At 41.3% G+C, this 139,268-nt stretch overlaps 9 protein-coding genes across 9 annotated transcripts; 4 read left to right on the top strand and 5 right to left on the bottom strand.

The window, feature by feature from the left end:
* Window positions 1-3,349: 3,349 nt before the first annotated feature.
* Window positions 3,350-14,890, bottom strand: LOC149303510 (vomeronasal type-2 receptor 26-like). The gene is made up of 6 exons (XM_089480749.1): window positions 14,673-14,890; window positions 9,323-9,614; window positions 8,294-9,139; window positions 7,389-7,616; window positions 4,354-4,480; window positions 3,350-4,251 (listed from the first exon to the last, which is right to left on the bottom strand). The coding sequence occupies exons 1-6, from the start codon at window positions 14,888-14,890 to the stop codon at window positions 3,350-3,352; spliced, it is 2,613 nt and encodes an 870-aa protein (XP_089336875.1).
* A 3,787-nt stretch (window positions 14,891-18,677) lies between these two features.
* Window positions 18,678-34,382, bottom strand: LOC149303509 (vomeronasal type-2 receptor 26-like). Its single transcript, XM_089480748.1, has 6 exons — window positions 34,129-34,382; window positions 32,097-32,388; window positions 27,669-28,523; window positions 25,182-25,409; window positions 21,650-21,776; window positions 18,678-19,588 (listed from the first exon to the last, which is right to left on the bottom strand). Exons 1-6 carry the CDS (start codon window positions 34,380-34,382, stop codon window positions 18,678-18,680), a joined length of 2,667 nt encoding a protein of 888 aa, XP_089336874.1.
* Window positions 34,383-36,579: 2,197 nt separating this feature from the next.
* On the bottom strand, window positions 36,580-57,268 carry LOC149303508 (von Willebrand factor A domain-containing protein 5A-like). The gene is made up of 18 exons (XM_089480602.1): window positions 57,196-57,268; window positions 56,060-56,114; window positions 55,149-55,351; window positions 53,367-53,583; window positions 53,004-53,176; window positions 51,954-52,071; window positions 51,621-51,793; window positions 51,050-51,138; window positions 50,317-50,461; window positions 49,177-49,256; window positions 48,740-48,854; window positions 47,660-47,842; window positions 46,012-46,115; window positions 44,520-44,796; window positions 38,615-38,834; window positions 38,047-38,174; window positions 37,762-37,885; window positions 36,580-36,741 (listed from the first exon to the last, which is right to left on the bottom strand). Exons 2-18 carry the CDS (start codon window positions 56,088-56,090, stop codon window positions 36,662-36,664), a joined length of 2,460 nt encoding a protein of 819 aa, XP_089336728.1. The 5' UTR covers window positions 56,091-56,114; window positions 57,196-57,268; the 3' UTR covers window positions 36,580-36,661.
* A 15,006-nt stretch (window positions 57,269-72,274) lies between these two features.
* LOC149303507 (erythroblast NAD(P)(+)--arginine ADP-ribosyltransferase-like) lies at window positions 72,275-76,370 on the bottom strand. The gene is made up of 4 exons (XM_089480747.1): window positions 76,329-76,370; window positions 74,385-75,099; window positions 73,760-73,795; window positions 72,275-72,288 (listed from the first exon to the last, which is right to left on the bottom strand). The coding sequence occupies exons 1-4, from the start codon at window positions 76,368-76,370 to the stop codon at window positions 72,275-72,277; spliced, it is 807 nt and encodes a 268-aa protein (XP_089336873.1).
* A 12,361-nt stretch (window positions 76,371-88,731) lies between these two features.
* LOC149303506 (olfactory receptor 10A7-like) lies at window positions 88,732-89,712 on the top strand. The gene has a single exon (XM_089480179.1). The coding sequence runs from the start codon at window positions 88,732-88,734 to the stop codon at window positions 89,710-89,712; it is 981 nt and encodes a 326-aa protein (XP_089336305.1).
* Window positions 89,713-96,002: 6,290 nt separating this feature from the next.
* Window positions 96,003-96,959, top strand: LOC149303505 (olfactory receptor 10AG1-like). Its single transcript, XM_089480525.1, has one exon. It carries the CDS (start codon window positions 96,024-96,026, stop codon window positions 96,957-96,959), a length of 936 nt encoding a protein of 311 aa, XP_089336651.1. The 5' UTR covers window positions 96,003-96,023.
* Window positions 96,960-104,342: 7,383 nt separating this feature from the next.
* LOC149303504 (olfactory receptor 10A7-like) lies at window positions 104,343-105,323 on the top strand. The gene has a single exon (XM_089480328.1). It carries the CDS (start codon window positions 104,343-104,345, stop codon window positions 105,321-105,323), a length of 981 nt encoding a protein of 326 aa, XP_089336454.1.
* An 8,786-nt stretch (window positions 105,324-114,109) lies between these two features.
* Window positions 114,110-115,045, top strand: LOC149303503 (olfactory receptor 10AG1-like). The gene has a single exon (XM_089480379.1). It carries the CDS (start codon window positions 114,110-114,112, stop codon window positions 115,043-115,045), a length of 936 nt encoding a protein of 311 aa, XP_089336505.1.
* Window positions 115,046-120,536: 5,491 nt separating this feature from the next.
* Window positions 120,537-137,098, bottom strand: LOC149303502 (serine protease 33-like). Its single transcript, XM_089480740.1, has 7 exons — window positions 137,034-137,098; window positions 130,892-130,990; window positions 128,059-128,087; window positions 123,533-123,698; window positions 122,161-122,438; window positions 121,559-121,746; window positions 120,537-120,794 (listed from the first exon to the last, which is right to left on the bottom strand). Exons 1-7 carry the CDS (start codon window positions 137,096-137,098, stop codon window positions 120,537-120,539), a joined length of 1,083 nt encoding a protein of 360 aa, XP_089336866.1.
* Window positions 137,099-139,268: the final 2,170 nt, after the last annotated feature.

The following is a 139,268-nucleotide window of genomic DNA, read 5'->3' as shown; positions in this document are numbered from 1 at the left end:
GCTGTCTGGGTTTTCTGGCCATTGTCAGCTTTCCTTTCCTAGCCAGGAAATTGCCTGACAGTTTCAATGAAGCTAAATTCATGACTTTCAGCATGCTAGTGTTTTTCAGTGTTTGGGTGCTGTTTTTTCCAGCTTACGTCATCACCAAGGGGAAATACATGGCGGCTGTGGAGATTTTTTTCTATCATGTCCTCCAGTGCTGGGTTGCTGGGTTGCATCTTTTCCCCTAAATGCTACGTCATTGTAGTCAGGCCAGAGCTGAACATTACGGAGCAGCTCATGAGAATAAAAACTGGAAGAATATAATATTGTGTCTTTATAATGAGACATATTGAATTTAAAATCCAGTAGTGTGAATGTTCTAAAAATCCAAGGGTGTTAGCTTAGGCCCTGTCCAGACCGGCCTGACAGGCCAGCCTGGAGGCAATGTCGGGGCACAGCGTCTTGATGCTGTGTGCCTGCCTCCACCCTCCAGGGCATCCTGATGCTGAGCACCACTCCAGATGGTTTGTGGTGTCATGGCATACCTCTGGTGTTGTGTCCAGATGATGCAATGCTGAAGGGGTGCCATATAGCCGTGGCACCCTTGAAAGGCCGGATCAGGGTCATGGCATGAGGTTGCCAAGGCTTTGATCCGGCTAGGAAAGGAGTGGTCTGTTGAGCTCCTTACATAGATAAACCACTATACCTCTTAATGGCTCAATGCTATAGAATCTTGGGATTTGTAGCTTTGTGTGACACTCTGAGAGAGAAGGCTAAATAGCTCATAAAACTAAAAATCCCAGGATTCAATAGTATTGAAACATGGCAGTTTAAATGGTGTCTGTATTATTTCTGCAGTGCAGATTGCAGCCCTGAAAGCCCTTGCAGCTGCATAGGACCTACCCTGTTTCCCCGAAAATAAGACAAACCCATAAAATAACCTGTAGCGTGATTTCTAAGCATTTATACAATATAAGCCATACCCCAAAAATAAGACATAGTGATAGGCCCAGCGTGGAATGGAAGGGGGGTGGGAAGGGAGCGGAAAGATTGGGGCCAATGGTTCTAAAGGAAATGGAGTTGCAAGAAATTCAGAATGGAATTCCAGGTTTGGAGAGTTATGACGATGTTCCAGAAAAAGATGACTTAACTATATTTGAATAAATGTAGATTGTTGTACCATACTTAATAAAAATAAGACATCACTTGAAAATAAGCCATAGTGTGTCTTCTTCAGGAAAAATAAATATAAGACAGTGTCTTATTTTGGGGGAAACATGGTAGTAAAAACCCCACATCTCATTGTGTACTTTGCACAAAGTTCCATGGGATCTGACATTAGAAGGCATGGCAGCAGCCACCAAAACTTCTGAGCTTATTGTGCTTCCTGCATGAGCACATGAGGGTGGAGGTATGGGAGTGACAAGTATAAGAAATTTTGGCGCTGTACAGACGGGCCCTATGGGCGCCGTCGTTACGTGCGAGGGGCAGTGCTTCCAGACACAACTCGTCCCTCGCACGTGACGAGGGCATCAAAATGGCGGTGCCCTGTACATATGGGCACTGCCATTTTGACGTGTCAGACTCCTAGCATCCACACATCCCGGTGCCTTTGTGACACCACAAGTCATTGATGCCTTGCGGCGTCACAACCGCGCTGCAGAAAGAACCTGCTTTTTGCAGGTTCTTTTTGCGACGCGAGGGAGCCGCACGGTTTTGAGGGAGCCACGCGGTTAGTCCACTGCGGTTCCCTCACGCAGCAAACCAGGGCGGTCTGTATCCCGCCATACATACCAATGCCCAAAGATACAAACAATTAACCATAATAATGTTTTATGATGTGTTTTGTAATTAGTTTTAAACTCTATGTAAACCGCTTTGATCTTTTGGAAAAGCAGTATATAAATAAAATTTATTATTTTATTTATTATTAATACAATACACAATCAACAGTCTTCCCCTCCCTAACTCTTCTTGAAATCAGTGGTGTGAACCATAAAACTCCTTTGGCAGCTTCTAACAAAGAAGGATGGCTTGTGTTTATCTTTAGAATGGAATTCTCTTTCTCCCTTCCCACTGCAGCTAGTGGAATAATTCAAATTGCTTTGATTGCGATCATTATTGTAAAAATGTGAAATATCAAGTTACCTAGGTGATCTTACTGTGGTATGCTTATATACAATGTCAAATGTGTGCAAAACAAATATGCATACATATACCTTTATTCTTTGAATTAATAGCTGAGGCACTATTACTTTTATTATTTAAGCAATAAAAACATACAAACATTGAATTTCCCATGGAAGTTTCTGCATCATTACAACTTTAATTACATCTGTACTATTCACACCTCGGTTGAGGTACCAAATTCCAGAGTTCATAAATACTTGAACCAAGCATTGAGAAAAGCAAAATCTTGAATGTCTGTATTTGGATACTATAAATATCCGTGTCCTTTTCCAGCAAATCATGATGCCAAGGAGGAGAATGTATTCAGGGTATCAGTAAACTGAACCTATTTGGACAGGTGGCATTTGAATTTTGGGAGTTATGAAAATACAAAACCTGTGAAGTTAAAATTATTCCTGCTACTAAACCATCACCAGGGGAAGGATTTCTCTCTGTCCTGCCACCATCCTTGCCTTATGAGGACATGAGAGAGCGCCTTCTTGGTACTTGCTCTTATTGCTGCTTTTTTTTTTTTTTGGTCTGCCTGTTCAGGCCCCTGACTTAATTTAAAGCCCTGAAGCTGCTTTAATCAGACAATCCGTGCTTGAAGGCAAGGATACAGGATTGGAGAAATTCTGTTTACACCTCCTCCCCATAGCTGGGCACACAATTATGGCATCAGCACTGAGATACATTGGGGTCCTTGAGAGGTCTTCAGCACTTCTATAATCAATGTGTGTTGGGCTTAGATGAGATATTGGTAGATACTTCTCCTGTCCTGCCAGTTCACACTGAAGCCTGTTTGAGGTGGTTTATGGGAATAGGTTGGGAAGAGGCTTTGGGGCTGCATGGTGGGGATAAGAATACCAAACTGTGAAGCATCAGAAAAAGCACATCTATGTATCTAATGAGCACAACATGCAAGGAAATATTCCTATTTAAATTATGACCATCATGTTTCCTTTATTATTATAGATTCCAAATCTACAGAGTTGCATGCTAGCTGGTGAAGCCTTCAACAATGTAATGGGCAATGTGAGGCTCTGTGTTGGCAGATCTAAGACCCATCTGAAGTGAGACTTACCTAGCCATCTCTGCTGAAAAGCGTTTGAGCAAGGATGTCCAACTGTGCAAATTTACCAGCATGCCTATTTTCAGCATTTCCAGTAAAATCTATCTAGGAGACAAACAACTAAACTCAGTATTTCCTTCTCATTAGCTGCTCCTTGTTGTTCAGCTCTGGCCTCAGAGCAATGATGTAGCATTTAGGCAAAAAGATGCAAACCAGTAACCCAGCAGTGGAAGCCAAGATGGAGAATATCTCCACAGCCACCATGTATTTCCCCTTGGTGCTCAGGTAGGTTGGAACAAATGACACCCAAACACTGCAAAAGACCAACATGCTGAAAGTGATAAATTTAGCTTCATTAAAAATGTCAGGTAACTTTCTAGCTGGATAAGCCACAAGGAAGCTGACAGTGGCCAGGAAACCCAGATAACCCAAGACACAGTAAAACAAGGCAGTTGAACCCTCATTGCATTTCAGTATGATTTCCCCATCCAGTGAATGCATGTCCACATCTGGAAAAGGAGGAGAAATAATCAGCCAAGCTATACAAATGCCTGCTTGAACAAAGGAGCCAGAAAGGATAATAGAACTTGCCAGTTGTTTCCCCATCCATTTCCCCATCCTGGATCCTGGTTTGGTAGCCAGGAATGCCGAAACTACTGTGATGGTTTTTCCCAAAATACTGGAAAGTGCCACAGAGAAAATGATGCCAAAAAACATTTGTCGGAAAAGGCAGGTCACCTTTCCTGGCTTCCCAATGAAGAGGAAGGAGCAAAGGAAACAGAGAAGAAGTGAAATGAGAAGGATGTAAGTGACACTCTGGTTGTTGGCTTTGACGATGGGAGTATCTTTGTGCTTCACAAACATTCCAAGGACTATAATTGTGATCAAAGAGAAAAAAACAACCAACATAGATAAAATAATCCCTAAAGAGTCTGTGTACGCAAGATAGCTTAGAATTTTAGGAACACACTGAGTTTGTTCCTTATTTGGATATTGTTCCTTGGGACACTGAACACAGGAATCCATATCTGTGGAGAAAGAATTGCATTTAAATAGTATATAGTGCCCATGCACATGCACATATACTACCCTTGTATTACACTGATATGTCTTTACGTCATGTTTCCTACCTATCTGCTGAGAGATCATCCCTTGTGGACACAAAACACAATCGTAACAGCAAAATTTCTCTCCCTCCTTCTTTTTCTTTCTATAGCCAGGATAGCAGTTGTCATTGCACATAGAACGGGGCAGCACCTGTCCAGAATCATGGATATTGATTAGTATTATTATCTACAAAATCTAATTATTCCAAAATATTGTGTCACTTTCACCAAAGCACATTTCAATATTATCTCCTCTGGTTTATTAAAGAACCACTGCTTTATTAGAGGGAATCCCTTATACGGAATATGTTTGCCCTTGTGGAGAGAGTTCTGAAGAGTGTCTATCTCATGTCCAATTTTTCTGTACCTTTTACTAATTTATTTCATGTTTACTACTAATTAAGTTCCCAGGCAAGTCTGTCAAATGAAACCTGGTGCACATACTAGGAGATTCTGATAAAAAAAGTATAACAGAAGCAGTTCTTCTTTTCCACTGCTAAAATGTGAAAGGCTATGATATCTAAACTTGTGCAACAGGTAGTTCTGCCCACTGGCCATTAAGACCCTGACTGTTTTTATAGATGACATTAATATTTTTATATGTTATATTATGCATGATTGTGGCTCATGTGATAATAATAAAGGTAAATTTAAAGAGAGAAAGAAAGAGAACTCATATAAACATTTAATTTTGTTTTTATTATCATGCTATTTTTAACAATTAATATATTTGTAGGATATATTATATGCTTTAAATTATATGTTTTATAGAGTTATTTTAACATATTTATGTATTTAATCTGTTGCCTGATTGTTTCTGGGCTGTAATAAAAGGTTTTTGTTGTTGATGAGCATGCACACCTTGAAAATGTATTTTCCACTAACAGCAATTTGTTGTGGCTGGGGAGTTTATCACATGGGAGGAATTTCTCTTAATTTCAAATGAAAAGAAAGTGGGGCCAGAATGCATTCACGTGAACTTGCTAGTTCAAACTGACTTCCCATTGCCTGAAAATAGCTTGCCATTGCCCAAAATTGTGTGTGATCACTTCTCATGCAATAACATGAAACCCCATGATTGCGTTCAGACTGACTTCCCATTGCCCACAATTGCATGTGGTAGTATATCACGCAATAATGTTAAACCCCATGACTGCGTTCAGATTGCCATTGGATTATACTTCCAATTTCCCTTGTCTAATAACGTCCTGGGTAAGCCAAGCTCTATCAGACTCTCCTGAATGTCATATATCTTGCACACACAGGAAAAACATCTCTCTTGCTCCCATGTTATGCAATTGTCATTGTAGCCAGAAGAAGTCAGCACATGTCTAGAATTATGGAAGCAGATAAACTATAGGAGGAAATTTCTCAGAGATCTCACACTGGGTAGATCAGGGCTGTGAACACAAAGGAATAAGGGGATACATTTGGGAATTAAACATTGATAGGGTTTCAAAATTTGATTAATGCATCAGTGGCCTAGATTCAATTGTTAGTTACAAATAGGGTACACCCATTAAACGAATGGTACTTGTAGTCGTGTTGACTTGCCAACTTTCCATTGATTCTGTGGCTCTGCTCTAGTTTGGACTAAAATTGAATTCATTTATGCCATTCTGAATAGTAAGATATTGATGCTACTCTAAAAGTGACTGTCAAAATTGCTTTGTTAGTTCATGCAGATATACGAATGACTAACAAGGTGGGAAAGATGCAACCTGAACCTTGATTTTCACCCAGAGATAACTTTAATGAAAATATTGTGTCATATTTTAACATCTTCAAAAGCATTAAACTTCATTTATATGAAGTGACCACTGAGAGCTACACTTCAGGGCACAATACCATGGTCCCATGATCAGAAAGGCCTCCAGGTCCAGGATAATATGATTTCTACAGTTTGATGTATAATAATACACTAAACCCTGGGAAGATAATTACATCCAAAATCTTAAAATATCTCACTGGAGAAGTGCTTACACCAGTGGACATTGGTATCCTGCTCTTCACTGTAGACAAGGTTTGGAGTTGCAGAGTGTGTGAGCCTTTGCTGGACAGACTCCAAAAACCAGTCACCATTGTCAGGAGCAAGCAGTATCAAGCACCAATCCAGAATCAAAACCATAAATCAGAGTCAGGACTAAGGAACTAAGGGTAGCCAAGTCATTAAACAGTCCAGGGGTTATCAATCTGTACACTTAGATAAGCTGAGCTGTCAAGAGGAAGATTGATGTTGTATTCAGCAAGGTACCTGATGGCTGTAACTTTCTTTTATAGCCAGCATGTTCAGCCAATGCCCAGGTTCCAGCAGCATTCAGGGAGAGGGTTCCACAGCTGTGCTCCTCTCAGTGCCTTGACTGCAGCCTTTCACTTCATCTGCATGGTCTGGGCCTGACACCTAAGCCCTCCCCCTTTCTCTGGGCCTGGGGGGGTCTCTCCTCCAGCTTCTCTTCCTGCTGAACAGAAGGAGGATTTGGCTGGCTGTTAGCATCTACAGTGACTCCTTGGTTTCTTTTCCAATTAAGATGAACTCTCAAGAAGGGGCATGACAATTGGTGGTCAGTGGAGCAGAAAATCCATTTCAAGCTTTACCCTTCAAACCTTAAAGGAGTTATCCATAGTGTTGAAATCTGTCTTCTAATTAAGTTCTGCACTTTGGATAGTTCCTTTAAAGTCTAGATTGAATTCCATGTCACCATTCTACTAACAAGAGAATTTGATCAAAAAGAAGAAAGTGGCACAACAGGGGAGACAAGAACTCTCTCTCTCTCTCTCTCTCTCTCTCTCTCTCTCTCTTTTTCTCTCTCCATCCTAAAGATGAAATTATGAAGTCAAAAATGTACTGTGAAGTCTCTTAGAACAATTTGACAATTTAGATGAAGTTAAGATGATTAACCTCACCATTCCTTTTTATTGTTTCTTTTTTAAAAGAATAGAATTGTAATAAAATGCCATCAAGCATAATTCAGCATCCAGAGAAGCAAGCAGAGGAATGAAATTTGCTTATAAATGATCTTGTCATTTGATATACTCAGAGATTTATATCTGTGACTCACCTGATTAAAGATTTTGTGCCACACAATTTGGTCATCATTAATGGTTAATTCTTGGCCTAGGGGAGCTTGAGGATCCAGTCTTCCAACTTTGACTCTAACCACTGAGCCATTGGGCAACATCAGCCAGTTTGTAACATCAAATCCGGTGACTAATTCTCTATTTTTGTTGAAATGCACTGTCTCTCCAACACTGTTATTGAATGAGATGCTACTTAGAAAGTGATGGACCTAGAAAACATTTTAAAAGGGGAAATGGGGTTTAAAATTTTGAAAATAAGCTTCAGAAAGATCTAACTCAGTGGAAGTCCATATATACAATGATGTTGTATTTCTAGTTGTCATTTTCCTACAGTTGACTCCTTCCAAGTAATCAGTTATGAATAAAAATACAGTGGGCTCTTGTTATCTGCTGGAGTTTGGTTCCAGGACTCTCCATAGGTAACAAAGTCCGTGGATGCTCAAGTCCCATTAAAGACAATGGCATAACAAAATGGTGCCCCTTACAGAAAATGGCAAAATCAAGGCTTGCTATTTGGAATTTATACTTTTAAAAAATATTTTCAAGCAGAGGATACTTGAATCTGTGGATAAAAAAATCCATAGATAAGGAGGGCTGACTGTATTAGTTATGAATAATAACTATTTTAAAATCTAAAGATGGTTAGTGTGGACCCATTAGAATCAATGAAGTAACTCATTATGAACTTAAAACACAATGATTTCACTGGATCTACACCTAGCAAGTTTAGATCCCAAATACCAACATGGTCAGAATTATTATTCCAAATCTATTTTCCATACCAAACCAATTTTCTGTAATTGTATTATGCAGAACTGCCATCCATTTTTCCCTCTGCATCACAAGCTAACCTCCCCTTCAAAAAAAAGCATTAAATTTTAATTACCACCCATGGTTGAAAAGCCCATTTCCATCCATGTGCCAACCTTCTGTGCTTCGAAATGGATTTGTATCTAGCATGCAATGCATGTGCCACAGCATAGACAGCATTGTAGACACTGTAACTGTGCCCTGTCATGGACATTTCAAACAAAGGTCCAGGAAGGATCGCAAGATTTTCCTCCCCAGTACAGGGTTTCTCCTCCTCCTTCCCCTTAGAAGGATTTAGAGAACAACTGAATGCTTGTTCCCAAAAGCCCAGGATGAAACCATCTCGCCTGCTCCAAGAAGGTCCAATTGACTGAGCAAATTCTTGGAATCCTTTGGGCTGATTGGAGTGAACAGTGAAAGATATGGAACCATGAAAGGTTTCTATGTCCCAGTCCTTTTGAATAATAGATGATTGAAAATCCCAGTGGGAGGTAACAATCCACATTCTGCCCAGTGGAGGTGATACCAAGAAAGTTGCCGTAAACAGTAGTACTCTCAAAGAACCAAAGGACGGGGTTTCACCATATACAAAAAATACATTGGCTTTTCCTGCAGTAAAGTTGTTATAGATTTTCCCCTGATTAAAATATACATCTGGTATATTGTCATTATAAGACCAGTTTGGTAATCTGTATACGAAGGAACAGCAGATTCCATTCTGGGAAAGCATTGGCACCATTGTTTGTAAAAAACTGTCTCCTTTGTCATCATCCACAGCAAAGAGCCCAATCCATGTCCATCTGAAATGCTGAAGTAACCTTACAACTCCTCTGTACTGTTGGGTTTCATTTGGGACCATCTGATACAAAAAGGGGACATGGAGTTTGGCAGGATATGATGGCAGAAATGATCCATATGTGAGCTGAAATCAAATTTAGGGAGGAAATTCAGATAGATTATAAAACAAGATAGTCTTAATCAGAGGGAAAAGGAGAGGGAAGCTACAGCAATGGCAAACAATTATCTTTGAGCTCAAAAACACAAACACTCCTTTTGTCTCTTCAAAGACAGAAATAAACATAGTGTGCCTCTTCCTACAACTTACCTGTGGAGCCTTGTAATTTGCTGAAAGGATGGCCACATTGGCAGAGATTTCAGAGGTACATCCTCCAATGAGAGCTATCAGATTGTTCTGGTTGTGGCACTTGAAATTGGGGACAAACCTATGCCGTGTTGAAAAGAGGCTCAAGGTAGCCTTATAAATCATTCTTGCTGTGTAGTAGCTGTTGAGAATGTGGAACCCCAGAGAGAGATTGGATAAGATTTTGGGATTTTCATTTATCTCTTTGACAGCAAATGCCAAGGCCAGGATGTGCTGGTAGTTCTTAGGCACTGATCTGCAAAAAGCATTGCACATTCTTTTAACAAGTAATCACCACAAGAACAACTTATTTTTTTCAAATGTGAGGCTTAATTCAAATTACACTGAATCAAATGGTAAGAAGTAAATCATCTGAAAAATATGTTTTTCTCAGGAATAGTTTTTGGATCATTCCTGCATCCTGCACTTATTATGTTCAATTTCTTTGCACACAAACAGTAATAACAAAAAGAACCCAGGAAGGTAGTCCTAAGCACACTGGTCATATGTAACTTAACCTTTTTTTCAAAGAAAATTCTAAGCTTCACATATACCCAGAGAGAGAGAGAGAGACAGACAGACAGACAGACAGACATTTGCCCCAATATGCATCTTCTTACACTTGCTTATTCTGAATCTCTTTTGTCATTTTCCTCTTCTTCCTCCCAGTTTTCAAATATTGTTTTGGAGGTGCTTGCTATAAATTTTTCTTCTAAATAATTTAATATCATTAGCAAACACAGCCACCAGACTATGCCACTGCAACCCCAGGTACAAGTTTAAAAGTGTCAGTCCTGATATAGGCCCTTGAGGGACCGCATGGCACATATCCCTCCATTGCAAGAAATGATCATTTATTCCTACTTTGCTTGCTGCTCTTTAATCACTTTTCAATATGTAGGAGGACTTCTCATGTCCCAGGACTACTATGTTTGCTCAGGAATCAAAAGACTACCTGGGGTATGTAGCAAGCCATTAAGCAGTAAGCTGTTGCTGTTGTTTTTAATAATGGTTTAATAATCAATAGTGGAGGCAGTGAGATTCCATCATGAGAAATTGAAAAGAAAAAAGACAAAGAACAGGGTGGGAAGAGAGTGGCATGGAGAGTCAGCTCAATGTAGTGCCGTTAATTGGGCAGCTGCCTTTCCAAACCTGCCTTCCTGCTTCCCCCTCCATGCTTTCACCACCTCTTTCTCCTCATGGCTGGAATAAAGATGATGGCACTGATTGGCAGTGTAAGGGAGGGAAGGAAGAGCAGGAGGGGGGAAAAGGAGGGCATGAGAGGGCAGCTGTCCATGAGACTTGATGCCAACTCACCCACACCTGCACCTGTCTTGCTCATGGTGGCATCCCATGGTGGCTTTCTGCCATTGCTGAATATTTGTGGGGTTGGGTGCCACTCAGCAGGTGAGGAGTTTGCTTTGCTTTGAGTAGTAGGTGATAGTGGTCTCTCACCACGCTGGTAAACCTCAAAGAGGGAAAAGAAAGAGAGTCCTCTAACTTCTGAATGCAACGAATAAATATTTTAAATAAAATAAATCCGCCTTGGTGCTATTTATATTATTATTATTAATAATAATAATAATAATTTTATTCCTCACCCTATTTTCCACAGAATTCCAGAGACCAATAATGCCAGTTTTAACTGTTTAAGTACAGTCAGTCTTCCACATTTGGAAGTTGGCCATCACCACCCCTTGGTGATTTTTCCTGTTCCTGACCAAAGCTGGATGCTGTAGTATGAGTGTGTGCATAGCAATCTCAGTTTGCACACAGCAGCCTCCTCCTGAAGCTAGAAGGCTTCCATGTCAATGGACATACAAGAGTCTCCTGCTTTTGAAGTGGGGAGTAAGATCCTTCATACTTTCCACTCCCAAAGCTGGAAACTCTTGTATGCCCATTGAATCCAAAACTTCTCATTTCAGGAATGGTGAGCAAGAATGATCCTACTCCTCACTTTCGAAACTGCTGTGAGACCACAAACTAAACATGCATCAACAGTGTGATACGGCAGACAAAAATGCTAACACAAATCTTGGTTACATTAACAGGTCTATAGCATTCAGATCGAGTGAAGAAGTCCCACTCTATTTTGGTTTGGTCAGATCTCACTTGGAAAGCAGCACAATAATTCTGAGCACCCACATTTCTCCCTATAAGACCCACCACACCTTCTCCTGGAAATATTCCCATTTCTTCCCACAGTATTCCCGCACCACCATCTCCAAAGTATTTCCCCATCACTAAAGTATCCGTGCCCAGTTTCTCCTCACAATAAGTCTGCATTTGACGCACTAGGTACTGGAGCCTAATACCAAGTATGGCACAATCCATTGTCAAACAAACTGGTTTTTCCCCCCATATATCTCTGGCCAAAAGTGCAAACATAGTTTTTATTTCTAAACCATTGAAGGGTATCCTAATGAATAAAAGCACACACACACACACACACACACACCACACCAGATTTGAGTAATGAGGGAAAATGTACACAGTGGGTTGCGCTGACATCAGCAGAGAATATGGACAGCATTCTGACAATTCAGTATATTTAATTTTCTTTTGCCATTTACAAATATGGAGCTGGTGAAGAGGGCTCTCTCCTCTTATACTGGGATCCACTGGGAGAGGCGGGGAAACACAAATACATATTATTATTATTATTATTATTATTATTATTATTATATCTTTTTAAAAAATAAATATCAGCATTAACTGAATGCAGTTCCAGATCAGTTAAACCTGATTTCAAAAAACAATGTGCCACCAAAGAAGCACTAAACTTTTTTGTGTATAAAATATGTGCTGCATGTGTTTTTATACACTGTCCATTCATTTTATCATTCCATCGCTTTTTAATACCACTATTGGGCTATTTATTTACAGTTACAACATATACACTTGAAATAACAGAAACTACATTAATTGCACAGGTTTTGCTAGCATGAAGGCTACAATTTATAGAAACAGGCTGCCAAGGAGTATGGAAGTGGAAAAAAAAACTTGGGAACTACTGATATTCTCTCCATATATATACAGGTACTTTAAAATAACTCCAAAATCTAGTGAGAAGGGACATAGCAGAAGGCATTTTGATACTTATTCAGCAAGGCCTGTCTTATTATATGGTTAACAAACCTATTTTAAAAAAAAATACTTTTCAACAATTTAGTTGAAACAGACATTAAACTTACTGTTGCGTTCTTAAACACTGGCACAGAGCATGATTTCATAGACATGTTATAAAATCAGCAATTTCATATATGAGTTCTCTTCGTTACCATCCGGTTGCAATTTGTTTGCTTCCGTTTTGTTTTTACTTCAACTCTTTCTGGGTTTGTCAAAAACATGTCCTGCCAAACTAACCTCATATCTTTTGTTTATGATAGGGTCACTAGTTTAGTAGATTGTGATAATGCATTAAGTATCCTTTATATGGATTTCAGCAAAACATTTGAGAGGTTCCCCATGATGTGTTGATTAAACATGGAGGAGATGGAAACACTATCAGATGGATCCATAATAGGTTGGAAACCCATCCTGAAAGATTTGACACCAGCGGCTGTGGTTCAAACTGGAAGGAGGTCTCCTTTGCGCTGACTACTATAATCCAAAATTGCATACCTAATTGTTTGCTTGCATTTTCTTTGTGCACATTTTATATTTTTCAAGTTTGACTCACTTGGGCAAGACCTCCAGTTTTTGGAGGATTTTTTTTTCTTCCTTTACACTTATCCTTGCTTATACTCATCATCATCTGGATTTCAAACTTCCCTTCTTGAGCTGTGATATGTATTCTAGTGCATCTTCTGTTAATATGGTTTTGAATAGAACCCAAATGTCAAAGGCAGATTTAACCCTTTTTATTACTTCCCCATAACATCCTTTTACCAGTTTCCTCATTTTTCTAAAAAAAAAAAAAAAAGGCTATTTCAGAAATCTTATCTTTTTGTCATTCCTAACATGCATTTATCTGGTCAAATATAATTAAAGTCACTTGTTACAGGTTGGCTCTCCCTTACCTGAAATGCTTGGAACCAGAAGGGGTTTTTTTTTGGGGGGGGGGGGATTTTGACCTTTTTTTAATACCAGCATTTATATATACATACATAATGAGGCATCTTGGAGATGGAACTCAAGTCTACACACAAAATTCATTTATGTTTCCTAGACACCTTATACACATAGCCTGAATGTAATTCTATACAATATTTTTCAATACTTTGGTGCATGAAACAAATTTTGTATACACAGAACCATCATAAAGCAAAGGCGTCACTATTTCAGCCCCCCATGAAAAACGTTTCAACTTTTGGAATATTTCAGAGTTTGGACTTTTGGATAAGGGAGACTCAACTTGTATTATTCCTTCTTTTTTATTTATTTATTTCTCTTTTTTCCTCTCCTTTTATTTTATTTTATTTTATTTTTATTTTTATTCAACCTTCCTAACTTCATTCCCCATCTCAAGACCTGAAAATTTTGATGATGAAGGCAAGGAGAAATCCCTTTCTAAATCATTTTGAGGATTGGTATTGACACTCACAGCAGTTCTGTGGTGAAGTGAATAAATAAATGATACCAGATGTAAGGAGTGATTAAGCAAATTATATCAAGTCATTCATATTACCTGAAGTCAGAGACATATTAGTGCAATTGAAGGGAATCTTCATTAGCAGTTGACATGAGAAAAGGTATTACAAAGGCAAAATGCAAATGGTAACCTTGCATAAACCCACAGACATTTCAATGCAATATTGCAGATGCTTCATATTTGTAGCTGGGTGCCAATATGCAAGTTGTTGTTGTTGTTTTTAAATCTATCTATCTAACTAACCATTCATCTATGAGGATGAACATCTGTTGGCAAATATAGGCAAATATGCACATACACGCTTTGGAAAATTGAATTTATTTTGGTTCCCTCCCAAATCTGTTTTACATTTCAGCAATAAACCCAAAATTCACCCTATGTCAGAAATAGCACTGGCACACCATTACCAACAACAGAAAAGAATGAAACATGGTTTTATTTCTAAATAGTAATATGAAATGAGACATTTAAAATTCAAAAGACATGGAAGTACATGAGCAAGGTCAGGGAGTGGATCATCATGGAAATTTTCAATGAGAATATAATCTAGCATGTGAATGTTTCATGAGGATGCATTCATTCCAGTGGGATTATAAATGGTAATTTATTAGAGAGTTTTACCCAACAGGAGCAATGTTAGGTAAATTACATACACACACACACCACAGCAAAACAATTATCATGAACGCACAAATATTTCAGAAATACAAAGTGTCTTACATAGTTAGTTCAGTCAATGTCCGTGAAGGCTCTCTCATGAAAGACACTTCATCATTGAAAAAGGCCACTTGTGAAACAATAGCACCAATAATGAGATCACCTGGCTGGTAAAATTCATGAGGAATATGCAGAGGATCATCAGGTATGGAGCAGTTCATCAAAAGTGGTTTGCATATGATACGACACAGCAGAACAAGCAGGCATATTGCCACTAGCATGAGCCTTTTGAGAAAGCTTCTCCTCCACACACAGAATCCCATGTTTCCCTCTACAGCATGATCTCTGCCTCTCAACGCTATTGTTGCTGCTTCTGTGAAATAATGGAGGATCCCATATTACCCAGATTTATAGCTTCTGTACCACACCTGAACAGATCTACCCTAAACTGATATTGACAGTTCCTGACTCCTTCCTTTAGCTTCTAATGGTGGTATATTATCTTTGTCTGTTACACACACACACACACACATTCAGCTAGATGTAATTCTAATTTTTGCATGGTGCTGAAAAAGAAAGCAATCAAATTTTATACATTTTTTGTTGTTATAAATTATAGTTTTTTAAGGGCTTTGATGAAAAACAATTAGGCTGACTATTAATCTTGCTAATGCACCCTGGAAATCCTCTGTGTAAAAGAATGGACACTGTAATTTTGACAATGATAGGGGAGATGATGGCTTCCTCGGGGTCATTGTTAGCATCGGGGTCTTGTTAATCTTTGTTTTCAGCCTTTGTTTTTAAGTGCTGCTAGTTTTTGAAGTTGCGTCAGGCATGAGAAAACTCACAAAGATATTTTCCTCAATGCTGTGAAAAGTAGTTTTCTTTTGTGAGGGGCAAGAAATGAATGGCACACCGCTGGTCAGTGCAGGTCTCTTCTGTTCAGAGGTAGCGTAAGGCTCCATCTACAGTGAAGAATTAATGCAGTTTGACACCACTTTAACTGCCATGGCTCCATCCTGGTGGCGCCCTGGTGGCGCAGTGGTTAAATGCCTGTACTGCAGCCATTCACTTGAAACCACAAGGTTGCGAGTTCAAGACCAGAAAAAGGGCCCAAGCTTGACTCAGGCTTGCATCCTTCCGAGGAGGGAGCTAAAATGAGTACCCAGACTGTTGGGGGCAAATTAGCTTACTTGTTAATTAGCTTACTTGCTGTTCACTGCTATGATCTTTGGAATAGCGGTATATAAATAAAAATAAAAAAACAAATCCTATGGAATTCTGGGATGTGTAGTTTTGTGAGATATTTAGCTAGGGACCTTGAAACTGTGGTACACGCTCTGGTAACCTCTCATCTAGATTTCTGTAATGCGCTCTACATGGGGCTACCATTGTACCAAGCCCGGAAGCTTCAGCTAGTACAAAACATGGCAGCCAGATTGGTCACCGGTGCATCCAGGTTTGACCATATAACACCTATTCTGAAAGATCTCCACTGGCTGCCTATTCGCTTCCGAGCACAATACAAGGTGTTGGTTATTACCTATAAAGCCCTATATGGCTTGGGCCCGAGTTACTTGAGGGACCACATCTCCCCATATAATCTGCCCCGCACACTCAGGATGTCCGGGAAGAACTTGTTGGAAATTCCATCTTACAAACATGTTTCTACCTCCCAAATGGCCTATTCAGTGGCAGCCCCACAAATTTGGAATGGTCTTCCTGAGGAGCTCCGTCTTGTGACCTCTCTGGTAACATTTTAAAAGAGGCTCAAAACCTTCCTCTTCTGTCAAGCCTTCCCCCCTGTAAAATGAAGCTGTGTATTCCCGTTCCCATCGATTCTCTGCCTTACCCTGTTGAATGATTGTGTTCAGATTTTGTATAATTTGTATTAGTGGATGTTATTTATTTTTATCTATTTTATGAGATGTTTTTAATGGTTTTTATATGGTCTGTAAACCACTTCGATCTATGGAAAAGCGGTATACAAATAAAAATAATTATTATTATTATTATTATTATTATTATTATTATTATTATTATTTCTGGTTCCATGACAAACTACAAATCCCAGGATTCTATAGGACAGAGCTATGAAAGTTAAAGCAGAATCAGACTGCAGACAGACAAATATTTTAACTGAGTTTAGAAAATACTTGAGGAGTATCCACACATTACATCTGCTATGATTTTGTTAGACAAGGACCAAGATCCTGCACTAAAAGACAAAACATAAAATTCCACCTCTTTTCCCCTCCACCTTAACCCCCCTTTTTCATGTCTGCCACCTCATGACATGGTCATATACTGACCAGCGAAGATAGGTTGGAAAAGTGTCAAGATATCTGCCTATAGGTGGACATGCAATAATGCTTTCATCCCCTGGGATTACCAAAGGGCCCTTAGGATGCCTTCATCATTGTTTATCCAGCTATAGTTAAATGTTTCACTTCAACCTCACACTGGTCTCCACAATCCAGTAAATGGCCCGGGGAGAAGTGCAAAGATGAAAAAGATTTTGAATGAAAGATTTTTGTCATTTCACATGGGAGGTAGTGATTTCATGGGTGTTAGGCTGGATTTGTGATCCCATATGTCAGTAACCAGATCTCATGGTTTGTTGCTTAAGCACTGAGTTACAAAATCCTCACTTGCCTTGGTCCTCACTTGTTTCTTTCCCTTTCTCCCAGTATACAAGAAACCTTTATGGCACTGATAACTAGTATAGCTCACTCTTCACCAGTATGTTTGGCATTAATCTGTTTCACAGAAAGAGACTTGACTCTTACCACTAATTATGTCTTCAGAAAATCAATTATTTTTTCCCTTCGCAAGTGACAGTACTGAATCTTCTTAAGATTCCAGGGGGTTCTTGTACCTTCCAGGTGAGTGGAATAGTAAATCTTTTAAAATTTCAGCCTGACTTTGGAAGAATCTATTCAAGCTGCAGAAACCAAGTAGTTCAACTCCTTGGACAGCTTCTTTCAAATTCAAAGTAAACCTCAGAGTGGATTTGCTGTCTCACAGGTACCTTTGTAGGTTGTTGACTAAAGCAGAGTATAGGAAACCTATAACACCCTACTAAATCAGCTCCATCGGCTGCCATCCCATTTCTGGGAAGAATTCAATGTGCTGGTTATGGCCTTTAAAGCCCTGCATGGCTTGGGCTCAGACTATCAGGAAGACAGTATCTCCCTAATATAGTGGAGAAAAAAATAGCATTTTTTGCAAAAGACAAAGCATTAACAGCACACAAATGTTATTTTCTTATCAGTCTACTGATGTTGTTCTACATGCACATTTTTTTGTGCAGGGTTTGCATAAACATGGGGGCTCTACAGACCACCCCGATAGAGCAGCACCCTGAGTCCCTTTCAGTGCCAGATTGGGGGCACAGCAACTGCACATTGCAGCCCCAATCTGGTGCTTTGCCGACTGTAAAAGAAACAGCAAAGTGCTGCTCTTTTTAGAGCTGGCAAAAAAACACCCTTACCACTGCTGTGGCACTTTTCGGTGCTCCTTTCAGCATGCAGTGTGCAAACACCATGCCAAAGGAGTGCCGTGATGCCACCCACTGTTCAGGTGGGCAGTTGGGCAGTGTGACACTAGCACGGGGGCAGCATCGGTGCATGTGGCACCACATCCCCATGCTGCCCCCTTGCTGGTGCTTCAACTCGGTTTGTACAGCCCCTAAGTCCCAAACTATGAAGACTCTCATCAGATTCTTTCCAGCTGATAATGTCACTACTTTTCCCACAGTTGTAAAAGCCTAAACTAACATCAGAATGCATAGACACCACTGTTTGTGAAAACCTGGTTCAATAAATACACATGCAAAGGAGGTTCAGTAAGTGAGCCAAACTTATCACAAAAGGTTTATTTCCCACGGTACATAAGTAAATATTAAATCATAGAATCAGAAATCTGTATGTTCCTCTGTCAGATGGCATCAGGGAGTGTAGAATGTGAGTAGGTTTAAGATGCATGAGAGATTAAAGGCGAGTTGTATCCACCAACCTTAGCATTAAACATTTGTGGTAAAGATGCAATTCAAAATGGAGGAGAAAACTATGTTCTTTCATGTCTGATTCTCCTGAGCTGATCTCTGCTGTTCAGCTCAGGCTTCAAAATAATAATATAGCATTTGGGGAAAAAGATGAAAGCTAGTAAACCTGCACTAGAGGACAATATGGAGAAGATCTCCACAGCCACCATGTACTTTCCTTTGGTGCTCAGGTAGGCTGGAACAAAGGACACCCACACACTGCAAAACACCAGCATACTAAAAGTGATAAATTTGGCTTCATTGAAACTGTCTGGTAATTTCCTGGCTAGGAAAGCCACGAAGAAGCTAACAATGGCCAAAAAGGCTAAATAGCCTAAGACACAATAAAACATGGAGGCTGAGCCCTCATTACATTCGAGAATGATTTTTCCATCCAGTGAGTGCATGTCCACATGTGGGAATGGAGGCGATGTACTTAGCCAAGCTACACAAATCCCTGCCTGAATAAAGGAGCAGGGAAGAACAATCAAGACTGCCATTCTTTTCCCCACCCAGGTCCTCATCCTGGATCCTGGTTTGGTAGCCATAAATGCCAGAACCACCATGATTGTCTTTGCCAAAATGCTAGAAATGGCTACAGAGAAGACAAGGCCAAAAACTGTTTGGCGGAGAAGGCAGGTCACCTTCCCAGGCTGTCCAATGAACAGCAAAGCACATGCAAAGCAAAGGAGGAGGGAGATGAGGAGAACATAGGTGATGCTCCGATTGTTTGCTCTGACAATGGGAGTGTCTTTGTGCTTCAGAAACATCCGAAGCAACAAGATTGTAATGAAAACAAGAGAAATAGCAAGGGTAGCTAAGATGGTTCCTAAGGCTTCTTTGTAAGAAAGATAGCTTACAACCCTTGGAATGCACTGAGTTTTGTCTTTGTTAGGATATTGATCTTCTGGACATGTTACACAGGCATTCATATCTGAAAGAAAGGAAGAATTAATTAAATATTTCAAAATGTTGAGTAATATGTACTTGAGAGTATTTCACAATGTATATGGAGAATGTATTCTAGATCAAGAGAAGTAATAGTGCCACTGTATTCTGCTTTGGTCAGGCCCCACCTAGAATATTGTGTCCAGTTCTGGGTGCCACAATTCAGAAAGGACATTGAGAAACTGGAGCGTGTCCAAAGGAGGACGACAAAAATGGTGAAGGGTCTGGAAACCATGTCCTATGAGGAACGACTAAGGGAGCTGGGGATGTTTAGCCTGGAGAAAAGAAGGTTAAGAGGTGATATGATAGCCCTGTTTAAATATTTGAAAGGATGTCATATTGAGGAGGGAGCAAGCTTGTTTTCTGCTGCTCCAGAGAACAGGACCCAGAACAATGGATGCAAGCTACAGGAAAAGAGATTCCACCTCAACATTAGGAGGAACTTCCTGACAGTAAGGGCTGTTCGACAGTGGAATGCACTTCCTCGGAAGGTGATAGAGTCTCCTTCCTTGGAGGTCTTTAAACAGAGGCTGGATGGCCATCTGTCAGGGATGCTTTGATTTGGATTTCCTGCATGGCAGGGGGTTGGACTGGATGGCCCTAGTGGTCTCTTCCAACTCTACGATTCTATGATTCTATGATTCTATGATATCCTTTACTTCTGAAAGTTTACTTCTGAAAGAACAGTCCTAAGCAAGTGACCAACTCTTCTGTACTTAGTATTTAAACCTTTATCCCGTCTTGGCAAAACATCAACCATTTACTTTGGAATCTATTTTTACCCAAAACAGTAACTTAGGACAAAGTCTAGACCTATATTTCAATTAGCTGCAAAATATGTGTGCAGTGCTTTGCATTTGGCAAATGTTGTTGCTGTTTTTGCTGCTTTTATAGCTGCAGCTGGCTTTAATAATGAAATGTTTTTATTTGGCATTGGAGACTTTTGTCCCCAAGCATGCTCTGACAGCACATGACAGGACAATCTTTCTGAAGCTCCAGGGTCTGAGTGTAGTCAGAATCTGGATAGTAGAGCATTTTGATGCTCTGATCACTATGAACTCTTCCTAAATTATAATCTAGCATCTTCGTCCATTGTGCTTTACAATGAACAGCAAGGCAATTTGGATCACAAAGAAACCAAACGTAGGATGACATCTAATAACTTCAAATCAAGACTGTGTTCACATTTTGTTTCAGGTATCTCTCCCTGATGACACTCTGGACTTCTGTATTTCTTTCTCTAGAAAGTACATTTGTCAATCAATTTTGAACAAACAGGATATTTAGAATTAGATTGGTGTTCCTGCAGCTATTCATTTTTGTACAAGTTCAGGACAGGTTTTCAAACAGATGAATGATTGCTTGACAGACAGACAGACAGACAGACAGACAGACAGAGATAAGTGTTGATAGCTTTGAACAATTTTACATGTAACTTGATATGAAGCAAATTTTATCAACTGTGGATCCTACCAGTCAAACATTTGTTTCATAAATGAAGTCATTAACATCAATCCAAAAGATTATTAATGAGAAGTATGAAAAAATGTCTCATGTATCTTAGGCTGTATATATCTCTTTGATATTTCTGAACTGACCATCTTCATAGAAAAAAGTAAGTACAGACATCACTTTTCTCCATTTGTTACATGTCTCACTGATTCCAGATCTTAAGAAATATCATCCTGAGTTAATAGTATTGGCATCTTAAACTTCCATAGCTTAGTGAATGCCAATCTAGCCATACCGAAAGTGGCTCTTCTTTTTTCTCTGCCATTCGCTCTCTGTTTTTAGAAAACATCATAACATTCCTTATCCTGGAACTGGGACTCTATGGTATTTGGAAGCTTCAACACTGTCTTCAGTGAAGCCAGTTACAAGATGGAAAAGATGGGGTCCACTACCTATGGCTTCTTGAGTAAGAGAAAGAGAAGGGCAGATGTGTGGGATGAAGTCAAGCTTGAGAATATTAGTGCACAGCAGAAATGGGGGCGGTATATTTTTGTGCAGATTTTTTAAATATATCTTTCTGCAGTAAACATCCTACCTTTCTGATTAGATATTGTCCCTTCTTGACATGGAGCACAATCATAGCAACAAAATGCTTGTCCCTCCTTCTTTTTCCTCATGTAGCCAGGATAACAGTTGTCATTACACACAGAAAGGGGTAGAACCTGTACATAAACATGGGGAACAACTGTAAAAATGAAATAGTGTCTAAGTAGCAGTTGGTCTCATGAGTGACAATATGAAAGATGCAAATTTTTGCCCAGCCAGAGTTAAGGGGGAAAATACTTCAGACACTCTTTCAAATGTGAGGTAAGATTGAAACTTACTCCCTTCCATACCAACTGTAAGGATGCATTAGTATGTCCTGAATGGGGTCACGCTCCCCCTGAAGGACTCAGTTCGCAGCTTGGGAGTGCTTCTGGACTCGTCGCTCCAACTGACATCTCAGGTGGATGCAACGGTCAGAAGCACTTGTTATCAGCTTCGGCTGATATGCCAGCTGCTACCCTGCCTGGACTGGGGGGACCTTGAAACTGTAGTGCACGCTCTGGTAACCTCTCGATTGGATTTCTGTAATGCGCTCTACATGGGGCAACCCTTGTACCAAACCCGGAAGCTTCAATTAGTGCAGAACATGGCTGCGAGATTGGTCGCTGGATGTTCCAGGGCAGACCATATAACACCTATCCTAAAAGATCTCCATTGGCTGCCTATTCGCTTCCGGGCCCAATACAAGGTGTTGGTAATTACCTATAAAGCCCTAAATGGTTTGGACCCAGGGTACTTGGAGGACCGCCTCCCCCCATATAATTCGCCCCGCACACTTAGGTCAGCCAAGAAGAATCTGCTGAAGGTCCCAACTGCGCAATATGCGGTGACCTCGCAAAGGGCCTTTTCCATCTCGGCCCCAAAAATGTGGAACAACCTTCCCGACGAGCTCCGTTCCACCACCTCCCTCGATCTTTTCAGAAAGAACCTTAAGACCTTTTTCTTTCACCAAACTTTCCCCCCATGAGATGTGATATTATGCCCTCTCCCTCTATTGTGTAACGATTTTCGCAATGTTTTTGGATCAATTCATCCAAGCTGGCTGTGTAACAGTTTTTAATATGATATATTTACATTGTTTTTATTGATATGTATGTATTTTTATGTTGAATTTTAATCTGTAAGCCGCTTTGATCATCACGGAAAAGCAGATAAAAATAAAATCTATTATTATTATTATTAATTAATAATAATTAATATGAGATGACAAAATGAAGGACACATGGAACTAAAAGACATATGAAGATGAACCCTAAACTCTAAAAAGTGAGGTGGAAACTGCAATAAGAGAAATAGTGAAAAACAAATCACCAGGAACAGATGATATTCCAATTGAACTGCTGCAATCCACATTGACAGAGTAAACTCTAGTGCTAACCCACATATGTCAACAGATATGGAAAACAAAATGATGGTCAACAGATTGGAAGTGATCAGTATAAATCCCCATCCACAAAAAGGGAGACACAAGAGACTGAAGCAACTATAGGACCATAGCACTGATCTCCCATGCAAGCAAAATCATGCTCAAAATTCTGCAATATAGACTCCAACCATACATGGAGAGAGAATTCCCAGAGGTTCAAGTGGGATTCAGGAAAGGAAGAGGCACTAGAGACCATTGCAAATATACGATGGCTAATGGAGCGCATGAGGAAATTCCAAAAGAAAATCAGCATGTGCTTTATTGATTATAGCAAAGCCTTTGACTGCATAGATCATGAAAGGCTGTGGAATGCCTTTAAAGACACGGGAGTGCGAACACATCTGATAGTCCTGATGAGGAATCTGTACTTAGTTCAAGAGGCTACTGTAAGAACAGAACACAGAGAAACAGAAGGGTTCCCAATTGGCAAAGGGGTCAGACAAGGCTGTAGCCTTGCACCCTATCTGTTCAACTTGTATGCAGAACATTTTATAAGAAAAGCAGGCTTTGACACAGAAGAAGGAGGAATGAAAATAGGAGGGATGAGTGTCAACAATCTAAGATATGCAGATGACACCATAGTACTAGCAGAAAACCTCACAGCCCGGGAACACCTACAAAGGAAGATAAAAAAGAAGGTACAAAGGCAGGCTTAATGTTGAACATAAAGAAAACAAAAATAATGACCATTGGGAATACTCAAGCTCCATTCATTTGAATGGGGCTCGTGCATGGTGGTGCGGTGGCGCAGGAGCATGTGGGGCGCCACGGGTGCGCGCCCCATTCATTTGAATGGGACGCACCGCCCCGCATGCCCCACGCGCTCCCCGTGGCTTGAGTGCGTACACTCAAGTCCACGTAAAGCGTGCCCGCGTATAATGCGGGCACACTGTACCATGTATGGATGTAAAAGCTGGACAGTTAAGAAAGAAGATAAGAAGAAAGTCTATTGATTTGAGATGTGGTGCTGGAGAAGAGTGCTGAGGATCCCATGGACAGCCAAAAGGACAAACAAATGGATCCTATAGCAGATCAAGCCAGAAACCTCCCTGGAATCCAAGATGATCAAACTGAGACTGTTGTACTTCGAACACACCATGAAAAGGAAGGAACCATTAGAAAAGACAATAATGCTGGAAAAAATGAAGGGAAGTAGGAAGAGAGGAAGGCCACATGCTAGATGGATGGACTCTATTAAGGAGGTCATGGGTATGGGTTTGCAGGAATTTAGCAGAGCAGTGGAGGACAAAGGGTCTTGGAGATATCTCATCCATATGGTCGCCATGAGTCAAGATCGACTCAAGGGCAGTTAACAACAATAACAAATAAGCGACAGATCTAGTCCATTCAGTTACATTATAACATCATTCAGTGTTCCTTAACAGAATATAAGCATTCAAAACAGATGTTGAAAGTTGTACCCCAGCGTCTAAAGGGCCACTGATTGTTCATCCCAAATATAAAGGTATTTCCACCCTCCATAACATCATGAAGTCCATGGATTTTCATCATACGTTTATTGACTATACTTTTTCCCCTCATTGTTTGCATGGTAGAAGGGAGAAGAGTTGGATTGCCTCCTATGTAGACAGGCCACATTAGAGGTCACTTTGGCTTTCCCTATCAAGACTTGGAGAGCTGAGGGATGGAGCTGAGGTTATAGACAGTTCTACCTCCCCTCACCAAAACCCTAAATCAGCCAGAACCTTCAAGCTGCATACACTGCAGAAATAATCCAGTTTGATGTCATGGTTTCATCCTATGGAATCCTGGGATTTGTAATGTGTTGTGGAACCAGAAATATGACAGAGAAAGCTAAATATCTCACAAAACTACAAATCCCAGCAGTTCAAGCAGTTCAAGCAGTTCAAGCTTCATTAGTTGGGCAGTACAGATGCAGTCAAAATGGTCTCGACCTATTCATTTCTGTTTACTGATTATTTTTTTAACAAAGAAACAAAGAAGCCATGATTTCATTGTTGTTTTTTAAAGATGATATCCAAGCTATTTCAGAAAATGAAGAAAAGAGAGAGATTGAAGTGACCAAAACAAAACATTCCTCTTACTCAGTCATGGATCTCTATATTTGATTCACCTGATTGAAGATGTTATGCCAGACAATTTGGTCCTCATTAATGGTTAATTCTTGGCCTGAGGGAGCCTGAAGATCCAGTTTTCCAACTTTGACTCTAACCACTGAGCCATTGGGCAACATCAGCCAGTTTGTAATGTCAAAACCTGCAACTATTTCTCTGTTTTCATTGAAGTGCACAGTGTCTCCAGCACTGTTGTTGAATGAGATGCGACTTAGAAAGTGATGGAGCTAAATGGTAAAAGAATATTAAGAAAGGGAAAATTAGCTTTTGGACACCTCTATTTTTCCTCCTTGTTGGAACAGTTTGAAATTGTGCCTTCAGTATCTCCCTTTTGAAAAACTCCCATCAATCCTGAACTCCTTTTTCTTTTACTATTCCTGACCACGGGATTACCCCCAGTATTTCCCTGAGTTTGTTGAAATCAGCTTTCCTAAAGCCTAAAATGTATGTCTGACTATATGCCTGGTGTCTCCTTTCCACTGTATAACAAATTCCAGGAGAACATGATCACTCCCACCACTAAGGATCCCACCACTTGCACCTCATTAACCAGGTCATCCCTTTTGGTTAGGATCAGATCTAAAATGGCTGATCCCCTTGTTGCCTCTTCCACCTTTCAGACAATGAAATTGTCTTCCAGGCAAGTGAGGAATTTGCTAGACTTTAATGTTTTGACTGAGTTTGATTTCCAACAAATTTCAGGATAGTTGAAATCTCCCATCACTCTTCTATCTGAGAGAGTGGTCATCTGTTCTAGAAAAGTATTGCCCTATTCCTCCATCTGACTTGCTGGTCAGTAGTAGACTCCCACAATAACATACTTATTTCCCTCCCCTTTAATTTTTATCCAGATACTCTCCACCTGGCTTCCAAGATTTATGTCCTGGATCTCCTCACAGGTGTAGACATCCCTGGCATATAATTCTCCAGTTAGTCTGACATCTATACCAGGAAAGATTCTAGAGCAGATCATTAAACAAAGAGTCTGTGAACATCTAGAAGGCAATTCCATAATCACAAAAAGTCAACATGGGTTTCAGAGAAATAAGTCATGCTAGACAAATCTTATCTCTTTTTTGATAAAATTACCATCTTGTTAGATGAAGGGAATGTTGTGGATATAGTATATCTTGATTTCAGTAAGGCCTTTGACAAGGTTCCCCATAACATTCTTGCAAACAAGCTTGTAAAATGTGGGCTAGACAAGGTAACTGTACATGAATTTGTAATTGGTTGACCGACTGAACCCAAAGAGTGTTCAACAATGGCTCCTTTTCATCCCAGAGAGAAGTGACCAGTGGTTCTTTTCTGGCCCCAGTGCTATTCAACATCTTTATCAATGACTTGGATGACAGAATTGGGATGCATACTTATCAACTTTACAGATGACATCAAATTAGGAGGAGTAACTAATACCCCAGAGGACAGGATCCAGATTCAAAATGACCTGAATAGACTAGAAAGCTGGGCCAAAGCTAACAAAATGAAATTCAACACAGAGAAATGTAAGGTATTGCACTTAGGGTGGAAAAATGAAATGCACAAATATAGGATGAGGGACACCTGGCTGAATGAAACTACATGTGAAAGGGATCTGGGAGTACAAGTAGGCCACAAGTTAACTTGAGTTAACAGTGTGATGCCGCAGTTAAAAAGGGCAATGTGATTTTGGATTGCATCAATAGAAGTATACTGGAAGGGAAGTAATAGTGTCATTGTATTCTGCTTTGGTCAAGCCCCAACTGGAATGCTGTGTTCAATTCTGGGCACCACAATTAAAAAGGACAATGACAAACTGGAGCGTGACCAGAGGAGGGCCACCAAAATGGTGAAGAATCTGGAAACCATGTCCTATGAGGAGAGACTTAGGCAGCTGGATATGTATAGCTGGGACAAGAAACAGTTAAGAGGTGATATGACAACCTTGTATCTTGAAGAGAAACGACAACCCAGAAAGAACCGCAACCCAGAAACATCACCCAAGGAGACTTTCCACTGTGCTTTCTGCAACCAGACCTGTTTATCCCGGATTGGCCTTTTTAGTCACCAACACGCTTGTACAAAGCGCGGGATGAGTCCTTCCTGAATCTTCGTTCACGAAGCAAAGCCAGATAGAGATAAGTATTTGAAGGGCTGCAACATTGAGGCTGGAGCAAGCTTGTTTTCTGCTGCTCCAGAGAATAGGACCTGGAACAATGGATCCAAGTTACAGGAAAAGAGATTCCACCTCAACATTAGGAGGAACTTCCTGACAGTAACAGCTGTTCGACAGTGGAACACACTTCCTCAGAGAGTGGTGGAGCCTCTTTCTTTGGAGGTTTTTAAATAGAGACTGGATGGCCATCTGTTTGGGGTACTTTAATATTGAGTTCCGGCATGGCAGGGGGCTGGACTGGATGGCCCTTGTGGTCTCTTCCAGCTCTATGATTCTATGATTCCTTTTTCTACATTAACAAGGTCTTGAAAAAACTTTGAATTCAGATTACCTGCCATGGCTGCACATTTTGAAATGCCCATTTCCATCCATGCGCCAATCTTCTTTGTTTCAAGATGGACTTGTTGCTAGTATGCAATGCATGTGCGATAGCATAGACAGCATTGTAGACACTGTAGCTGTGACCAGTCATGGTCATTTCAAACAAAGTTCCAGGAAGAGTCTCCAGGTTTTCATCCCCAGTGCAGGGCTTTTCTTCCCCCTCCCTCTTTGAGGAATCTAGAGAACAACTGAATGATCCTTCCCAAAAGCCCCGGATGAAACCATCTCTTCTTGTCCAAGAAGGTTTAATTGATTGAGCAAATCCTTTGAACCCTTTAGGCTGATTAGAGTGGACAGTGAAAGATATGGAACCATGGAAAGTTTCTATATCCCAGTCTTTTTGCATAGACGGTGATTCAAAATCCCAGTGGGAAGTAACAATCCACATTTTGCCCAGTGGAGGTGATGCCAAGAAAGTTGTTGTAAACAGTAATATTCTTAAAGAATAAAAGGATGGGTTTTCACCATATACAAAAAATACATTGGCTTTTCCCTCAGTAATGTTGTTATAGCTTTGCCCATGCTGAAAAACTAAATCGGCCATCTCCTCTGTATAAGCCCAGTATGGTAATCTGTATATGAAGGCACAACAAATGCCATTCTGGGAAAGCATTGGCACCATAGTTCGTACAAAAAGGTCTCCTTTGTCATCATCCACAGCAAAAAGTCCAATCCATGTCCATCTGAAATGCTGCAGTAATGTCACAACTCCTTTGTACTGGTGGGTTTCATTTGGGACCATCTGATACAAAAAAGGGACATGAAGTTTGGCAGGATGTGGGGGCAGAAATGATCCATATGTGAGCTGAAATCAAATGTATATTTTATTTTTAAAAAAATCAGATAGATCATATGCAAGTCTTAAATCACAACATTATAGGAGCCAGTGTAGGCCACCTGTCGCATGTGGGAAATTCAAGTTTACTGGTAAACTATAAATTGCACAGCTTCTTTTTGGCATAGTTGCAGTGAAAGAAAGGCTTCTTATCCTAGTGAAAAGTTTCTGTTATTGTTTACTAATAAGTTACTATCCATGCCCTCTCCATTTATGTTTTTCAAAACTGATGTATTGGCCCACTACCCAAGACTGTTTTTAATCTATTTAACAAGATCCAGTTCCTTCCTCTTTTCTGCAGAGAGTTTGTTTCCCATGCTGATCCAAGGATTTAACATGAGATTCCTAGTTTTACTACATTCTGTAGTAAAATCTGCAATCGTTGGCAGAGAGACAGACGGATGGATGGATGAACAGACAGACATATATGGTCCCAGCAGGAACGTAGCCAAGGGGGGGGGGGGTTCTTGGGGTCCGGACCCCCCCTTCCATTAGAAAAATGAATGGTGCGTGCTGCTGCGCCGCCGCACCCAAGCCCCATTATGATGGTGGCACTTAGTCTGGACCCCCCCTTCCTAAAATCCTGGCTACGTCCCTGGTCCCAAGAAGTGGATGTGGTATACTATATATGTTCAGTGCCAAATTAAGAGGCCCTCTAACTTCTTATGTCCCTCCACATTTGTGGCTTTGACCTTTGCAGATCTGATTATTCACGGATTTTATTAATATATTCTCTCTAGGAATATCTAGGTCCTCCAGTGCATCTCTATGGTCAACTTTAATGAAAAGTCACACTGAAGAACCTAGAGATTCCTAGAAAGAACACTTCACTCGGCATTTGTAGCTCCTCCAGCACAATTCTATGGTCAGTGTCTGGCAGGTGTTCTCTCAGGTAAAAACATAGTGTTTTTGTTATTGGTGTTTTTTTCACATTCACAGGGGTCCAGTGCCACTAACCCCAGCAAACGTGGAGGGACAAGTGTATTCAGAATAGAACATTTAAAGCAATGGAATGTACTCTAACAAAAACATAAATGATTTCAATTCATCTTCTCTGGCATGTCTAAATCTAGACCCAATCTCATAATTCAGTCACTACAGCCTAATATATCACTTTCATTCATTTTCTTTTTAAAATGGCATTGCATTGCAGACCAATGCAATGATCCAGAAATCCCTTTCCCATGCACTAATGCTAAATCAAGTTTTCTTCACTGTAATGCTTTTCATTTGGTATATGCTAAATCGAAATTTTGAAACTGCCTCTCTTGAACTGAATTTTGTTCCATTCAGCTTATTACACCATACTGTTAAGGACATTTTGAATTTCTTTTGTGGTATTCTGGCCCTTGTCACCTATAGGTTAGCTACGTGTTCCACCCATGTCCACCAACTGATGGCTAATGAAATGAAGAGAATCTGGACCAGTCACGAGCCCTTGGTCCAGCAGCGTCACTAGGGGCGTGGGGGAGTGTGGACCTCACTGGGTGACACCCAGCCGCTGCCCCCCCTCCAGCTGCTGGCCGTGTGTTCTTGCTATCAGGCAGCTTCTTCCCGGGGTGCTGGCCAGGTGCAAAAAGAAAGCAAGGTAACAGAGCTCTCCCCTTTTTGCTCCTATGTTCCTTTCCCACTGCCTGTTGCAGCCCATGATGGGGTAGGGGAAGAGAGGCTGCTGGGGGACCACCTCCTTTTTCTTGTGGCATTTCTTCAGCACATGCATGCACGCAAGCATCCTTCCTCTCAGCAGGTCTGAGGGGGAAGCTAGTTGTGTCTTTCCCCTCTGACCCATGCTGAGGTAGGTGTGTGTGTGTGAAGAATCCCAGCAAGGAGAAGCCTGCAGGAGGGCAGCTTGCTCTTCCTTGCTGAGTTTCTTCAGTGGGTGCACATGCACAGAGACACACACACACACTCCAGGCAGGTCTGTCAGTGAAAGCCAGTTGTGTGTGTCTGTATGTGCTTGTGTCTGTTCAAGAATCACAGCAAGGAGAAGCATGCATGAGGATACCTTGCTTTTTCTTAAAGAGATTCTTCTGCACACACAGGGACACATGCCTACCCGCTTCCTGGCTTTTCCCTCAGACCTGCATGGAGAGTACCCATATGTCTGCATGTATTGAGGAAACTCAGCAAGGAGAAGCCAACCACTGACCTCAGGAAGGCTAGCATTGTGGACTTCCAGAAGTCATTGAACTGCAGCTCCAGTAGACCCAGCCTGCAATGCCAGCAGTAAGGAATAATGGAAATTGCAGCAGAATTCCCATCTGTGTTCTCCTAGTATCATTTGGCCTTTGTGTGACTGTTTCTCTCATAGCATGGTTACATTTTATGACTACTGTTTCCTGGGAGCTTAATCAGTTTTGGGCTGTGTCACACTGGTTCCCAGTGGTATGGTGTTTAATTCCCATTCTGTGCTTTTAGCTGTGCACCATTGGTATCTGGTGGGACAGGGATATAGCTAGGATTTTAGGAAGGGGGGGTCCAGACTAAGTGCCACCATTGTAATGGGGCTTGGGTGCGGCGGCACAGTAGCACACACCATCCATTTTTCTAATGGAAGGGGGAGTCTGGAACCCAAGAAACCCCCCCCCTTGGCTACATCCCTGGATGGGATGTGGTTACAGGATCTCACCCCCCCCCCAGTGGATACCAAAATCCATGGATGTTCAAGTCCCATTAATAGCAATATAATATACTGGAATAGCATAATAGTGTTTCTTATTAAAAATGACAAAATATAGGTTTTCATTTGGAATGTATGTATTCTTTTAATATTTTCAAGCCATGGATGCTTGAATCTGTGGATAAAGAATCCATAGATAGGGAGGACTCACTATCTTTCTTGAGTGTATCTTACACCCTTGGAGGGGGGGGGGAGGTTTTTTTTACTGGGATTGTGTATTGTTGCTATGTGCCTTCAAGTCATCTGTGACTCATGGCTGCCCCAATGTGAACCTATTATTTGAATTTCTTGGCAAGATTTGATCAAAGGAGGTTTACCATTGCATTCCTCTGAGGCTGAGAGAGTGTGACTTGCCCCAGGTACCAAAAGAAGTTTTCATAGCTGAGTGGGGATTCAGACTCTGATCTCTACAGTTTTAATGCAACACTCAAACCACTATACCACACTGGCTCTAAACCTGGAGTTAACTTGACAAAAAGCCTTCTTTAGAAATTTAAATTTAATTTAAAGGTGTAACTTTAATTTGGGGAGTTGTTTATGTCACTATTACTGCCTTTACATTCAGTGATATATAAGAATTCTGATTTACGAGTAAAATTAGTACAAGGAAAATAACAAAGGTTTCTCTATGGTGTGGTATGGGAGGAGGTCAATGGGAGGTTGACTCACCGCATTGCCTGACACCAACCCTAGTGACGCCAATGCCTTGGTCACCCCTACTCAACATTTGCACCCAAATTCGTGAGGAGCCATTGATGAATTTTCAATTTGCTTGCCAAAATATCTGAAAGAACTTTAACAAATGCTTTCCTGAAATAAAAAGTGTGTGCCAAAGTTGAAAAATCCTCTTGAATACAACTTACCTGTGGAGTCTTGTACCTTGCTGAAAGGGTGGCCACATTGGCAGTTATCTCAGAGATACATCCTCCAACAAGAGCAATCAGAATATTCTGGCTGTGACATCTGAAATTGGGGACAAACCTTTGTGGTGTTGAAAATAGGCTCAAAGTTGCTTTATAAGTCATCCTTGCAGCATAGTAGCTGTTGAGAATGTGGAACCCCAGACTCAGATTGGATAAAAATTTGGGATTCTCATTGATCTCTTTGACAGCAAATGCCAAGGCCAGAAGGTGCTGGTAATTCTTAGGCACTGATCTGTAAGAGGTATTGAAGGCTGTTTTACCAACAACAATTTTTCAAAGCTGAGCTTTGCCTCATATTATGCTGAATAAAAGTGTAGTTGAAGACTGTAAAAAAAGTAAACCATCTGAAATAGATGTTTTTCAAGGTAATCTTTGGGTCATTCTAGAATTTAATCAACTTCATCTGTGTTTATTTCAGTCAGGTGCTTTGAACACAAATAACAATAGCAAAGTGGCCCTATGTAATGTATAGTATTTTGGCCAATGTACTGTATTTAAAGAAGATGCTAAAACAGAACATGTTATATGAGAGTGTTTGATTGTTCGGGGTTTTTTGTTGTTGTAGTTTCAATCTCTGCTAAGCAAAGGCAGCATCTATGTATTTGTATTTTAGGAACAAGAAATATAGAATGACATAAAAATGTATGTTTAAAGGAAGATCTATGCTGGGTAAGACCAAAAGCTTACCTAGTACAATCTTGTGTTCATACAGTGTATAATCAGTTATTTAGAAGGAGCTCAACAGCAAGATATTAGTTCCACAGTCCCCTCCATCCAAATAACTATTTTTCTGATGCTGGAAACAATACAGACAGAGAGACAGACAGACAGGCATCACCTTACACTTGCTTATTTTGAATTCAATTTTTTTATTTTCCTGCTCATTCTCCCACTTTGCCGGGATTTTTTGGGAGTCCTTTGCTATCCATTTCTGTTCTTACAACCCTAAATATTTGGGTTATAGCATGGTGTAGTGGTTTGAGCATTGGACTAGGACTTTGGACACCAGGGTTTGAATCCCATCTCAGCCATGTAAACCCACTGGATGACCTTGGCAAGTGACACACTCTCAGCCTCAGAGGATGGCAATGGCAACCCCCCCCCCCTTTGAAGAAACATGCCAAGACAGCACCATAATAGGTCCCTATTAGGATCATCAAAAGTCAGAAGCAAACTGAAGGCACACAGCAACAACAAACTCTGAATTATTTAGTGCCATTAGCAAACACAGCCACCATATTACTCCACTGTAACCCTGTAACTGCTTTTTGTTTTCACTAGCTTATGCATTTATCATCAATGTATTTAAAGTCTCCTATTATTACAATATTGTTTCTTTTGGCAGTCTTTCTGATGTCATTCTACATCTTAATACCTGAGCATTTCTGTCTATCTATCTATCTATCTATCTATCTATCTATCTATCATCTAGCTAGATAGCCATCCATCCATCCATCCATTTAGATAATAGGTATTATGCACATATTTCCAGTGATTTTGGTTACCTCCCTAGTATGTTTGCATTTCAGCAATAAAACCAGGTTGCTATTTATCACTATGCATGATAACAAGACACTTGGGAAACTGTTTAAAATATAACAAAAACAATGAAACATGGTTTATTTTGAAATAGTAATATGAAATGAAACATTTGACATTCAGAAAACATGGTCACAGCACTGAGGAAAATTACAAAAAGATCATAAGCTGTTATCTGGTTGTTTCATAGAAGCAGTAGAAAAATGGTTAGGATGCATTCATTACAGCAAAGTTAGTCAAATACAATTTACAAGTGGTTTATATCTATCATTATAATATAGAAGCAAGGCAAAGCAAATTGTACAAAAACAAATCAAAACATGATTTGTGAAGCTGATATGCTCCAGGAATATATATTTTAATGATAGAAATATATAAATGTCATCTCACGTAAATGACACATGAAAGCAATGGAGAAAGAGAGAAAAACTACCTGTACATAGTTAGTTCGGACAATTCCTCTGTAGGCTGACTTGTGAAAGACACTTCATCATAGAAGAAGCCCACCTGCGAAACAACTGCACCAATAATGAAGTCACCTGGCTGGTAAAATTCATGAGGAATAGGCAGGGGATCATCAGGTATGGAGCAATTCATTAAAAGTGGTTTGTACAGCAGAAGAAGGCGGCATACTGCCACAAGAATGATACCATTGAGAAACCTTCTCCTTCCAACACTGAATCCCATGTTTCCATCTACAGCATTATTGTTGCAGTCTCTCTGAGATTATGCAGGTTCCATCATTACACAGTTATAGCTTCTGTACCGGGTACGGTATAGAAGTACCCTTCACTGGTTTTGGTTGTTCATTCTCCTCACTTTATCTTCTAATAGTGATATATTATCCTTCTGTTTTTTAAAAAAATCTTTTTACCTAGTTGTATAACTATAATTTTGCTGAAAAAGAAAGCAATCAAGTTTTATACAGGGGTTTTGTTGTTGTTGTTGTTGTTGTTGTTGCAAATAATAGTTTTTAACAGAAGCAGTTATGTAGTTTGACTTTTGATTTTGCTAATGCAGCCTGGAAATCCTCTGTGTAAAAGAATGAAAACTGTAATTTTGACAATGACAGAGGAGAAGAGGGTTTCCCCAAGGTCATGATTACCATTTGGTTCTTGTTGGCCTTTGTTTTTAGGAGTTGTGCCTAAGTGTTGTTGCATCATGCATGACAAAAGTTAAGAAGTATTTTGCTCAATCCTATGAAAACTTGTTTTCTTTGAGGAAGAAAATGCAAGTGTCATGTGGTTGTTTAGCATAGGTTTCTTCTGTTCTTCTGTTCATAGGTAGAATAACACAGGTCCTGTGGCTCTTACTCTGTACAATACAATAAGGAATCCATCTAGTCTTGTTTACTTCTTTAAAAAGCAAGAAATGAGTGGCTAGTGGCCCTGTGAGTCCAGACTATTGTCATCCAGAGCAATATGAGGTCACAGCCTAGGAGTAGGAACTGTGCAGCTTGTGTAGTATTTGCATAATGGCTGGTATTTGTATCATGCTGATTTGCAACCCCTTTCAGGAGATCAATTTCATTTCAATTAAAATTGGTCTGGTTTATGGTTACCAATAATTTGCTGTAACATATTTAAAGGTGTCAGTTGTTTCATTGTGTACTCATTAACAAAAAGACCAAAGAAAGATCATTCGCCACAAGGAACTCACCATTTAAAAGCTAGCTATTGGCATAGGGGGGATAAGAACAGGAGAGCAGGACAATGAAGAGAATTCATTTTCTGGGCAACATCAGTTCCATGATGTGAATTATGTTGCTGGCTAGAAATGAAAGGTGCAGAATCTGAGTAGATTGGCACAAAAAGGCCACAAGCTGGCTACCATAATGGCTCCTCAGAGAAAAGACTACAGATAGACAGAAACATCTTCATGATAGGCAGTCCTATTGTTTGACATAATTTCACACAGGTATCTTGCTCTTATCAAGAAGTTTATTTATTTTAAAAAGACACTCCTACACCCTCATAGATTTTGGGTACATTATGAAACTGAGTCCATGTATAATAACAATTCACATTGATTCATATTGATTCCTTATAGATTTTGGGTACATTATGAAGTGAGTTCACGTATAATAACAATTCACACTGATTCATATTGATTTTATTAAACAGATAGCCTCAAGAAAACTGCGTGAAGCAAATGCACTGTAAAAACAGAAAGATGTCCTCAGAAAATCTGATAGAATGACCCTCCCTACTGTTAACTGGAAATGCCTGTAATGTAAATTGTAGCATCATGTTTGGGGAGTGTATTGGAGAGATCTGATTCAATGCTTCCCCCAGATACTATATCCATCATACTGTAGCTATTCCAATACATTGTGCAAGTGAAAACTGTCACATCTGAAAAGGAAGGTTTTGTTTTGTAAAGAGTGGGGGAAAACCAGAGGCATATTGTAGGAATGCTAGAAGAATTCTCTCTCAGTGTATCTGGAAAAAAACTAAGTTGCATCACACAAGAAAGTGTGAAGATGGAGATTATCTGGACACTCTGTTGTTTAACTCTCTGGTAAGAAACTGAGATGCAGTCTTGTAGAATCCCATTGCTAAAACAAAGTACAGAAAATTAGAAATGCATAGTTTCAGGAGATCACAGGCTTTTAGAATCAGATTTCATTCACCACTTGTGGGTAATTTATAGAGGTCATCAGGACTTGACTTGTAACTCCAATTCATAATCTGTTCTCCAGAGTAGCGCACAATATCCTTTTTGATAGACTATTTAGATGTCTACATTCCCCTTTAGCTCTGCCAGGGAAGCAGTAGTGGACAGCACATCCACATAGAGGTAAAGCAACTGGGGGCTGAAAACACAGCAGACATATTGAAGAAGATAGAAACCAAAGTTTCTAGAAAGTACTGTAGCTGTCTGAGAAAAACTGAGAAAACATGGTTGAAGAGCAGCAACAGTCCGTGCAGAAATTTCAGTCATGAGCACAGAGATGAAGGGGCAGCTCAGAGTCCAAAATCCTTAAGGCTAATATCCCATCCCAGAAAGGTATTGCCAGCCCACATGCACTCAGCTAGCTGAGGCCCTGCAGTGAAGAAAGAGAGGGTTAGGCAATGTACAATACATTATTTCTGGACACAGTCATATCCACCTTACTGCTTTGATGTAAAGAACTATCCATCTATTCACTTCAGATGGTCCTGGAGATGCACTGAATTCATGGGCTTCAAGCACTATTTAAAAAAACTCTAAAATTAGAAACAAGGGAGCTCTGGGAACTGATGTCTCCATGAACAATCTAGAACAGTGTGTTGTAAGTTTCACACAATTAAAGCCATGTTTATCATGTTGCCAGAAGGTTAGTTGCTACTTTTCTACAGCTGTGCCCCAACAAAAGAATAAGGGATAGCAAAAACCATCGTTATATAATTCTTCAGAATAAACTTCCACATGGATTTTGTACTACACTGTTATAGTTCTATTATTCCATTTTTACTGCTATAGTTGCCTCTTGTGGATTCCTGGAATTTGCAGTTTAGGGAAGGGCATCTAGAATTTTCAATCAGAGAGCTCTTAGGCCTCAATAAAATGCAAACCCCAGATTGCCACAAGAGGCAGCCATAGCAGTAAAAGTGGAATAGTAGCACTATAACAGTGCTGTAGGGTATTGTCCATTCTCACATATGAACTGCATTTTAAACAATGGCCCAGAAGAACTGGATTCAAAGCAGAGGAGCTAGCAGGTTTTGCATTGCTCTGGTGGCGCAGTGGTTAAATGCCGGTCTTGCAGCCATACCATTGTGTCTTCATTCCTAGAGGAGAGCACCAAGGTCCACTCAGCCTTCCATCCTTTTGTATGTTGGTAAAATGACTACCCAGGTCATTGGGGGCAATTGGCTTACAGATTGTAAACTGCTTAGGGAGTGCTAGTTTACTGATAAGTTGTATAGAAATGTACTTGCTATTGCTATTGTACATTTCTGAGGGGGAGAGGTATTGTTCCACACTGATCACCTTACTCTCCCCCCATCCCATGTATCCATCACTTTCATTAGCACCACCATAGTATGCAATGGGCTTTTGCTTGTGCCTCACATTCACTCACCTGCATTCTCATGAAGCCAAACGAGGGCTTTTGCTTGTAGGAGCTGCCAGGTGTCACTCTCTTCTGCAACATGGACATGAAGCCAAAGGATGACAAGAACTGTTGCCCATGCCATTGGTGACACCTAGAGTTGTGCAGAAGGGAAAGCACAAATCATGCAAAGTGATGCTCATTAATCTACCAGCCCCATACAAGCACCTTGTTCCTGGAGGACACTGGCACCTTTCCCGTGAAGACCTAGAATGCTAATCCTGCAAGGATAACTGAGTTTTCTAGATGTCCTACCTGGGTAGGCATTCTTCCAAAAGTCTCTGCTTCATTCAGGCCTAGAATATTGAGCAGGCAGGTATCTAGGGCCCAAGATCCATCAGCATTCTGCAAGCAGATCAGCCTCATGACAAGGGACTCACTTGCTGTTAGGGTATATAAAGGCAGTCAAAACATAACTTGATAAATTCATTTTAAGTAATTACAATTAAGCTTAATAATATCCCAAAATGTTGCAGGAGAGCCATTCTGCAGAGAAAAACATGGGATTTTTTTTTTTGGGGGGGGGGGGCTGTTCTCTGCTGAGAAAACAGATTTCTGGTACAGAAAGCATTGTATTTTCTACTCAGGAAATATGTTTCCAGCACAGAAAATAGAGGTTTTTATTTTTAAAAAAGTGTTTCTCTCAGCAGAATAATTTGTCCACAAAACTTTAAGATATTTAAATATCAAGCGAAAACTACAATTTTTTCACTTGTCTATTATACATCCCAATGAGTTTCCCTGACTGTTAAGAAACCAATTTTTCAACCTGGAAATGAATAACTGCAAATATTCTTTCCATTCCTAGCACACATATCCTTACTTGGGAGATCAGGTCGATCGAAGATCGCACTGTGAGCATGAAGGAAATTTCCAGTGGTAGAATAACTTGTCCAGCTTATGTCACTGCTGGAAAGGACAGTGGCTGCTGAATAATACATCTTCCTCAAAAATTCAGCAGTTCTCTCAATTGCTTTGAATATGAAAGTATTCCTGCATAGGGAAGTACGGTGATGGCGTTGACAAGAACGACTATAGCAGACCTTGCCATTATCCTTTTCTAGAAAGAGAGCACAGATGTGACTGGATGTAACCTTTCCCTTTGGCCCCAAACAGTAGGTTACATGTTTCCTGAACAAGCATGAATGGAAAAAAAATGCTACAATCCACAGACTATAATCTTGAAAGAAAACCTTGCAGCCAGCCCCATGGTTCTGGCACCAGATAATCTGGTACAATGTTGTTCACTCCTACACCAGTTCCATAATTCTCTTTGGAAGTATGTTAACTTCTTTCTAAACCCTTCTACAAGAGCGTTTGAGGGGATTCAGCTTAACTGCTTTTGAGTTCCACCTTAGAGTTATGTAGCAGAGAAGAGCTAACACATTTGCAAAATCAAATAAATAATTTCTCTGGACTGTGTCATGTCCACACTTTCTTATTCATATAAATACAAATAAACATCACACCAAAACATCCATGGAAAGAGGCAGGGAAATTGGAAAGACAAACAACCACAGTAAAGGAGAAGGCCTCAGTAAGAACACATATCTACAGAACCCTGTGAACATATTTTGACATTTCCTAGCAGCAGCCTTGGCAGGCAGACTAAAATATACACTGCAGAAAAAAGATCTCACTGAATTATTTTTAAAATTATTTACCGTGATTATTTTGTTTCTCTAATAGAATGCTTGCACATAAATGCTGCAGCATAATTAAGAACCAATGTGTTCCTTCCTCTCATCTATGAAAAACCAGAATATAGATCCCAAAGGAGAAATACTGCTACTGACAATATTTACTGGTCAGAGCAAAATAATTTAAGATTTGATTAGAATTTTCCTTGCTTAAAATTTACAGCGCTATATAAATAAAGGATAATAATAATAATAATAATAATAATAATAATAATATGTTTTATTTATAGACCGCTATTCCGCGATGATCATAGCGGTGTACAGTAAAATCGTTAATACAATAAAAATACAGTTAAAGGAGGGAGAAGTCTCATCCTTCAGGCAGTCCAAGATGTTGCTGGCTCTGCCTGATGGCTCCCTCTGAGGCCGAGATGACAGTTGAGGAGGGAGGGGCCTCTTCCTTCAGGCAGTCCCTGATGTTGCTGGGTCTGCCTGATGGCTCCCTCTGAGGCCGAGATGACAGTTGAGGAGGGAGGGGCCTCTTCCTTCAGGCAGTCCAAGATGTTGCTGGCTCTGCCTGATGGCTCCCTCTGAGGCCGAGATGACAGTTGAGGAGGGAGGGGCCTCTTCCTTCAGGCAGTCCCTGATGTTGCTGGTCTGCCTGATGGCTCCCTCTGAGGCTGAGATGACAGTTGAGGAGGGAGGGGCCTCTTCCTTCAGGCAGTCCAAGATGTTGCTGGTCTGCCTGATGGCTCCCTCTGAGGCCGAGATGACAGTTGAGGAGGGAGGGGCCTCTTCCTTCAGGCAGTCCCTGATGTTGCTGGGTCTGCCTGATGGCTCCCTCTGAGGCCGAGATGACAGTTGAGGAGGGAGGGGCCTCTTCCTTCAGGCAGTCCCTGATGTTGCTGGGTCTGCCTGATGGCTCCCTCTGAGGCCGAGATGACAGTTGAGGAGGGAGGGGCCTCTTCCTTCAGGCAGTCTTTGATGTTGCTGGGTCTGCCTGATGGCTCCCTCTGAGGCCGAGATGACAGTTGAGGAGGGAGGGGCCTCTTCCTTCAGGCAGTCCAAGATGTTGCTGGTCTGCCTGATGGCTCCCTCTGAGGCCGAGATGACAGTTGAGGAGGGAGGGGCCTCTTCCTTCAGGCAGTCCCTGATGTTGCTGGGTCTGCCTGATGGCTCCCTCTGAGGCCGAGATGACAGTTGAGGAGGGAGGGGCCTCTTCCTTCAGGCAGTCCAAGATGTTGCTGGCTCTGCCTGATGGCTCCCTCTGAGGCCGAGATGACAGTTGAGGAGGGAGGGGCCTCTTCCTTCAGGCAGTCCCTGATGTTGCTGGTCTGCCTGATGGCTCCCTCTGAGGCTGAGATGACAGTTGAGGAGGGAGGGGCCTCTTCCTTCAGGCAGTCCAAGATGTTGCTGGTCTGCCTGATGGCTCCCTCTGAGGCCGAGATGACAGTTGAGGAGGGAGGGGCCTCTTCCTTCAGGCAGTCCCTGATGTTGCTGGGTCTGCCTGATGGCTCCCTCTGAGGCCGAGATGACAGTTGAGGAGGGAGGGGCCTCTTCCTTCAGGCAGTCCCTGATGTTGCTGGGTCTGCCTGATGGCTCCCTCTGAGGCCGAGATGACAGTTGAGGAGGGAGGGGCCTCTTCCTTCAGGCAGTCTTTGATGTTGCTGGGTCTGCCTGATGGCTCCCTCTGAGGCCGAGATGACAGTTGAGGAGGGAGGGGCCTCTTCCTTCAGGCAGTCCAAGATGTTGCTGGTCTGCCTGATGGCTCCCTCTGAGGCCGAGATGACAGTTGAGGAGGGAGGGGCCTCTTCCTTCAGGCAGTCCCTGATGTTGCTGGGTCTGCCTGATGGCTCCCTCTGAGGCCGAGATGACAGTTGAGGAGGGAGGGGCCTCTTCCTTCAGGCAGTCCAAGATGTTGCTGGTCTGCCTGATGGCTCCCTCTGAGGCCGAGATGACAGTTGAGGAGGGAGGGGCCTCTTCCTTCAGGCAGTCCCTGATGTTGCTGGGTCTGCCTGATGGCTCCCTCTGAGGCCGAGATGACAGTTGAGGAGGGAGGGGCCTCTTCCTTCAGACAGTCCCTGATGTTGCTGGGTCTGCCTGATGACTCCCTCTGAGGCCGAGATGACAGTTGAGGAGGGAGGGGCCTCTTCCTTCAGGCAGTCCCTGATGTTGCTGGGTCTGCCTGATGGCTCCCTCTGAGGCCGAGATGACAGTTGAGGAGGGAGGGGCCTCTTCCTTCAGACAGTCCCTGATGTTGCTGGGTCTGCCTGATGGCTCCCTCTGAGGCCGAGATGACAGTTGAGGAGGGAGGGGCCTCTTCCTTCAGGCAGTCCAAGATGTTGCTGGTCTGCCTGATGGCTCCCTCTGAGGCCGAGATGACAGTTGAGGAGGGAGGGGCCTCTTCCTTCAGGCAGTCCCTGATGTTGCTGGGTCTGCCTGATGGCTCCCTCTGAGGCCGAGATGACAGTTGAGGAGGGAGGGGCCTCTTCCTTCAGGCAGTCTTTGATGTTGCTGGGTCTGCGTGATGGCTCCCTCTGAGGCCGAGATGACAGTTGAGGAGGGAGGGGCCTCTTCCTTCAGGCAGTCCAAGATGTTGCTGGTCTGCCTGATGGCTCCCTCTGAGGCCGAGATGACAGTTGAGGAGGGAGGGGCCTCTTCCTTCAGGCAGTCCCTGATGTTGCTGGGTCTGCCTGATGGCTCCCTCTGAGGCCGAGATGACAGTTGAGGAGGGAGGGGCCTCTTCCTTCAGGCAGTCCAAGATGTTGCTGGTCTGCCTGATGGCTCCCTCTGAGGCCGAGATGACAGTTGAGGAGGGAGGGGCCTCTTCCTTCAGGCAGTCCCTGATGTTGCTGGGTCTGCCTGATGGCTCCCTCTGAGGCCAAGATGACAGTTGAGGAGGGAGGGGCCTCTTCCTTCAGGCAGTCCAAGATGTTGCTGGTCTGCCTGATGGCTCCCTCTGAGGCCGAGATGACAGTTGAGGAGGGAGGGGCCTCTTCCTTCAGGCAGTCCCTGATGTTGCTGGGTCTGCCTGATGACTCCCTCTGAGGCCGAGATGACAGTTGAGGAGGGAGGGGCCTCTTCCTTCAGGCAGTCCAAGATGTTGCTGGTCTGCCTGATGGCTCCCTCTGAGGCCGAGATGACAGTTGAGGAGGGAGGGGCCTCTTCCTTCAGGCAGTCCCTGATGTTGCTGGGTCTGCCTGATGGCTCCCTCTGAGGCCAAGATGACAGTTGAGGAGGGAGGGGCCTCTTCCTTCAGGCAGTCCCTGATGTTGCTGGGTCTGCCTGATGGCTCCCTCTGAGGCCGAGATGACAGTTGAGGAGGGAGGGGCCTCTTCCTTCAGGCAGTCCAAGATGTTGCTGGTCTGCCTGATGGCTCCCTCTGAGGCCGAGATGACAGTTGAGGAGGGAGGGGCCTCTTCCTTCAGGCAGTCCCTGATGTTGCTGGTCTGCCTGATGACTCCCTCTGAGGCCGAGATGACAGTTGAGGAGGGAGGGGCCTCTTCCTTCAGGCAGTCCAAGATGTTGCTGGTCTGCCTGATGGCTCCCTCTGAGGCCGAGATGACAGTTGAGGAGGGAGGGGCCTCTTCCTTCAGGCAGTCCCTGATGTTGCTGGGTCTGCCTGATGGCTCCCTCTGAGGCCGAGATGACAGTTGAGGAGGGAGGGGCCTCTTCCTTCAGGCAGTCCCTGATGTTGCTGGGTCTGCCTGATGGCTCCCTCTGAGGCCGAGATGACAGTTGAGGAGGGAGGGGCCTCTTCCTTCAGGCAGTCCAAGATGTTGCTGGTCTGCCTGATGGCTCCCTCTGAGGCCGAGATAACAGTTGAGGAGGGAGGGGCCTCTTCCTTCAGGCAGTCCCTGATGTTGCTGGGTCTGCCTGATGACTCCCTCTGAGGCCGAGATGACAGTTGAGGAGGGAGGGGCCTCTTCCTTCAGGCAGTCCAAGATGTTGCTGGTCTGCCTGATGGCTCCCTCTGATAATAATAATAATAATAATAATAATAATAATAATAATAATAATAATAATAAGGCACTGGCCTCAAAATGGCACTGGCATAGGGCACGGAAGCTACATTATTTGACAACCCTCACAGGACAGACACATTCCACTCTATTCAGATGGCATCCCAACAGATTGCAGTTCAACCAACAAAGGCAGCAGTATTTGATGAAAGAATCGCATGCTTTATAGAACACAAAACCATACTTTGGGTGGTGGGAAAAACCATGCAGCCATAGTATTCAGCCAATGAGAAATGCAAATGCAGAAAAGCACCAAAGTTAGCCTATTGCAGAGGATGCATGAGATTAAAGGCATAACATACAGCAGCAAGAGCTTTTCACAGGCTAGAAAAATTATTAGTGTGTTGGTTGATCAAAAAAAAGTGTTAATGTCCCACTACTCTCCCTCCTTCGTAGAGGAACAAATATTTCACACATTCTATCTCTCATTGATAGAAAGCCAAAGAGGAAAAATCTGTCACACTCTCTCTCACATACACACCATGTCTCACATCCCCTTTTCCAAAGTAATCCAAAAATTTCTGATCTTCCTGAACTCAAAAGAAAGTGCCTCACTTCAGCATGAACAGAAGAAAACTCTTGCTGGAATAACACGATCACCTAACATATCTTCCTCTTTAATATTTCATAGATGAAAACTGGGACACATATGGCCAAGCAACATCAATGTGTGGTCAAGATGGCAAAAGCTGTTAAAGAAGAAGAACACACAAGCTAGCAGATGCTGCAGCAGTTTGTTTTTACCTGCATTGACTGAAAAGAGCAAGATTCTGTCCCTTTTTGTCTCCAGCCCACCCTGGAGTTAACTGAGTGCAAACTACTTTTTCAGTTTGAACACATTTCGTAGCAATTTAAGCAAACTAAAGACAAATGGGGAAAGTGAGAGTAGGAGAAAGAAACTGGAACATTTTTAAAGCATCTTTTAAAATTGGATGACAGAGGATTAATCAAGACTCACGCCTGCCAAATCAGAACATTTGGAAGGTATGATGTATTAGTGTGACACGGGGAAAACAAAATATATGCGTACCAACTACACTCTTCCACCCCATCAAACATAACTAACTGTTACCAGTTCAATGCTCTTACTGGTTTCTATTATCTCTATCAGGTCGTCATATATCGTGAAACTGCCAAACCCAAAAAAACCAAAATGATTTTGGAAATAAATAGGGGCTTGAAACAGCTTTTCTGGCTCTGTGTTCACCACGATGTAAGCTGTCTGAGAGCACACCACTCCAGAGCTCAGGCTTGTCTGCAGTGCCAGCTGCTGTTCTTCCACAGAACATGTTCCTTTCAGTTCTTGCAAAAGGACCTGAGCTGCCAGACAGTGAAGAGGAAACCTGTAGAGATACACAGCAGGAAAAGAGAGGGACAGGTGGGTCTGAAATAGGAAGGTACATGGTGAGATTGCAAGGTCTTTTGTGCTATCCAACTGTCAGTATACCTAAATCAGATACAAGCAAGATTGCCTATATTTTTCATGGTGGCACCTACCATATACTTTAGTTACCAACCCCCTACTTTCCTGCTTTTACTCCTCTCACTCCATGTTGCTCTGATGTTTCCATGCTCAGTGTGTCCCCTTTCCATAATCTTCCTCCCCCGCCACACTCCACTCCCTCTCCATTCCAGAAACTGAAGGATGCCTTCTCCTTTATGAATGGATTGGCCTCTGGATATGTTCAAGGGCTTTTTGCTTCTCTGCACTATGTGCCAATAGGTATTCTTCTAGTGGGTAAGTAACGGAGCAATTCTATGCAAGTCTCCTTAGAAACAGAGCCCAATGGGCATCCAAATGAGCACAACCTATAACTGTGGTGATGAATCTGTGGCATGCATGCCCTCTCTGGCATGTGAAACCATCTCTCAGGGCACATGGAGACAGTTAAAGACATGGGAGGGTGGGGGAAGAGGAGGAACAGACATGTGCCTGTTCCTCCTCTTCCCCCATGTTCTCATTCCTTTAACTGTTTCCAGGGAAGTCCTGCCCCCAATACCAGGTGGTACCCGGTGTAAGAACACCACTGACTCGGTCTCTAAAAGATTAATCATTACTGACCTATAATGTTTGACACTGTGGCACTGATTCTCACTATGTGGTATTTGGCTATTTATTCTAAATTTCCCTGCCCTATATTTAATGAGACTACAACTATAAGTTTTATAGGATTGCAATTTATACCCAATCCAAGAGCCTCATTGTTTTCAGTGGTCTCTCTACCCCACAGAAGAACATTGAGGTATCTTTATTGTGCCTCTTTTTCTCACAGTGACTTTGCACAATGGGAAAACATTAAAACGTTCCTGTTACTCTATCCTCTGCAAAGTAGTTAATAAGATAAGACTACTAGTTATGAAAACTATTATCATAGCATGCCCTTCAAATACCAGTTGCTGAAGGGTTGTGACCTGGCTGTGGGTTTCCCATAGGCATATTTTGGCCACTTGGCCATGGTAAGGAAGAGCATGCTGGTCAAGATGGGCCTTTATTTATATTCTAGAAGTGTATTCTAGAGTACAAAATAAATAATTTTTTTAAAGGAAAAAATTCCAACCTTTCATTTTCCTGCATCTGGAGTGAGAATGTTATTCTCTCTGTGAAAGTCCAGCCCTGCATGCTGTACTGGAGCACAACAGACCCCTCTGAGAAGCCCAAGTCCTGCAGAAAATAAAGCACATGTCAGATTAAGGGGGGAAATTGAGGAAATCTGTCAAAGAACTTTTGAAGGGCATCTAATCACAGAGACGAATGCCCTGTTTTCAGGCAGTATTCAAAATGTTTTCCTGGAACTGGGAATAAGGGACCACCTAACCCTTTGTCATCCTTTCCTTACATAGGAAGCCACACATCTGAAGATGAGATGTACTTGTTTGTTTGGAGGCTCTATGAGCAAGAACCCTGGAAATTTTGCTTTTATGAAACCTCTCCTGCACAGATAAGAACCTCTTTTCTCCAGACACATAGCTTTCTACATTAGTAAGCAAAGACAGCGGAGGCAGAGCTAGGTATCTCCTATTCACAAGTGCAGGATGGCATAGTGGAAGTTTTTGGGCTTAAAGGACATAAAAGCTGCTACTTTTCCGAATTTTTTTGGGGGGGGAGGATTTAGTATAGTTGTCATGTTGCTTACTGGATGAATTATATACAGACCATGATCATTTGTAATATTATCTGGTCTAGATTTCCAGTTTTTATTTAGAACAAACACAAGTAACTAGTCCTTGTATCACCAGTGACACACATCAAACTATCTAGTCACTTTTCTGGCCCATTGTTTTGTGAGAAATGAGCCTTCTCAGCCTTTACTGACCCATTGTTTTGAGAGAAATGAGCCTCACATTTTAGCCTATGACTGAGATCACATCTCTGGGGTGTCAGAAAGAGATCAGGGCCAGCTGGAAAGGAAAAATAAGAGGTTCATTTTGAACCTACTGACAAGGGCAGACAACTATGAAAATCAAAATTTTAGTGTAGCTATCACTGGCCAGCAACTATCCACTACAAAATAAAAAGAGCAATGTTAGGACTTTGTGCTTTCATCTTTCTCTGTCCAGCATGACTCATGGAACAGGATTCCATTGTGCAATGCAGCAGACATGTGTAGAATTATCTATGTAAGCTAAGAGATATATCATTGACCCTCTAAAGTTGTTGCACTTTTGCAGCTGCTTTCAAAATGGCCCAAAATGTCTCAGTTTCTCTCCTCCTCCTCCTCCTCCTCCTCCTCCTCCTCCTCCTCTTCCTCCCATTCCCTTTCCCCCCTTTGTTCTTACCTTACTTGAGTTGCTGCAAAATGAGTTCATAGAGCAAAAGTGGTCTTCAATCAGTTAACTCAGAAGTGGGGAGAGGAGGTGGCAGAATCTTGCTCTTCCCAGTTGGCACAGAGAAAAGCAAATTGCTGCAGCCTCTGCTAACATGTGCTCTTCCTCTTTAATAACTTTTGACCACACTCTGATGTTGCTTGGCCACATGTGTCCCAGTTTTTAACTGTGAACTTTTGCAGCTTATGATATCATACTCATCATAAGAATATATATTGGGAATTGTAACTTAATTTTATGCTTAAAACATAATACACACAACACTCTGAAAGAACAGTCCTCGTTATCACTAAGCAAGCTCAGTATTTCCCTCCCTTTTTCTATCTCTTTCCCTCATACTGTACTCCACACATGCCACCTTTACATTGGGATGTTGCTTGCCTGCTGCTGGCCACAGACTTGAACACAGATAAGAGAGCATTCCCCTGTGTAAATGATCTGAGGGATTGGCTGGACAAGCTTGGCCTCAAGCCCAGGAGGCAAATCCCAGCAAAGAGAAATGTCCATCATTACTGGATCCATGGATTTCTTCATAGACTGTAATGCCTGTAGAATAAGAAAGATCTCATAGTAAATTGGGCAGGGGATTCCCACAAGCCCCTACTGCAGGAGTAAGAGACCAACATGTGCTGCCTTCTCCTTCAACTCCTCCCCCCTCCTTTCTTTTGCTTCATTGTTTGATGATAAAGCAATCTTCTCTACTTTACAGTTACCATTGCTGCTTCTGGGAAGGTTCTCATATCTTTCATAGGCTAAATGTGAACATTATAGTTTCTCCTGCCTTAAATCTATATAAGTGTTCTTATAGATACCATACATTAATCTGTACCTTGGGAACAAACTGCACACACATTCTAAAACACAAGTGTTAAAAGTAATAGAAGTGTTAGGAGGGCAGATACATTTCACTTCTATCCTTCACTTATGGTTTGTATGCCGAATTCTCAGCAAAAGAAACATAAAAACATGGTAGTGACTCCTTCAGGATTGAAGCAAAAAAAAAAAAAAAAAATTCCCCCAAGCTGGTTTCAACTGCTTTTCCAAGTGAACAGAATGAACCTTGGAAGTACTTCTGTCTGAAACCACTCAAAACTGTGGCTTCCCTCCACTTTCCTCTTCATCATATGTTTCGTGTTCCTGTTGAAATGGCACAGCTGGAAGCCTGAAGTCTAGAAAATGGAGATGACATTAGTACTGCAAGGTCAACAGCTAAGGAGAAATGTGAGGAAGTTGCCGTCAGATCATAGATCCATGTAGCTCAGAAGAGAATATACAATGACTGGCAGTGTATCTCCAGGATTTCAAACAGCAGTCTTTCCTCAACCCTCCCTGGAATGTTTGAAGTAGAACCTGGACCCTTCTGCTTCCAAAGTATGTGTTTTGACATTAGTCTTTAGTTCTTGTCCATGCTTTGAATGGTGTATCACAAAGAGAAAGGCAAAACGGTTGGGTGCTGCTTACCTTAACCTGCATTTTCTCTGTCTCCTGGATGAACTCAGCAGAGCCATGACCTGCTTCAGCCATTGCATTTAGTGTGTGGAAGGCAGGCCATTCACCAATTCCAAAGGTGAAGCATCTGTAGAAGAGGTGGGAAAAAGGCCAGATCAAGAGCCTGCTTTAAACTACAATGAGGTACTGCAAGAGATACCAACTATCAAAACTTGCTATCCAGCTAGTATTTTATTCCTTTTATCAATGAAACCAAGTGTTTATCAAAGAAGTAAGTGTTGGATTCTAAGGCCATATTCAAAGTTTGCCAGAAACTACTTCACTGTCCTGCTTCCTCAAGGCCACACCCATGGGCTACTGGTATCTGTCCATGTCCTTGCTCCATCCTTTTCAAAGGATCACTAAACCTGAAAATAGGTAGCATGCAGAATCTAATAATCAGATGTTACCTGTGGGAGCAGCTGTGAGTTTGAACTTCAGCAATGACCTCATCCATGTCAGATGTTTCCCTATGTGTGAATACAAAGAGCTAAAGGGAAAGAGAGAGTTACAAGTGAAGAAAGAATCTTACCTTTCTCTGTATGTTAGCTTAGTGATTAACTAGCCCCAGACACTAAACCAGTAGGAGGCTTGTTGGTAGCAACTAGAATCAGTTTTCCAGTGTGTAAGAACAGCTCAATCCTCCTGAGATAATAGTATCTCAGGAGGTATTGTTATATGCAAAAATATAAAATCTGTTTAAGTGGATAGTGAAGTACAGAGGGAAGGGGTTGAAATGCAAAATCTCATTGGAACACAATTCATTTGACTTGCTAACTGTCATCCATGCCTTAGTTTTATCACATCTTGACTACTGCAGTGTCCATTATATGAAGCTACCTTAGAACAGTGCCCATGAATCAGATGGTGCACAGGGTTGTAGTGAATCTGCTAGCTGGTGCATAGTATGAAGATCAGACTACTTAAACACAGAAAACAATTATCCCACTGTCAGTTATTTTTCCAGCCCCAATTGTTTGTTTTAATCTTTAAATTCTTAAATGGTTTTGGATCTGATTGTCTTGGCAACCAACTCTTCAATACCTGCCCAGATACTGAGGAGAGGCCTTCTTGAGAATACCATTACTGGTAGAGGCCTGTTTGATGGGTACATGGGAGAGGCTTTCTCCTGTGTTTCTCCCAGATTCTGGAATGCACTCCCCCCCCAAAAAAAAAAAATTAGGGCTCATCTAGGCTAACCAAAAGTTTCGAGATTCATCAGGAGTTGTGCCTCATACTTCTCAAGATGTTTTAATCATCCATACAACATACCTCCTGTCATGGTCTATTTCCTGTGAATTTCTAGCCATTATATTTTAAACCATGGGGAGTGATGGTTTTATTCTGTTTCAGGGATTACCAATACAGGCAAGGGTAAATTCCCATGTCTGTATCCATTGTTGTGTTTTGCCTTGTATTTCTGAGTGGTCCCACTGATGATATACTGAATGGGACTCTGACCTTTGTACAGGTAACAGGCAATGTGCATCCTTAAAGACCAGTTTGTCATTACACATCCAGGGAATTTCAACAAATGGTGATCTCAGTACCTGGCGAGCATATCCCTCATAGCATGGTTGGCTGTAAATTGCCTTTAGTGGTTGCAGAATGTCTGCTTCTCCTAAATTGGCCTTTAGTGACATCACACGCCGCAGGGAGTCCAACATGGTCCACTGTGTGTACTTTACACTCTTCCTGCACAGGGCAACATAGAATATATGGTGCAAGAAGCTGAGTTCCCTCCCCTTATTACTAGCCACCCAAGTTTCTGCACTGCAGAAATAATCCAGTTTTGACACCACTTTAACTGCCATGGTTCAGTGCTATGGAATCCTGTGAGATTGTGAGACATTTAACCTTCTCTAACAGAGAGCTCTGGGGCCACAACAAACTACAATTCCATAGCCTTGAGCTATGGCAGTTGAAGCAATGTCAGACTGGATTATTTCTGCAGGCCAAATGCAGCCTTTGTCCTTTGACTCCAGAATTTCCCTAGACAGGCTCATACTCATCACAAGCATTCACATGGGTCCTCAAAAAGCCCACCAACCCTCAGCCCCAAATACTTTAAGCCAAATCCATGAAACTGTCCCGGCATAATTTTAAGGATGAGGTGAGGACCAGATTTTTAAATCTATTTGTCCAGCTTCTTTTAACTGAATTGGTCAAAGCTAGGAAAGGAATCCTTTAATTTTCATAAACTGGAGGTTGGTCTGAAAAAGAAAAGAAATTAAGAAGAGAATCTAAAATAATTGTTAGTAATATGATCCTTTTGATGCTTACGGGTAAAATGAATAGTAGTTGCATCCAAATGCATATATGTTGAAGTAACTTCCCAATGGGAGACTCTTCAACAGCAAAATCAGCATTTCCTAAGATAAAAGTTAATAGTCATCCTGCCAGGTAGCCTTAGTACACCAAAGTAAATCAGTGATACTATTTCAGTAAGTTACACAGTCCTAACTGATCCATAGACTGCCATTCTGTGAATAATTCCCTGTCTGTTTCCATTCTACAAATCTTTCTTTGTATGTCCCAATATTATTTCATTCAAGTGTGCATGTTGTATGTATTAAATTAAATTGGATGCCACTCTAATTCCCAGTGCAGAAAATATATAGACAATTCACCACAAAAATGCAGGAAAAAGCTCTTCTATTCTTTATAAGATGACATAAATATGGCTAAAGGTTACTTTTAATTTGAATCTTGTCATTCTAATCTTTTGCTGTCTATTATTTTAGCTGCCTCCCATCCATGTTTTGCAACTGGTATTCAATTCTAACCCACTGGTCATCCTTTCTTGTCCAAAACTGTTTCCAGTGTGGTCCCTTTGGGTCCAGTCTGGTAGCACCTTAGCACTCTGAATACGAGATTGAGAATCTGGATTCCTCCCAGTGCTGTAAGACATGTTGTTGGAGCATTCCACCAGGAACAAGAATTCACCAGTAGCATTCAGACCTGGTTTTGGTGCAGAGACCTTGGGATACAAACTAAGCAGAAGCACTGGATCTCTCATCAGTGAACCTATGTTGTAAAAGAAGAAGGGAAGGAGATGCTATATGAACAGGGATTCAAGAGACATTTCCACATGCAATCACAAACACTTGGAGCAGGCATTCATAACCCCTGCCCACATGCCAAACCTCCAGTGCTTTCCTTTCTACCATTCATAATCCTTGCTCACCTGGATCAACCCCAGGTTTCCCAGGTTCTACCAGTGCGACAGGCTTATGAAAATCCTCTTCATAATATATCAGCAACTCCACATCTTGGTCAAAGTGATGCCCTTCTGCCAGGGAAATCTTGAGTACCATAAATAAAAACAAGAGTTCAGGGCTTGATATCATGTCATAATAGCTCCAAAAGAACTCTGTTCTCAGGTTTACCATTGTAGAAAGCCAAAGACATGTGGAATACAGTGTGCAGTTATGGCCACCACATCTAAAAAAAATGTTGCAGAGTTGAAAAGGGTGGAGAAAGGGGCAAACAGAATTATGAAGGAACTGGACTTACTCTCCTATGAAAGCTTTAAAAAAATGTAGTCTTTTAATGGTGTCTCCTAGCATTACCACCAACATGTATCGGCTATATACTGTCTTTCCCTTTTTTGAAGGTTTTGGTTTGTTGTTTTTTTTTGGGGGGGGGGGGTAAGACAGGGATTTAAGAAATGGTGTTGAAATACAGGAGGAGTAAAAATCTAACGTGACATTTAATTTTATCGCATTGCCCCCAGGGACGGTCTCAGCGCAGAACGAAAGGGAGTGGGATGCGACTGGAAGGTGGCCAGGGACGCATTTTATTGCACACTGGAATGCCACCACCGGACATTCCCATTCACAATCCATCCCAGAGGAGACGATTTTCAGGAACGCTTCTGAACAGTTACCGAAAATCACCTTCTCTGGGACGGATGGGGAATGGAATGGGAACGTCCAGAGGCAGTGTTCCGGTGTGCGATAAAATGCGTCCCTGGGCGCCTTCCAGTCCCAGCCCGCTCCCTTTTGTTCCACACCAAGACCGTCCCTGGGGACAATGCAATAAACTTAAGAGTCTGCAATAGTGCTTCCTATCCAGAGGACAGACATTTAAGGTGTGCCACCCCTCAAGTAACAACATTGATAGACTGAAGCTTAGATATAGCTATCAGCAATATTGTCTCTCCAAATACATGCAGTTAAAAATGCTCTTTCTGACAACACTTAACCCCAGCTCTTCAGCATATCAGTGTTCTCACCTGGGCAGTCGTGTGGTCTTCTGTTGTGTACTGCAGGCCTGCAAGGGTATAATTTGACTCCACATGAGAGATACCATAGTGAGAATCCAATGTGGCACTCAGGCTGAACAGGCAGGAAAGTTGCTTCTCAAGAACTTCTGGTGTGCTCTGCATGGCATTGTCATCTTCAGAGGCTACATAGAGGCATACAAGTAAAAGCTTGTTAGTTGATATTGTTGTAGAGGAAAGACATAGACTATAAAAGATATCTGAAGAGACATCAAAGACTTGGTAGTGAGGGCTGGGACACAGTAAAGAACCTCAGTGGAGAACTTTTGTTGGGGTAAGCAGGAGGAGTTGGCAGGTGGTAAAGAAGTTTCTTACCCTGAGGTACATAATGAGGATTTGGTACAACTGGCAAGACAAAATGGGTGGCCCCACCAGGTGCCGGAGCCAAAGCCTGGACATAATGTAGTTTTAGTGTGGCTTCTCCATCTGGAGGAAGGCTACCCAACATGCATCCAAAAATGTCTCTGTCATTTGGATCCCATTTAAAGAGGGCAGCATCTTTTCCCCAGATTTCTTCTACCTTTTGCTTTACCTGGAGAGGATGAGAGAAAGAGGAGGGGAGGTACAGAGATCTTGGACAATCAAAAACATGGATATAAAAGGACTGGAATGAAATTGTCCATTCTTCTGTTCCCCAATCCTGCTGTTCCCATGGTTTAATTATTGATAGATAATTCTTTTTTTTTTCTTCCTTCCTTTCTCTTCCCCACCTCCCACACCAACACAGCCACAAGGGTTCTTTTTAAAAGGAAGAGCCATTTTAGAATTTGTCCACAAAGGAAATAGAAGGAAGAGAAGGAACTTTGCATATGTGTATGTAAATATGTGTGTCCACATTATTTACATTTAAATTAATATGTGTATGAGAACGTGTCCCATCCATTTGTGTGGAGATCCACACAGCTGAGCAACTGCTGAAGAGCTGTGTGGTGACCACTGCATGTGGTCCACTATAGTGTAGATTCCTCCCCTTGAGAACCTTGTCTGGGTGGACACAGATAAAGCTTTAAGAATCTGGAAATGATGCCCCCCTTCCCAACAATCACCCTCACCCAGAAAAACAATCACTCATGAAAAATATAAATTAGTGAAAATCAGGTTTTAGCCTATTTCTGATATTTCCCCTTCTTGACTAATGAAAATCAGCAGTCACTGTTAACAATCCACTTCTTTCCTTTTGCTACTTTCATTAAGAAATAAAATCCAAATGTAGTTGTTCATAAATTGTATAAGTATACCCTCTCCCAAGGTGAATCTCCTTGGGTTATTACACATTCCTATGAGGTTGCAATTGGCCCAGATTTACCCAGTGAGCTTTATTTCTGAGAAAGGGGCCTCATTCCCACTTACTGATAAATTGGTTTCCGAGCCAAATCCATAATTCAGTTTAGCAGCAGAGCGTGGTTCGCATTACGTTTGCACTGGAGGAGACCGGCCGGGGGGGATGAAGGAGGCAGGCCGGGAGGATGGAGCAGGCTGGGCCGGGAGGACAGAGCAGGCAGGCCATGGAGGACAGAGCAACATAGTGGAAGAAGGCAGGGGATAGAGAGGCAAGGAACGGAGAGGCCAGTTATGGGGGAAGGCAGGGGCCATTGCAGCTTCCCCCCGTCACAGGGAGTGGATTCGAATCCACATGGTTCCCACTTGGGCTGAATCAATTTATTTCAAATTAAATAGATTCAGCCCAAAAGAGCAGGGGCAAAACAGCATCTTTTTCATGCAGGTTAAATGGGTCAAAAGCATGGCCTCCCTTTCGGAATCACTTTAGCGATTCAAATTAAGTAGGAACCATGCTCTTTTAAACCGGTTCATACCAAATCACGGTAGTGGAGATGAGGCCAGCGTTTCAATCCAGGTCATCCTGATACAGGTGTAGTACTTCACCTACTCTGCTACACAGATTTGCAGTAATGCCTTCAAAATAACCTGCAGAGGCCTTTATAATCTATGCAGAGCTGACTTCCATGACTGATTCCAAGCACACAAATTAGCTTTCTGTGTTTTGTTTTTCAAAACATCTCAACATACTGAAGTATTTCTGATCCAGCTTGAAGATCATATTAGACCCTAATATCCCCTACACTTTGGCCTACATACCTGCTCCTTTTCCATGATCTGGGCCTCAGCTCTTTTTCCATCCATGATGCCTTCAAAGGCATAGACAGCAACATCCTTGTCCAGACGCACATCAACAACAACCTCCAGGGAAACAGTGCCTTTATTCTTGTACTGAAGCTCAGTCACAACGTTTGCTATGAAATCTTGGATCACCACATCTACTGAGATGCTTTGGATAGGTACTAGGACCCAGATGCAGAGAAGAGGACAGAAAGGTGGGAGAATCTTAGATAACTAGCTTCTCATTTATTAGCAAAGTTAAGGCTTTCAAAGTAGGCAAAAGGTGTTCCTAATCTTTTCAGAAATAGACCTCTCCCATATCCTTCCACTTACTTTTGCCTCCACTGGTGGGACACAGAGGAGGACCCCTCCTGCAGACCTGTTTTCTGACAGGTACATATAGGGAGAGGTCTTTCAAGATATAATTCTGCTACTGATAACTTCCAGGAAAAGAAATTCTCTCTCTCTCTCTTTCTCTCTCTCACACACACACACACACACACACACACACACACAATCTGAAAAAAGGGCTGGTCTATAGCAGTTGGTGGGCTGCACCATCTCTGAACATTAAGAATTTCAGCAATTTCCCATTTCCTTCAAGGCTTGTGTTTTTCTACTGAACGTTGGGCCCTTGGTATCTGCTGGAGTTTGGGTCCAGGATATCAAACTCCATGGATATTCAAGTCCCATTAAATACAGTGGCCCAGTAAAATGGTGTCCCTCCTATAAAATGGCAAAATCAAAGTTTCCAACTCAGCCATCCAAATGGGTGATGGTCTTTAGCTGGAACTTAATATAAGAAAAACCTCTAGATAATTAACTAGACCTTGGAAGTTGGCACAGGGTTTTAAACACACACACACTGCTCCCCTCCTTCCCCAACCTACCTTTCCTCTCCGGTAGCATTCTTGAATCCATTTTTGTTCATGGAAGCAGCTTTGGCTGGGAAGAATCAAATGAAGTGAAGTATGCATTATAAGATCAATTACTGTACTTTAATGAAAGACTTAAACAGGGACATGTCTTCATGCAGACATAACCAATTTACCCCACGTCACCCCACCCTGGTCAAGGTGAACAGTAGCCGAAATCAGTAAAGTTCCTTTGGCATCACAAGCAAAAATATTGTAGATATTTCCCCCTTCATGGAAGCAAAAGTAAAATAACAATATAAAATAACAAGCAGTTGGATTTTTTTTTCTTAAAAGCTGCCCAAGATAGCTATTTCATTCTGACCAATAGCAAACATAGCCCTGCCAGTGTGATGAATTCGGATACAAATTAGTCTTTGACTCATGAGTGAAAGATAGGACTAACCGAAGACATTGTTGTCTGTGGCAAAGAATAACACACACACAAAAAAAATTCTACACATAGATGCTAACCAGTCTAGCAGCTAGATCTTCAACTCTGGCTCCCTTTACTGCACCTGAGGGCAACAGGTTAATTTATAGGCCACAGAGTGGTATTCTGCCACTATGTACTGCTAGCCAATCTGCCTAATGATAGAGCTGGACTTAGAGGAAAAGGATAACCTCCATGGGATGGTGGGACTATATTGACAAAAGACACAACAATCTATTCATAACAATCAGCCTGATCCTGATTATTTCATTTGTGATCTGGAAGAAACTATTACATGTTTAACTGGTAGAAATGAGCAGCCTTGAAATTTTTCTCATACCAGTTCCAAATCCAAATGGACCCAGTCCAGCAATTTATGAAAAAAATAATCTGGGCCTAAATTAGCACACACCCCAAAAAATGAGATTTTCAGCCTAAATCCATGTAACACAGTTGGTCAAAACCATGCTAACAGGTTAGGCCCCAAACCTTACTGCTGCCTTTGTGTTTGTTTCACACCAAGTTGAATGACTCTGTGACCTATTATTGATTTGTACAGCAAAACAGACAGACACTTTAAATGACGATTCCAAATGCATAGATTCAAGTGAAGACCAGTTTTTGACTAGTACAGCTTGGTGTGCTGAATGTTAGAATAAGAGAAAAGGAAGCTACTCACTGTGATGGACTGAGGGCTTGTAATTACCTCCGATTCTAAAGCTCTCCTGTTAGCTGGACTCCAGGAAAATCATACACTTTGTGATGTTCCCCTCCTTCTGTTTCCTTGGCAGCATCAGCATTGCAATGAGTCCTCTTATCCCCACCCCTGGCTGGGAATGCCTGCCAATATGTGCAGATACCATCACACTGTCTGCTTTGCAGAGCAGAGACTGCAGCAATACCCACAGTAAGAAAGGAGGCCAAAGACTGGGCACTAATGCAATTTGGAAAATGTCTTCCTCTCTCTGCAGAGTGATAGATCACCACAGCTTCTCAAGGATGTGAATCATTTTCCCCCTTCCCCAGACAGTCTGACTCTCAAAAGAGAGAACTCATTCCAGAGCTGACCCGGGGGCATCCACTTCTGCTTTTATCCCAATCCATATACACAAACTGACTGGACCACTAGCTGAGTGTTGCTTGGATGATAGTGGTGGAGCAGCATCTTCCTTCAGCTCTCCTGAAGCAGCAGGCCCATTTGGAAGATCAGAAATGATCTGTGTGGCATACAAAGCTCTACTCACTGGACAGAATTTGGAAAGTTGTGGGGTTTGTTGTTGTTTTTTAAAGGAATTTGTCATATAAGCATTGAAAGCACCCCCACCACCCTCCAAGAACATGTTAACTGTAAGATTGAGAGATGGAAGAATACGTACACGTTTTTATAGCTGCTTTTTTGTTACTTTTTGTTACTTTGTTTCCTTGGTAACAAAGTAATTCCTTAAATTACTTTTTAAAACTGTCCAGTAAATAGAGTTAGTTATGCCACATAGATCATTTCTACTCTTCTTAATGGGCCTGCTTCCTCAGATGGAGATGAAGGAAAATGCTGCTCCTTCACTAGCATTCAGTGGGGATGGGAGGATAAAAGGTTATTTAAAAAGCCATAGGGCTGAACAAAAATGCTTCAAGAGGCCCCAAGGAAGTAATCTCAACCCAGAAAAAGAAGTAAAAGATAAAGATTACTCTCTATATAGGAGAAATTAATGAGGTTATGTATTGTTATTCTTTTGGGAAAGAAAACTGTCATTATGTCATCATTATCCCAAAAAGTAACACATTACTGCAGATGCAGTGGGATCTTGTAGCACCATTGAAACATAGACCCGGTACAGATGAGAAGAAAGGGATGGCCAGAAGCCTTCCCTTTCTTCTTCGGATCATTGCTGTGGCAACCGCAAGGCCCTGGCAATGATCTGCAGTAAAAAGGAGCTCCAAAATGGAACTCCTTCCTGCGACACCGCCAAAGCGCCATTTCCGTCTTGCGTCATCACAGTTACTTCATGCACGTGCCACGCTGTTTGGATGTGGCATGCCTGTGATGTAATCTATACGCGCACTGTGTGGATGGCATCGTATAACGATGGTGCCATCCACACAAACTAGGGCTCAGGAGCATGTGGTTGCTGCGTGCTCCTGACCCTTAGTATCGCCGCTGCCACACCACTTCCTGCCGATATGTACCGGCCCTAACTTTACAAAAGTTTTAGCTTTTATGGACTTGATCTGCGTCCTCAGATACAGATATAGTTCCCAGTAGTATGTCCGATTGCTAAAGTGATTAGGAAATAACATTTATTGTGTGAGTACATGCCTTCACATTGCCTGTCAACTTATGGCTGTCACACGGTTTCCTTAGGCAAGAAAAACTCAGAGATGGTATAGTAAAGTTCCTTCTTCTGAAATATAGCCCACAGCACCTGGTATTCATTGGTGATCTCCTATCCAAATACTAACCAGGACTGACCCTGTTTAGATTCAAAGATCAGACAGGATCTGGTACATTTAGGCTATTTATGTCCAAGCAGTAAAAGTAACTGTGGTGTAGTGATAGATAAATGGGTGCAATGTCCTGACCCATTTCTCTGGTCTGAACAGGAGCTAAAACCAATAAACCTCAATGGCCCAGCATATATTGCAGGGTCAGGGTGACTGGGGACCATTTAGCAGAACTGAAGTCTACAGCATCCGAAAAGGAAGTCAAAATATAGCTCTATGGAACTCTTAAGGACTGTTTAAGACAGGATGGGAATTGTGATATACTCTAGGTGTTGCAAGAGTGCAACTCTCAATATATTTTACCATTGACCATGCTGGCAAGGACTGCTGGGAACTTCAATTGAACAACATCTGCAAGCCTGCACTTTGCCCTCTCCTGATTTAAGTGTTCAAATGAGCCGAGGAAATGAATACCTAGGAAGAAAGGAGGTGAAAGAATAGAAGAGAAGGAAGAAAATAAAATACTTAGGTCTGAATTTAAATTGTATTAATATAGTTGAATTTTTATAGTTCATCTTTATCTGTATTTATTTAACTTCCATCCTCTGCTATTACAGGTATATGAGTGATTAGTGATATTCATGGCTTCCAATTTTCTTAGTGACTTAGTAATTTTATTCGGTGATGACTTTACACTGAGACCAGTCCATATAGCAACAGTGCAATATCCATATCACCAAAAATATTCAAAACCATATTTTTTATACACCAGCTTCTGTACAATAATCTTCTCCTTTCTCCAAATTCTGTGCTTACAGTTATCACTCATCAGAAACCGCCACTCATCCTGCAGCCTGCACAGAAATGATGGGAATACATTTTAGTGCTTTTCTGCAATGGTTTGTAATGGTTTGCATGTTAAATGCTACATGTTAAATGCTACTCGCTGTTAGGTGATCCTATATACACTGTACAGAACAAGAGCTCTGAAGGGTTTCCTTCTGAAGCACAGGTTTTGACAGGGTGCATTTCTTGCAACTGAGAAAAGGAAGCTTTGTACTGTAGAGAAAAAATTAGCCAACAGCACCCCAGTGTGGTCTTCTGTGTCATAACACCAAACACTGTGGTTTATCACAAAAACAAGGTAAAATATTGAATATTTTGTAAAAGCAGCAGTACCAGAACAATCTGTGGCTCGCATCTTCAGAGAATCATAGAATCATAGAATCATAGAGTTGGAAGAGATCACAAGGGCCATCCAGTCCAACCCCCTGCCATGCAGGAAATCCAAATCAAAGCATACCCGACAGATGGCCATCCAGCCTCTGCTTAAAGACCTCCAAGGAAGGAGACTCCACTACACTCCGGGGGAGTTTGTTCCACTGTCGAACAGCCCTTACTGTCAGGAAGTTCCTCCTAATGTTGAGGTGGAATCTCTTTTCCTGTAGCTTGCATCCATTGCTCTAGGTCCTAGTCTCTGGAGCAGCAGGAAACAAGCTTGCTCCCTCCTCAATATGACATCCCTTCAAATATTTAAACAGGGCTATCATATCACCTCTTAATCTTCTCTTCTCCAGGCTAAACATCCCCAGCTCCCTAAGTCATTCCTCATAGGGCATGGTTTCCAGACCTTTCACCATTTTTGTCGCCCTCCTTTGGACACATGGCTCCAGTTTCTCAATGTCCTTTTTGAATTGTGGCGCCCAGAACTGGACACAAAATTCCAGGTGGGGCCTGACCAGAGCAGAATATAGTGGCACTATTACTTCCCTTGATCTAGACACTATACTTCTATTGATGCAGCCTAAAATCTCATTGGCCTTATTAGCTGCTGCATCGCACTGTTGACTCATGTTCAGCTTGTGGTCTACTTGGACTCCTAGATCCCTTTCACATGTAGTTTCATTCAGCCAGGTGTCCTCCATCCTATATCTGTGCTTTTCGTTTTTCCGCCCTAAGTGCAGTACCTTACATTTCTCCGTGTTGGATTTCATTTTGTTAGCTATGGCCCAGTTTTCTAGTCTGTTCAGGTCATTTTGAATCTTGATCCTGTCCTCTGGGGTATTAGCTACTCCCCCTAATTTGGTGTCATCTGCAAATTTGATTAGTATGCCCCCAATTTTTTCCTCCAAGTCATTGATAAAGATGTTGAATAGCACTGGGCCCAGGACAGAGCCCTGTGGGACCCCACTGGTCACTTCTCTCCAGGATGAAAAGGAGCCATTGCTGAGCACCCTTTGGGTTCGGCCAGTCAACCAATTACAAATCCATGTAACAGTTGCCTTGTCTAACCCACATTTTACAAGCTTGTTTGCAAAAATATCATGGGGAACTTTATCAAAGGCCTTACTGAAATCAAGATATACTATATCCACAGCATTCCCTTCATCTAACAAGTTGGTAATTTTATCAAAAATTGCATTGTCTGAATGCATTCTCTGAAGATGCCAACCACAGATGCTGGTGAAATGTCAGGAATAAACTCTTCTAGAAAATGGCCACATAGCCCAAAAACCCCACAAAAAACTAAGTCTTCTCTGCCAAAGAGTGCTGGTGCCTCACAAAATTACAACTCCCATGATTCCATAGAATGGAGCCATGGTAGTTAAATTGGTGTCAAACTACGTTATTTCTATAGCACCCCTGGCTATTCATTACATACAGGGCAACATTTTACAGAGGAGAACTGGAACACATATGACCAAGCAATATTAGGATATGGCTGTGATGATGGGCATTATTAGTAAGAAAGCAGGGGCTGCCGCAGTGTCCTTTTGCCTGAGCCAACTGGTAAGGGAAAGACTGCACCCCCATCACTCCCCCTACTCAGTCATGTGAATGCAAACTACTTTTGCACTTTGAACTCAGTTTTCAGCAATTGAAGTCAATGAAGGACAAAGGAAAAAAGTGGGAGGAGGAGAGAAAAACTGTGACATTTTAAAAGCAGCTGAAAAAGAGGGACAAATGAGAATTTCTAGGGATTGTCCCTGTCAAATCAGGACAGTTGGGGGTTGAAGGAGCTTTGAAGGTGAAAGCATGCAGAAAATCTCAGTTTAGTCATTTTGACTTCTAGGGAAAAGTTCAGGCTTGTTTTGCTCATGGAGCCACTTATTTGTATGTTTGATAGTTCATGGTCTCCACAGAACCTTCCTCCAGTATCACATTTCAGATGAGTTGATTCACCTCTTTCAACTTTCTTCAATCTGCAGCTTTCACAACCATAGGTAAAAATTAAAAATAATGTAGCCTGGCAGGGACCAGGTGAGTGCAACCTGGTTGCAGCCCAAGTCCCAGCTGTGCTTATCCGGCATCTTTTCAAAACCAGGAGTCTGCCATTTTTGAAAAGATGCCATATAAGAGTGACTGGCACCCCAGTGTATGCAATAAGATCCAGCTTCAAAATTAAATGTGAATGGAGTAAGTCGCTTTAAACGGTGTGTGATAAACCTGGGGGGGGGGGGGGCTATTGTGAAGTTAATAAAGAAAGACTTAATCTGAGAACTAGAAAGGGATGGCTCAAGATATTGTTGCTGCTTGAAACAAAATGATTCTATCCAGTGATAGAAGCTTCCCCCACAGGATTCATTTCCACATGCATCTGAGGAAGTAGGTTCAAGTCTATGAAAGCTCATGCTACCAGTTTCTTTATTTCAGTTAGTCTCAAAGGTGCAACAAGATCCCTTTGCATAAGGATTTAGCTCAGGATCACTTGAGGCAAGTGCTTCCTTTTGCCTAAAAGAGAGGCCAGGTCTGCAATGGAAACTAACACAAACTTTGACAGAGATGCAATCAAGTATGCCAGAACATGTTCTAAGAAAAGGGAGATAAGATTAAAGTTGATTAAACAGAAAACAAGCAGAAGAACAAGATGAACGTCTAGATACAGAAAACAGGCAGAAGGGCAAGGGGAAGGTCTAGATGCAATTTTATTAAAGCAAACGAGAAAAAGATCGGAAGGGGGTGGAAAGCCAAGATATAAATCCAATAAATAATAAATTAATAAATAGCCACCCTGTTTCTTTGCCCCAAAGCAGAGAGGTGAAATGGGAAACATGATTAGGTCCAGCCAATTATATTGATCAAGCAAAACATGGCATTTGTAGAGGGAAGTGGGAACCCACAGTGATAGACAGTGTTACTGTGAAGTCTAGGGGATTTTATATTTAGCTCAAATTATGACTGAGTTACAAGCAGCCTCTGGATATGTCCCAATGTTTACAGAGGTGGGGAGGCAGAGTTCCTATATCAAGCTATATTTTATTAAACGAATAAACACACATACAATTGTTCATACTCTCACACAGGCACAGAAGAAGCTAAGAAATAAAGGAGTTAGATGGGAATAGAAATAGGCTCCACTGATGGTCATAATTAGCAGTTCTGTAGATGCGGGTTTTGGTAACTTGCGATATGGGACTTGGCTGTTGCTGAGTGCTCAGATGGCAACGATGAGCTGGGTCTAGCAGAGTTCTGAGTAACAGAGTCTGCCTGTGAACCAACTAGTCCATGGAGCATATGAAATTTGGGGGGTTTATGGGGGAACCCCACCTGGGGCAATGAACCAGGGGTCCCATGGCCAATAGTCCAAATTCTATGAGGTGGAGGCTTCTGAGGTGAGAATCAAATGTAAATGAACATATTCCTGCTTTAGGTATTATTATTATTATTATTATTATTATTATTATTATTATTATTTATAACCCGCCTCTCCCTGTGTTGGATCAAGGCAGGCAACAGCATATAAAAAGAGAAAACAATAAAATCAAAGGCACAGAGATGGTAGATAAAAGTACACTAGACTCCAGATTCCCACTCCCTCCCCCCCCCCAAAATTAACATTAAAAGCAATTCCCAAACAATGGGCAATAAAATCAGTCAAGAACGAATCAGTCCAAAGAGAACAATTTAAGCAAGTGGAGAGTGAGATTAGGGGATCAATTTGGGAAGGCCCTCCGGAAGAGATCCGTTTTTATTGCCTTCTTAAAGGCCTCTAAAGATGTTAGTTGCCGGATCTCGTTCGGCAGATCATTCCAGATTTTTGGAGTGGCAGCAGAAAACATCCTCTGGGAAGTAGTTACTAGTCTAGTTCTCTCTGACTGCAGTAGATTCTTCCCTGAGGATCTGAGAGTGCAGGAAGGATTATATGGGAGGAGACATTCCCTCAGGTAAACTGGACCCAGGCCATGTAGGGCTTTATAGGTAATGACCAACACCTTATACTGTGCCCGGAAGTTAATAGGTAGCCAGTGAAGGGATTTTAGAATGGGCATGATAGAATCAAACTTGGAACTCCCAGTCACCAATCTGGCTGCCATGTTTTGGACCAGTTGCAGCTGCCAAACATGGCATAAGGGTTGCCCCATGTAGAGCACATTGCAGAAATTGAGACGAGAGGTTACCAGGGAGTGTACAACTGTTTCAAGGTTTTCCCGTTCCAGGAAGGGTCGTAGCTGGCAAATCAGCCAGAGCTGATAGTGGGCACTCCTGGCTGTCGTGTCCACCTGGGACGACAGGTGAAGCGACAAGTCCAGGAGCACCCCCAAGCTACGAACACAGTCCTTTAGGGGAAGTGTGACCCCACCCAGAACTGGGGAGCTTATCACCATACCCGGATTGGGATTGCCTATGACAAGTACCTCCGTGTTTTTTTATTATTATTATTCAATTTAAGTCTATTTTCCCTCATCCAATCCATTACTGACTTCAGACAGTCATTCAGAGGAGAGATGCCATCCTTGGTCACTGAAGCAGTCCTGTGGTGATCCACAGGAGTGAGAGACAGGAACAAACAGTGCACCTGGAAATTGGTATATGGTTTCTTTTTAGAATTCCCTCACCTTCTTGGGGTGTGTGTGAGTGAATCAGCCCTTTTGCAACTCCTAAACTACCGATGTGATTCTTTGCTTGAGAGCTTATGGGGCCTACATTCAGGGTCATGGAGGGGTGAACCTCACAATATTTATGGTATTAAAATAGAAGGCTATGGGTTATCATAACAACAGATTACCAGTGTTTTCAATCAGATATGGATGCTTCCTGTTTCGTCTTCTGTTTTCGTACATGAACTTTTGCATGAAGAGATTAAAGGTTATGAAATACATGAAAGATTAGGGGTGGGCAACATTTGACCTCTGCCCAGATGTTGTTGAACTGTGCAACTGCCATCATCCCTCACCACTGGCTATGCTGACTAGGGATGATGAGGGCTGCAGTCTGACAACATATGGAGGTCCATTTAGCTGTGTGTAGTGACAGCTGGCAAATTACATGTCAATGGAGAACAAATCCACTACAGGTTTTCATCTAGATTTTAAAGGAGCTATGCAAGGTGCTGATCCCTATCCCCAAAATAGGATCAGAACCTTGGACAGTTCTTTTAAAGTTTAGACTCCAAAGTGGATTACTGTCTCACTGACATGGGAGCCACCAGTTGCCACACGTTCTGTGTAATTTTCCTTTACTGATTCAAATAACAGAAATGAACATGCTTAGCATACAATGCAGGTATAGGAAGCACAAGTCAATGTGTCCTCATTGCATGACATGGTTAGCAAAATCAAAAGGGAGAATGACCCCCAAATTGAAAGGAACTTTCTAATCTTCCTGGAGCCAACAGCACAAAAACTCCTGTATTAACTTTCCCTGTAACTTGTGTTTACCTGAATACTTCTCTTTCTCTTTAGTGCGAACTCCCAATGGGACATCTCTCCAAAGCGCAAACGAGGGTGCAAAGCCTGTAATTAGGTATAATTGTCACAGACAGATTCAGCAAAGAGTTTAATTAGAGGCCGTATCAGACATGCAAACTAAGTTTGGAATGAACTTTACCAAGTAGCTAATTATTAGGTGTTACAAAGTAAAGAGCAGCTCTTCCCCTCCCCTGGACACAGCTGCTGCCTTGCACACATTTTAGTTTAATAATATCAACAAGAAGCTGTCACAGCTGATGACAGAAGTGACATGAAGAAGCATCTAACAGCCTAGTCAGGAAAAAAAAGTTTTGAAACTTTCCCTTGACTGTGGCTGATTTCTCATGCAACAGTTTTTAACTCAGTGCTGGAGACAAAATAAAAAAAATAAAGTGTCTTAAAACATAAACCTTCAAATGCCTCTGAGTTTCTTTTGTGCTAGGTATATAATTACGGTAAGAGGATGAAGTGTAAGACATGCTTCTATAGTCTGGAAAATCCAGGCCTAAATGGCATACTGAAGCAGGACTTCCTTTAAGCAGACTTGCTGTTGGGTAATTTTAGACTACGCAATCATTTCCAGTGTACTTAGAATGTTCATTGGATGGTATTATACTTTCCTTGTTCAAGCAACTTATATTGAACTCTGCTACTGGATCTTTGAATATAGGGAGAAGTATAAATATGTTAATAACAAATAAATAACTTCACTTTAAAATGCACCAAGACTGTTTTGCAATGTTTGGGTGCTCTCTTTACTATACCGCAAGGGTGGGTAAAGTGCAGCTGTAGTTCCACACAAAGTCCCAAAGGAATAACTTCATTACAATAGAAATTGTTACAGTACAGAAGCACCTGTGCTTAGTTACTTCTGTCGTTACAAAGTGGGTGACCTCACCATTTATGTGTGTTTTATAATATAACACAGTGTGTGCTCATAAAGATACTGAAAAGTAATTATTATAAGTATTTTAAATAACTTTTAAGACATTCTAACTGCTTGTATAACCTTGCGTACTGCATTGCTAACTAGTATTTTTTTAAATTAATTCCACATAACTCTGAAGTTAAAAGTGAACACATTTCAATGCAAATCCAATTATGTTGTGTGACCCATATATTGTACATGTTTTCTTCCCTTGTGCAAAATTCCCTTGGACATCAGTGGGTTGACAGGGTAATACTGAAGTAAGTCACTAATACTGACTTACTGTATGCAGTTTATTTACAGCTTCAGAAAGTTATTCTTTTGGACTGCAATTCCCAGAATTCCACAGTCAGCAACGCCATTAGCATTGCTGACTGAATGATTCAGGAGTTTTTTTGTTTTTTTAAAAGGTGTTTGCAAAAAAAAAGTAATTTTTCCAGATCCTGTTTTCCTTATATATTTGGCATGGCCTTTTCCTGTGGAACTATATTATTTTACATGCTCATTTGTTTGCATGAAAAGAGTGTTAAACTTAGGGCTAGAAAAGACATGGCTATCTGTAGTCCAAAAACATAAGTTGTCAAACTGCTGGCTGTGGGACTCTAACAATTGTGGTTAAAAAAAAAAGTATGGTCCCATACAGATAATAATAATAATTAATAATAATTTGTTTTATTTATATACCGCTATTCCAAAGATCATAGCGGTGAACAGCAAGTAAGCTAATTAGCAAGTAAGCTAATTTGCCCCCAACAGTCTGGGTACTCATTTTAGCGACCTCGGAAGGATGCAAGCCTGAGTCGAGCTTGGGCCCTTTTGCTGGTCTTGAACTCGCAACCTTTTGGTTTTGAGTGAATGGCTGCAGTACAGGCATTTAACCACTGCGCCACCAGGGCTCCTAAGTCTGGAAGCCACGCCAAAGCCACGATCCAGTCCTAAGGACTAGAGCACAGCATTGGCACAGCTTCCAGACTCTTACTACACATGCATCACTGAAACAGCATACCTCCAAAGTGACCCGAAGCAGCTTTATTTTGGCCTGTCTGTATGGAGCCTATGTCAGCCAAGCCTGAGTAAATTCAAATGTGACCAATTATAACTGAAAAGTTTCCTCCATATGCTCCAACTGTTGTGATTTGGCAGGGACAGTCACTGTTAATCCTTTGTTGTCCCACATTTTCGGCTGCTTTTAAAATGTCCCAGCTTGTCTTCTCTCACTTTTTCCCCTTGCCCTCAGATTACTTCAGTGCTACAAACTGAATTCAAAGTGCAAAAGTAATTTGCACTTCATTAAACTCATTAGAAGAGAGAGGATAGGAGGAAATGGAATCTTATCCTTCCCAGTAGGCTCAAGCAAAAACAAACTGCTGTAACATCTTCTAGCTTGTCTGTTCTTCCTCATTGTTAATTTTTCCAGTCTATAACACACTTTGACATTGTTTGGCCATATGCATCTCAGTTTTCTTCTGTGAAACACAGGAGGGTATGCCTCCTCTGGCAAGACATTTCCTTGTGCTCTCTGCATCAATATCACTTGTATCTTTCCACCCCTGACCTTTCTCCAAGGCTTGAACAGCAAGTTTTGTCTTGCCTCACAGCTATCTCACAGTGGATGCGCCATCGGCGTTTGAAGCTCAACATGTCTAAGACGGAGCTTCTTGTCTTTCCTCCTAAGTCCACTCTTCAACACTCCTTTTCTGTCTCTGTGGACAACATTTCTATTCAACCAGTCCAGCAAGCCCGCAGTCTTGGTTTTATCTTTGACTCTTCTCTGTCGTGTATCCCTCAGATCCAGACCACAGCCAAGGCTTGTAGATTCTTTTTGTTCAATATTGCTAAAATCCGACCATATCTCTCCGCCTCTACTGCCAAGATCCTGGTCCATGCCCTAGTGGTCTCACAACTCGATTACTGTAACATCCTTCGGCAGGGCTTCCTCTTTCTCACCTCCATCCTTTAATTTCTGTCCAGCATTCAGTTGCACGCATTATCACTTTCGCCCACCGCTCTGACCACATCTCTCCTGTGTTGGCATCCCTTCACTGGCTCCCACTCCCTTTCCGCATTCAGTACAAGCTCCTGCTGTCGACATTTAAAGCCCTCCATGGACTGGCCCCTCCTTACTTATCAGACCTTCTTTCTCCTCACCTTCCCACTAGGGCCCTCCATTCTGGTAGTCAAGGTCTGCTGTCTCAGCCCAGGATTTCCTCTGCCCCATCTCAGATTCGCCCCTTTTCACTTGCTGCCCCTCACTCCTGGAACCTTCTTCCCCCACGAACAAGAGCCATCACTTCTTTAACCAGCTTCAAAACAGAGTTGAAGACCATCCTATTCAGAGAAGCGTTCCCAGGCATTGCATAATTGTCACTTGCTATTTGATGTTCTTTTGTTGCCTGTTTTATTGAATCATTTCCTATATTGCTATGTATTTTATATGTATTATCCTACTAGAGAGGCCCCTTCCCCACCACCACTCCCTTTGTGTCGTGTCTTTTTAGATTGTAAGCCTGAGGGCAGGGAACTGTCCAATTAAAAAGATTGTATGTACAGCGCTGTGTAAATTTACAGCGCTTTATAAATAAAGGTTAATAATAATAATAATAACTTGGGATTGTTCACATGCACACCCCTTGACAACTGAAGTGTGGCTGTCATGCATTTCAGTGGGCCAGGGATGTATCTAAAGGGGAGCATTGCCCCTCTAACTAACCCCCCCATAAAATGTTCCTTTAAGTCCCAATTTTCTAGCATTGTGGAGTGAGATGTTGAAAATTACTCACAGAGAAAACTCTTATATTCGCTGTTTTCACGTTTCCTTACTAACTTTCCCTGCCTGTTTTCTTTTAATGCCTAAACTGTACAGTATTTCCGAATGCTCAATGGACGTTTTAAGTTACAGCAATGGTAGAAATCTGGAGACTGAAAGAATCTCTTCTCTTTAGCTACAACCCTGCTGAGCCAACAATTGTTATTAAGAAATACAGTACTAACAAAGGTTTTCCCTTTTCTCCTTTCTCTTTCCTTTCTATAGTATACCATCAACAGGAATTGTAGAGGTGCGAAGATAAAAAACAACAACAACACAGGTTTGCATTGCAGAATATTATTATTATTATTATTATTATTATTATTATTTGCTATCAAAAGCCAAGGTAACTGAGAAAAGGTTTTCTGTTTTACACACAGAAAGCAGTAAAAGAAGTCTTAAGTCAGTCCATTCCCATCTTATTTTGTTCTTTCAATGTTAAATTAGAGCAGGCTCCTTTGCTTGAAGAATTTTTTTATAATTGGGGCTTGGGGACTTAAGAAACTGTTGGGGAGCTTTAGCGACCTCCAAAGGAGGTCCATAGGCCATATTGTGGCCCATAGGACACAATTTGCCCATCCCTACTCTGATCTCTTTTCTGACCTCCTTCTGCTTTACCCTGAATATCTGGTACTTTTCCATAGTCCTAATAGAATTTTTTTCCTGGAAGCTTCTCCGGATCTTCATTGGCTACATTTTCTCCCTTAGGTAAGCTGATTGGAATGAAAAATGAAGGCTACTGGCAGCTGTTCAGTCATCTTCTATTTGGTCCTGCTTGAAATGGTGTCTTTTAATTCTAATTGAGAACTGGCATGTGCTAGCTCCAAAGCAGAAATATAACAGAAGGGTTATTTTAAATTAACAATAAATAATCAACATCCCCCAAATTCCTTATGATTACAAAAGTAATCATCCAGCATATTTCAACATGCAGTGTAAGTTCAGAATTGGAGAGGCATGGCAAAAAATTTCCATATAATATTCCATACAGGTTACCATATTTTGAAAAGCGAAAAAGGGGAGATACATGGAACCAGCAACTGGGGCTTGGTGAATTAGAAAACAAAATTCCTCAGACCAGTCAAGATGATCAGCAAAAACTTGACATCTGGGTCGTCTGGAAGCCAGCAAGTCACTCAGTAACCCCCACTGGGTCTCAGGTTGACTGCTTTGGGGCCTATAACATGGCATGTCTCTCTTCTTCCTCCTCAATTACAGTATCTGATCACTCACTTTCTCTAATCCGGACTTTGTAAGAAAACCTGGACATTTTAAAAATCCACCCACAGAGATAAATCTTAGCTCTGAAAAAGAGGACATGCCTGGGAAAAGGAGCACATATGATAAACCTACTGGTGAGCACTTGCACTGGGATGTTCTGCATGCTGTGCCAAGGCTAGGTGCTGTGGCAAGCCATGATGCTACACTGGGTTTGCAGGCCATTCATCTGACATGACACACTGACATTCTGGTGTACATGTCTGGGAATATGAACTTTGCATTTTGCATTAATTTACTTAATTACTAATCTTTGTTATACCTAACATTCAAGCATGCCTTAAGTCAGGGGTGGGAAACCCACAAACCTCCAGATGTTGTTGGACTACAGCTCCCATCATCTACAACTATTAGGCATATTGGCTAGAGTGGAGGGACCATTTCTGGAGGGAGAAATGGTTGATTTTACCAATTACAAAACAAAAGGAAAGAAAATAATTGAATCTGGGCATGGACAAGACATGGAAGTAAGAAAAGAAGTTAGTCCATGGATATTGACAATATAGTTGCATGTATAGTCCAGCCAGCTTGGTCGAGTGGTGTGGACTAGGACTCTGAAAATCAGGGTTTGAATTCCCACTCAGCTGCAGAAACCCAGTGGGTGACCTTGGCAAGTCATACTCAAAAGAAGGCAAATGCAAGCATGAACCCCTTTTGAATAAATCTTGCCAAGAAAACCCCATGATACTTTCACCTTAGAGTCGCTATATGACTTGAAGGCATACAACAATAAGTCACATTCCTGTCAGTAAAAAAAAAAAAAAAAGATAGGGAAGCTTTTTGAAATTGCAAAGCAGTAGAAAATAGGAAAAGACAATCCAAAAATCTGACTTTGGAAATCCTATTTATGTATCTTATTACATCGAGTCTGATTGAAGATTATTGGGTCAAAATGGCAAGTGAAGCAGAGAGAGAAGAGTAGCCCTGAAAAATATAAACCCAATTTATCTTTCTCAGCCACTGCCACCTCCTTTGAGGTAGTGCTTGTCCCACCATCAGCAGCAATATTTCTCAGTGTAGCTGGCAGTTGCCATTTTTATTTCTCCCTCAGACTATAACAGGGAGAGGGGGGTGAGGATAATCCTTTTTCATATATTGTCATCCTCAGTGGAGCTCAGAAAAGGAAAGGGCAACTGCCATCTTCACAGAGGATTATTGCTCCAACTGCTGGAGTCTAAGCTGAACACCTTCAAAAACAACTAAACTCCTCTCCCTGCCACTTGCTATTTTGTCACCTACAAAAGGGCAACTAAATTGATGGGGACATTTTGGGTCATCCTTAGAGTCTAGGGCTGCTGCCACACTGCAGAACTAATGCAGTTTGACACCACTTTAACTGTCATGAATCCAGCGCCCGGAATCCCAGGATTTGTCATTTGTTGTAGCACCGGAGCTCTCTGACAGAGAAGGCTGAATGTCTCACAGAACTACACATCCCAGAATTCCATAGCATTGAGCCATGGCAATTAAAGCATTGTCAAACTGCATGAATTCTGCAGTGTAAATGCAGCCTGATCCATACATACATACAAACAAAAACAATGGGAAATTTGCAGAGGCCCTCGCGAAGCTTAAGTCTTGATAGGCTGGAATCTGTGGTTGCTGGCAAGATGTGGCCTCACAAATACAGCACTGCAGAGGGAAGAGAGAAAGTGCAATCAAGTGTTAAGAAAGAGTGTGTCTGCTCTAAATACACATTGCATTATTAGCGTTATTAGAGAATGCCCTAGCTCCTGATAGAAAATTCAGGGAACCCTGGTGGTGCAGTGGTTAAATGCTGGTACTGTAGCCAGAAGGTTGTGAGTTTGATCCCAGGGCTCCAAGGTTGATTTGGCCTTCCATCATTTCATAAATCAGTAAAATGAGTACCCAGCTTGTTGGGGACCTTTGGGTTACAACTTCTTAGAGAGTGCTGAGTTCACTGGTAAGCAGTACAGAAATGTAAATGCTATTGCTAAGTGGGGGAGGGGGGTCCTTGAAAGCCACTTAATAACAAAAGTCTATCTTTTTAATGCATTAAATTTGATTTTTTTAATATATAAATAATGTGTTTATTAGGAAAAATGTGGACTGTATGCACAACCAATACAAAATAAATATGCATTTACTGTGCATTAAAAAAAACCCTGACAATGGAATAACACCAAAAGGCCTAAATCTAACTGGTAATTCAAATAGGGTTGCCAGTTCAGGATCACCTGAGACCTAGGGATGTTCCTTTGTGATGTACTGAACAGAGTTGTCCACAGCTTGTGATTTAAACATACAGACATATACACACAAAGGAGCTTATCACTCAGCATTTTAAACCAGCTCCAACCTCCTGGGATGCGGGATGGAGACGAGGATTATCGCACACTAAATCACCGCTGAATCACCAGCCACCATCAGCCCGGGTCCAAACCATGCTCTGCCACCACTTTTTAGAAGTCAGAAAGCTTTTGGGCTTCTAAAAAGTGTTGGCAGAGTGCATCTGGGGCCTGGCTAGGACCCAGGTTAATGTCCTGTTTGGAAATCAAAGGACACTTATCTAAAGAGGCTATTCTACTAGCTAAGATAGAGATTTGCACTCAGACCTTTTCTCTTGTCCAGGAGGTTTGAAATCAGGAAAGCATATTTCCAATCTGCTACCTGAAATAATTATTTCATGTTCGTTAATGGTAAAACTGCATCCACCCCATGATATTTTCTTTTTAAAGACATCAGCTGTTAGGTGTGCATTCATTATATGAATGTAATACTCATTTAAACATCATCCATAATTGCAAAATCTGTGTTTTCACATATATAGTAGAATGGACTTTACTGAGAGATATGTGTCAAATCCTCAAAACAAAACAAAAATTCCCCAGGTAAAAGGTAGGCAAGCAGGCAATTCACTGCAAAAAAAAGGCAAGGTATGTTTCATTTGCCATAATCATCCTGCAAGAAAAGTAAAGTCCACCTTTAATGTTTAGCTGATCAATTTCCACACTGTATTGTAACTCTTGGAGAACTAATGGAAAAACCTGGAAATCCTGACCATTTTCCCCCAAAGCCACTATAAAAGTTCTTTTTGTCCCTCCCCACCAGAGCTATGATCATATTTCACTGCTGCACGTACCTTGATGGTTATGACAACTCTTGGTATGGTTTGAACCTGTAAAGGAAAGAAAGAAAATAAACTCATTGCCTGGTTTCTCTAAACAGATATTCAACTTTAGAAAGGAGTGGGAAGTGGAATCCCACATTATATACTATGTTAAAAAGAAATAAGAGTAGAATTGGTGGTGTCCCCTACAGAAGAAAGATGCATCTCCCATGATTTGACTTCACTCAATTAAGATGATATTTTAAGAAGAATAACCTTCAGTATTCAATCTCCAACTGAGATTTACTTGCATTCTCCACCCTCCCATACCAAATCCAAATCTGGGGCGGGGGGGGGGGGGGGGAGGGTTTGCAGGGAAAGAGATGCTGAACTGCAATTTGTTGTTGTGTGCCTTTAGGTCATTTCCAGCTTTAACGCCATACGTCAAAGGGTTTTCTTTGCCAGATTTTTTCAGAGGGAATTTGCCTTTGCCTTCTTCCGAGTCTGAGAGAGTGACTTGACCAGGGCCACCAGTGGGTTTCCATGGCCAAGTGGGAATTCATACCCTGGTCTCTGCAGTCATGGTCCAATGCTCAAATCACTACACCACAGTAGCTCAATGGATTACTAAGTGGCTTAGTGAATTCCATTTAGTTACCTTCTCCCACAAAAATACAGTTGTGGTTGCTGCAACTTCCCATCGAAACAGCAAATACGGTCTTGTTCCTTGAGGTTTTTGTAACTGACTTGACCCTGAACATCTCATAGGGAGGGACTAACACTTCCTCCTCATGATGATAATAGGACTTATCACTTATATCAATTCCCTTACAGGTGATCAATTTGAAGAAGGTTACTGTCTCAAAGTATCTAGCCACTTCAGGATCCTCTGATGTAGAGGTAAACTGCCCGAACCGGAAGTAGCGGCCAATAGAAAATTTCACACTGGTACCCCTGTAGACTCGCTGACACCTGAATTTCTTTCCCCAGAATTTTGTTGCCCAGGTTAATAGGAAATGGAGAGACTTGAAAGGGTAGGCCTCATATTCCTGTGCTCCTTTTGCTGCTGTGCGGGTGGCAGAATTGAACTCTTTATAGAGTGGAGGGAATGCTAAAGTATATGCATAGACAGCCACTTCGGAAAGTTCTTCTAAATTCCTTGGATACATCCATGTCTGATTGTCCTGCCAGTTAAACAGGGCTTTCACCCAAGCTTCACTATACAGTGTAGATTCCTGAAGCTCACTTCGATGAAGTGAGGGCAAGAGGCTCTTCATATTTGCCATGCAGCCATTATACTGATCATCAAGAGAGGCATATGCCATGTTCAATGCAGGTTTGGGTGTATCAGTTGACTTCTTGTTGGAGTTAGTCTGAAATCAATGGATAATGGCATAACGTGAGTCATGTTGCACTCTCAGAAAACAGACAAGCAAATTCACTAATCTTAAAGTAGGCTCCCTGCTGTGTTAAACCATCAAAGAAATCTCTCCAATCCACTCTTGGATGAATGTGTCATTGTCATCACCATATGCCCTTACATGCAGTAATTTAATGTGTTAAATTAAGGGAAACAGGTTTGTAGAGATTCATCAACTGGGAGTAAAGTACATATAACCATGTGTATACATCAGTGGAAAGGCTATACAAAAGTGCATATATTATAGGAAACTTGAATGAAAATGCATTTCAATTTCCGTGGTAACTAAAAAAAACAGTTACAAGGACTATATTAGTAAAGTGATAAACTAAATGATAAACTAAGAAACCCAAAATAAATAGTCGAAATTGACAAATTGCACAAGTCAGACCATTTTATGTGTTAAACAGGTACAGGAGACTGTAGGAGCAAGAATCTAATCATACATGATTCCATTAATGCAACACTAGAAGCTGAAATATTGAGACTCTTCATGAAAAGTCTGATACAGGATCCCTATTCAGGTATTTGGTAAGCATGTTACTCCACACGTAAGTAAAGATGTACACTAGTCCAACCCTTCTGTCACGACTATCTTCACACACAGATGACAACAGGACAATAAAAGAGTCTGTTGTGCCCATGGAAACTCTTTAGATGAGGCAAAATCCTTCCCCCCCCCCCCCAATTCTTTTTGTTTAGATTAATTTTATTAGTTTTTAGTATGAACAGTCTAATTTCTAAATAATGTACAAAAAACAGAAGGAATAAAAAGAGAAGAAGAAAGAAAAAAGAAAAGGCATACAACTTATACACGGTAGGGCTCCAACCCCCCCCCCTTCTGACTGTAATGAAAAGAAAAATAAAAAAGAGGGAAATATATTATTCTACCATTAAAGATCCAGTTGCTAAAATTACTAGTAACTAAAGCCACAGATGACTACACTAGATTTCTTATTGCTCAAAAAATCCATAGAAGTTTTATAATCTTTCAAATAGTCTTTATTTTCTCTCCTAGAACCCATGTTAATTTGACCATTCGGCCTAACTCAGCAACCTTAACAATCCATTCCTCCATCCTTTCTTTCTTTCTTATACACATGGCAGGCCTCCACAGATATGGCAGCATCTCCTCTTCAGATTCTCTTGCACCCTCTTTTATACGTATGTGCACACACTTACCAATTCCTTGAATACGGTGATGGCCTTACTAGCCACAGCCATCTCTTTAGCATTGATAGGATTCCTGTCTCCAGGACTCCCACATGGTTAGCCACAGTAAATCCATTTCTCCTTCCCAAAAGATATTCACCATCCCCCTCCCCACTTTTTTTACTTTTTTTACTTTTACTAGTCACATTTCATCCAAAGGAAAGATAAGACAATGAGACTTACCTTTACAGCCATTTGAGAAGGCCAGATTAATAATGCAACTAAAACAAAGACAAGATTTTGAGGCTTTGCCATCCTAATACCCTGCATGAAACTTAAAAGTATACAAGAGATGTGTCAGGTAGCTTAAGAGGTTTGGAATAGTGAATTCTAGGAGTCAAAGTTGACAATTAAAACTCAAACTGAACTGAGAAGATTCTTTTGACAATTGACCACCTTCCCTCTTCACCCTCTGGCTGCACCCTCTTGATGCCTGTTTCTAAGAGTCTTTAACACAGATAAACATCAGGAATAAACTCTTCTGGCCACATAGCCCAAAAAACCCACACACACAAAAAAAACTACAGATAAAACAGTTGGCCCAACTGACATAAAACCACAGATTTTTTGGCTGCTAAGGAGATAACAAGACAGTTACAAAATGCATCAATAAAACAACTTTGTAATGGGATGTAGATATTGTCCGCTATTTTACCCATCTCAGTCATGTGCCTGTTTAACCTTGAAAGATCTTCTTTGTGCTATAATAGATGAGGTCAGGTCCAAGTTACTACAAGTAGACAAGCGATAAATTGCTTTGTAGCTTTGAAACATTTGACTGAGGCTGCATCCACACTGCAGAAATAATCCAGGCTGACACCGCTTTAAGTGCAATGGCTCAATGTTATGAAATTCTAGAATTTGTTAATTTGTGGCACCAGAGCTTTGTGACAGAAAAGCCTAAATATCTCACAAAGCTACCAATCCCAGAATTCTACAGCACTGAGCCATGGTAGTTAAAGTGTTGTCAACATGGATTGTTTCTACAGTGTGGATGCAACCTAGGTGAGATGTTTTAAAGGTCTGGAAGACTCTGACCATCCATACACATATACACATACATAAATGTAATCCTTATTAAATATTTGAAGATTCTGTTCAGAACTCTAATATGGCATATTCCAAAGAACTTGACAATATCCAGGCAAAAGATATCTGTAGTTCTTGAGAGATGGCATAAAAGTATGCATATACTGCATGATATCTATATATGCTATGTATTCTCATAGGTCCTGTCTATGGGATTGTTACACTGGTCTCAGTCATGTAGGATCTCAACCAATGTCTTTTTTTTCTCTGTGTTTTCTCTTTTTCCCTTTTAATGTTTTTTTCTTTGAGAATTCAAAAAACAACAGTACCAGAAATTCATTTAGGAATGTGCTTTAGATTCACATGGTCACAACTGACTCCTTATGTTTATATCACATTTCCACTTTGGAACATGTACTTTCCATCCAGATACCCAGTGACATTGTTATTGCCAAGCTTTTTTATTATTATAGGCCCCATACAGACAGGCCAAAATAAAGCTGCTTTGGGTCACTTTGGAGGTTTGCTGTTTAAATGATGCATGTGTCCAAAGAGTCCGGAAGCCATGCCAAAGCCACGCTCCAGTCCTTAGGACTGGAGCGTGGCTTTGGCGCAGCTTCCGGACTCTTAGGAGGTATGCATCATTTAAACAGCATGCCTCCAAAGTGACCCAAAGCAGCTTTATTATAGCCTGTCTGTATGGGACCTCAGATATATAAAAGTATTGTCCCAAAAAAAAAAAATGGAATGTCATTTCAATATATTGTCATTGTTAAACAATTGGAAGTCAGAGGATATTTATCAATCAACAGCAAATTATGCTAGAAATCATCTACCAGTAGAACCTGATCTACCTTCTCTGTGGCCCAGCTGCACTACATATCCAGGTCCCAAAAAATGGTAGCTATGTTTTTCTGTCAACTATATCCGTATTAGTATATAGACATGTACAACTATGGTTGTTAAACTGTATTTGATTACTGGAGTGTGTGCTACAGTGACACGTATCTTGATTCCATCCCATTTGCTTTACTGTAATGCACTCCATGTGGAGCTGCCTTTGGAAACTGTTCAGAAACTTCAGTAGATCCAAAATGCTCTGGCCAGAACGCTGATTGAGGCCAGTTATAGGGAGCATATAACTCCACAGCTAAAACAGCTTCACTGACTACCGGTTCATCTTTATGCTGAATTCAAAATACTGGTCATTAATTATTATGCCCTATATGGTTTAGGTCCAGACTATCTGAAAGACTGCTCTCTCCTCATACAAACCTGCCAGAGCTCTAAGATCTACAAAGGAAGGCTTTCTCTTGTTTCCATTACCATCACAGACTCACCTGGTGAGAACATGAGAAAGAGCCTTCTCAGTGGCTGCTCCTACCCTCTGGAATGCTCTAAGCTAGACTGGTTTCTTCTCTTTTTTCCTTTCACTGGCAGGAAAATACATTTTTGTTTAAGCAAGCTTTTAATGGTTAAGCAGGGAAGGTTATTATTTAGATGTATGCTTTACATATTTTTTTTAACTTTTGCATGCCTTTTAAATCATTTTATATTGTTTAATGTAGGGTTTTTAATTGGGTTTTTTAAATTATTGTTAGGTTTTTTTTAAAACTGAATCTCTTTGGAAGCCACCTTGTTAAATAAATAAATAAGGCTCCTGGTGCCTACCCCTAAGTATCAGGGCATGTTGGGAAATATTGTTGGAATACATAACCTTTTCAGCCCTGAGGGCAACATCCAGTGTTGCTGAAGGAAAGATACACATTTGCTCATAGGCACACCACACATGCATTACTAGCACAGAGAAAACAATGGTTTGGGGAGTGGAAACACCCAGCAATTTTGGAAACAAGGGAAGAATATTACACACACGTGTGTGCGCGCACACACACATGCACACACACACAGCTGAATGTCCAAATAGTGGCTATTCTAAACCAAACGTTTAGCAGAAAACTCTTCATGGGATGATCCGTTGAATTTCTGCAATCCCATAGCAGACCAAACAGCTAGAAAATCATGATAGATCGAGGCTGAGAGGGAAACTAGATTATATGGATGAGCTCCATGGAAATATGCCTAATTTGCCTCATTAATTCAATTTACCTTAGCACAGGGTTTGTCTGAACGGAGCACTAATGGCAGCTAGTGGCTCCAATCTCAGTCTGAATGAATGAATGAATGAGATTTTATTTATATACCGCCATTCCTTCGATCACGGCGGTTTACAAGATAATAATGAAATACAATACAGCGCAGAACAAGAAATTTACAGATAAAAATTAAACCACGAAAATCCCCCATATTAAACCATATAATAAAATACATCATTAAAAATCCATCATTCATACCTAATAATTAAAACCAGTTAAAATCAATAAACAATCTAAACAACACGCAATACACAGGAGAAGATGACAGTCAGGGCATGTGGGGGAAGGCTTGGCGGAATAAGTGAGTCTTGAGATTCTTCTTAAATGACTCCAGGGAGGGGGCCGAGCGGAGCTCATCAGGGAGAGAGTTCCAAGACTGTGGGGCCACCGCAGAGAAAGCCCTTTGCGCAGTCCCTACGTATCTCGTCTTAGGAACTCTCAAAAGTTTTTTCCCACCTGACCTGAGAGTGCGGGGCGGATTGTATGGGGAGAGGCGGTCCTCCAAGTACTCTGGGCCCAAGCCATTTAGGGCGTTATAGGTAATAACCAACACCTTGTATTGAGCCCGGAAGCGGATTGGCAGCCAATGCAGATCTTTCAATATAGGTGTTATATGGCTGGCCCTGGAACTACCAGTGACCAGCCTTGTGGCCATATTTTGAACCAACTACAGCTTCCGAGTTTGGTATAAGGGTTGCCCCATGTAGATCGCATTACAGAAATCAAGTCGAGAGGTTACCAATGCGTGTACTACTGTTTCAAGGTTCCCCCGGTCCAGGTAGGGGCGCAGCTGGCGTATCAGCCGAAGCTGATAACAGGTACTTCTAACCATCGCATCCACCTGAGTCTGGTGGTGAATCTGCTCTGTGTTTTTTTAGTAAATTCTAATGGGGTTATCCAAGATGCTGGACCTGTTTGGGGGCTTGGATAGTTTTAAAAATCAGGCTAAATTCTTTAATCTTTTCACCATCCCACTGTCATGGGAGCCACCAACTGCCACTGCAGAGCACAAAGTATCCACTATAGTTTTGGCCTAGCAAGGTCAATGGAGAGAATGGCCAAAGATGGAATGACTTGGCAAAACTTTTCCCATCTCTGTTGAGAAAAAAAGCCAGAAGTTCTGGTCTAATTTAGTGAGTGACATTGTTTCTGGGCTGTGTTTACCTGAATGCTTCTCTTACTAATTAGTGCAAATTCTCAAAGGGCCCTCTCTCCAAAGCATAAGCCAAGGCCAAACCCTGCAATTAGGCGTAATTATCAGTGCCACGTCCAGCACAATCCAAGAGGTCACATATTAGGCATGTAAGCTAACTTTGAAATAAAGTTTCCAAGTAACTGATTATTAGCAATGAGAGAGCTGATGTAGACAGAGAGAGAAATCCATTGTCAATATAACTATTGACTCTCACTCCATCATACTTATTAATATTAATAAATAAATGACATAGCCAAAGGCAAACCGAAACAGCCAGTGTAAAATTGGCTGATAAAGAAAAAGAGATTTCCAATTTTCCCATTCAGTTCACGTGACATGTTGCTGCTTAAGTCAAAGAACAAAATAGCATTCCCTCATCTTCAATACAGGAGGCCATATCTTTGCATCAAATCACAGCACAGGTGAAAGGACAGAATCCACTGTGCTACAGACACAACAGTGCATAGTTAAATCACAGTGGTATTATTCTAACTGCCATGGTTCCATCTTATGCAAGCCTAGGAGTTGGAGCATAAGAAGGGGCATTTACAATTCTCTGTCAAATATCTCTAGTGCCTACCCAACTACACAACCCAAAATTCTATAGGATACGGCCATGGCAGTTAAAGTAGAATTGTTGTGCTATAATTGTTTAGTGTGAAAGGGCCTTGGTCTTAAGACAAGTACCAAGGTATATCAATTTATATTGTGAGCATTTGGTATCTGCCGGGGTTTGGTTCCAGGACACACACACACACACACACACACCCATGAATAACAAAATCCATAGATGGTGAAGTCACATTATAAACAATACAGCTTTCTATTTCCATAAAAAGAGTTTTCTGCACTGGGAAGATGGTGTTGCACTGCCAGTAGAGAATTCTGAATTCTGCAACAACCGAAAAAGTCAGTTTTGTGGGCTTAAATTGGATTTACACCTTCATAAATTACTGATGGGATGCCAACCAACATTAGAAAATATGCCACATGCACAAATATTAGTAAAACAAATCCTCCTCAAATGTACAACCTGAAAATTAAGTGGTTGGGTTAGGGTCTTATTGGGCAGACCAGGTTGGAAATCACACAATTCTCCAGATGTTCTTGGATTACAGTTCCCATAATCCCTGGGCAATATAGCTATATACCTATAACTATATAGCTATAGCACAGTTTTAAAGCAGTTTAAATCAACTGAGAGGTACATTAAACAATTTAAAACATAAAACAATTGAAGACAATTTAAAACTATACACATGCACAGATTTGGATGGTACCAATTAGGTCCCCAAGGCTAGCTTTGTTTGTTTGCTTGGGATTTATCTATTTATTTAAAAAAAAACCTATGGCCAGAATCCTGTATAAGAGTTACTTCTTCATATGTAGTCTTACGTATGCAGGAATTAGAATTGGTCAGTTTCACAATGTCCATATCCAGTAGAGGGCTGCTGTCATAGCCAATATGCTGCCACTAACTTGTTGTCATGCCAGAAGCATTTTCTATATAATTTTCCCTAATGGAGGTGTCTGTGAATGCAATTCTTGAGCCATCCGGATTTTCCATGCAAATTTCTCAAATGCAGTGTCTGTGCACTTCGTTTTTGAGCCAAGAAATGCATTAAAAATTCAGACAAACACACAGGTCAAAGGATAAGTGTTCCAATTAGTTCAAGAAACATCTTGTAAAAGAAATGCAGTTTGGAATGGTTTGCTTAAATGTACTAATGAAACTCTCCTGTGCTGTGTTTCATGGAATGGGGGGAAAAACAATATCAATCAATGATGCTTGTAAGAGAATAAAACAAAGTCATGTCCAGATTCAGTTTGTGTTTTGAATGGTATATGAATGAATATTTATTTAATTATTGATTTATACACTGCCTTTCAGCCAAAAAGCTCCCAGAATGGCTTACATATTATTGATTTTCCAATTCCCTGGTCCTCAGGCTTACAATCTAAAAAGACATGACACACAAGAAAAAGAAGGTGCCAATGGAGAAGGGGGTTAAGGGGCTAAATACACTGCCGCTTTGGAGTGGCCTGATACCACCCTTTTCAGTGCCAGATCGGGCTGCAGCCACTACATACCACAGCCCCAATCTGGCCTTTCCCTGGCACTAAAAGGCACTGCAAAATGCTGCTCCTTTTTGCACCAGGGAAAAGATTTTGTTGCTGTTGCAGTGGCACTTTCCGGCGCTCCTTTTGGAGTGTGGCATCTGGACGCAGCACCAAAGGAGCACCATGACACCTCCTGCTGTGCCAAAGATGTCTACTGTCTCCACTAGATAGTGTGTTTATTTCAGTGAGCCCAAGTCTTCATAGCAAAAAGGTTTTGCACAATATAGCGATATGGGGGACAGAGACATATAAGTCTCAACTTAGATGATGAAGCACGCTTATCATTTCTGTCACTTCTAGTTCACTCAGAAAAAGCAGGGGAATAGGAAGTGATAGTAAGAAAGAGGTGGAGCAAAAGCATGGCCAAGCATGGGTAGATAGGGGGCCTGCTGTAAGACATTGGCCTCAAAGCGTATTCAACACTGCCAGCCTCTGGCACTGGTCCTGTTTACACATGTACACATCTGACATAGACATGGTGATAGAAACAGAAGAGACAAAAGAAAATTTGTTCCATGCAATGCATAATTAATCTAGGGAACCAAAAGCTGTTATTACTGATGGCTATTAGCTAAGATGGCTTTAGAAGAAGAATAAACATAATCCAGAGGACACATGATGGCGCAAGGTTAGTGGCCATTATATTTAAGTACAGTGCATTCGCCTCATATGCGGGCGTGCTTTACACGGCTTTCAGCATATGCTGAAAGCCGTGTAGGGAGGCAGGGGTGGCACGTCCCATAGAGAGTAAAGGGGTGTGCACCCATGGTGCATGCACACCACTGCACCGCTGCACTGCCATGCTGCTGCACTGCCTTATGCATGAGTCCCATTCATCTAAATGGGGCTCGAGCATGTGCAGAATTTGCTTTACTTGGGTGAATCCAGAATGGATCCCCTGCGAAAAGCAAGGGACACTGTACTGTACAACTTTGAGATTCAGCTACCAGATATTACTAAAAACAGTTGTCAGTGGCAACTGATGGCTTCCATGTCATTAGGAAATGGATCTGCTCCAGTGACAGGTCCAAACTTTAAGGAAGCCCCCTCAAATGCTGAACCAGTATGAGCATATGTTTGTTGATAGAGAGGAAACTTGTAATTTTAGAGAATGAAGCATGAATAATTACCATGTACAGGTTGAGTCTCTCTTATGTGGAATTGCAAAATCCAAAATACAGTTCATGATCTTTGTCAAGCCACCAAAGTGGTGAAGGTTGGAGCCAGGATGCTGGAATAGGAGAAAGTTTGGTCTGACCCAGTAGGATTCTTCTAGTGTTCCTAATGTTAAAAAACTAATTATAAAAGTAGTTTATCTGTTGTTTACCCAACTGAAGAACATTACTCCCATCTGAATACACCACTGCTGGAGCTGATGCCAATGAAAAACATTGTCTTAGCTAACAATGCCCTTTGGAGGTTAGGTTAACTAGCAGTTAACTTCATTCCATGTTCTCACACATTGACCATCTTCTGTGCACATCAGGAGGGCACTATTTCACATGACAGAAGGTCAGAACTCCCTGCTGTGATCCAAGCAAGAAAAGTACAACACCCATTCAAGGCTGTGAAAAGGAACAATACAGCTGCAAAGATGGTAACATTCCTTCATTTATAATAAACTAGAATTCTATAAAAATATATTTAGACCTGGAACTAGAAAGAGAATTATAAGATTTTCATTATAAACGCTGAGGCTGTAATCCTATACTCACTTACCTGGAGTAAGTTTCATTAAACCCAAGACAACCTACTTAAGAATAGAGATATATAGGATGGATTGGGCAGGATGGATAGGATTATAATATAGTGGTGGTTCCTTTGGTCCTTCAAAGATAGAGGTCCCTTTGGTCCTACAGGACTTTTGGACTTCAACTAGGAGAAACCACGGCTAGCTTGGCCAACAGCAAGGAATTCTGGGAACTGAAGTCCAAAACATCTGGAGAACCAAAGGTTGAGAACCACTACACTAGGGATATAATTCTACTGTAGTACTGGAATAGCATCTGATTTATGCACAATTGTAGAGAAAGGGTAAAGGATTCTGCTGCCCACTACACATTTAACAAAGTATATTGTTTACGGCTCTGGCTATATTATCTTAGAAATTATTTCAAGAACAATATGATGAAATCAACCTTGTCTATATGGGGTTTTGAGCATTTTGATGCATAACATGATATAAGAGAAAAGAATTCTTAGGGTCCATTACTTTATATTTCTAGGCTTCCAAAAATCTTGGACAAATCTTGGAAGATTAATGAGACATAACAGTATACATCTTAGAAAACTTCAAGGGAAAGCTGTATTGCTTACAATTATCTGTTTGATTATCTTACTGAGGATTACTTTATTTCAGTTATTCTGAGTGATGTGATTTGATGTGATCCGATCTTGTGTGCTGCTGAAAACATAATTTCTCTTGTGCATGTTCCATTGTATTTGAACACAGAGCCCTCGTTCAGCAGAACTTCCCAGTGAATTGTGCCCTTTCTTATTTTGTCATTTTGTCACCAGAGAGGGGTGGGGAAGAAATTCACATTCTAATAAAAACTTACCTATTTCCACTTTCTGTGCCAATACATGAACTGAAAAGCAATTATATTTTTTATCCCTGCAGTTCCAGATTTTGCAATACACTTATCTAGTTAAAGCATGCCTTCATGCAATGTATTTATTAGTTTTAAAATATACAAAATTACATTATATTGGGAGAAATTGCTTGCAAAAATGTGTGTTTGTGGGCTATACACAGTAAACAAATGGGATGAAACAGACTAGAGCAGGGAAAATAAGAGACTGAGCAAAAGCAGAATTAACACATTTGTTGGTGTCTGTATTTTGTCAGTATTTACCAATATGATGTAATGGTTTAAGCATTGAACTATGAGTCTAGAGACCGAGGTTTGAATCCGCTCTTATCCATGGAAACCCTTCTAGGTGACCTTGGACATGTCACTTTCTTTCAGCCTCAGAGGAAGGCAAAGGCAAAAACCTCACAAATCAAAAACAACTGGAAAGCACATGTCAACAATATCAACAACAGCAACCATCTGATTACACGATCAGAGTTGTCTTGCAGAATTGTGTGATTTTTGTTTGTTTTAATTAGTGGTGAATGATGATTTCCATGTGAATAAACTCCAGATTCTAGTCTGAACTGCTGAAACCCATCCACCAAGTACATTGGCGCCTTGCACAGCTCCGCCATCATCTCACCTCTGATTTTCTTTACTGCTGTTTACTTCCCTTTGTTACATTCTTGCTTGTTCTGATATTTGTCTTACTCACTGTTACTGTCTATGGTAAGGGATCTAATCAATAATATCTCCCAAAGTATTAAGATGGATGCCTAGCTTTTGTTGTCTGTGTTTTGTGCCTTTGCCCTAAGAGGAATTTACCATGGAGTTTTCTTAGCAAGATTTGTTGGGGGGTTGCCTTTGCCTCCATTTGAGGACTGTCCCAAGGTCTATGTGTTTCCATGACAGAGGACCAACCCCTGATCCCTAGAGTTGTAGTTTAGTGCTCAAACCACTACACCATGCTGGCTCTATTTCCTCATCCTTTTTGTTGAATATAGAATATAGTTTGATACATTTCTATGTTTTTCCAGATCTTCCTGGAAGAGAATCACCACCAAGCCTCTTTTAAGTTATGATGCAGAAGGTATGTGATGGTGAACTTTTGCTAGTGATAGTGAGGTACCAACTTCAGACAGGTGATGCTAGGTGTCATGAAAGGACAGAAAAATGGCAGTAATTTAATTTACTAACATTGTATTTCTACTGGCATGGGAAGTAATAGTCTCTTTTTAAAAAATATACAACTCTAATTGTAACAACTTATGGATCTTCGGTCTACACCCCTAAATAATTCATTCTTAAAAATGAACTGTCCTAGTTCTAGAACTGCACAGTAGTATACATAAAGCATCATCAGCCGGGGGGGCATATTTCTAGTGTTTACATTCTCTGGCCTCTCTTATGGCTGAAACCTTAAGACTAGGAGGTGATTTGCTGCTCTGGCAATAAAAAGTCTTCAGACAATTCTGAAAATGTATAAAATACAAAATTTAGCTTCCAGAGAAGCATCTTCCACAGTTACAAAACAGGTTGTAAATCTGAAAAAAGTGAGAATAAGCACACAGAGTTTACCAGTATTGGCTACCTCTTTGCAAGATATTTGTTTATTGCTGTGTGCATTCAAGTCACTTGAATGTCAATTCCAACTTACATTAACCCTAAAATGAACCGATCATGGGGTTTTCTTGGCAGAATATGTTTAGAGATGGTTTGCCATTATCTTTTTCTGAGGTTGAGAGAGTGTCAAATGTCCAAGATCATCCAACGGTTTTTCCATGAATGAGTGGGGATTCAAACCCTGGCCTCCAGACTCATGGTCCAATGCCCAAACTGCTACAGCATGTTGGCTGTCACAGTTTATGTATCACTCTTTAAACAAATGGCCATTAGTATATATTTTGGCAGCAAATTCTATACATCAGGTTCCTTGAGCTCTCATCTTCCCTAAGAAACATGGCAAATGGGATTAGTAAACAACTGAAGACTGGCATAGGTTGTGGGGTCCTTGTAGTACACAGAATACCACCAGTCTTCCTTCTCCGCATCCAGCAACCACTCAGTGTTTTGGCTATTTTCACTTTCCATTTCTATTTTGTCAGTAATATTTGTTTACATTTTTATTTTCTTTGTTTACATTTTTAAAAGAAGGGGAAAGATGGGGAGAAAGAGAGAAAGACTGCTTATGAAGGACAAATTCTACACATATCTTCTCTGAATTAAGTCTGATTAAGTTCAGTGGAGCTTACTCTCAGATATGTGAGTACAGGAATATAACTCCCCTCTCTTCCTTAGTGGCTGCAATTCTAGATCCACTTACTTGGGTTCAAAACCTGGGTTCAAAGCAGTGGTAGATGGTGGCTTTCCTGACAATGGAGAATCTAATCCAGATTTTAGGCTAAACAGCAAAGGAAAAGTATGAAGCTTAAAGTGCTATATTATAGAATTAAACATTCCATATTGTATTAAAAACAGCGTCTCTGCCTTTATGGGTTTCTACTTAGGTATATCTTGTGTAGCGTAGTGGTTTGAGAATTGGACCAGGATACTGGGGCGCATTACACGTGCACCGAAAGTACGTGCTGAGCACATATTAGGGTTAGAAAGGGGTGTTATTTCCGGACACCCCTAACCCTAGTAGGCGCTTGGTGTGTACAAAATGGCGGTGCCCATTCTACATGGGCACCGCCACCTTGATGTCACAGATGCCTAGCGTCCGCATGTCACACGGCGCAAATGATGCTGCCAGTGTGCCATTGGTGCTTTGGGGTGTCATTTCAGTGGCGCAAAAATAAGCTGCATTTTGCAGCTTCTTTTTTGTTGCATCCGGGAATCGCGCGGTTTGGCCGCTGCAGTTCCCGGATGCACCAACCAGCAGCGCCGGCAGACCGCCCTTTTTGGGCGGTCTGTAGAGCGCCTGGGAGACCAGGATTCAAATCCCTGCTCAGCCATGGAACCCCACTCTTTGCCTCAAATCTGGTTTTGTGCAGAAAGACACATTTCCAAGCTGAAAACCAATCTTTCTGCACAGAAAATGTCATCAGCTGTACAAAATGTCTGGCCTATGCAGTTCTTTTAAACAGGCAACATCCTGAACTGTGAACAGTCCTTGAAAACTGCAAGAACCTTTCTCATAGCAGAGAGAAAAACAGTAAAATTATTCATAGAATATGAGTATGTACTAGACATATTCATTGATACAAACTGACTGTATTTTAATTGAGTAACAAATCAGTTTATGTAGCACCTCCATTAGTTTCATTTCAAGTGGCCCACAAATGCATTAAACTCACATGCCTTCTTTACCTCTACAGATGAATCCTGACCCAAGCAGACAATGGAAGAACCAAAGCACAGTGACAGAGTTCATCTTGTTGGGATACCAAGAACATCAAGCCCTTCTCTTTATTGCTTTTCTCATCATTTATCTGGCCATTTTACTGGGCAATGGTCTGATTGTAGTGGTGACAACATGGGACCCTGCCCTGAAGACCCCCATGTACTTCTTCCTCCGCAGCCTTTCAGGGCTGGAAATGTGTTACACTTCAGTCACCCTCCCTAAGATGATGGCCAATTTGGTCTCAGGCAACCTTTCCATCTCCTTGCCAGCTTGTGCTACACAAATGTTCTTTATCCTCTTCCTGGGTGCAACAGAGTGCTTCTTGTTGGCAGCAATGGCTTATGACCGCTATCTTGCCATCTGTCTCCCTCTCCACTACATGACAGTCATGAGTCACAAGGTGCGGATAGGGCTGGTAGCTGGTTCATTCACCATCAGTCTCCCAATGCAGCTGATCCAAGTTGGACTTATCTTCTCTTTGCCTTTCTGTGGACCCAATGAGATTGACCACTTCTTCTGTGACATCCCACCAGTACTCAGCCTGGCATGTACTGATTTGTACGTCAATGAGTTGGCTGTGTATACTGAGAACATCCTCTTCGTTGTACTACCCTTTGTGCTCATCTTGGCTTCCTATGCATACATCAGCAGAACCATTTTGCGCATGCCAGCAGGCATTGGCCGTCAGAAGGCCTTTTCCACTTGTTCGTCCCACCTCACTGTGGTCAGTCTCTTCTATGGCTCTGCAATGGTTGTGTACTTGCGCCCAAAGACCAGTGATTCTGTGAGAGCTGACAAAGTGCTCTCCCTGCTCTACACAGTCATCATTCCTCTTTGCAACCCTCTCATTTACACTCTGAGGAACAGGGAGGTGAAGGCCAGCCTCAGTCGACTCTTGAGTCGGAAAGAGTTCTTCAAGGTGAATACAGGATGAGAGAAAACCAATGAGTAACTTAATGATTCACCTTGTGTAATAAGCCCTTCTTCTCAAAATTCTACCTACCTTTGAGACCAAATTGGTCCTTGACAAAGTCTTGAAGAGATTCCTTTTGCAATCATGGGCAGGGCTGACATTGGTTGGAAAGTACACTTTACTTTGAAATTACAACTCCTAGTGGCTATGCTCAGAGTTGTCATCCCAAAGAGTTGGTTTACCTAGCTATGAAAAACTCTTCTTCCACTGCCATTGCATAATTGAAGGTCATGATGTGCTTTGCTGTTGAAAATATTCTCACTTGAATTTTGAATATCCCTGAATAGAATAAGCCCTTGGTATCCACTGGTTCTTTTTTCCAGCACCCCCCATGGATACCAAAATCCATGGTAAAATGGTAAAATCAATGTGTGTGTGTGTGTGTGTGTAACCTGTTTAAAAATGGTAAAATCAAGGTTTGCTTGTTGGGATTTTTAAAAACATATTTTCAAGCTATGGATGGTTGAATCTGTGGATGCAGAATCTATTAATATGGAGGACCGATGGACTTGAATTTTGCCACAAACTGATTGTGCATCTGTCATGATGTCCAAAAATGGTGGAATCCAGCCCCCAACTTCAAAAATTAGCTATAGAAGAAAAGATGTTTCATTAAAGTTTCACAAAAGCATTTTGTTTTCTGATAAACCTAAACTCTTCTACCTTCATCTGCTCTGTTGTCCTGAATAAATGATATTTGTGCCATGTGCTCATAGAGGTTCAAGAGATCCTTTCCTACATCTTTAAAAGCCTCAGCTGCCATTTCAGACGTAGAGACCTAAAGAAGGCACTAAGGAGCTGTTTTTCCAATACAAGGAAGCCCTCACTATGGCCCCATGATAATGGGGTGCTATTTTGGGGCACCATTGAAGATATAAGTGCCTTTTAATGCTTGGCCAGTTCAGTTTTCACTGTTTTGTTTGACCTATCTTATCAGGAATCAAAACAAGTGGGAGCAGAGTAATAATTCTGCTAGAGAAGCCCTTGAACCATGAAACTGGGTTATTGTTATTATATTAAGTCAGCTCCAGTTTATGATGACTCTACCTGAGGGATTTCTTGCTAAGATATGCTCAGAGTGGGCTTGCCATGTCTTCCTCTTAGTCTGAGAGAATGTGACATAGAACTTTATTGCACTCATTTTTCGGAACGTTAAGGATACTGGAAGAGGATGCTAGTGTGTGTGCACGACAGGCCAAAAACAGATTTTACCGCATGTCAAAGTGTCCCCCAAAAGGCCCTGTTCCGTTCCGTTGCGCCTAGCCATCCTCCTTCAGTGCTGACAGGCGCCATTTTGCTTGGTTGGAAGACTTCCGACCAGAACATTTCACGCTCTGAAAAACAAGTGTGATAAAGTTCATACTTTGTCAGTTTCCATGACAAAGCTGGGATTCAAATCCTGTTCTCCCAGACTCTTAATCCAACATTCATGAATTACACGATGTTGTCTCAGGAAACTGGATACTTGGAAAGTCCATCCTTGCATGCTTTCTGCCCCACATCCCAGTACCATCCTATGCAGTTAATCAGCACATTTCTCCAGTATATTCAGGTTCTTTTTTCTGGACCACTTTCCTTCAACACCTCTTTCCTAAGCAGCTACACTGAATATTTCTCCCCAAGTCACAATTTTAATTTATTGTATTTATATGCCACTTTTCTTGGAACCAGAAAAGTTTTGGATTTCAGAGTTTTTTCAAATTTTGAAATATTTGCATATACATAAATAGCTTGGAAATGGGACCCAAGTCGAATCATGAAATTCACTTACGTTTTGTTTACACTTTTTACACATAGCCTGAAGGTAATTTTGTACACAACGTTTGCAATAATTTTGTGCATGAAACAAAGTTGGTGCACATTGAACCACTGGAAAGCAAAGTGTCACTATTTCAGCCACCCATGTGGACAGTTTTAGATTTTGGACCATTTCAGATTTCATAATTCCAGATATACGAGACTCAACTTGTATATATACAATTCCAGCCAACATTTATACAATATTATTCATTGAAGCATGTGAGGCATAAAATGACAACCTCATGGGTGGGTGAGGGCAATTATTTCCTCCTGTCCCCCCCCCCCCCCATGTGCAGTGCTTGTTATATTTTAGAAGTTTATTTCAAATATTTTCTTTCTCAGCATTTAATTGAACAAGGAAGTTTGTTCCTATGGGACTCCACACAGCCTTTTGCCGTCCTATATGTGAATAAGCACTTTATATATAGCCTGGGAAATTGTAAGTTGCTATAAAAAGGTGCCAGTGAGATCAACTTGATTCTGGGAGGAGGAATGAATCCAGAGTTGAACACAGGGGCACTTTGGCTGAGAAGAAGGTAAATGTGCCTCCTTCCTTATGGTGCTTTTCCTAGGTTAGTGAGGGAGCATAGCAGACCCCCAACTTCAGTCCATCTCTACCCCACAAAATGCACTTGTCTATTATATTAGTTGCTGTAGTTTATATATGACTGCTTATCAAACAGTACCAGCTCTGGGTCAGCAAACTGTTCTTTATTTTTGTTGCTGTTGGGCTACAGTGCTTGCCAGTAACAAAAAACATTTTAATTGCAGAACAGATTGATTCTCACATATCTGGAAATCCAAAATCCAAATATATTCCAAAATCCAAAATTGTCTGCACGGGTGGCTGAGATGGAGATACTTTTGCTTTCTGGTGGTGCAAGGCACATCAACTTTGCTTCATGCCCAAATTTATCTTAAAATATTTTATAAAATTGCCTTTAGGCTATGTGTATACAGTGTATATGAAACAAAAATGAAATTTATGTTTAGACCTGGGGCTCAGCTCCAAGAAATCACATTATGTACATATATGCAAATACAGGTATTCCAAAACTAAAATCTTAAATCCAAAACATTCCTGGTCCCAAGCATTTATATTTCAATTGCTAGGAAAAGATTATAATCCTCAGTATGATGGAAGGTGGTAGGAAAAGAAGGATGCCATATTACAGGTGGGTTGATTCAATCAAGGAAACTATGGCTCTAAGTTTGCAAGACCTGAGCAGGGCAGTTAATGGCTGGCATTATTGGAGGTCTCTCATTCCTAACATCACCATACGTCATTGCAGATTTTAGGGCAAATAACAACAGCAAATCTGCCAGGATCAGGAAGAGGTTTTTAGTATTTCTGTCTTAGGTATCAAAATGGTATGGGATGTTGTATGCCTCAGTGCTGGCTGGTGGTTTCCAGTTCTCTGGATTGAAACTTTATAAGAGTGATCCGCAGCATCTTTAAAGTTCAAGCTAAAATCCAGACCAGATTCACTGCCTGTGGCACACCTTGGCAGTGCTGCATCATTTAATGTTCTGCTTCAATTGTCCTGGGCAAACCTACTATCAACTACTATCTTCTCTCTCTCATTTCATCATTTTCAGAGCTTCAGGAAGCAAATTCAAAGCAGGGAAGACAGCAAGGTCCACTCTGATAAGTATAGTTCATAAGAACCTCAGAGGATAGTAGAGAGAAGATAATGAGCTGATAACAGAGAAATTATTTAGATCCATGTATCATATAACTGAATTGGGAGACTTATATGTTGAAATCAGAATATAGGTTTGCAGGAGAGGTTCTATGGCTGAAAGTACATTTGGTAACAACCAAGAGAGCTGCTTTCTATTTATCATTGCCACAACATGGCTTTTTTTGGAATTTGCTCTTCAGGTTCTTAATCCAGCTTCCACCATTAGCAGGTAAGGTTGTCTGGTTTTACCAAAGATTTATTAGCATGTAGTTTGTTTTGAAGTTGGGTATGAAATGGAGAGAATGTATTGCTGTTCTTTAGGAAAGAAAACAGGAATTATGAAATAGATATCAACTCAGCATCCAAACATATATGTTGTTGCTTTCTTCAAAGTTTGATGTGTTAAACAAAAATAAACCAGGGCATGATTGAGAGTGATCTATGCTGTCTTTAAACTAGAAATGCAAAGATCATGGGTGGATAGATGAACTTCTTTACATTTTTTAATATGTATCTGTATTCATTTTCATACACAATGTCATTTTCACACAAAGTATCTTCTACACATTTTCAAGACAGTATTACTTCGTTTAGCTTCATCTTTAGGAAACTTCAAATTTCCACTATTCCTATCACCTTACATAATGTCATAATACTTATACTTCCTTTATAGAATGTTAAAGCATGTTAATCAAATATAATTAAACCTTCACCTTCCATTCTTCTATCCCCTTAACCTAGCCTTATAACACCTCTTGCTAGTATTGTATAGTATTTTTGGATGAAAGTCTATAATCTAAATGTATAAATCTAAATCTAAATTTAAATATATAAATCTATACATCTATTCCGTGCGAATAATGATCTCTGTTCTAGATTCCTTTCTTATTCTAATGTTTCCCTAAGCATCTCTCTTTCATTCTTTCCTTCTACTTAACTCTTATTGTCCCCCCTTGCACTTCCTACTCTTCCTTTCCTCTCAAAAAGCCACTTCTTTTCCTACCTTTCTTTCCTCCAGCCTTCTCACACTCCCTCTTACTGTCATACACTTACTCTTACCTTCTACTACTTACTTCTACCTTCCTATCTAAAGTCCCCTTCTTCTTTATTGCAATTTCAAGCATGGGTAGATATAATTCTTTCTCAGATAAACTTATTTGTGTTGAGGGCCATATTTCTTCATCGGTAATCTTCCAGGGGCCACATGGCATGAAGCTTTTGGCTGGTGCAAGCTAAAATAGGTGAACCTATTCCATGTACTGCCTCACCCACCCTTTCTGCTTATCTACAGTGTTGCTGGGAAAGGAGTGATGCACTGTTCCAAGTTCGAAACTGATCATAAATGTAGAGGGCTTTTGAAATTAAACCATAAGCTGAATGCAATCACTCCAAAAACTGCATGCATCCCTTTGTCTCCTGGTTGCCTACCTCAGAAGGAAACATGGCTTATCCACAGTTTAACATGTTACAAGTGTCTTCCAGCAGTTTGACAAGTATTATTGGGCTTTTTTTCCCCTGGAGTTCAAATGTTTTTTGAGTTTTTCCAACTCTATTGCATCTTTTAGGAAATGGTTTGCTGTATTAGGTTAGGTGGAAAGTGAAGTTCATCCCTTTCCCTCATAATAGCTTTTTTTTAAATTACATTCTTTTTGTGTCTAGCTCATTTTAAATCTATGCAGCTTAAAAGGCCATGCTCAGAACAGTTTTGCCATATGTGGAAGTGGACAGGAGGAAGCAAATAGAAACACAGTGGATATGGCTGATCACCAGGAGACTAAGGTTGCTACCATATTGCAGAATTAATCAAATCCTAGAATTCCATAGCATTGAGCCATGGCAAAGGAGTGTCAAACTGCATTAATTCTGCAATACAGATGCAGCCTCAGAAAAAATGTAATGGAGGAAAGGGTTATTAAGCCACTTTAATGCTTGTAACATTTATTTATACCTTAAATTGCATGTTAGCTTCAGCTGTAGCTTAGATCCCTTGTGACTATTCCAGAGAACAGAAAAATCTAAGGCTTTAGACTACTGTTCTGCTCCTAAGGCCCACCTATCTCCAACGTAATGGTGAAGCTAGAACTAACGACAGCATAAGATGCCATGTAATATCCTATCTATACAGGCATCCGGACTGCAGAAATAACCTGGTTTCACATCACTTTAACTGCCATGGCTCAATGCTATGGAATTACAGGAAATGTAGCTTGTTGTGGCACCAGAGTTCTTTGACAGAAGGTCAAATATATCACAAAACAATGTTGACAAAGTTGGCTAAAATAGAATGTTGTAAATTTCAAGATTACAGCTGCATCTGCATTGCAGAAATAATGTAGTTTGACACCACCTTAACTGCCATGGCTCCATGTTATGGAATTTTAAGAATTGTAATTTTATGAGACATGTAGCCTTCTCTGGCAGAGAGCTCCAGTACCACAACAAACTATAATTCCTAGAATCCCATAGCATCAATCCATGGCAAAGTGGCCTCAACCTGGATTATTTCTTCAGTGCAGATGCCGCCTCTATTTCCTAAATGATGCATTTGTTAAGGGTGCAGCTAGGGTTGTCAAGTGCCATAAGACATGCTGAAATTCCATCTTCTACAAAAGGACAAAAACTCTGTCCCTTGTTTCACCTGGCTACACTAAGCGTGGCCCTTAACATCTGCAAATTCCCAGCATATTTGAGACTGAGTGGGTAAAGCAAACCCTTACCTCAACAAGTTAAATCAGGGAATTATTGCTGGTAATTAAGCATCTGTATGTTTCTCTGTTCGTTCTGCAGATGGATAGCCAACAGGCTGGACACTGGAGAAACCAAAGCACTGTGAATGAGTTTGTCTTGCTGGGATATCATAAGTACCCTGCCCTACTTTTCACAGCATTCCTAGCCATCTACCTGACCATTCTACTAGGAAATGGTCTGATTGTAGTGGTGACCACCATGGACCCCACCTTGAATACTCCCATGTACTTCTTCCTCCGCAGCCTCTCTGGACTGGAGATGTGCTACACCTCAGTAACCATTCCCAAAATTATGGCCAGTCTTGCCACTGGGGACCTCTCCATTTCCCTAACAGCCTGTGCTTCCCAGATGTTCATCATGCTTTTCCTAGGTGGGGCTGAGTGTTTCCTCCTGGCTGCCATGGCCTATGACCGCTATCTTGCCATCTGCTTGCCCTTGCGCTATATGACTATCATGAACCAAAGGATGCAAGTAGGACTGGTGGTTGGCTCATTTATCATCAGTTTCCCAATGCAGCTGGTACAAATTGGGCTCATCTTCTCCCTGCCATTCTGTGGTCCCAACGAGATGGACCACTTCTTCTGTGACATCCCACCCATTCTCAACTTGGCATGTGCAGACCTCTATGCTAATGAGTTGGCACTCTATTTTGAGGACACAACCTTTGTACTGGCTCCGTTTGTGCTCATCTTGGCCTCCTATGTATACATCACCAGAGCTATACTGCGCATGCCATCAGCTACAGGTCGCCAGAAGGCTTTTTCTACTTGTTCCTCTCATGTGACTGTCGTGAGTCTCTTCTATGGCTCTGCATTATTTACATATGTCCTTCCCAAAACTCCTGACTTCATGAAAATTGACAAGTTACTGTCTCTCTTCTACACAATTATAATTCCTCTTTGCAACCCCCTTATCTATACTCTAAGGAACAAGGAGGTGAAAGCTGCCCTGAAGAGGCTTTTCAATAATAAATAGCCCTTGAAATTAGGAAGGTTGAGACCATCCACTGAATCTTACCTATGATTTCATTCTGTCACCAAACCCACAATCTGAGAACATACACTGAAAAGGCTCTCTCATATCCTTACCAAATATGCTTGTGAGGGTGCTGGAACCAAGAGAAGGTCTTCCCATGTGGGTCTCAAAACATGGCAAGTTTATATGAGGAAATATTATCTTTTACATCATCTGGATCCATGCATTCCTAATGCACTTAATCTGTAACAATCAAAATAAGGGTCTTTTTCTTTTGACATATTGTTTTAAAATTAAATAAATAATGGAGTTTTTTAAAAAAAAGAAGAAGAGAGGCTTTTTGATTCTTTATTTCTCACTCTGGATCAATCACAGTTAGTTCAGACTGAAGGAGAGCAGAGTAGTAATTCTGATAACATCATGAAATTTAACATCTTTAATTTTTCTCTCTTCCATACTCTCCATTCCATTACCAAAGTCTGCAGTGTGTAAGGTGGATAATCTTTTATTTTCCCCTAAAGGTCAGTTTCCCTCATTGATGATATTTCATGGTGGTGGAAGGTGCTGGAGATGGCCAGGGAAGAGGGAAGCCAAAAGGGAACAACATCTGAAGCCCCCAGCAAACCTTTGGATGTAGTGTAGGTCATGTGGCATAATTAATATCTTCTCCAATATTTAGCAAGCACCTTGCAACATGCAGTGTGCCTGCGTCATATGCGGGTGCCCCATACACATATTTCAACTTATGTTGAAACCTGTGTGACATAAAGACATGGGGCCACAGGCATGAGCCCCGATATTTTCAATGGGACTTGAGCATACGAGGAACTTGCCTTACATGAGGGGGTCCGGAACAGATCCTCAGTGTAAGGCAAGGGCCCACTGTATGTTACTTGAAAAGACTGCCCCACTCCAACTAATGGTAGGGTTGGTAATGACAGTTAGACTACATTGGATGGTTAGGTTTTGGCAGGTCACAGCCCTATGAATCATAATGAATGGCAGGGCCAGCCAATGATGTTATGCCACCTCAGGCAAAATGGTACTTGCTTCCATTCCATCTATAAGAATTAACTGGATTGGCTGTTGAATCTTAGGTGCGTTACAGAGCGCCCAAGAAGGGCACTCTGCCGCTGCCGCCGGTTGCTACGTCTGGGAACTGCAGCGGCCAAACCGTGCAGCTCCCGGGCGCAGCAAGAAAGAAGCGCCGAAATGGCGCTTCTTTCTGGGCCCCAGAAGTGGTGCCGCGAGGTGCTAGTCATGCACTCGCGGCATCCGTGACATCAAAATGGCGGCCCCCGTGTGGACAGGCGCTGCCATTTTGTACGGACTCTGTTGAGAGGTGTCCAGAAGGGATGCCCCTTCTCAACCCTAACACGCCCCTTTCTAACCCTAGTACGCCCCTTCGGCACATCTGTAACGCGCCTTACTTCAGCACAGGAAATGTAGTAGGACTCTCCTCCACCCTTGACGGCAATGGGACATTTCAGCCCCTTCATCCACAAGATGCTAAAACCCAAAAATAAAATGGTATGCAACAAAAGGAGAATTTCACTTCTGGAAGCTTCTTAGTGCCATAATTGTATTGTAAATGCACTACCACATTTTACAAAAAAAATGTGTTTTGGGATATCCAGGAAAATAACACATTTTTATGGAGAAGGTAGCATAGAGCATGATTCCTGGGAGGGACAGTAAAAATTGGCCTCCAAACCTGCCCAAGTTGTGTGCTATCTACGCTAGCTAATGTGTTGTATTTCAGTGTCCTGAGAGCCCAAGTCTTCATAGCAAAAAGGTTCTGCAGTATGGGGGATGGGAACATATAGGTCTCAACTTAGATGATGAAGCAAACATATCATTTCTGTCACTTCTAGTTCACTCAGTAAAGCAGGGGAACAGGAAGCGACAGCAAGAAAGGTGGCGCAAAAGCATGGCCAAGCATGGGTAGATATCAGGCCTGCTATAAGACATTGGCCTCAAAGCATATCCAACACTGCCAGCCTCTGGCACTGGTCCTGTTTACACATGTACACATGGTGATAGAAACAGAAGAGACAAAAGAAAATTTGTTCCATGCAATGCATAATTAATCTAAGGAACTCACTACCCAAAGCTGTTGTGATTGATTGCTATTAGCTTAGACAGCTTTAGAAGAAGATTAAATGAAATTCAGAGCACAAGGCTAGTGGCCATAATATTACAAATTTGAGATTCAGATAACAGATATTGCTAAATAATAATAATAATAATAATAATAATAATAATAATAATAAGTTTTGTTTATATTTTCCCGCCTCTCCTGATGGATCGAAGCGGGACAATTGTCAGTGGCATATCTTGGTGATATGGAAGCCACCCACTTCCACCAAAACAACAACATTTTTGTTTCAAGGTGCCTGGGTCTCCCTCCTCCAAGGCCATCAGCCTTGAAACAAGATTAAAATATCAAAAACATGAGCATATGTTTGTTGATAGAGAGGAAACTTGTTGTAATTTTAGAGAATGAGGTATGAATAATTAACATGTACAGGTTGAGTCTCCCTTATGTGGAATTGCAAAATCCAAAATACAGTTCATGACCTTTCTCTAGTCACCCAAGTGGTGGAGTCTGGAGTCAAGATTGTGGAATAGGAACAAGTTTAGACTGACCCAGAAGGATTCTTTTAGTGTTCCTAATTTTAAAAGTATTTTATCTGTTGTTTACCCAAGTGGAACACATTACTCCCATTGGAATTCATCATTGCTGGAGCTGATGCCAATGAAAAACATTGCCTTAGTTAACAATGCCCTTTGGAGGTTAGCTTCATTCCATGCCCTCACACATTGACCATCTTCAGTACACATCAGGAGGGCACTATTTCACATGACAAAAGGTCAGAACTCCTTGCTGTGATCCAAGCAAGAAAAGTACAACACCCATTCAAGGCTGTGAACAGGAGCAATACAGCTGCAAAGAAGGTAACATTCCTTCGTTGATAATAAACTAGAATTACTGTATATTAAAAATATATATGTAGAGCTGGAACTAAATATATATTTAGAGCTGGAATTTAAATGGAATTATAGGTTTTCCATTATAAATTCTGAGCCTGCAATCCTATACTCATTTAACTGGAGTAAGTTTCATTAAACCCAACACAACCTAGTTAAGAATAGAGATGGATTGGATGGATTGGGAAAGATGGCTAGGATTGCACTATGGTAGTGGTACCTGTGGTCCTCCAAAGATAGTGGTAAGTGGTCCCTTTGGTCTTGCAAGAGTTTTTGGAATTCAACCAGAATAAACCACAGCTAGTTTGGCCAACAGCCTGGAATTTTAGAACTGAAGTCCAAAAAATCTGGAGAACCAAAGGTTGAGAACCACTGCACTAGGGATATGATTCTACTGTGGTACTGGAATAGCATTTGATTTATACACAATTGTAGAGAAAGGGTAAAAGATTCTGCTGCCCACTACACATTTAACAAAGTATATTGTTTACGGCTCTGGCTATATTATCTTAGAAATTATTTCAAGAACAATATGATGAAATCAACCTTGTCTATATGGGGTTTTGAGCATTTTGATGCATAACATGATATAAGAGAAAAGAATTCTTAGGGTCCATTACTTTATATTTCTAGGCTTCCAAAAATCTTGGACAAATCTTGGAAGATTAATGAGACATAACAGTATACATCTTAGAAAACTTCAAGGGAAAGCTGTATTGCTTACAATTATCTGTTTGATTATCTTACTGAGGATTACTTTATTTCAGTTATTCTGAGTGATGTGATTTGATGTGATCCGATCTTGTGTGCTGCTGAAAACATAATTTCTCTTGTGCATGTTCCATTGTATTTGAACACAGAGCCCTCGTTCAGCAGAACTTCCCAGTGAATTGTGCCCTTTCTTATTTTGACATTTTGTCACCAGAGAGGGGTGGGGAAGAAATTCACATTTTAATGAAAACGTTGGTTTTGCCTCTATCTGAGGGTGAGTGAGTGTCACCCTCCCAATCTCAATGAGTTTCCATGGCAGAGAGGAGATTCAAACCCTGATCACTAGAGTTGTAGTCTAGTGCTCAAACCACTACACCATGCTGACTCTGTTTCCTCATCCTTTTTGTTGAATATAGAACATAGTTTGATACATTTCTATGTCTTTCCAGATCACCACCAAGCCGCTTTTAAGCTATGGTGCTGAAGGTATGTGATGGTGAGGTATCAGTTTCAGCCAGGTGATTCTGGGTGTCATGAAAGGGTAGTAAAATGGCAGTTATTTAATTTACTAACATTGCATTTCTACTGGCATGGGAATTAATAGTCTCTTTTTAAAAAATATACAACTGTAACTGTAACAACGTATGTGTCTTGGGTCTACACCCCTAATTAATTCCTTCTTAAAAATGAACTGTACAATTTCTAGAACTGCACATAAAGCATCATCAGCAAGGGGGCATATTTCTAGTGTTTACATTCTCTGGACTCTCTTATGGCTGAAACCAGGAGTTGATTTGCTAATCTGGCAGAATGTAAACCTGAAAAAAGTGAGAATAACTGCACAGAATTTACCTGTTATTGGCTACCTTTTTGCAAGATATTTGTTTATTGCTGTGTGCGTTCAAGTCACTTGAATGCACTCATAGCATCAGTTAACAAAAAATAAAGTGACTACAGTTTATTTTGTTATTATTCTGTGCCTTCAAGACAATTCCAACTTACATCAACTCTAGGATGATGATGATGATGATGATGATGATGATGATGATGATGATGATGATGATGATGATGCCTCTCCCTACAGGTTACAGTAAAAGGAAATAAAATACAAAGCATTACATAATCAAAATTATGCAATCCCTAACTCTCCACCAACATCAAATTGAAACAATCAATTACAAATTCAAGATTAAAATTACTTATACAATGGTTAAAAAGAAGGACAAGTGGAGTAGAACAGCCAGGGGGGCGGGCAGGATTATCTTTTAATGGGAGGTCAGTCTGGGAAGGTCTGCTGGAAGAGATCCATCTTGAAAGCCTTTTTAAAGTCATCAAGGGTGGTAATATGACGGATCTCCTCCTGCTATCTCCCCCCTATCATGGGGTTTTCTTGGCAGAACATGTTCACAGAGGGTTTGTCATTGCCTTTCTCTGAGCCTGAGAGAATGTCAAATATCCAAGATCATCCAACAGGTTGCCATGACAAATTGGGATTCAAACCCTGGTCTCCAGATTCATAGTCTAATGTCCTAATTACTACAACATGTTGGCTGTGACAGTTATGTATCATCCTTTAAACAAATGACAATTGGTACATATTTTGGCAGCAAATTCTGTACACCAGATTCCTTGAGCTCTCATGTCCCCCAAGCAGCATGGCCAGTAGGATTGGCAAACAGCTGAAGACTGGCATAGGTGATGTGGCAACTGTGGCACACAAACAGAATACCACCCAGTCTTCCTTCTCCCCATCCAGCGTCCACTCAATATTTTGGCTATTTCCTCTTTCCATTTCTGTTTTGTCAGTTCTGTTGCATAAAATTACCCTAATGGTGGTAGTAGTACCAGCTGCCTATTTTCTTTGTTTACATTTTTAAAAGAAGGGGAGAGATGGGGAGTGGAGAAAGAGAGTAAGAGAGCTTACGAAGGACAAATTCTACACATACCTTCTTTGAATTCAGTCCGATTAGGTTCAGTGGAGCTTACGTTCAGATATGTGAGTACAGGAATGTAACTCCTCATTCTTCCTTGGTGGCTGCAATTCTAGATACACTTACTAGGGTTCAAACCTTGGGTTCAAGCAATGGCAGTTGATGGCTTCCATGACAATAGAGAATCTGATCTAGATTTTAGGCTAAACAGCATAGGAGCTTTCCCAAGTGATAAAAATTGCCCCTGACATAAATTCAGGACCTTGGATAGTGCCTTTAAAATTTAATCTGAAACTCAGAATAGATTCCACTGTTATGGGGAACCACCAACTGCTGCTGATTCAGTGGGTCTTAATTCAAAATAGGCATACTTTAGATTGCATTCTCCCATTTTTTCATTTGTCCTCAGAATCTAAACAAAATCGGAGTCAGAGAGAAAGAGTATAAATATGATATCCAATATTTTCTTACTTTGAAGGCATCTCCTTTGATGGCACTGTGAGTGTAAGACTGTAAGGATAGAAAGAAAGATAAAATAGAAGTAAGAAGAAAATGAGAGAGGGAGAGGAAGAATGAAATAGAAGTCAGATATATGTGAGGGTGATATTCTTGTTTTAAGTAAGTCATCCCACTGTTACAGATTGGAGATAAAGATGAATCCTAAGAAGGAAAAGTATAAAGCTTGAAGTGCTTAATTAACTTAAAGAATTCCACATTGTGTTCAAAATAATGTTTCTGGCTTTACAGCTTTCTACTTAGGTATATCTTGAGTGGTGTAGTGGTTTGAGCACTGGACCAGGACACTGGGAGGCCAGTATTCAAATCCCTGCTCAGCCATGGAAATCCACTGGGCGACCTTGGGTAAGACATATTCTCTGAGCTTGAGAAGAAGGCAAGGCAACCCACCCCCCACCCCCTTTGCACAAATCTTGCCAGCAAACCCCTATGATAAGTTTGCCTTCGCATCATCCTCAATTGGAAATGACTTGAAGGTATTTTTAATTAAAAGCAGTGAATAAGTTTTTCATTAAAAAAAACCCCAGTGTATTGGCTGCCAGTTCGAATTAGGAATGGAAAGAATATTCAAATAGTAAATGAACAATGGGTTCCCTGAGATCTGGGAAACCCTGATGAGGAGACTCTTGGACAGATAGATATTTTCACAGTTTAGGTTCTATGCAGAAACTTCACAGTAATTGTTTCAGGGGCAGAAATGGCATTTTCTGCACAGAATATTCGCTTCCCATAAAGAAAACATGTGGTTTTGTGCTGAAAGTCACATTTCCAAGCTGAAAACCAATCTTTCTGCACAGAAAATGTCATCAACTGTACAAAATGTCCTGCATGTGCAGGTCTTTTTACCAGGATACATCCTGAACAGTGAATAGTCCTTGAAAACTGCAAGAGCTTTTCTCAGAGTAGAGGAAAAAACAGTAAAATTATTCATAGAATATGAGCATGTGATAGGCACATTCATTGACACAAACTGACTGTACTTCCAAATTCACATTTACTTGAAATACATGCGTTGCTATAAAATACATGTTCAAGAGTAGCTAACGTGGCTGTAAGAATAGCTATCTCGAGTGTTCCTTAAAGGCTAGTTTTCCAGAAGAAGGAGTTGAGGAAAAGGAAAACAAATGTTTCCCAATTCAAACTTGATTAATTGAGGGACAATTCAAGTTATGTAGCACCTCCTTCAGTTTCATTTCAAGTGGCCCACAAATGCATATTTAAGCATTAAACTCACATGCCTTCTTTACCTCTACAGATGAATCCTGACCCAAGCAGACAATGGAAGAACCAAAGCACAGTGACAGAGTTCATCTTGTTGGGATACCAAGAACATCAAGCCCTTCTCTTTATTGCTTTTCTCATCATTTATCTGGCCATTTTACTGGGCAATGGTCTGATTGTAGTGGTGACAACATGGGACCCTGCCCTGAAGACCCCCATGTACTTCTTCCTCCGCAGCCTTTCAGGGCTGGAAATGTGTTACACTTCAGTCACCCTCCCTAAGATGATGGCCAATTTGGTCTCAGGCAACCTTTCCATCTCCTTGCCAGCTTGTGCTACACAAATGTTCTTTATCCTCTTCCTGGGTGCAACAGAGTGCTTCTTGTTGGCAGCAATGGCTTATGACCGCTATCTTGCCATCTGTCTCCCTCTCCACTACATGACAGTCATGAGTCACAAGATGCGGATAGGGCTGGTAGCTGGTTCATTCGCCATCAGTCTCCCAATGCAACTGATCCAAATTGGACTTATCTTCTCCTTGCCTTTCTGTGGACCCAATGAGATTGACCACTTCTTCTGTGACATCCCACCAGTACTCAGCCTGGCATGTACTGATTTGTACGTCAATGAGTTGGCTGTGTATACTGAGAACATCCTCTTCGTTGTACTACCCTTTGTGCTCATCTTGGCTTCCTATGCATACATCAGCAGAACCATTTTGCACATGCCAGCAGGCATTGGCCGTCAGAAGGCCTTTTCCACTTGTTCGTCCCACCTCACTGTGGTCAGTCTCTTCTACGGCTCTGGGATGATTGTGTACTTGCGCCCAAAGACCAGTGATTCTGTGAGAGCTGACAAAGTGCTCTCCCTGCTCTACACAGTCATCATTCCTCTTTGCAACCCTCTCATTTACACTCTGAGGAACAGGGAGGTGAAGGCCAGCCTCAGTCGACTCTTGAGTCGGAAAGAGTTCTTCAAGGTGAATACAGGATGAGTGAAAACCAATGAGTAACTTAATGATTCACCTGGTGTAATAAACACTTCTTGCCAAAATTCTACATACCGTTGATAGGACTAAGTAGATCCTTGACAAAGTCTTGAAGAGATTCCTTCTGCAAACATGAGCAGTGGTCAGAAAGTATATTTTTAATCTGAAATTACAACTCCTTGTGGCAATGTTCAGGGTTATCATCCCAAAGTGATGGTTTACCTAGCTATGAAAAACTCTTCCTTCACTGCCATTGCATAGTTGAAGATCATGAGGTGCTTTGATGTTGAGAATCTTTTGACTTGAATTTTGAATATACTTGAATAGAGTAAGCCCTTGGTATCCACTGGGTTTGACTGCGGATGGTTGGATCTGTGGATGCAAAATCCATGGATATGGAGGGCCGACTGACTTGAATTTTGCTACAAACTGATTGTGTATTTGTCAGGTAGTCCAAAAATGGTGGAATCAATCCCCCAACATCAAAATCTGGTTTTAGAAGAAAAGATGTTTCAGTAAAGTTTCACAAAAGCATTTTGTTTTCTTACAAACCTAAACTCTTCTATCTTCATTTGCTCTGTCGTCCTGAATAAATGATATTTGTTCTGTGTCCTATTGGGTTTTGCCTACAGAGGTTCAAGAGAGCCTTTCCTACATCTTTAAAAACCTCAGCTATCATGCTGATGCCACTGCCATATCTGTCTTCAGAATATTTGGGGAGGGGACTTAGGGACTTAAAGAAGGCACTAAGGAGCTGTCTTTCCAATACTATGCATGCTATGAATTTTTCCATCTTCCATACTTTCCATTTCAAAACCAAAGTTTGCAGTGTGTGACGTGGTCAGTTTCTAAAGGTCTGTTTCCCTCAGTGGTGACATTTCATGGTGGTAGAAAGTGTTAGAGCCTAAATGAAACAACAGCTGAAGCCCCTAGCAAACCTTAGGGGATGCAGTGTAGGCACAAGTAATTTCTTCTCCAATATTTAGCAGGCATCTTCCAACATACATTACAGTGGACCCTGGCTTTACACAGGGAATCCATTCCACAACACCCCCCACTCTGCATAAAACAAATTCCATGCAAGCTCAAGCCTCATTTGGATGAATGGGACATGCTCCTATGTGTGGCGCAGGGTGCACTCCACAGGCACATGTGCCATTCATCTAAATGTGGCTTCCTGTCTGCATGACCTCAAGTTCCTGTATATGGTGGGCCAACTGCACTTGAAACTACTGCCCCACTCCAACTAATGGTAGGGTTGGTAATGAAAGTTAGACTACATTGGATGGTTAGGTTTGGGCAGGTCACAGCCCTATGAATCATAATGCATGGCAGGGCCAGCCAAAGATGTTGTGTCACCTCAGGAAAAATGGTACTAAGCTACATTCCATCTATAAAAATTGACTGGATTGGCTACTGAATCTCACTTCAGCACGGGAGATGTGATAGGACTCTCCTCCACCCTTGAGGGCAATGGGACATTTTAGGTGTCCAAGCCAGGTTGTGTGACAGCAATATCTCACCTTCCAAGAGCGGAGGAAGCCCATGGGGAGAGGAAGAGCAAGAACACTTGGGGGTTTGTCCCTGCTGCCCCCTAGCAGTTGCTTCACTTCACCTAACCATAGGACCAGTTCTGGTCAGGAATTAGCACATAATATTTTAAACCTTCTACATCCATTTCAAAATATGTGACTTGTTCAATACTTCTTCAGTACTTGAACCCAAAGCTTAGGCAAAACAGAAATGAAGGAAGTAGGCAGGAAAATATCTAATGACTGGCAAACCTGAGGATACAGGCTCACCTGCTCTCCAAATAAGCAGAATCTATTACATAATCAAAGTTTATTACCTTCTCTCCCTCCAGTACTTACTGTATATACTCGACTATAAGTTGACTTCATGTATGTCGAGGGCAGGTTTTGAGGCCAAAGTTATGGATTTTGACATGACCTATGGATAACTTGAGGGTAAAACTTAGAAGCATGTAACAAAGGATCTAAAGGATGGAGCAAAAGAAAACAATGCCAAAAAAACTTACAAAATTCCAGCAGGCATGTTTATGCTCATACTATGGATGAATGAATAGAGTGTGGTCAGTGCTTCCAGGACAGATTACACTCTTGCCTATCACCAGGTGATAATGCCTTTTTAAAATAAGAGTTAAAGTACCATACTTACATTGACTCATGGATAAGTCGGCTCAGGTTTTTTTAGGTCAATTTTTTGACTAAAATTTCTAGACTTATACATGAATATATACAGTAACTGAATGAACAATGCATCCCCGCACATGCAAGCAACTTCAAAAGGGTACTATTCTCCAACTCCAAAAAGGTTACTGTTCTCCAGCTCCAGCACTACAGTGATCCCTCAGTGAGGGCATTGCAAGAATTTATAGCCAGAAGAGGATCCTGGCAGGGTTTTCTCTTTGCCCATCATAATTATTCTCCCTTGACCATGTGCCAATTTTGAGCTATCAAATCTAGTGCACTGGAGAAATTAAGACGGGGGGGCATAAATTTGGGACCCATTCCTTTCAGACTGGGACAGCCTCTACCACACCAGCATGGGTTATAGTGACTATGCCATCTAATTGACAGGAAGGTGGCATTCTCCATATGTTCCGATTTTCAATTTTTAATCATTCTCTCTGTTAACATTTGTGTCTCTTTTAGGTTTGGGAAGGGAGCTGGATAGAAGCAAGGGGATGATCTGTGGTCACAGTGTGGTTTTCTGGGCTCTACACCAGGAGACACACAGCACCCACTTCAGATCCCATTGGGCCTTTAGGAATGAGCCATGGTGGAATGGTTAGGGAAGAGGGGGTTCCATTGGAATGGGTTATTTTTGCTTTTTGAGCAACATCAGGATCTCTAGTCCAGATATTGGTCATTAACTTATGCAGGAATGACCTTGGTCTATCGAAGGGTAAGGCCCTTATTATTCAAGCCAAAGAGGACTTCCAGCTTTTAGAGGTTCAGGTGACTGGAGTGAGAATGCCATAGCAATAGCAACAGCCAGTAGCGTCACTGGGGGGTGGGGGGTGGGGGAAGAATGCGGGCCACACCAAGTGATACCCCAGAAGAGGGGGTGACACTCCAGAATGGGTAGTGACACCTAGTTGTCTCCCTGCCCCCTGTGGGAGCTGCTTCGCCTGTGTGCACGCCCCTCAGGCTGCACCGGTGCTCCACGAGCCCGCACCAGCATTCCTCAGGCTGGACCAGTGTTCCACAGGCCTGCACCAGCACTCAGTAAGCTGCACTGGCACTCCCTGGGCCCATACCAGCACTCCATGGGCATGAACAGGCACTCATTGGACCTGCGCAGGTGCTGCTTGTGGCCTCAGGGATGCGGCTCCAGCCCATTAGGTGTGGTTGCAGCCCTTGTGGATGTCCTTCCAGCCCTGGACTTCCAGGAACCTCACCAGAAATCCAGGGCCAGAAGTCCCACCCACCGCAGAAGTCCCCCCCCCCACCAGGTGTCACCCAATGAGGGCATGCCACAACAATAGCAAATACATTCCTATACTGCTTATCAGTGAACGAGAACTCCCTTGCCAATCTCCAAAGAAGGAGACTCCACCACACTGTTAGAGGCACACTTTTATTACTGTCTCTCTCAAGAAGAGAAGTGTTGTGATAGCATGTGGAAAGGCACAGAGAAAGCTGCTACTGTCTTGCTCCAGTTTGCTTTCTTTTCTCATGTGAGAAGGCTCTTAGTAATTGTAGTTGTATTCTGTTAGCCCAAAAGTAGAAAGAGGATGTGGCACTTTTGCTTCAGGTACAAAATACTTTAGGTACTAATTATCTCATCTAGAGGAGGGGCAGCACCATTTGCCGCTGTATCTCAAGTGAATGTCTTTGGTGGAACCTACTGTCCATGTTCTCTACCCCATCTCATCCCTTTTGGGATTGAGAGGAACAAATGTAAATTAACAAAAAGCAAAGATTTAAATTTAGAACCCAGGATCTATTTTGTTAGGCCAGGAAAAGTGAAATGAATTGGCAGGATGTGGAGAGAAAGGTGGCAAATTAATGAATGAAAGGAAAAGGTTTGGCATAGCAGAAGCTAGTTGCTAGTACCAACTAGAGCAAACCAATGGAATCAATAGGACTTACACACACATTGACTTACCTTGCAGTAATTGATTCAATGGGGACTAGAAATTGGATTAATGCCAGACGTGATTTTTCAAGAAAGATTAAACAGCCAAAGGTACATTGGGGGGAAGTCATTGTTGGTCACTGACACATCAAGGCTTTTGGATTTCATAGAAACATAGAGTTGGAAGAGACGACAAGGGCCATCCAGTTATTCAGCTCTTCAGTTGCATTTGGCTCCTGCAGTGAAGAGGTAAACTGGGATGTTTCCAGTAAAATTTTATCAGTGGAATTTATCAAATACAGCATGTTTGGGGACTGACTATTACAAAGAAATAATGTTTTGCTGTTGTAGCAACCACTGCTGCTGCTGGCAGATTATGCTTTGAAGAAAGAGGATAACTAATAGGAGAATGTTACCATCTCAAAATCAAGACATGCAAGACATTTGTTTCTTTGAAGTTATTTGTGGCAAGCAAAAATTTTTAGGAGCAGTCATATGAACCAACATAATTATATTGTCCAGTTTTCTGTGAATATCTTGTGCCTACAAATCTTTTTGCTGCAGTTGACAAAACATCGCAACATCCCTGTTGCTCCAAGTGAGTGATGTCTTTTGTACACTTCTAGCTTTTCTCCCTTCTTGTTGCCAGGCTCCTTGCCATACCTACAAAGTTACAAATCAGAAGGCGCACCAGTCATAGATGGAAACAAGTGCAAGATTATACAGGTTTTTTTAATGATGTGCTAAAACCACTGAGATACTCCAGAATCTAAAGTAAATTTGTTCAGTTGATATATGCATAGGTTGTATTTTAATTTCATTTTTAAATTTTCTTAAATTAGACTAGAATTAGAATTAGAAAGGTAGAGGAGTTTTGTGGATGAGCAAAAAGAAAAATGCCAGCCCTACTCACAGAAAATCTACTAACTACAGTGGCCAGGAAAACTAGTATAATTCAGGGTAAGAATTCAGCAATCCTTCCCTGTTAACTATCTCCAGCAACTGCTATTCAAATACTGGGTAAACTTATCATCCATGACAATGTTGACCAATCTTTTCTAAACACTTATTCTAATACATGACCACATCTCGTTGCCATCAACCCCACCAGTAAATTTTGGACTGGGTGAAGAACTGTGCATATGTTCTGATCCACTGCCAATTAATTTCAAGGTCGGTAATGAAGTTTTGCATATTATGAAGAAAAATCTACCTGTGTCTCTAAATAATTTAAAAGTCAATATGTATCCACATTTTATGTTTGGTGATGCCAACAGCAAGATCCATTGTGAATTGTGAAACAATAAACTCAAATTATTGTTGGTTAAATCGCAAACTTGATACCTAATGTGTAATATGCATATTTGTCCTTCAGAATGAGGCTGACTTTCACAAACAACATATTGACCTAAATGTCACACGTTTTAGGGACTAAAAGTCTTGTAATGATTTCATCCTTATCTTCTGCAATCATATCATCTTTATGGTTCTAGTAGTGGTCAGTGCTTGCAACATCCAGGAAATAACTCACAAGCGGAAAGATAGTAGATGAAAGATAAAACAAATCTTCCCTCCTCCAAATCCATTTTTCTGATGAAAATCATTTGCCATTGGCACTAGGCGACATGTACTGGTTTGAGGACACCAAACTAGGGACTTTATGTTTACTATGATTCAAAGACAGATGGGATATTTCTTTATGATTATTTACTGGTGAGAGAGTAGTGTAGTGGTTTGAGCATTGGACTATGACTCTGGAATTCAGGGTTCAAATCCACACTCAACCATGGAAACTGTGGCAAACCATGGAAACGGTGACCATGAGCAAATCACACACCCTCAGCCTGAGAGATCCTACGAAGAATATTCTGTGATGGGTTCACCTCAGGATCTCCATAAGTTGGAAACAACTTGAAGGCACACCAAAATAACTTAATAATCAGAGATGGTTTCATAATGTCATGTTCTTTAGTTAAAAAGGCCAGAAATAATATATGCCAAAAAGGGGGCTACATAAATTAGGCCTACATCAGGGAAGGGTCTACTTGGCATAGTCTTACACTTGCATAAGACTACTGAGGAACTTTCTGAAGATAAAATGTACATAATATTTAACATTTTTAATATTAAAGGCTCTGAAGTCCCCTATAGTAAAGGATGCCTGATGTTTTGTGTGATTGGTTTTATTTATTTATTTATTTATATACTGCTATTCCAAAGATCATAGCGGTGAACAGGAAGTAAGCCAATTATCAAGTAAGCTAATTTGCCCCCAACAGTCTGGGTACTCATTTTAGCGACCTTGGAAGGATGCAAGCCTGAGTCGAGCTTGGGCCCTTTTGCTGGTCTTGAACTCACAACCTTGTGGTTTCGAGTGAATGGCTGCAGTACAGGCATTTAACCACTGCGCCATCAGGGCTCCCTTCTTGGTTCTTCATTTGAGTGTAACAACTCCAAAATTATAGGGAAAACATCCTTTGGTGTCATATAGACTTGTGCTATAAGGACTATTCCAATGTTAAGAGTGTTAAATAACACAGGCCTACAAAAATGACCTCAGATTTGTTTCACCACAGTTCTTTTTGCAACTTGCTTTGATATTTCTATGTCATAATATGTGACTGAATGAAATGATCCTGCTAAGAACTATCCTGCACAGAGTAAGAAAGGGTTTAAAGTCTTCTAATAGACTTTCAAAACACTTTAATTCACTGAAATAAAACAGAAAAATCAGTTCAAAGGCACTAAAAGAAATCACACTCGAACATCAGCATCCATACTTAATCAAAGCTGAGTAACAACTGAACTGGTAAAAATATTGTATTTGTGAAAGAAATGTGTGTGGTATGACATTTTTACTGTGTTTTTCAAATTCAGAATCCAGAAATATAATAAAAATTTCTGCAATCTTGAAGAAAAAAATCATTGCAGGCCTGTGTAATCTATCCTGATCTTGCATTTAATCCAGACCACAGTACAGTCTTCCCTCCATTTGCATGGACTTCAGATCTATGTCCCTCGCTTACTCATAAGGGGTAAATGGAGGGACTTAGAATGGACTGCCCACTTATGGTGAGTGCCCACAGGTGTCCGTGGGGCTGCGCCACCATTCAAGCTAATAGGGCTTGAATATCAGTGAATTTTCATTTTTGCGGGGGGTCTGGAACAGATCCCCCACAAAAACGGAGGGGCAGCTGTATTTCTGTATCACCTGTGACCTCCTTTCCCAAGAAGGGGGCTGCAGGAGACAAAATAAAGAAATGCCACAATTGGCTATTACATTATTTCTGTTCTGCCACAAAACCAGAAACAAGGCAAGCCTCTGAGTCACTTTCATAAGCAAGTGCCCCTGAGTAGCTAGCCCACGGCCAAGATTAGATGTGGTTGAGAGAGGTGGTGATGTGGGACACTGAAAAGAAAGGGGTAACAAGAGGATTTGAGTGACTCAAGGTTCGTTGTTGGTACAATCTGCACTGAGCTGTGATGGATTGATGGGCAGATGTATGGGTGGACAGAAAGAAGGGAGGATAAACAGCTCAGTCCTATGCATATCCATTTGGAAGTAAGTCCTTCAGTGGGTCTTAATGACATATATGTGTGCATCTATTATCGGAAATAATTTCCCATGTTTTTTTTTCCAAGGGTGAGAGTGAGCTGGTTCTCTAGAATCCCAACAAAAAAGAAAGTATCGGGAAAGGAAAGTGGATAACTTGAGACCAATGATTTTACCAAAAGCCTAAGACCAGGATATCATGTAGCCCTACAAATGTTGTTGAACTGCAACTCCTATCATTCCTCACCATTGACTAAGAAGGTTGCAGCCACAGTAGTTGAAGTGTGCCATCACTGTGTAGTGTAAAAGGGACCTTATGGGACAACCAGGAGGAATGGATGGAATGACCAGGAGGAAGGCTAGTCAGAGTTTTGAGGTAATATGGAGCTATGCCAGTAATACCGCTATAAACTTATAATTTATGCCATTTTTGCTGTTATACTTCAAAATAAAATAAAATAAATAATTTTATTTCTATCCTGCCCAATCAACAAGGAATCTGGGCGGCTAACAACAGTGAAGATACAGTAAAAATACAATAAAAATAAACTTCAGAGGTGTGCCTGGTGGTAATTCAAACTAGGCCCTTCTCAAATGGAATGGCAGCTTGCCTCATGGCTTCCGTTATCTATATCCCATTGTCTACCACAATTAACGGATGAATTTGGGGCTTATTCACCCCAAATTATTTATCTGCCAATAAAAACCTTCCAATGACAGCACAGGATGCCATACCACACAGAATTTGGTCAGAGTGCAAGGGCAAGAGAACAGCCCTTTGAGCTGCATCCAAAAAGAGACCTACATATACATAACTGCACTGCTATACGCATATGTCACTAACAGAATGCCAGGCATAATATGTATTGAGGCCAAAGCCTCTAGCAGCTTCATCTTCACAGACTTGTAAAACCTGAGTTTCCTTATGTCATTATGCTAAACCAGGAGTGGAAATCATGTGGCCCAAGAGCTTTTGTTGCACTAGCACCTACTGCATTCCTCACAATGGACTATGCTGGCTATGGTCACTGGGAGGTGCAGTCCAACATCATCTAGAGGAGTATATGATTCCAACCTCTGTGCTACATTGAAAGGCTTTCTTTCATCAATCTGTCTTCCTCTGTTCTTACTGTAGATGGATCTCCAACAAGCCAAACACTGGGGGAACCAAACCACTGTGAATGAATTTATCTTGCTCGGATATCATAACCACCCCATCCTACTGTTCACAGCCTTCCTGGCCATCTACCTGACCATTCTACTAGGAAATGGACTGATTGTAGTAGTGACCACCATGGATCCTGCCTTGCATACTCCAATGTACTTCTTTCTCCGCAGCCTTTCTGGACTGGAGATGTGTTACACCTCTGTCACCCTTCCCAAGATGATGGCCAGTCTTGCCACTGGGGACCTTTCCATTTCCCTGCCAGCCTGTGCCTCCCAGATGTTCTTCCTGCTTTTTCTGGGTGGGACTGAGTGCTTCCTACTGGCAGCCATGGCCTATGACCGCTATCTCGCCATCTGCCTGCCTCTACACTACATGACCATCATGCACCATAGAATGCAGGTGGGGCTGGTGGTTGGCTCATTTATTATCAGTCTCCCAATGCAATTGGTGCAAATTGGGCTCATCTTCTCCCTGCCATTCTGTGGGCCCAACGAGATGGACCACTTCTTCTGTGACATCCCACCCATTCTTAGCCTAGCATGTGCTGATCTCTACGCTAATGAGTTGACTATATATATAGAAGACACAACATTTGTACTAGCTCCATTTGTAGTCATCTTGGCTTCCTATGTGTACATCACCAGGGCTATACTGCGCATGCCATCAGCTACAGGACGACAGAAGGCCTTTTCCACTTGCTCATCTCATGTGACTGTGGTGAGTCTCTTCTACGGATCTGCAATGTTTGCATACATCCTTCCCAAGACCCCCGACTCCATGAAAATTGACAAGTTATTGTCTCTCTTCTACACCGTCATCATTCCTCTTTGCAACCCTCTCATCTACACTCTGAGGAATAAGGAAGTGAAAGATGCTCTGAAAAGGCTCTTGAACAATAAATGAACACCTGAAAGGGGCATGGAGACAAAGAAGATAAACCAATTATCTCTTATTCTTTCAGGCTATGCAATTTCCCCTCCTCATACATCCTTGACTCTTGTGTTGAGAAAATCAAGCAAAATCTTGATAATGATGGCAAAAATGACATATTGCTTACCATTTTGGAATAGCTCATATGCTATGATCCAGGATGGAGGCGCCCATTCTTCTGATCATGATGTCACTAGGGGGTGCAGACCACCCCAGGTGACAACCTAAGAGGGGGATTACACCGCTGCTCCTCAAAAACCTATCTTTTGCAGAAATGGGCTGTGGCATTCATGTGCTTCCCTTTAAAATGCTTGAAGAGATGATGGGGGGGGAAGGAGAAGCCCCAGAATTTTAAAAAATTAAAATTTCAAATTTCAAATTTTGAATTTTACAAAAATTAAAATTTTGAATTTTTTAAAAAATATTGTTTTTACATTTTCTTTAAAACATCACATTTTAACCAAATCTTCACTACGTATATATTAGGTTCTGTGCATAATAATGAAATTTGACAGTATAATTTTAATTTTGAACTCAGTTTGCATTAATTGAAGTAGGCCAAGGACAAAGAAGGAAAGTGGGAGGAGGCAGAGAGAAATGAGGAAATTTTGAAAGCAGCTGAAAAAAGTGGAATGACAGAGGATTAAGTAGGACTACACCTGAGAATTCAGGGCAGTTGGAGGATATACAGCATGCTTGGGACATCGGTGCCTTGGGACCAAGAAAATGCTGCAAACATGATTTCTGAGCACCCTAGGCTACAATGGTAGCTTGGGGGAGGGAGTTACAGCATCAGGTGTAATTCCATGAAAGAGTTCCAGTATCATAGGTGCAGTACAGACATGCCAAATGCGCCGTGCTGGGGGCATACTAGGGTTAAGGGACCATGCGGCAACCACACGGTCCCTAACTCTAGTACGGCGTGGTGTCATAACAATGGCAGCGCCCCGTGTATAGGGTTTGAAGTCACACTCTCAGCCTCACAGGACAGCCATGCCACATCCACTCTGAAGAAACCTGTCAAGAAAACCCTATAACAGATTTGCCTTAGAGTTGCCATAAGTCAGAAACAACATGAACACACACCTCAAAAACAACAAAAAGCTATATGAATACACAGACACACACATTTGTTCAGTGTTAATTACTAATGTGATATTCTTGTATTTTTCGTTTTATTTTGTTTTTGAATGGGAAAGAGAGTAAAAGCAAGCATGAAAGGTGGCATGGGTTTACAAACAGACCTGAGAAAGTGAGTGCTTTCTAGCAAAATCTAAAGGGTCTTACCACAGTACAAATCCCAGAGACCTTTGGGAATTGGCTGTATCAGTTAAATTGGTATGAAACTGTTCTGTGTACTAATACTGAGAACTTCTAGTTCGGTGTTATTCAAAGTGGTGATCCACAAGTTATTGGCTAATGGTTATCAGCAAGTTTCCAGGAGAGACATAAGCAATTATAATCAATGAGCACAAATATGGTGCTGGTCTCTGGCACTTTATGGGGGGTGAAACTCTGCAGATCCCTCATACCAGATAGTTTAAGAAGCTCTACTGTAAATCACTCTCAAAATGTGTGAAAATCATTCTGAGCACTAGGAGACGCTGTAAAGCAGCTAAACTAATGAGAAGCTGCAATGGATGAATTAATTGGATCCGCTGATTAGTCTTAATGCTCCCAGGGGAAGGGAACACATGGCAGATAAAAGTAAATAATAGTACACTGTTCTTATTTCAGTTCTGCTCCATCAGAGAGCAGCAGAGAGCAATTCTGCTCTATCAGAGAGCAGAGCAGCTCATGAGCTGTGAAATCAGTGACATCTGGGCTAGGTAATTTTATGGTCTTCCAGGGTTTTATTGTATTGTATTATATTGTATTGGAAAATTTAAATCAGTCCTAGCCTGCATAACTAATTATAAGGAATTATTCCCAATCCCTGGATCACATCTAGGCTACATCCTTTGCATGCTGGCAATACCAACCAGCATGGTGTAGTGATTTGAGTGTTTGACCAGACCGCCAGGAGACTAAGGGTCAAATACCTTGTCAGCCAGCGAAAGCCACCGGGTGGCACTGGTGGTAAGTCACCCTCCCTGAGCCTTAGAGGAAGGCAACAACAAATCTATTCTGAATAAATCTTGCCATCAATCAGAGCCAGTCAGAGCTGATTTGAAGGTGTATAACTAGCAACCCACTGGGTCACTCTGGGCAAGTCACCTCCTCTGAAGAAACTTGTCAAGAAAACCCTGTGATGGGGTCATTTAGGGTCGCCATAAGTTGAAAATGGCTTGAAGTTGGAAACAACAAAAATATGAATACCTGGATTATACCAGCTCTTTTAAATTGGTGTGCCCCCAGATCTATTGTACTAAATTTCCCATTATTCACTGCAAGCACAGCCAATGCATCTGAAAAGCAATAGTTTGGGTCATCAGAAGTGAGGGGGGGGGGGGTAAACTTGAAGGCACCTAATAACAACAAACAACATTCCCTAAACAAACAAAAATACAATTTATAAGTCAATCCAAGGGTGCACCCTCATGATCCCTTACTGTACACTCTTACATCCTGATCTCTGGAATTTTTTAGGATTGGAGGACTCTTTGCAGGCTCTCCTCCACTGCATTTTGAGTTGGTTCTGCATAAACAATAACACTCCATCCTCTTTGTCCTGCAGTGATTCTCTTTTCCCCAGTAACCTAGGATTCACCACATCATGAATAGCCATTTATTTATTTATTTATTTATTTATTTATTTATTTATTATCTCATTTCTCTAGTGATCTTAAGGTATGCATCATGCCTCTCCTCCTTCTCTCCATGTTATCCCCACAACAGCCCTGTGAGGTAGGACAGACTAATGGGTTCAACAGACCACCCCTTTGGAGTAGCCTGCAGCCACCCCTTTCCTCACCAGATCAGGGCTGTGACAACTACATGCCACAGTCCCAATTTAACCTTTCCATGGTGCAAAAAGCCGCAAAAAGCAGCTCCTTTTTGTACCACAGAAAGGGTGCCTTTGCCACCACCGTGGCACTTTCCGGTGCTCCTTTTGGTGTGAGTCATTCTCGATGCAGTGCCTAAGTAGTGCCATGGCACCATCCATCATGCAGTTGGGTGCACATGATGCATCAGGGCAGCATCGGGGCATGCATCATGTCCCCACTCTGCCCCAAGGCCAACATTTAGTGCTGGTTTGTTGAGGCTGTGAGAGACTGGCCTGTAGCTAGATTTCCACAATTCCCCAGCCAGCACTCTAACCACTGCACCACACTCAGCAACAATGGTTCTTATTCCTAATTTCTCTATAATTCACAGTTTTCCTTCTGGTGTAAAGGTATTCTTGGCCCAATGGATGAACTAATAAACATCTCTCTTGCTTCTGCAACATGATCTAGCAGAAGTAACACTCCTGGACTCTAATATTTTAATTTCTAAAAAATGGAAGAGAAGTCATTTCTACTTGGGATCTATATTCTACAGCAGTGGTTCCCAAACTCTAGTTTCCCAGGTGTTTTGGACTTCGACTAAGAAAACTCAACCACCTTAACCAATGGTCAGGGATTCTGAGAGCTGATGTCCAAAACATCTGGAGGAACAGAGTTTGGGAGCCACTGCTGTAAAGTCATGAAGCCCTAAAATATAAAAAGAAGCACTGGAGAATCGTGTTGGTGACAGTCTCTTCATTGTGGGGGAACATTTCATTTAAGGGCATTCTAAGCTTATTTTCAAGATACAAGCCCTTTCGTTCCCTCTTCTTCATAGCTCTAACAGTAATGGAGTGTAATGTTATGGACATCTAAGAGGAAAGTGTTGTGCTTATTAGAGAAATTATGGTTAAAGTATTATTGTGTATGTGTGATATACTATGGGGCTCTCCAGACCACCGCAAAGGGGCGGGCTGGAGGCACCCAGTTTTCCTCCAGAGGGACACCACAGCAGCCAAACTGCATGGCGTCCCTCTGGATCAAACAGAACCTGGAAAAACTGGGTTCTTCTTGGTGCAGACAACATCATAAGTGCACCATTGGTGCACTGTGATGCGTCCATGATGCAAGCGCACCGGCCAGAGGTGTGGACGCTGTGCCACGCTTGTGTCATGCACGCGCACCCTGTATGAACAGCAGCCTGGCATGATGGTGGCAGCACATTCTATGGTTCTGAAGCATGTGGTTGCTGCGTGCTCCAAAACCCTAGAATCAGTGCAGTGCAGTCTGTCTCGGGCCTATATGTAACAAGGCATGGTAAGGATCTGTTGGGGCAGATGAGAGTATGGAATGCTGGGAGTCACTTCTGATTGCTGTACAGTAGTCCCTTGCCTTATGCGGGGATCCGTTCCGAACTCCACCACGTAAGGCAAGTTCCATCTATGCTCGAGTCCCATTGAGGATAATGGGGCTCATGCACGTGGTGGCATGGCAGCGCACGCATGCCATTCATTAAATGCTGGAAGCCACGTAAAAGGCGCCCACATATGATGCAGGCACACTGTATATCTAATAGAATTTTTAAAAGTGGGTGTATATTGAAGTTAATCAGAGATTTTCCTGCATAGCAGGGGTCTGGACTGTATGACCCTTGTGATCTCTTCCAGCTCTATGATTCTATGATATGGGACTATCAAAGTTAGAGATCAAAGTCTGAGTTAGAATCATAGAATAGAGTCAATCAAGATTTGGATGTGTAAAATAAGGAACCTTTAACTGTATATATAGTTGGCCACATCTGTATCCACAGATTCTGCATCCATAGATTCGACCAGCCATGGCTTGAAAATATTCCAAATAAAAATACCAAAAAGCAAATTTTGTATTTTATATAAGGGACACCATTTCACTAGACCATAGTATATAATGAACCTTGAGCATCCATGAAGTTTAGTATCCACGGGAGGTCTTGGAACCAAAATACAGTGGATACCAAGAGCTGACTGTATGTCATACTTCTATTTAATAAATTAAAGTTTGTATTATACCTTTGTGCCTCTGAGAACACCACCAAGGCATCAGTGGTGTGGATGAGTTCAGACATATGTTGTCTGTGGTAGCAGCAGTGATTGGAGGGCAGTGGTATCCAGTAGTGGGATTGTATCACAAGGAACCATGAGGCCATCTAGGATGTCCCCATATTTGGTACCACAGTAGAGGGACTGGTGGAATCCATCATAATTGGTGGCAGTGGTGGGAAAGGTAGACAACCTTGATGCAGGGCAAACTTTAAAAAATGTATAACCTACATTCCAGTTCAGATATAATTTCAAGAGCAGCTGTGATTATTATGATAAACTAATGACAAGTATGAAAGGTGTCCCTAGATACAAGAATAAATCTCATTATACTGAATGGGGAAATGCATAAGGGTATGGTCATGGTTATAGGCATCATTGGATTTTACTGGTAGTAAAATCAGTGCAATGTTGAGCATCCATTTTAAGGGCACTTCCAACAGGTTTAAGGCAGCAGTACTAAAGGGCCCTAGTGTGGAAAATACCCAGGAGAAGGGGCAGAACTAAGAAGGTGGCAGATTTGGCAGTTGAAACATGGACACCACTGCTGGTAGCTGTGTTCTTTTCAATAGTGCGCTGAATCCAGTCCATGTAGGAGGTGACTCGAGTGTAAACTCCAGGTCGGTTGGGCTCTGAACAGCTCAACCCAAAGCTCACCAATCCAGCCAGGTACCAAGTGTTGTTCTGCTTGCAAGCCAGGGGCCCCCCAGAGTCACCCTAAAAAAGAAGGAAACAGCCATAAGTCTTCTGAAAATGGAATGGGTAAAAGGCATTAAATGTTTACATCAAGTGAGGGTGTCCATGTAGCTTTCGTTCTCTACCTCTCAGCTTCTTCTAGTCAAGAGCTGCAAATTCTGAGGGCCTTCCATGGTCAAAAGGAGCAAATGGTGGTAAGAGCAGCAGCAATGATGATAATAGTAATAGTGGTGTTGTGTTCTTTAAAATGGTGACACTCAATATTTATGTATGATGGGGTTGGGCAGCTTGTTGCCCTCTGGATATTATCAAACTGTAATTCTCACCAACCCAAGAAAGCATGGCCAAGAGTGATAAAACATCGGAGTTTCATTCTAGCAATGTATGGAGGGCCATATATTCCCCACCCCTATATATGACTTTAGAGCAGCTTTGCCATGCTGTAGGTTCTGCTCAACTGCCATCATGGGTCATTCAAAGGAATCTGACATTGGACACCAACCACAACCATACACTTCCATCCATTTACACATACACTTTGTCTATCTTTCTCATGTTCTCCTTCTATCATCACCTGAAATGAGAGATGCAGGGAAACACAGGGAAACACATGAAATTGCCCACCTATACTATAAACCTACAGCGTTTTATAAATAGCCACACTCTGATGTTACTTGGCCACATGTGTCCTGATGAAATGCTGGAGGCTATGACATATGCACCTGCATACTTACATACATAATATCCTTTACTGTTGATTTGCTGCTCTGATCCATAATTCTTACCTGGCAGGAATCCTTTTTTCCTTCTGGATACCCAGCACAGATCATATCATCATAGATCAGCCTGTAGCCTTTTGGCACGGTCTCAGTTTCACTGTCAGCATTGGAGTCATTATGGTACATTTTGTCACACTCATCTACATCGAGGATTGGCACCTCCAACTCTTGTAGGGTCCGAGTAAGGAAGGGGGCTGGTACAAGAAAAGGAAGTAAGTGAAACTGAATGTGAGTTCATTGCACTTGATGCAGATTGATTATCGATCGTTTAATCTATAACCATCTCAAAATGATCAGTGCCACTGAAGTCAACAAAATATGCAATGCATAGTACAACTGTTCCTCTTTGGCATGTTAGGGGCTAAAAATCATTTCCCCAAGAAAAACAAAGACTCTTATAGAACTTTTAAAACTAATGAGAGCCTTTGTGGCTGAAGAGAGTGGTATAGATACTGTAAATAAATAATAAATAAAACCTAGACGAGATTCACTGACCCACCGACATAGAAGCTATCATCTGTCACTGAGTTGTAGCTAACTACTAAGTAATTTTTTCAACTTCCCACAAATACACACCTGAACTAACAAGATTGCAAGGTGATACTTACCATCTGGATAGAGGTTTCCCCAGCCAGTGACCCAACATTGCATCCCAACAGGGAAGGGCTCCGGATCTCTTTTAGTTGGCAGGCAGATGGGCAGAATAGTTCGGGAGAAAGTGACCGGTTCCTTCAGTCGTACCAATGCAATATCCCCACTGAGTCCATCTCCAGCATAATATGGATGCACTATGATCTGGCTAATGGCAGCAGAGACCATGCTGTCTGCAGGTTTGGGGAGCTCATATTCTCCCAGGTTTATCCGGTACATAAATGGAGCCAGTGGTCTATGGAAGTCAAGGAAATGTCAATATCTTCTACAATAGGGAATGTCTGAATTTAAGTCCTTGCTCTTGGAAGCCTTCTGAAAGGCACTCTTGCTCAAGCTCATCTGTCTCACAGAGTTGTTGTAAAACTAGGATCAAGAAGAGTCAAACTGTTTATAAACTGAGGGACAATTATACTCTGGTCCCAGCCATCTTGATTTGTGTTGCACTGATTTCAATGAGATTTATAAGCATATTTAGAAATGACAGATCGTGACAACTCAATCATCAATGTTCCATTCATTGCTTGCAATAATAGGCTGCAATCCTATATCCCCTGGTCTGGGAATTAGTTTCACTGAACATGGTGGGACTTTTTTTTTTATTTAACGTGTATAGGATCACACTGTAACACTGTCTCACATACATTCTGCCAATAAAACATACAATAGTCCTTTAAGGTAGGCAAGCAGATTGTCCAAGGCTCAGGGAGTAGGTTTCATGTCCACAATGTTCTCAGTTGCATTGCTATTTGAACTGGAGGCTTCCTGGCTCAAAGTGTATTTGCCAGGAGCAAAATTAAGCTAAAACAATATAAACATCAAATAAGCAAGACAAATCACCTGATTGCTAGCATATCATAAGTAACTGCATTTCATGTGATGTTTCATGACAATACTAATTTGCATTTATATCAACCTGTGGGGTTTTAATTGACTCTGCAATTGGGATAAACAAATATCCTCATAATTAATGCTGACTCCAATTATTGTTCAATTGGACACCAACATTTCAAGTGCACAAACTATTGCAACCTATAAATATATATAATGACAGCTTACAAATGTATGCCATTTTGGATATAAATGCTTTTAGCTGTACTGGTTTTAACTTTTGTATGTCATCTTGAGTCCCAAACCTGAGGAAAAGGCAGGGCACAACAAAGGAGGAGGACGAGGAGGAAATACTAAGAAAGAAAGAAACTGGTCCATTGCTGAATTGCCCCTTACTGCTGTCTCTCTAACTCCCCTCTATGATGTATTTCGGTCTTCACTGAATCAGGGAGATTGCCTAAGCATGCAGCAAAATCTTATCATGTTCTTTATTCTACTCACCCATCAAAGCAATGAGCTGCTGTCACCACCCATTGAGATGAGATGAGGCTTCCACCACACACATGTCGTCTATTTTCTCGGATACTGACTTGCCATGGCCATTCCCCTTCTTCGGCCTTCTGCCCCCCAACAATCCGAAGGGAGTGCACTTTAGGCTGGCCACAGACTTCAAAAGAACCAGAAAAGGTGTTAGAAAGGGAGAAGGACAGAGAGTAGCTGGTTGGCATTTTATAGGAAATCCAAGCCACACACACTTGTAGATATACTGCTTTATTATAATTCTCTCTAGGGTTGTGGAGTGAGAAATACAAGCAATTTTGGATACAGTAGAAATGTACTGACACCATCTCCAACTTCATATTAAAAACAGAGAATATTAAATTCCTGTTTGTTGCATATTTATTTTCATATGAATTTGGGAAAGTTTCCTTGTTCCAAAATGTTGATCAAATACATATATTTTGTGTTCCAAAATGTTAATCAAATAAATATATCTTATGTGCCATCAATCTAAGCAGGTTGATGATTCACATGGTAGTGATGAAATGCCTTGTGCTACCATTTTACTATAGTAAATTTGTTATTATTAATTAATATCCATCTGCCATTTATGAAGGAGTAGGAATCAGACAGTAGAAAAACATGAGAGGTGGATTGGAATAGGAGACAAAGATTTGGAGTACTGATTCCGCAGCCCTGGTTGTCACTGTTGTTGTCAGTACCACTATTATTATTATTAAGTGTGGAACAGCAAAGTATCTTCTCTGTGTGTGTGTGTGCGTGTGTGTGCATGTGCATGCACATGTGCACTTGGGAAGAGAGGAATTACAAATTATCACAAAATAAATACGTAACATTTTTATTATCTACACAATTCATATTTTAGCCAAAATGACAAATCAAAAATTTAGATCATAAAATGTTCACTTCAGAACAGATTTTTAAATTATTTGCACAGTCAAATCAAACCTAATGTCATACCTGACAGCTGCTAGGGTACAATTAGACCAATGTTGGGAACATGAAAGGTTAAATAGAGAAATAAAGGGAAGGGAAGGGGAGGGGAGGGGAGGGGAGGGGAGGGGAGGGGAGGGGAGGGGAGGGGAGGGAGCTGTTAGATGTAATGGACCTTGATTTTGCTATTTTATATAAACACACCATTCACTGTGTCATTGTATTTAATGGGACTTGAGCATCCATGGATTTTGGTATCCACAGGGAGCCCTGGAACCAACCCCCAGTGGATACCAAGGGTCCACTGTATATATAAGAAAGAACTGATAAAGTAATAAATGATGAGAGCCAAATATGTAGCAAGAGAGATGTGGTAGAAATTAATATTGTGATGCAGGCGAATTGATATGTTTAATAAATCATGATGTATTTCATTCTAAGAGCTGTAATCCAAAAATAACTTTTTCCAATCTCTGCATGTTCTATCAGCCAGGAAACTCTAGTTAACCATTGCCTCTCTGCATCAGGTAGAAACCACTTAGGAACAAATACTGGTGTTTTCGATTGCTGCTCAACAACTGCAGAATAATTTTTTCAATTGGGGGGTTCACAACAGTTAGAGCCTGAATATCTTCTGGGGAGCATAAGGCATTGGTTGGCTTGCTGGTTGGTTTGGTCTGACCAAGTCTTTCATGTTTCCTGTTTCTTTTCAAATGTTTCCAAATGCTGACACCTAACCAAAAGTCTGAAGAGCAGGGTGGGTCGGAAGTAGAGGTGATTAAATCAAAGTCAATTAAAAACAATGTGTGGCTGTTGTGGGCAAAGAGAGAGAGAGACAGAAAAATGTGGAAGGTATGTAGGTGGATGGGTGTGGATAAAATAACAATGGAGTGGTAGATGGGTAAATACAAGTGTGTGTAAATATAAGGGTGTACACAATGACACGTAAATAATGGAATTATATGGTATTTGTGGACAAAGTTTGGTATTTATGAGCAAAAAGAGAACATGGATATACTCAATTTGTCCATTAAAAGGCATCTTGGGTTTGCAGATGGGCTCATTCAATGCATTTAACATCCACAATTTACACAGTACCAACCTATTTTGACTTTCCTCTTCTCTATATGACCGAAAAATTAGTCAATTCGCACATAGGTATTCCTGCAGTGCATTTTGACTCTTTTGTCTCCTGTCTGTTCTTTCTCCCCTACTTCTGGCTTTGCATTCTGATGCAACTCATGCAAAAGACAAGGAAACTGAGAGATTCTGTACGGGAGTCCAAAAAGAAATTGATCACACACCAAAACAGGACTTTTTGTGAATGCTAGTTGACTTGAATGCAAAAACAGGCAACAGAGCAGAATCAAAGATGGTAGGATGTCATGCAAATATTGTTGTTAATTGCCTTTGAGTCAACTCCAAGTCATGGCAGCCCTGTGGATGAGACATTTCCAAGATCCCCTGCCTCTCACTGCTCTGCTTAGGTCCTGCAAATAGGACTGTGACCTACCTGATTGAGTCTATCCATCTAGCATGTGGTTGTCATCTCTTTCTTCTGCCCTCCACCTTTCCTAGTATTATTGTCTTTTCTAGTGAGTCGTGCCTTCTCATGTTGTGGCCAAAGTATGACAGCCTCAGTTAGATCATCTTGGCTTCCAGAGATATTTCAGCCTTTATCTGTTCAAGGACCCATTTGTTTCATCGTTTTGGCTGTCCACAGTATCCTCAACACTCTCCTCTAGCACCACATCTCACTTGAGCTGATATTCTTCTTATCAGCTGTATTCATGTCCAGCTTTTGCATCCATACATGGTCATGGAGATTACGATGGCTTGGATTATTCTTATTTTAGTGTCCAGTTGTTCAATTGTAATGTTCAATTGTATCAATTACTAAAGAGTAAGCTGCCCTTTACTCTTTTGGATCTTGTGTAGTTCTTTCATCGCTGCCCTTCCTATTCCCAGTTTTCTGATTTCTTGACTGTAGTCTCCATTCTGATCAATGTCTGACCCTAGCTACAGGCAATCTCATGCAAATCTTCAAAAGAGTAACACTGGTTGTATCAGCTGGAGCACCACTTATTTTCTTTTAAGAGAAACAGAGAGAATCTGGGGGAAAGGAGAGCTTTGGAAAGTAACTTCTGCTCTAACTATTAACAGACACTGGCCATACTAGCTGGTACTTCTAGAAGCTATAGTACAAAAAGCTATTTTTCCCAAGCTCTGGAAAAGAGAGATGAGGTTCAGATGGTTACATCTGTAGGAAATACCCCCTCCCCAACATTTCACAGATGAAAACTGGTACATATTAGGCTGAGCACCATCAAATTGTGGTCAAGATGGCAAAAGTTATTAATGAGGAAGAACACATAAGACAGAAAAGGCTGCAACAGTTTACTTGTGCCTGAGTCAACTGAAAAGGGCAAGATTTTGCCCTCTTCTCTTCCTCCTGCTGAGTTAATTGAATACAAAATATTTCTGTACTTTGAACTCTGTTTGCAGCTATGGAAGTAAGCTGAGGATAAAGGGAGAAAGTGGGAGGAAGAGAGAAAAAGCAGGACATTTTAAAAGCAGCTGGAAAAGTGGGATGACAGAGGATTAACCAGGGCTGTCCCTACCACATCAGGATAGCTGGAGGGTGTGCTCTAAGGATATCTTTGCTAATTCTGGGAGACATACATGTAGACATGTCCCCATGACTGAGCATGGTGCTTTAGAGGCCACATGAAAAGAAAGTATCCTGCACCGAGGAGTTTACAATATCAAAATTGACTCAGAGAAATAACCCAGGATGTAAAAGAAATTTCAGGCAAATGGGGAAAGAATCTATTTCATTTGTTTTGAATTAGTTACAGGCCAAATTGCTTCTCTATCCCCACCCCTCTGCATGCTGAGCCTATTTCCACCACACTGTGATGTTTGTGAGTGAGAGAAACAAATGTTTGAATTTAACACATAAATAAGTATATATGTGTGTATATACGAAGTGAATAGAAATAAAATTAAGAGTTTAGACAGGGATGGTTTTTAAAATAGACACCACACACACAAGAAGCATCAAAGACTGCACCTGGAATTGAAGGACACTTTAAAAAGGGGAGTCAAACCAGTCTCTGATAAGAGAGCTCCATCCTCATTAAATGCTAAGAACACCATTTTTTTTACTTGGGTTACTAAAAGTTCAAGAGATTTTCTCTTCTGCATATGCTTAATAAGAGTATGAATATTAGTCAACACATCCATGAATGTATAATGACTAATTTACATGAATATGCATTGTATGTTGTATGTGAAGTAGGTGTGGAAAAATACACATGTAATGGGAGTTTCTAGAGTTTGTACATCATCCAATGAAAATTCAGATAAAATATTGTAACAGAAAATGTCTTATAAATATTGTGTAAAACTTGGGACAGGCATGCCTACTTGCTTGAGACACCCCTTCTTGCAAGATTGTAATTAATAAATTGGAAATTGCTGCTTCACTTGTTTTGTCCTGATTAATTTGATTTGGTACTTCGGTACTTAGAAAAATCTATATCTCACAGTGAGTAGGTGAGGCTTCTTACCTTTTGGAGCAGGACTGTTTTCAGCACCTATAAATGGAAAAACAGAATGGGGAATCAGAATGAAAGCTTTAGAAGTAGATAGGGAACAGAAGCTATGGCTTTTACAGTGCTCCTGCCAAGATACAGACAGGCCTGTATAGTAAGTCCACATATACATTTCAGAAAACTTGGTCAGCAGTGAAATGTCTGGAGCATGGCAAGTCAAGCCAGGTTGATGAAAGCCTCTGAAGCATCTCAAAAAGAAGATTTCTTATCCACCATTGCAATGGCTCTGCTTCTGAGAGATGATAACCAGCAATTCCAATCTCCCTAGCATTGCATTACAGGAATGGGAACAAAGGTAATGTGAACCTTCCATGGGGCCTAGAGAGGTACAAACTGTTTCAGCTCAGGTGAAAATATGCCACGGGCTAATCGTATGATACAAGAAAATCCTGAAATGTTGCACACTTAATGGGTTGCAAAGGGAAAAATCAAGATCCTCCCACATTTTGAACTTTTCTCTCTCTACTCTCCCCTCGCCTTTTTCTTTCACCCATACACAGACATACACACGTACATTTCCAGAATTAGGATTGATGCATGCATGTAGCCAGGCCCTTGTATATTTACTGTTTACATTTACATAGATAGAAAATAAACAAGTGAAATCTTCCCTGTGATGGGTCCCTCTGTAGCAGGAGGGAAGTGAGATCTGTTGAACTTTTGTTAGCATCCCTGCAGCAGAAGAAAAGCAGCACCTGTTGAACTATTTCCCAGGGCTCCCAGATCTCAAGGTCTGGAGGCTCTTCTCCAGTCCCGAGGATAAGAGAGAGAAATCTCAGGGCAAGAGCGCGGTCATGAAAAGTGTGCATGTGTTTTAAGTATGTATTTATTACTTTTAACATAATCTAATTCACAACCAAAACCATAAACATACAGAAAGAAAAACATAAAAAGAAAAAGAAGACAAAAAGAGAGACAAATGATAAAAGATTTCGTTGTTGTGTGCCTTCAAGTCATTTCCAACTAATGAAGACCCTAAGGCAAACCTATAATGGGATTTTCTTGGCATGTTTCTTCAGAGGGAGTTTGCCATTGCCATTATTATTCAAGACAGATCTCTTCCGGCAGGCCTTTCCAGATTAACCATCCCGGCCCGGGCTCCCTGATCCCCTCTTTCCTCTCGTGGCCCCATCTTTAGTGATGGTTGAGGATCTCCAGAGGGACACCAGGGTTTTTAGTTTGTTTTAATTATGCTTTATGTTTTGATATTGTGTTTTTAATCTGTCATATTTTTTAATACTTACATAAGGAGGGGAGGGATTATAATGTTTTTAATTTTATATTTTACTCTGTGATATTTACTGTTGTCAACCGCCCGGATTGGTTCGCCACAGGGCAGTATACAAATAAATATATTATTATTATTATTATTATTATTATTATTATTATTATTATTAAAAATATATTATTATCTTCTGAAGCTGAGAGAGTGTGACTTGCCTAAGGTTACCCAGTGGGCTTACAAACATGTGCATATATAGGGCACCCATGTCATATGCAGGCATGCTTTACGTGGCTTTCAGCATATGCTGAAAGCCACACGGTGAGAAGAAACGCCACGACCCATAGGGACTAATGGGGCGCACGCCCATGGCGCATGTACGCCACTGCACTGCTGCACAACCGCGTGCACAAGCCCCATTCATTTAAATTCAGAATGGATCCCCCGCGTAAAGCAAGGGCACACTGTACAACTAAACTAAAACTAACCCATAATACTAAAACACTTAACACTTACTAAAACACTAAACAATAAATAACTTAGGCCCTCAACAGACTGGCCGCCCATCCCCATTATGCCAGCATCACTCCACCTGACCAACTGTACAGTTGATAGCATCTTTGGCGCAGCATGTAGACGTGCTGCACCAAAGAGCTGTGGAAAAGCCACAGCGGCACTGGAAAGGGTGCCGTTTCCACAACACAAAAAGAAGCTGTGGCATGTGGTTGCCATGTTCCCAACCCAGGGTTTCCAGGTGCAGGGTGGCACCACCTCTTAACAGCGATCTGCCAAGCCCCTCAAGTGCATTTACACTATTGAAATAATGCAGTTTGACACCACTTTAACTACAATGGCTCCATCCTACAGAATCTTGTGATTTGTAACTTTATGAAGCAGAAGCACTCTTGGGCAGAGGAGGTGAAAGACCTTATACAACTACAAATCCCAGTATCCACTGAATGGAACTACATCACTTAAGGTAGTGTCACACTGCATTATTTCTACAGTGTAGACACACTGAGAAACAAAAGGACAAGTCAAATACTTTTTTATCCTGAATTTGAACCCTAAAGAAAAGGCTTGGAATAGAGTACTGCACTTTTTAAAACTTCTTTTACATTTTTAGGTATGCTTAAAATTGTTACTATTGTTGCTGGTAATTTGATTACCTTTTAATGAGATCTCGTATGTTTTTATTTAATCTTTACTACTGGGGAAAGGGGGAGATTACTGATGATCATGATTCTCATGACCATGGGATATTTTCATCCTTCCGAATTAGGTGCTGTTGCAAAATTCACACCATTTATACATCTACATTGTCATCTACACAACTTTAAATGTGAATGGGATCCTGTAAAGGAAATAAGTACATAGAAGAGTGTGGCTTATGCACACATATATCTCTTTGGGGTAGGGCACAGGAACCTGTTCTATAGCTGTTTATAATAATAAATAATAATAAAAGCTTTATTTTTATCCCGCCTTTCCAAAGATCAAGGCGGCGTACAACAGTGGGGTTGCATCCCCCGAACAGACAAATAGCAATAAAAACACTACAATATCGATATCAATAAAAACAACAACATCAATATACAATAACATTTCCAAGCCAGCAGTATTAACAATTGTAGCAGCAAAGGGGGGAGGGAATCACAATAAGGGCTATTGGGGGTAAGCCTGTTTAAACAAATATGTTTTCAGCCCTTTTTTAAACTGGACTAGGGAGGGGGTTGAGCGGAGTTCATCGGTGATCAAGTTCCAGAGCTTAGGGGCCGCAATTGAAAAGGCCCTTTGCGTGGTGACATCTCGTCTAGCCCCTGGAACCCTTAAAAGATGTTTGTCCCCCGATCTGAGAGTGCGGGGCGGATTGTATGGAGAGAGGCAGTCCTCTAAGTACCCTGGGCCCAAGCCATTTAGTTTGTGCTTTGTGCTTCATCCAAAACCTCCTCTACTCCCAGGCAGATACCAAGTTCCTGGAAAGTGTCAATGGCAACCCCTTACCCATGGGGAGAGGACAGAGGGAGAAGGAAATTCAGATGGTAGAGAAGCTGCTGCTCTGGGCTCCAGAGGGGAAGGGAAATTAGGGCACCTATCATTTGTGAGGACACCACCCTCCAAGTCCAGAGCACTTACATCTTCATTCTATGACCTGCTTCCTTCATCTGTCCCCTTCCCATAAGTAAGCAACAACAGCTTCTCCACCAAGGGACAAGGGAAGACTTGGAACTAGCCAGCTGGAGCTAGTTGCGGAATCTTGGCTAGTATCCTGTCTAGTATCTTCAAATTTCATCCCCTTCTCATGTATCAGTATTTAATGTAACAAAGAAGGAATAGCCAGGAGGAGAAATATTTAAATATTTCCCAACATATCTTTGGCTTGTGGGAGGTTTTTTCCCAGCTGATGTAATACAGTAGGACAAAAAAAATATCTGAGGTTTTTTTCCAGTAAGTTGTAATGCACAAATGGGAAGTGACATGCTCTGGTTGTTCAACTGGTCGGCTCCATTTGGGGGAAACTGAACTTCCTTCCCAGGCAGCAGGATTTGGAAACTCCTCACACTATAAGTTTACGTTATGCTCTAGCCCTCAGAAAGTGCCATTCAATTCATTCAATGCAATGCAAAAAACCCAGAGTTCAGACGATCAATAACTAAAGAGTTATTGAAGGAAGTAAAAGAAGTCAGCTAGCATGGTATAGTGGTTTGGGTATTGGACTAGCACTGTGAGAGACCATAATCTGAATTCCTTCTCTGGGCAAGTCGCATGTTCTGTGATATTATAGTGATATTATAATGCACATATTTTTCTACAGCATTGGCAACACATTGTGGGCCTAAAGCAGGGCTTCTTTAACAGAAATATTTTAATGGGAAAATTCATCAGCCAGGATCCTATAGTGACAAACTGCTCACTCAGTGGCTGGATACAAGGGAAGTTAGAATTTCATCACCCATGTAAGGATGTATCCAAGACCACCTTGAACCAAAAAAAAAAGAGCACCAGCAGTCAAAACAGTTGCAAACCACCCAAATCCTAACACATGCTATCTTTTCAGGCCTGGCTGAAGATTGTTCAGAACCAAGGCACTTTGAGAGAAAGGCATAGGTGATTTTCCAAACTAATCCTCTTATAATACCTTGGCTCCAAGGATCTCTCAGAGTTAGACATTGAAGAGACAGGCACATTCAGATACTGGAGTTTATCACACGGGAAGAATTTCTCTTAATTCCAAATGAAAAGAAAGTGGGGCCAGAATGCATTCATGTGAATTCGCTAGTTCAGCGAATTTACATGAATTCGAATTGCATTCGAACTGACTTCCCATTGCCTCGAAATAGCTTGCCATTGCCCGATATTGTATGTGATCACCTCTCATGCAATAACATTAAACCCCATGATTGCGCTCAGACTGACTTCCCATTGCCCAAAATTGTGTGTGGTGATCTATCACGCAATAACATTAAACCCCATGATTGCGTTCGGATTGCCATTGGATTATACTTCCAATTTCCCTTGTCTGATAACATCCACTGTCAATAATAATAATAATAATAATAATAAATATTTATTTATATCCCGCCTCTTCCGATTGAGGATCAAGGTGGGTAACAACAAAGAAAACACAATATACAACAATAAAAACAACAAGCCCCACAAAACCCCGACCCAACCCTCCCTCCCAACTATAAAATTAAACAGTGTTTAAAAAGTACATAACAATACATCAAAGTTAAAAACAAATCACAAATAAGAAAAATAATAAAAGGGGGATTCAATTGGTTCTGGACATTATCAGGGAAGGCCTGCCGGAAGAGAAAGGTTTTTGTCGCCTTTTTGAAAGCCTCAAGTGAGGATAATTGGCGAATCTCTTCCGGCAGGTCAATCCAAGTTTTTGGAGCGATGACAGAGAAGGACCTCCAGGAGGTCACTGCCAGTCTGGTCTTTCTAGATTGTAAAAGGTTTTTCCCGGAGGATCAGAGTGTCAAGATATATCAGGTGGAGATGCACACCAGGTGGCCATTGATAACACTAGTGAAGCTTTCTGGTCTGCCAACACTGAAGAGGAGTCCAAATAGGCTCCATCAGTTATTTGAGAATAACAAACCTAGGTCAAAATTTTATAGCCTATTCAACAGTCTGGTCCCAGATGACCAACTTCTATATCTCTCTTGCCAGAAAAATAAATCAAGTACAAGACCAAGTAGAATATTCTCAACAGTCCTACAACTTTTCCAGACCTCATCATCCACCATTCATCTGGTGCCAATTAGCTTCCAGGCAAAGTATAAAGTGTTAGTTATTAACTTTAAAGCCATACATGGTTCAGGTCCAGGTTACCTACATAACTGCCTCCTCCCATATAATTGGTCCTGTACACTCAGGTCCTCTGGGGACCTTACTTCAACCAGCCAGGACTAGACTGGCAGCTGTCACCCAGAGAACATTTTCATTGGCCACCCCTGAACTGTGGAATGGCTTGCCGGGAGAGATTCAATAGCTGAATATGATGTCTGAATTTAAAACAATATTAAAGACCTGTCTCTTCCAGCAGGTCTGCTAAGATTATTTTAAACTATAACTTTAAAACTGGTATATTTTTAATTTTATGTTGGATTAATTTAATTTGTCTTAGGTTTATGTGTTATAACTTAATGCGTTAAAATGGTTTTATGTGTTTTAATCTAGGTTGTGCCCCGCCTTGAGCCTTGAGGAGAGGTGGGAAAGAAATTATCATCATCGTCTTCATCTACAGACCACACTTGAGATCTTCTGCTTCATATCCTACCATCTGACTCATACCCTTCTCAGAGAATGCAGACATCCTGAATGTTTCCTTCTGAAATTAGGATTTGATGGCACAGCTAGCACAAGAGAATGATCCATTCCAAAGCCATTTTTAAGATGGTGGGGGTCTCAACACTGACTGGCAGGTCATTATTAATTTTTATCTACTTTCAAGTATGTTGTTATGAAACAATGAAAACACAAAGTATGTTGCATTAAAATACCAAAAAATAACCAAATGACATGTAAAAAAAATCTGACTACCATGAAAGCAATGGCAAAATGAATAAATTTTGAGTGAATAAAATTTTGAGTGAATAAAAAATTGAATAAATTGAATGAATGGGCACAATAAATATGTCAAAAAGGGGGGAAATAAATAGGACCTTATTAAGTGAACCTATCAACTGAATGAAAGGTTCTTATAACATTTAGTAATACATTCACCCCTCCCATACATTACTTTAATAGCACATGTTTTGGAGCTACATTAGGACACACATGGATGCGCCCATAATATTCTAAAAAGAAAATGCAAAATATGTGAAGCTACCAAGCTTGAGGTCTAGAGATTCTTCTAATATAAATTTGGGGCTAGGGGTTAATTAAGGTGGTGGGAGCAAAAAGAAATGGTAAATTGCTCCAAAATCATCCCTCTAAACTGGGATAGTGTTTTTTAAAGTGGTAAATGAAAATCCAGTAAAGACAAGTGCCAAGTGATATGGAATTAAAAAATCCCAACTTCACACATGAACTGAAAGAATGTGAGCTGAGAACATCTAGAGGTCAGCATACAAATCTTATACATGGTGCATTAATATCTAATATACAGTGCCTCTACACTTAGAAATAGTGCTGAAACTCCATGCTATGGAATCCTAGGATTTGTAGTTTTACAAGGTCTTTCACCTTCTCTACCAAAGAGTGCTGGTGCCCCACAAAACTGCAGATCCCAGGATTCTGTAGGATACAGTCATGCCAGTTAAAGTGGTGTCAAACTGCTATAATTTTGCAATAGGGCTACACATAATCTTCTGCCTAAATTATACATGAGAAAGTTGCTCAGGGGACTGCTTTAGGGGAAAAAGCACACTCTCCTTTGTTGGAGATTTCTAACCAGAGGTTGGATGGCCACCTTTCCAGAATACTTTACTTTGGATTCCTATCCTGACAGAGGTTGATCAGGTGAATTTTAGGAATCTCTTCCAACTCCTGATTCTGTGACTCAAGTCTGACCCATCAATGTCCCCAAAGTACTGAGACAAGTTAGTTCCAAACTACAAACAAAAATTACAGGGGGAAAGCATACTTTCTGGAGACTACTCACTCAAGGATGCCTGTGAGTCACAGTGTTTTGACACAGTGAGTCAAAGTAGGCCTTTTTCTTCTTCTATTTTTTCTCCAACACCCAAAGTAAAAACAGCTGCAACAAGTTTCCCTGTCCCATTTTTCGACCAAGAGGTAAACCTACCTTTAGCTCAGTAAAACAACTCTTAAAGAGAGTGTATGTTTGCTAAGGCCATTGAGGACAGTGCATTTTGCCTCCTTATGTGTGATCTGGATTCTCTAGACAGGCCATCACAACAGCTATCATAGTGCTTGAGGGCAAAAAGTCAGGAGAGGACACTAGGGTTGGTGTCAACCTCATACGGTAACTCATGGTGTCACCCCCCCCCCCATTGACCGCCTCCCATACCACACTATACAGAATCCTTAGTAAAATATTTTGTACTACTCTTACTCATAAATTATAATTCCTGTATATCACTGAATATAATAGGTGTGACATAAACAACTAGCAAAGTTAAAATTATACGTTTAAATTACAATATGCACAGTCTAAATCTATTTACATGTACAGTGCGCCCACATTATACGTGGGCGCGCTATACTCGGCTTTGAGCATATGTGCTCAAGCTGCGCGGGAGCGCACAGGGTGCAAGGGGCGGCATGTCCCATTCAAATGAATGGGGTGCACACCTGTGGCGTGCACATACCACCGCACCGCCACACCGCTTTGCCACCGCATGCACAAGCCCCATTCACTTGAATGGGGCTTGAGCATAGGCGGAATTCGCCTTAAGTGGGGGGGGGGGTCCAGAACGGATCCCTGCATAAGGCGAGGTTCCATTTTACATTGTTTCATATGGTGAAAGTTAAAATTTGGTAAGATGTGATTTTTAAAAGAAAATTTTGAAAGAATAAAAAAATTAATTAAAAGTTTCTAAAACCTAGGGCTTCTCCTTTCTCTTCCCACCAAGCCTCATCCTACTCAAACCACCTCTTCAGCATTTTAAAAGGATGCAGGCAAATGCCACAGCCCATTTCTGCCAAAGGACAGATGTTTGGGGTGCAATAGTGCCCTTCCAGGGTGTCACCTGGTGCAGTCCATACCCCTGTTCCCCATAGTGATGCCCCTGTATATGCTTAGAAGTCCTGTCCATGAGTTCAATGTAGCTTATTTCCAAGTAAGTGTTTATAGGACAGTCTGCATGAAATCTTTGGTATTTCTGGGAGGGTGCAATCGCTATCTGAAATGTGTGTGTTTTCATGATCATTTAGTATACTTCTAATTGATAATTCCTGATGGAACTGAGCTCCATAGTAGTTTTAGTAGTCTAATTTTGCCTGATAATTTCAGGCCTAATCTAATTTTAACCCTGATATTGGATGGTGGCAGGCTTGAGCCCTCTCTATTCCATGATCCATGGAATGATATTCTTAATCACAATATCTGGGACAGGAAACCAAGAATGGTTCTTACATTCTTAGCTCATTACACACTTATGCACACACAGAATGGAAAAGTGGCCATGCTGGCTGAGTAATTCTGGGAGCTGTAGTCCCATAAGGTACCTATTCCATTTACTTTTATGTCACTCACACACACATACACACTCGCATCCTTCCAGCCACTCACCTCTGAGCAACAGGAGTAGCAGCACAATCTGGGAGCAGGAAAGACTCAGCATGGTCCAGGATCATCAACCCTGAATCATCCAGCTCTGATGCCAACCAGGGAAGACAGGAGGAATATGTGCTGGGCTGGGATGCTAAGATCAGGCACCCTTGGACAGGATTGGTACACAGTAAAAAAGGAGCAGCCTCTTGGCGTTGCTGAGTACCAGGGAGGATGCCAACAAGCTAAACCTGAGCTGTTGAGTATTATCCTCCACACTCCACCCCCAGCTACCTGGTGAGGCCAGCTCAGCTGCCTACTAGGTAGCTATCCTTAAAGTTATTTTATCTCCACCTCCATCACTGGGTGAGAAGAAGAGGCTAGTGGCTTTAGAGCAATATGAAAGAGGGAGGAATTGATGTGTGTGTGTGTGTGTAAGAGAGAGAATCAGAGAGAGAAAGAGAGAGGGAGAGAGAGAGAGAGAGAGAAGTGATAGGGTTGCCAGGAACAAAGGCAGACAGGGGTCTGTGTTGGTTCACAACAGAAAATTTCAGCTGATAGAGGAGAGAGAGAGAGACAGTGCTGCACTCATTGAAATTCTCCCTTCAGGAACTATAATGTCTACTAATTGTTTGTATGTAGTACAATTCAAAGTGCTGGTGAATGACCTTTTAAAGCCTTTAAATGGTGTGGGATTAGTGTATCTGAAAGACTACCTACAGAAACCTGTCCCTTTGGAGGGGAAGCTTTCTTTAAGTTTCAGTTAGATATCAGGAATTGTTCTGCACCACTTCAGCATTCTTAGTACCGTGACAAGGGTGGAGAATGGGCCCAGAACCAAAAAGTTATTATCCCTGACCATTTGATGCAACTCCTTCTCACTTTAGCCACTCTGCCCATCTTCCTTCCCTCCCTCAGTAGTCACCAGCCATCACAGGTGTTATCAGTGTAGGACCTTGGGGGACATATCCAGAGACCTCATTCAGCAAAATGAGCAGGAAAGCTCCCAAATACAACAAAGAGTATTTGCCACACTATGACATGAATGACAGAATGCACATTATAGTCCATAGCAAGGGTGGACAGCTATGTTGGGTCCAGGAGCCATTTTTCTGTCCATGGGAGATACCCTCCAAAAATTTTATAGATAAAAACCTGAATAGGTGTGGCCAAGCATGGTTAGAGTATTGTCCAGACTGCAAAGTTAATACTGTGGAAGATAAATAAGATAGGAGAGGGTGCAGCAGTTTGCTTTTGCCTGAAGAAGGGCAAGATTCCACCTCTTCTCTTCTCTTCTCTTCTCTTCTCTTCCTCCTGCTGAGTTAACTGAGTGAGAACTACTTCAGTCTTTTGAACTCAGTTTGCAGCAACTGAAGTAAGCTAAGGTCAAAGCAGGAAATTGGGAGGAGAAGAGAGAAACTGGGACATTTTTAAAACAGCTGAAAAAGTGGGATGAGAGAGAATTATTTGGGATTGTCCCTGCTAAATCAGGACAACTAGGAAATATGAAAGGCCTGTTACTGCAGCTACTACAGTCGGCCTCCATATCCACAGATTCTTTATCCATGGATTCATATGAAACTTCCATGGTTTGAAATTATTCAAAAAAGTAAAAATTCCAAAAGGCAACCCTTGATTTTGGTATTTGTGGGAGGTCCTAGAACCAAAGCCCAGCAGATGCCAAGGATCCACTGTACTGCTGTGCTGTATTGTTGTGCTGTTGTTTGTTTACAATTTTCTCCACAAGTGAAGTGACATGATGAAATTTTAAAAATTATTTTACCTGAATTGGGATAGAGTTGATAATTCTGTAATAAATTTGAAGAATGGTGAATATATATGTATATTTTAAAAAACTTTCTAAAGGCCAGATATATTCCTCTCTGGAAGGAGATGGGCAGATTTCAGGTTTGTAGGACTTATATATGTGTCTGGGCTGTTGGTGTGCTGCCTATGATTCTAGTTGAAATCAGGTGTATAATACTCATTCGGGTAAGTAGTTGCACTTTTGAATTAAGAACAGGGTACCTTTGTTCAGCCCAGGAATACATTTCTTCAGTCTGACCACTGAGCTCATAGTAATCTGGCCCACACACACACACACAAAATGCATTACCAGTTTCTCCCTAGATATATCAGTTTTTCTTTTCTTTTCAGCTGCTTATTTAGCATGCTTGGGATGCTGTCAGTATTCTTACTACAACTGGAAATAAGGAATCCCTGCTCTAGAATGTGAATCTTGGTGCTAGTTGTATG

Source organism: Sceloporus occidentalis, unplaced genomic scaffold (genome assembly GCF_023333645.1).
Source record: "Sceloporus occidentalis isolate IW3139 unplaced genomic scaffold, rSceOcc1.0.p SCAF_14, whole genome shotgun sequence".
Classification (NCBI taxonomy): Eukaryota; Metazoa; Chordata; class Lepidosauria; order Squamata; family Phrynosomatidae; genus Sceloporus; species Sceloporus occidentalis.
Note: the sequence above shows the minus strand (reverse complement) of the source record. Positions and strands in the feature narration are given on the sequence as shown.

Bases quoted from the DNA above. Each gene is read 5' to 3' on its own strand.
- LOC149303509 (XM_089480748.1), bottom strand. From the start codon at position 34,382: ATGGGATTCAGTGTTGGAAGGAGAAGGTTTCTCAATGGTATCATTCTT. The intron at 25,410-27,668 runs GTAATCTGAATT...TTTACCATTTAG, and splicing joins AAAATGTGCAGCCATGGCAG to CTCCATCACTTTCTAAGTCG. The intron at 21,777-25,181 runs GTGAATCAAATA...GTTTATGTACAG, and splicing joins GGCATAACATCTTCAATCAG to GTTCTACCCCTTTCTGTGTG.
- LOC149303502 (XM_089480740.1), bottom strand. From the start codon at position 137,098: ATGATCCTGGACCATGCTGAGTCTTTCCTGCTCCCAGATTGTGCTGCT. The intron at 130,991-137,033 runs GTGAGTGGCTGG...TACCCCCAATAG, and splicing joins GCTACTCCTGTTGCTCAGAG to CCCTTATTGTGATTCCCTCC. The intron at 122,439-123,532 runs GTGAGTAGAATA...TGACTTCCATAG, and splicing joins GCAGCTCATTGCTTTGATGG to ACCACTGGCTCCATTTATGT.
- LOC149303504 (XM_089480328.1), top strand. From the start codon at position 104,343: ATGCCTTCTTTACCTCTACAGATGAATCCTGACCCAAGCAGACAATGG.
- LOC149303508 (XM_089480602.1), bottom strand. From the start codon at position 56,090: ATGGATTCAAGAATGCTACCGGAGAGGAAAG. The intron at 46,116-47,659 runs GCAAGCAACATC...TATTTTCTGCAG, and splicing joins AAGTCTGTGGCCAGCAGCAG to GACTTGGGCTTCTCAGAGGG. The intron at 38,835-44,519 runs GTTAGTTATGTT...GATAATGGCAAG, and splicing joins AGAGCATTGAACTGGTAACA to GTCTGCTATAGTCGTTCTTG.
- LOC149303505 (XM_089480525.1), top strand. From the start codon at position 96,024: ATGGATAGCCAACAGGCTGGACACTGGAGAAACCAAAGCACTGTGAAT.
- LOC149303506 (XM_089480179.1), top strand. From the start codon at position 88,732: ATGCCTTCTTTACCTCTACAGATGAATCCTGACCCAAGCAGACAATGG.
- LOC149303507 (XM_089480747.1), bottom strand. From the start codon at position 76,370: ATGGCTGTGGCTAGTAAGGCCATCACCGTATTCAAGGAATTG. The intron at 75,100-76,328 runs GTAAGTGTGTGC...CATTGATTTCAG, and splicing joins TCACCGTATTCAAGGAATTG to ACTAACTCCAACAAGAAGTC. The intron at 73,796-74,384 runs GTAACTAAATGG...TTTCCTTTACAG, and splicing joins CTGTATTTTTGTGGGAGAAG to GTTCAAACCATACCAAGAGT.
- LOC149303510 (XM_089480749.1), bottom strand. From the start codon at position 14,890: ATGCTAGTGGCAATATGCCTGCTTGTTCTGCTGTGTCGTATCATATGC. The intron at 9,615-14,672 runs GTAAGACACTTT...TGCTTTTTGCAG, and splicing joins ACATTGACTGAACTAACTAT to ATCAGTGCCTAAGAACTACC. The intron at 9,140-9,322 runs GTAAGTTGTAGG...ATTTGATTTCAG, and splicing joins CAAATTACAAGGCTCCACAG to CTCACATATGGATCATTTCT.
- LOC149303503 (XM_089480379.1), top strand. From the start codon at position 114,110: ATGGATCTCCAACAAGCCAAACACTGGGGGAACCAAACCACTGTGAAT.